We start from the raw sequence: 141,509 nt of genomic DNA on the forward strand, positions 1-141,509 counted from the left end.
TTTGCCCATTTAAAAAAGTTGGTTGTTTGTTTTCTTAATATTTAGGCTTAAGAGCTCTTTAGGTATTCTGGACACAAGCCCTTTATTAGATCTGTGATTTGCAAATATTTTCCTCCCACCTTGTAGCTTTTCTTTTCATTTTCTTAGCAATGTCTTTTGCAAAGTAAACATTCTTAATTGTAATGAAATTCAGCTTATCACTTTTTTTTTCCATGGATCCTGCTTTTGGCATTGTATCAAAAAGATGTTTGTCTGATTCAAAGGTCACAAAGATTTTCTCCTATGTTTTCTTCTACAAATTTTTGTTTTGTTTCAAATTTTACGTTTAGATTCATAATCATTTTGAGTTAATTTTTGTATATGGTATGAGATATGGATCCAAGATCTTTCTTTATTTTTTGCATGTGGCTATCCAATTATTTCTTCACCATGTGCTGAACATTATTTTTTTTAAGTTAAACCAGCCTTGCTTCTCTAGAATAAACTTAACTTGGTATGGTGTATGTATTTTAAAATAAGTCTAAATTCTGTTTGCTCTTATTTTAAGGATTTTCAAATTCATGTTCATGAATCAGATTGGCATGTAATTTTCCTTTTTCATTTTTTTTGTGAGATAATCAAGGTTATTATAGTCTCCTAAGGGAAACTGGCAAGTGGTTCCTCTTTTCCTATTCTCTGTAAAAGTATATATTGACTGGTATTATTTATTGTTTAAATATTTGGTAGTACTCACCAATGAAACCATTGGATCCACAGTGTTCCTTACGGGATGGTTTAATTTCATGTTTACATAGTTATGGGATTATTTTATGGAGACCCCAATCCTGACCCTGACTAATCGAGTGTAATCCCTTATCACAGTGCAATTCAGCTAGAAATTGACAATAAAAGTATTACTAGAAAATGTATAAGTGTGGAAATTAAAAGATATTCCTCCTCCTCCTCTTCTTTCCATTTTTCTTTTTCTTCTTAAGAGATACACTTCCAGGGACACGTAGGTGGTCCCGTCATTAGGTATCTAACTTTGGCTCTGGTCATGATTCCAGGGTCCTGGGATGGAGTCCCACATGGGGCTCCCTGCTCAGTGGAAAGTCTGCTTCTCCCTCTCCCACTCCCCCTGCTTGTGTTTCCTCTCTCGCTATCCGTCAAATAAATAAATTTTTTAAAAAAAGAGAGAGATACACTGCCAAGTAACCTATGGGTCAAACTGAATTCATAATGGAAAATTTAAATTAAAAAAAAATTTTTTTTTGGAAATCTAAGAAAAAAAATTTTTCAATTAAATGATAATGAGACTACTATGTATTAAAATTTCTCTGATTTAATTAAAGCCATACCTGAAGGGAGAATTTGTAATAAAATAGAAGGGCTGAAAAATGTATAAATAATCATATCAAAAAGTTAGAAAAAATAAAAGTTAGAAAAAGACTGGGGTACCCGGGTGGCTCAGTCATTAAGCGTCTGCCTTCGGCCCTGGTCATGATACCTCCCTAGGTCCTGGGATCAAGCCCTGCCTGCATCAGGCTCCTTGCTCAGTGGGAAGCCTGCTTCTCCCTCTCCCACTCCCCCTGCTTGTGTTCCCTCTCTCGCTGTCTCTCTCTATCACCTAAATACATAAATAAAATCATAAAAAAAAAAACTTAGAAACAGATTAAAGTCTAGAACCCAAACAACAACAAGAGGGTATTATAAAGGTAATAGTAGAAATTAATGAAATGGAAGCAAAAATATAATATAGATGATCAAGAAATACATCTTTGAAAAGACTAACCACACCAATAAACCCTTGATAACAGCATCAATAAACCCTTGTTAGACTATTTTTTAAAAAAAGACACAACTACTGTCCAAGTTATTTATCAAGTTATCAAAAGAAATATCTCTGCAGTCCTACAGATTTTTTTTAAAAGATTATTTATTTATTTATTTATTTGACAGAGAGATCACAAGTAGGCAGAGAGAGAGAGAGGGAAGCAGGCTCCCCACTAAGCAGAGAGCCTGATATGGGGCTCGATGCGGGGCTCGAAGCGGGGCTCGACAAGAAGCCTGACGCGGGGCTCGACGCGGGGCTCGGCGCGGGGCTCGGCGCGGGGCTCGACACGGGGCTTGATCCCAAGCCCCTGAGATCATGACCTGGGCCAAAGGCAGAGGCTTAACCCACTGAGCCACCCAGGCGCCCCTGGTCCTACAGATTTCAAAAGAATCCTAAAATGATAGTATAAACTTGTTTATGCCAATAAATCTGAAATTTTAATAGGTGGAATGGACAAATAAAACAATGACTCTTAATTAATTTACCTAAAAATCAGGTGACTTTTAGAGTGATTAAAGAAATGGAATCCACTATTTAAAACTTCCTAAAACAATAGGTCAAGCCAAGGTAGCTTTACCAAAGGATTCTAACAATCATCTAAAAAAGGTCCGAGGCCAATCTTCTTCACATTCTTCTGGAATAAAGAGAGATAATATCCTAATTTGTTCAGGAAATTATAAATGATGGCTAAGGGTCCCATGATGGTAATGAGGATTCTAGCTCTGTGTAATGTCTTCCTTGCTCGCTCTGTATGTGTGTGTGTCTGTGTGTATCTCTTCTTTTCCAGTTGCATCTTGTTACATAGAAGCATGAGGTTGTTATTGTTTGGAATTCTAAATACCTATGCAAAGGCCTTTGTGGGTGTTGAGTTGTCAGATGGATAGGCTGTCCTAATTATTTACCTATTACCTCTCAAGACCAAATCCCCCTTCTAAACTCTGATCCCTGGTGCCTACTCTGTTTCTTTACAAACTACATGTCCCAGACCCCCCTTGCCAATGGCATTCTTGTTAGGTTTGCTGGTAGGAACTGTTAGGAAGGAGCTAATTAGAACTAGTTAACTAATTAGTTAACTGGAACGCAGTGAGAAGGGAGAAGGGAGCTCCTTGTTACTTTTCAACTTGTACTGGCCCTAGAGCTCAGAACCAGCTTCAGCAGAGCCCCTCAGAAATGCCAGCAAGAACCAGGTGGTATCCCTCTGAGAAACAGAACACCAGCCCTCGGCCTCTTTCACCTCTCTAACCCCTTCGACTGACCCATTGGGCCTCAATGAATATGTTTTATCACATCCATGCAGAAGAGCATCATTCTTAGAGATCAGTCAAAACGGCAGATTTAAATCTAAGTTCTGCCATTTAAAAGATGGATGACTTTGACCTATATTTTGGAAACAGAGCTAGGACTATTTCTGTGTTCAGTGCTTCAAAATAGGTCTCATTTAATCCTTACAACATACCTCAGAGGAAGGTCATTCTTAAAGCTAGGACAGTGGCGGCAGCTCAGAGAGATGAAGTTTCCCCAGGCTGCATAGCTCATAAGTGGAGAGCTGTGGCTCCAAGGTGGGGCGGTGGGACTCCAGAAGCCATGCTCTGTACATTTCACCTGGCTCCCTACCACCCCCAAAACCCATCTCCTTTTCCGCATACTGATCAAATGGATTTCATTGGGATTCAATTACAGGAAACATCACAGATGGAGTTAAGTAAGTGTGAATTCACTTTTTTTCTTTTTAAAATCAGTAACATCAGCTCTGTACTTGAACCTGAGTAGTAAATCCCAAGCAATGCTCTACTTGTGGGTCCGGCCTTCCAGTACATTTCCTTGTTGGCCACCCCCATGGTCCATCGAGTTGCCCTGTGTCATCTGACCTACTGCTCTCCCTTGTACCCCACCCCAGGGTCCCTGTCACCACCCAGAGGCCCCTGACTTCTGTCTTCTAAGATCAAGTTCACATGCTAGGACATCAGCGTAAATGTTACAAAGCCCTTCCCTTTTCCCTTCCCCTCCCTTGGAACAGCAGCATCAAAAGGCCTTGGGGCAAAGAAACTTTGACCCCCCCCCCCAACCCAGCCACCTCTGTGGGGGGCAGGGTGTGCAAGAAGTCCCCTCGGGCATCTGCCCCACAAGGTCTCCATCCCTCTGCTTTAGCTCATGGGGCTGGTGCGGAGGAAACACAGGGATGCAGCCCACAGTGTCCTGTCTATCGCCAGGTTTGTTCACGGACATCATTGCTATAAAAACAAGGTGCCCATGGAAGACCAGTGATTCCACATGGCAAAGTGCACGTTAGCAGCAAGTTCGGGGAACCTGTCCACCACCCACTGAGACCAAAGAGAATAGAAAGTGTGAGGTGATGCACAGCAAGGAAGAATGGCTGGCCAAGGATCCCAATTGTTCTTGTCCCAAACCCTAGATGAATGGGTTGGGCACCCACCGCATCTGCCCAGGGACGGATGTCTTCCAGAGCAGCTCTGGAAGAGGCTCTTTCATTCATCTCTTTCTCTCTGAGCCTATTCTCCCTCTTGAAAAGCCTATGGATTTTGTCTCAATGCACCCTGCTCCCCCCACCACCCCACCCCCAGGAGCCTTGCCCTTCTTAGCAGGAGCTTGAGGGCCACCTGTTGGAAGGTTTTATATGCAAGGACAAAGGAGAATGACAGCCTGGCAAGGGGCTTTTGAAAGCAACAGGTTATGCGCGGGGGGAGCATCCAGACAGCAGGCAGGGTTGGGGTGGCAGGAAGCAGGTCTCTGTTTCACTGGGACCCAGGATGGATTTCCTCAGTTTCTGCCTGACATTCTCGGCCCCAGCAGATTTTACTCACCACCTGACATGGGCTGAGTTACTTCCTTGATTACGGGTACTGGGGGTGAATGGGGGCTGTTCCCAGAGACCCAGGGATGCCAGCAGGAAAGTCTGGGGATATATGGCTGTCACTGGGTAGCGGGGTGGGGGGGTGGGGGGAGTGGGGAAAGCCAAGAAAACCACCACCGTAAGTGGCCACCTGCAGGGCAGGGCTCAGAGCCAAGCCTTGAGGGGAAGGTATGGGGTTTCCTGTTCAGATTTCAAGTGGGAAAGCTTCAGCCCTTTTGTATGGATCCTGTGTTCTGCCCAGCCTCTGCGGCTATGGCAAGGCACCCGAGTCCTTTACCCAAAAGTAAAGGAAAGAGCCTGGATGGGACTGAGTATCGCACGGTTGCAGTGGGCAAGTCCCTTCTCCTAGATGGACTTAGGTTTTCTCATTCAAAAATGGACTCTTCCAGGAATTTTCAGTAATGGCCTGTTGCTGTTCTAACACCTGGGACAGGAAGTAAAGCTCCACAAAATCATCTTATTGAAGGGGTTACTGGGAGATGGAAGGTAAAAGCATTGCCTTCCTCAGAGTCAGCAGACAGTGGGTGGAACCAGGCCCTCCACAGAGTTGGTGGGAACCCCCAGACCTCCTCATGTCTTTCCTTGGTTACCCCCTGCTACAATTCCAGAATGTATGGGGGTTTACAATAGAAAATCAAACCTGCACAAAATATTCCTAAGGGGTTGTGGATAGAGTAAAATGTAAGAAAAATGCCCAACTTACACTATTCAAAATATATATTGGTGGACCCCAGTTATCCTCTCTTTTTCCAAAGGAGCAGCACATGCACAATCAGGCAGACAGGAAGGCTTCCACATGGGAAACTTAAACTCAGACTTCCCTTCCCTTTTAAGACATTCCACATGGAAAAAGGAGGGACTAACCTTCTTCAGGTCCCACTAGAGACAAATGTTATCCCATGACCCCTGGTCTGGGTCACTCAGAACAGGAAGGCTTCCCTTAGTTTCCTGGGGGGGTGAGCCAGAGCTCTAGTAAGCCTGGAAGCTCTGAGGTTGTAGTTAATACCTGAAATTATATCCCCTCACATAACATGTATAAAGGCAATCTTTCAGAAATCTAACATGATTGAAAAGCTTCCAGAAGAGCAGAAGGGAAACACATCTGCACAGGTACTGCAAAAAAAAAAAGAAAAAAAAAAAAGAAAAAAGAAAAAAAAAATCCTTACAGAAAAGATAGAAATGGGGGGAGAATTAAAGTCTGTAAATGAGAGAACTTAGAATGTAAGTGTTCTATCAATAAATATGAATGTAATAAACTTACTTATTACAAGAGAAGACTTCCAGACAAGATGAAGTCAATGCATTTCTTCCTATTCTGTCCACTAAGTACAGTTTAAAACCCTGGATATTATACCTCAAGTAAGCATGAGAAGACACCGAAAGGTGAAGAAAAGAAGGCAGACTGGCTAGGAACCTCAGGACCCAAGTAACAACACAGTGGCGACTTTGCGGATTTTCTTTCTGCCTCAAATCTAGTACTGAGTGCTGGAGAAGCTGGCAAACTATCAGTGTCAATGGGCACAGAGAGCCCTCCAAGAACCCTGTTCTCTTGGACAAGAGACTAGGAAAAGGAACTTAGCAAAACAGAAAACATCAACAATAATTCCTCTTCCCTACATGGCTTCACCCTTACTTCTGTCAGCAAAGATCATGGGGGAAGTCTAGACTTTCAGCAACTGTAACAAGGCATACTGGCCCCTTCCCTATGCTGAACTGGTATTACTGAACGCAGAGTGAGGAGTTGGGACATTCATTATCCAATGAGAATGAGAATGTAGCCGGCTCTGCAGAGTCAGTGGAAACCACATGGGGAAGCCATAAGGTGTCCTACTAGCCAGGGTGGCACCAGTGTATCAGCCTCTGTCTGGTGGGGAGCCTGAGAAAATAGAGTGAAATAGCTAACAAAAAAAAAAAAAAGATGAATGTAGCTTTAGAGACCTGTGGAAATATAATAAATGAGCTAACACATGTGTCATTGGACTCCCAGATAAAAAGGAACAAAGACAGGGACTGGAAAGGTATTCAAATAAATAATGACTGAAAATTTTCTTAATTCAGTTGAAGACCGCAGCCTATAGATTTAAGAACCGGAGCAAACACAACAGAGAATAAATCCAAAGAAATTCATATCAACATGTGTCATAATCAAACTTTTAAAAACTGAAGGCAAAGGGCACCTGAGTGGCTCAGTTGGTCAAGCATCTGCCTTTGGCTCAGGTGATGATCCCAGAGTCCTGGGATTGAGCCCCATGTCAAGCTCCCTGCTCAGTGGGAAGCCTGCTTCTCCCTCTTTTCCCCACTCTTGCTCTCTTTCGCTATTTCTGACTCTCTCAGATAAATAAAATCTTTGAAAAATTAATTAAACATTAAAAAAAAACCCAAAAACCTGAAGACAAAACTTAAAGCTACAAGAGACAAATGACACCTATCAATAAGGGACAGACAATTCGAACAATGACAGATTTCACATCAGAGACCATAAAAACCATAAGGAAGTGACAGGGCATTTTTCAAATGCTGAAAGAAAATAACTATAATTACATACTTATTTAGTTACTTAATCCATAATTCTATATCTGGCAAAAATATCCTTCAAGAATGAAGGGAAAATCAGAACATCCTTTGCTGAGGGAAACAAGAAAATTTCAGCTCCTACCCTAAAAAAATGTCTGAAGAGAATTTTCAACACAGAAAGATACGATGAAAGAAGGAGTCTTAGAACACCAGGAAGGAAGGGAAAATAAATGGACTGAGTAATGATATGGGTGAGTATGACAGAGCCCTCCTCTGTTCAGCTTTTCTAAATTATGCATGACAATTGGAGCCCAAATTCTCACATGACCTGATATGGTTCTTAAAGTATGAAGAGGAAATCATTAAGGTAATTAATTTTATAAGTGGGGGTGGTAAAGGGACATAAGGGAAGTAAGATTTTCACACACCACTTGATTTTGGAAAATGTCAACACTAGTGATTAATTATGCATGTACAATGTCATATATGCAGAGGAAATAAAGTACACAATAACAACTGAAAAATAAAATAAGAAAGAAAGAAAATCCTCCAAATTTCTTTTTATAAATTCAGCACAATATTTCTATTTAAAAAATTTAAGAAGACCACAAAATAGGAAACTACACAGTAGCATTTTTATGAACATCTACACTAAAATCTTCAAATACTGGCAAAAAAGAGTTAGTCAATTTAAAAATAACACACTGGGACCAAGAGGGGTTGATCCCCTTCGTGCCAGGCTAAGTTAATGGTAAGAAACTAGTATTATCACATTAACAGACAAAAACAATGATTAGGGCATGTGAGTGGCTCAGTTGGTTGGGCGACTGCCTTCAGCTCAGGTCATGATCCTAGAGTACCAGGATGGCGTCCTGCGTTGGGCTCCCAGCTCCAAGACGAGTCTGCTTCTCCTCTCTCATGCCCTCTCTCACTGTCTCTCTCTCAAATAAATAAATAAAATCTTAAAAAACAAAACAAAACAAAAAAGATTAGATCAACACTACCAAGAAATGAATTTCAACACCCATTCCTAATTTTTAAAAACTGAAGGGAAAATAAAAGCCTGAAAATCTATCAGATGGGATGTTGACTGACTCAGCTGGTAGAGCATGTCATCCTTGATCTTGGGGTTGTGAGCCTGACAGTGTGTAAGGAGACTACTTTAAAAATAAATAAATAGAATTTTGTCACATTGAAAAGAAATTAAGTTTTTTTAAAAAAAAATGAATGAATGAATGAATGAATAAATAAATAAAGGGGCATCTGGGTGGCTCAGTCAGTTAAACACTTGCCTTTGGCTCAGGTCATGATCCCAGGGTCCCGGGATCGAGCTCCTCATTGGGCTCTCTGCTCAGTGAGAAGCCTGCTTCAGTAGCTTTTCTAAATATTAACAAAAAAGAAAATATAAAAAAGTAAAAATCTTTTTTTTGCAATAATAGTCAAAAAGATACATCAATGTTTGGGGTCTGATGAACCAAGCCCCCCAATTCTACTGAGAGATACAAAAGAGGATTTAACTGAATAAAAACACAGACCTTACTCTTGAGTTTTAAGGAAAACTCAAAGTAATTTGTCAACTCCCCTCAACGAATTATAAATTCAAAGCAATCTTTAAAAATTGCATGCTATCAGGATTGGAGGTGAGGAGAGTGGAACCTACCAAAAGAATCTCTTGAATTCATCTAGCTTGTAATAAAATAAATGTTGGAAATAAAATTAAATAAAAGAAAAATGTGAGATGGACCAGTGAAATTTGGAAATACAAGAGTAAATATGGGTCACTGACCCAACCATTTAAAAACCAATTATAAAGTTTTACTAATTAAAGCAATTTGGTATAGAATGGATACTTTGGTGAAACAGAATGGGAAGTCCAGATGGGAATTTAAGGGTGGTATTTCAAACACAAATACAAAGAAATTGTATTTACCAAATGCCTTGAGGGATAATCAGCATATCATTTCAAAGAAAAAGAATTCCTCCCCACCTTACCTCTTATACCAAAATAAATGCCAAAGAACTGATAAATCCATGTTAGTTGTAACAAAAAGCATGAATGATTTTAGCAATAAGTTTATTTAGAGAAGACTTTCTAAATAAGAAACAGACTCCAGAGACCTTTAAGGAAAAGACTGATATATTTTACTACAGAAAAAATTTTAATTCATAGATACCTCCCTCCCCCAAAATACTACATATAAAGTCATAAGGCCAAAGGCAAACTGGGAAAATTTTATATTACATGTGACATTAAAGAAACCAATGTCCTTCATTTAGAGCAAGCTTATAGAAACCTGTAAGGGAAAGAAAACTAAGCCAATAGAAAAATGGGTAAGCAAATAGAAGAAACACAAATGCTCTATCTCACTCACATTAAAGACATAAGAGACAAAAAAAACCCAAAATACCCAAATTCTCAGACTGGAAAAAATGTCCAAGGTTTCTAGTTCCTGTTTCAGAGAAATGGCGACTTTCAAACACTATCAGAAATTAAATCTATACACCTTCTGGAAGGCACTTTGTATCTACTAAAAGGAAAACTGCCTGTGCCCTTTGACCCAGAAATCCACCAGTAGAAATTTACCCCAAGGTAATTATGAGCGATAAGAAGAGTTAACATTTACTGAGTGCTTAGTATATATATGAAGGTAGGATATAAAATGCATTACGTGGATCACTTTATTTCTTAAAAATGACAAAATGAAGAAAGTTTTGTGCCCATCTTACATATGGGTAAACTGAAGGCTAAGAGATCCAGAGACTCACCCAAGAGAAGAGAGTAAATAACAGAGTAGGGATTTTAACCCAGGCAGCCTTGGTTAGATACTTCCCCCAAGGCCTGCTCACAGCATTATTATAAGAGCTAAAAAGTGGACAAAGTTCAAGCATCAGCAATATAAGACAAGTTGAACACTTGATGATCAGTTCCTGAGGACTACCGGGCGGCTCTTATAGAAGTGAATCGGATCTCTGTGTACTGATATGGAAAGATCTCTACAGTGCACTGTTGAGGAAAAAGCAAGAAACAGAGCGATGCCTAGACTTAGCATGCTGATCTTTTGCATTTAGAAGTGTATTGTATAATGCTGCCAATAGCCTATATGGAGCCTTAGTCCAAACCGGTTGAAGGCACCCTCTCTGGAAGTTCACAGTCTTGGGGGGCATACTCAGAAGGGGCGTCTGTGCCTTCATCTTCCCCCTTACTTGGACACATTTGAGTTTACATGGATAAAGGTAATGGAAGTACATACATGGACAACATAGGTATATACTGAGAATCCGAACACCTGTCGCCACACCCCTGTCTCCATTAACATGACTATTTCCTTGTCTTCATTAGCATGACTTTACTATTCCAGAAGACTTCTGTCAGGCACAGAACTATATTGTCCATTTCAGGATCTTCTCAAGACCCATCAACTCTTTAGTAGAAAGCATCAACAGATAGGTAATTGCATAAGAAACTTACAACTTCTTGAAGGCTTCATCTCCAGATCTTTACATTGTTGTTTTCACCAGTCCTAAACAGTTATATCCTGGTCTTTAACTCATCCTTAGTTGGATTTGAATCAAGTCTGGGCACTGAAAGAACCACAAACCCAATTTCAAATTCCCGATGCAGTCCAACCTTGCCCTTCCTCACTGAGCCCAAGCCTCTCTGGGGTCTCTGTCTTAGTAACAGGGTATGTTGAGGAGGTTTGGGGAGACAGCATTCGGCAACAGAATCATGCTAAAATAGGCATACAGATGTTTCTGGAAAGAATCACAAGGAATGTTACAAGTGCTTCCTTTTTTGGAGAAAGACTGTACACAGTTTTTCATTTTTTATTCAATACATTTTCATATTATTTTTGCATTACTTGAATGCTGTAACTAAGCACATGTACTACTTTAATTTCTGTTATTTTCAGTGCCAGTGGAATTATCTGGTAGTGAGATTATGGATTTTTATGTAAAAGATACTTTGGGTGCCAAAAATCTTTTTTAAGGATTTTGCTTATTTGGGAGAGAGAGAATGAGCAAGGAGCAGGAGGGGTAGAGGGAGAAGGAGAAGCAGGCTCCCCACTGAGCAGGGAGCCCAATGCAGGGCTCGATCCCAGGGCCTCAGGATCATGACCTGAACCTAAGGCGGATGCCTAAGGGACACTTAACCAACTAAGACACCCAGGCGCCTGGTATCAGAAGTTTTTGTAAAAAGAACAGACTGTAGTCAATATCAGCTGTCTCAGAAAGGTAAGGGACTTAAAAGTGGCTAGCTTTTTAATTTTAACAACTTACAAAAAATTATAATATACCTACAGAAAAGCATACATATCATAAATTAATACAGTCTGGTGATTTATCATAGGCTGAACACACTTGGGTAACCATTATCCAGGTCCAAGGCAGAAAGTCATTGTACTCTTAAGCCCACTCTGGCCCAATCCAGGCATGGGGTCTCTCTTCTTCCCAAAGGTAAGCAGCATCCTGACTTCCACCACCATAGATTAGTTTTGTCTATTTTTGAACTTTATAAAAAACAGAGACATAAATTATGCATTCATTTTTCTACCAGATTCCTTTGCAAAACAATACGATAGTTAAGAGAAACACACATGTCACAAATACCGCTTCACTTCCATTGCTATATAGTATTCCACAATATAAAGATACTACAGTTGGGGGTGTCTGGGTGATTCAGTGGGTTAAAGCCTCTGCCTTCAGCTCAGGTCATGATCCCGGGGTTGGGGTCGAGCCCCACATTGGGCTCTCTGCTCAGCGGGGAGCCTGCTTCCTCCTCTCTCCCTGCCTGCCTTTCTGCCTACTTATGATCTCTGTCTGTCAAATAAGTAAAAAAAAAAAAAAAAAAAAAAATCTTTAAAAAAATACTACAATTGACTTATCCATTCTACTTTTGATTGGTCTTTGGGAAATGCCCTGTTCAGGCTATTATGAACAATGCTGGATTGTGTTATGGAACCTGGACCGGATCCCAATGGAAGAAACAAGCAGCCCTTGGAGACTTTGGAGGATCAGAGGTTTATCTGACAACAGGGGGCTCAGAGGAGGGTGGTCTCCAAAGGTCTGAACCCTGAGCACAAGCAGAGAGGGTAATTTATACCCTTCTACTTCCACATACTTGGTACTTTTGGCAAATGCGGGGAAACGGGTAGGAATGAAGAACCAGGAAGGGCTTTGAGAGAGACTGGAATTCCTTTGCTGGTTTGGTCGGCCATCTTAGAGTACAGTTTTTCCCTTATCATTCCCCCTTTGATGTCCTTTTAAACACCTAGTTTAGAGGACATAATTATCATCTACTAGGGGCCGATAGCCCTTCGAGATTAGTATCTGGGCAGGGGCTCACCTGGTAACAATGTTTTCTAAGAACTTAGCAATCCATCCTAAGGTTCCTAAGTTGGCCCAATAAGCAATAACAATAACAAATTTCTGGAATTCCAATAAGAAGGGACAGGAGCGTAAAATCTGACTCTTGAGGTGAGGGATAACGTGCTGATGATAACCAGGGACCATGGTGAACAGATGTCCATCAGTTGATGGGGTCTCACTGAAGGTGGAGCAGGCCCATAGGGTCTGGTTGGGCTTTCCACTGGTGTGATTCGTCCGACTGGTGAGCCTTCTTTACTCTAAAGTGGTGGACCCACTGGGTGACACCTGAGACCTTGAAGGCAGTAGGGGTGGATAGAACAGTGTGGGGCCCTGTCCACTGTGGTTTGAGGGAGTCCTTTCTAAAACTTCTTGGGAGATGCACCTTAGAGTTTTCCCAAGGGCTTGTAGGTGTTTGGGCACTTCTAAGTTTCCAATCTGTTCAAGGTCTCTTCTGAGCCTCCTTATTACAGGGGGTAGCCTGCCATTGAGCCCCTGAGGTGAATTATAGCTACAGAAATATTTAAAATCCAGTTGACTAGAACAAACAAGATCAATGACTTCCAACAGTTACGCTGTATAGAAGTGCCATGCTCAGGTCCAGGTATAAGGTAGCTGGGTTTAAAGTCTGATGGGTTTTAGGTGTTATTTCAGGTATATCTCTAAGCATAGCCTGGTATTTAATAAGTTGGTCTCCATCATCCATAGGTGGCCTTTGGTTTCTGAGACACTCTGGACCTGATGTGAAGTCATTACAGTCAGGACTATCCCATAGTGAGCTTCAAGGCTCCTTTTACCAGAAGGGCTGTTCTATGCTTAGCTAAAGCCTTTTGCAATTGTACCTCAATAGAGGTGGCTTCTAGGCTTTTAGTCCTAAGTAGGACTAAAGGATGAAACCACTAAGAACTCTTTGAGGTTAAGCGTTAATATTCTAATTATAAAGGATAATTGGCAAGTAGGAGAAAACTTGTCAAGCGATAAGGGGCATTCCCAGTGATTGCCTCATCAAATCCAATCATAAAGAAAATGGGGTCATCCATTTTCCCCACAAGTTTATAGTTAATCCTATGGAGTGGGGTATGCCTCTGGTTTTTAGGGAATTTTGCCATCCCAACCACACAGAACTGGTCAAGTTGATAGTTACAGTATACAACTGTTGGGGAATCCATCCCATTTTCCAGTTACTTAATCATGCGTCATAGGGTCCTGTTATTATCCCCATGGAACAAAAATCAAGAAGACAGTCTAAACCAGCTATGGTGCAACCTCTCTGAAGTTTACCTCCAGCTGTCTAGCTTAGGTAAACAGATATTTAAGGACAATCAAATCTAGAATTTAACCTCCACAAAGGAGGTTTAAACATTTTTTAACATTTTTAAGCATTTTAATTAAATAATAAAAATAATAAAATAAATAAAATAATAAATATTATTATTTAAGTAAAATAAAAAATAAAATAAAATAAAATAATAATAAAAAATAAAAATAATAAAAAATAATGTAATTGTTTAAAATTTAAACAATTTTTCTCTCTAAAATAACCCTCATTTCCAGAGATAGCCAAATCAGGACTGATTTATTTGGAAAAAAAAAAAAAAACAGGTTCAGTTTTAACAAACTTGTGCCTAATTATTTACACAAACTCAGTAGGAACAGTGAATGATCAATATAGATTTTTTAGAATCTGCTTTGCTAGAACTTTTTATAATGAATCTCTAGGTTGAACTTTCAGCAGCCTCTCCGGGCCAGAAGCCAAGCCAACTAGTTGCCATCAGTCATGCCTGCAATACCTGTGAGATCTGGATGACTTCCTCTTCACAAAGTCCCCCAAGTACCCTGAGGTTCCTGCACCTGCCAGGAAGTGACATTCTTCACTCACCTGGTGAGGCTGCTGGGAACCTGTAAGTAAGGTATCAGGCCAACATTTCCAAGGGATTTATGGCTCCAGCTTTCATAAAGCCAACCTCCATTCCTTAAATCTATCTGGTCATATCTGAATGTAGGCATGTCTTTCTCAAATATGACATTCCAGTCAAAGCCTTGGTAAAATAACCAGTGTTTTCAATGGTGTCCTGTTACAAGGAGAACAGATTCTTTTTTTTTTTTTAAAGATTTTATTTATTTATTTGACAGACAGAGATCACAAGTAGCAGAGCAGCAGGCAGAGAGAGAGGAGGAAGCAGTGCTCCCCACTGAGCAGAGAGCCGATGCGGGGCTCGATCCCAGGACCCTGAGATCATGACTTGAGCTGAAGGCAGAGGCTTTAACCCTCTGAGCTACCCAGGTTCCCCAAGGGGAACAGATTCTTAATTGACCTTATGCAAATGTCTAGGACTGCCATGGAAGTAGGTATACTTACTGAGACCTTTTGAGTTTCAGATGGTTCAGATAGAGAAGAAAGCTGAATGCTTTAATTTGCTTACAAATGATTATTTTATCATGTTTCTGTAAGTCATAGAAATCTTAAATTTCCATAATCAGGAAGAGTGAACATTAAGGAACCAGTAATGTTTTTCAAACAAGGATCACAAAACTGTAGTCGTCTTTTTAGTTCACTTAGTCCCATGTTACTGATTTTTGTTCAGTTTGAATGCTGCTTTTACTTAGTCCTGGAAGTTCTTATTCATTTCAGTTCTGATCTTAAAGATATTGGATACTTATATTGTCCTAAAAGTCCTTTATATGAACCTCCTTGAAGATGAAACTCATTTTGCAAGACAAATAGGAAAAATTATAAATGACAAAAATCTCAGGAATGAACACTGTTGATGATCTAACAGGAGAGTTCACTACTATATGATTGACAAGGGAACTCGGTTATTCTGTGACACAGAACACTTCAATAGCCAGAACCAGAATGTTATTTACCAAACGAGCAAGCCCAACTAGTCAACTAGACTTTGTCCACGATTTAAATCTTGGGGAAGTTTGTTAAAATGCTAGAAAGTTTTAAAGCACGGGCCTAAATAGGATTAGGGATGTTAAAGACCTGATAAAAGCAAGACTCTTTGTTTTTCTAGGCAGACACTGGAGAAAACAACTATTTGCATTTTCTTATCAAGAGCAGACCAACAAATGGAGAACACTTTGCCTTTTTGACCAGAGAGAAAGCAGACTTTCAGTCTTAAACCAATGTACTTTAAATCCATTCATTTCAATCTTGGTCCCTCCCAACCATGTCTAAAATTCCGTTCCAAGAAGTTTTTCTTCCATAAACTGTCTACAACTTTCCTTTGCATTTAGATTTTATCCCAAGCCTTTTTCTTTTTCCCCAAACAACCATCTCCTTTATGACAAAATTACTTCCTTTACCTTCAAGAAAATGCATTCCCATTCCTTATCTTCCTTACATATCTCCTACTTTTCCATATACAGAGTTGTTTCCCTTATTTCCATCAGTTTTAGTTACGGCTGGCAGAATTTTACACTCTTAGAAACACCTTAGTCTCCAGTGATGAGCAAGTATTAACCAATCATAAACTGTTACAACAGAATTCTTCAAATGGCAAATTTATGAATCAATTAAGCACAAAACATGTTTACCAAAAGATTTAAATATCCTTAGTTCTTTGCAATAAAAAGTCAATAACACAAACGTGTGTCCAGTAATCAGTGACTTGGCACTTTCTCCTATTTGGAAAAAAAAGACCTAGATTCCATTTGTCATCCAAGCAAAACTTTAAAATTTTAGTTCACCAAAGACTTTGAAAGCTGTCTTAACAATTATCCAAGGAAACTTCGAGACAACTAACCATCAGCGCAGTCATCTTTCTGCTAACAAATTGCAACACGGGTAACAGGAGGTTTTTGGACCTTCAGTAAACCTTGATAGAATAAGTTTCACATTTACTGCTGATAACTTAAAAGACACGTCTATCTTAATTAAATCAACAAACTTAGCTTAAATACTGAATTATGTTCCACCTGGATCCTCCCCATGGTCATTTTCACCTGAGACACGTGGAGAAATCTGGAGTGGTGTTAGGTCCAGGAGGTGCCCTCCTTGCTCCTTGAAGGTGAAGGGTGGAGCCAGGGTCCCTGAGACTCCGAGGATGGTCTAGAAGCCAGTAATGCAGGCTGCACCCAAGGTGGCGCAGAACCAGAGAAGCAAGATGGGGAGGTAAAAGAGACAAAGTGGTGTAGGCAGTCCACATCAGGCCAGAGAAGACAGGGAATTTCCCCAAAACAAGGGGAGTTTCGGCAGCTGCTTAGGAATATTCCTTGAAGTCCCTGTCCTGAAGGACACCTGGGACCATGACCTGAGCGTAAGTGCCATCCAGATGTACCCCCTTAAACATTAAGTATGAGACATGCTGTTTCTGTCTGGATAAGTTTTCCTGTGGGCTGTCAGAGCTGCTAAATCAGGTATCTCCCCACACATGCCCCTTAGAAGCTGCAGGAGCACTGTCTTCCTGCAGCTCAGCGTTAGGCCCCGGGTCAGAGGAGGACTGTGGTCCCCATACTTCCTGATCGGTTCATCCTCGTCCAGAACTCATTTCCCTTGCTGCCCCTGATGCCCTGGGCAGGGCCTCCCTGATAGACTTTGCTTCCTTATAGCTGTTGGGCTCCTTTATCTGGGCTATAAATATCCTGCTTCGATTCCTCCTATTAGCATAGAATCGGACCCATAGGGGCAGAGTTTGGGCTATCTGAAGCCAAGAATCAATATATGGGAATTGGTCAGAGTGTCTGGGAATCCTGACCATAATTTTGTAAATGACCTGGACAGTGGGTATGTCTCAGGACACCCTCAGAGGGCCAGCTGACGCCAAGGCTGGCCCATTATGATTCACACAATGTGCCTAATTTTCCAGGATATGTTTTGATCCCATAGTCTCCTTAGAATCCCTTCTTAAGGGGTGCCTGGGTGGCTCAGTGGGTTAAAGCCTCTGCCTTCAGCTCAGGTCATGAACCTGGGGTGGAGCCCTGCATTGGGCTCTGTGCTGGGCGGGAAGTCTGCTTCCTCCTCTCTCTCTCTGCCTGCCTCTCTGCCTACTTGTGATCTCTTCTCTGTCAAATAAATAAATAAAATCTTTAAAAAAAAAAAGAATCCCTTCTTAAAATTTTTGAGCACACAGTGTAACTGTAGGTTTTGAAGAGCTTCCTCCCACAACCGGCAGAAGCTCTCTCGTCTACCCTGTGTGTTCCCTCCCTGGGTTGTTGGCATAAAGGCAAACAAAGGGTGGGTGTCCCTCCAAAGGAGAGACCAGTCAGATGCCTGCCTGTCTGCCCTCCCAGAGAGACCTGGGTGCCTCTTAGCCAAAGCGAGTCCATATAAACCCGGGACTGGCACCCCAAAAGGGGGTCACCTTAGACCTTACGAGGTCACCACAGAAACAGGTTAGGGCCCACTTGGTCTCCATAGGTTTCTGGGGACCCTAAGGGTGTCCCACCGTGGAGCCACAGAATCAGTCTGCCCGACAAGCCAGGACAAACTGCACATTCCCACATTCACACCGAAGTTATTAGAGTTCCTCTCCCCCTGGGAGGCCCTGACCTGTGGAATTCCTTTAGGAAATTCCTTCCTGCGCACCCCCCCCCTTCCAGGGGGTTCCTGACCCGAGGGATGCCCCACCCCCAACCCCGGGAGTCCCAACCTGTGAGACCTCTAAGAGGTCTGTGGGACGTGATCAGTTTCCCCTTCCACCCTGACGGTGTGGGGGCGGGCTGGCTGTTCCTGCCGCCCCAGGCCTTACGGGAATCCCATGTCCGGACCAGGTCCTCGCCTGCCAAATCGCCTTTGAGTCTAGTGGAAACAGCCGGGCGGGGCTGATCAGGGACAACCTGGCAGGAAACTGCTGAAAATTAGGTAGGGTGTGCCTTCTCCATTAGGATCCCTCCTTCCGTCACCCAATGGGCCAGGGCGGGTGGGATTCCCGGTCAAGGAACCAAATGTTATGGATCCTGGACTAGATCCTGATGGAAGAACCAAGTGGCCCTCCGAGACCGTGGAGGATCATTTGATAATTGGGGGGGGGGGGGGGGGGTGGGGGGGGGGGGGCGGAGGGGCCTGGGGGGGGGGGGGGGGGGGGGGGCTCAGAGGAGGGTGGTCTCCAAAGGTGTGAGTCCCCAGCACAGGCAGGGAGGGTAATTGATGCCCTTCTACTTCCGCATACGTGGTACTTTGGGCGCTTGCGGGAAACGGGTAGGAATGCAGAACCCTGAAGGGCCTTGAGACAGGGGCTGGAATTCCCTGGCTGGTTTGGTCTGCCTTCCTAGAGTATGGTTTTTCCCTTCTCAGTCGGAACATTCACGTGCATTCTTCTGGTGTTCCTGTGTGTGCCTTTAAATACAGACCTAGGAGTAACACTGCTGGATTATAATATGTGCATGCATCCAATTTTAGGAAATGATGACAAACGTTTTCCCCAAGTGGCTCTCACAGCCCTCCTCCAGCAGGGCATGATGTTTGACGGTTCTATGTGGTCACCCTTAGTACTAGGGGTCTCCTAATGATTAATGAACTTGAACTTGAGCACCTTTTGTATGTTAATTGGACCATATGATATTGTGTAAAGCATCTGATTAAGTGCCTTGCTGATTTTTTTTTTTTAATTGGGGTGTTAGGGTTTTTTTGTTTGTTTGTTTGCTTTTTTAGGAGTTCTTTATGTTTTGGATATGAGCCCTTTTTCAGTTTAAATTGTCATAGATATTTCTGTGGCTTGCTTTTTTCCTCTCTTAATGGAGTCAGTTGAGAAATAGAACTTCTTTATTATTATTTACTCGATTTGTTAATATTTTCCTTGATGCCTGATACTTTATCTTTTAAGAATCTTCCGCCTATCTTAAGATCATGAGGTTGGAGGTCCTCTTGTGTTTCCCTCTGGAAGCTTTATTATTTCACCTTTCACATTTAGATCTACAAAAAACCCTGACATTTATTTCATGTAAGATGTTAAGTAGAGATCAGGTTTCATTATTATGCTTAAAGACAGCCAACTGCCCATATATGCATGAGTTTGTTCCTGGACTTCATGTAATTTTATTGTTCCATTTGCCTGTCTTTGTACCAATTTCACACTGCTTTACTCTCTTTTTGTAATAAGTCCTGCATTTAGTAAAATGAGTTCTCCCGCTTTGTTTTTTTCAAGATTGTCTCAGCCAGTCTTGTTCCTTGATATTTATGTATAAATTCATACACATTCACACACACACACACACACAAAATGTGTGGGGATTATTGCATTTACGTTTGTGATAAGAGCTTTTATTTCATTTTTTCAAGCCTTGTAATTTTTATTTCTTGAAATATTACATTGGGCAGGGTGAAAATTACAGCATTGAATATATTCAGGATGATGGGCTTCATTAAAAATAGTGGACATCCCCATCTCAGTGATAATTCCTGTGGGAAAACCTTTCAGCATTTGGCCATTATCACATTATAGGATACTGGCTTCATGCTTTCTGAAGATGCTATTTACCAGATTAAGGAAGTTCCTTCCTATTTTTCTGTGCTTTTGTTTTGTTTTGTGTGTGTGTTGCCGTTTTGTTTTGTTTTTTTGATGAATAGATGTTGAACTTTATCTAAACTTTTGAAGACATGGCATTTTCCTTTGTTCTTTTAAAATGGTGAATAACATTGATTTTCAAACAGTAAATCAACCACAAGTTCCTGAAATAAACCTAACTTGTTTGTCCTACACTCTCCTCTTTACTACGTATTGCTGAATTCAGTTTGCTCGTGTTGAGGAATTTCACGCCTATGTTCACAAGTGACTCAGCCAATAACTGTTGGGTTTTTGCCTCTTAATATTCTTGCCAGATTTTAGTACTGAGATTATACAGGCCTTCAAAAACAAGTGTGGGAGCGTTCCCTTTGCCTCTACAAAAGTTTGTACCATACTTGCGTTAATTCTTCCTTAAATATTGGAAGAATTCACTGAATGAGCCATCTGGGCCCAGAGATTCGTTTTTTCGTGGGATGGAGGAGTGCATTTTGAAATTTAAGATTTTATATAGTCTTTTATATAGAAATACATTTTATATCATTTATTTTTATTATTATTTATAACATGTATTATATGTAATTAAAATAATGTTATTATATATTTATATATTATTTATTTATATAAGTACATATATATTTAAACATCTACTTCTTTTTGTGCCCATTTTGATGAGTTGTGTTCTTCTAGGAACTTATATATATTCATACCTTCAAGTTTATTGATATAAAGTGGCTCATAATATTCTCTTACTTTTTGAATGTCTACTTGATCTATAGTCACAGTGAAAGTGTGGTGAAGAAAGTACCTTTAGGATCAGTCCCCTCTCTTAGCATTTCAACACTGCCTTGTGCCACAGGGCTCAGATGCCATGACCCAGGTTAGACTCTAGCCCACAGCGGTCTGTCTGTCCTCACTGTACACAGCCAAGAGGCTCACCACCAGCCAGGCCGGAACTGCAGCCCTAATGTCCTGTCTTGACCAGGGCCTTCCTAGAGGCCTGGCAAATCTTTTCTTCCACTTCCAGGTGAGACCAGTCATGAGGTCTAAGAAGCCAGGCAATGTGTCCGTTGAGTCCACTCCACCAACATCCATGTTGGATTCTGTCTTTGTTTTACTGGAAGTCATTTCATTACCATCACAGTAACATGGGTGGCACAGTGGACTGTATTTTCATAAAGTCGTCTGGTATAGTATGAGCCCCTTTTCCTGGCAGGAAGAGAGGTTTACCTTTGAAATTGATCACAGAAGCCTTTAAGGATGTTACAAAAATGTGCATCTACCTCTCCCGAGGTATTTCATGCTTCTGACTGTATCACAGACCCTTGAAGTTGGCATATTAATGTTACCCTCCACATTTAAATAAGAAAAAGAGAACTGGAGGATAGAGCATCTGATACACTTTTTTTTTTAACCTTAAGTGAGAAGATATTTGGTACAGAGACAAGACAAAAATAAATCAAGGGAAAAATAGCCTGTTAACCGGAAACATAAAAAATAATGTCTCAATGGGCTTTTCTTCCACCAAAAAAAATAATAATAATATAATATTAATAATAACAGCTATGTCCTAAAGTGAGTAGAGGCATTTTCAATTTATAATATAACATTGTACATATAATACATATGTTACTGTGCTCATCAAAGCAAATAACATGCAGAGAAAACTCGATATATGTTTTTCTGTTGTTCTAGTGATTCCTCAAAAAGAGATTTTGGATGAGGAAATAATTCTGAAGAGTTTTGGGTTTTTGTTTTGGTTTACCCATGAAGGTTTTAAAAATATCCTTTTCTTGAAACAAAAAAAAAGAAAAACCAAAACGCAGACATCTTTGCGGCGCAGCGCCCTTCCCATTCTAGAAGCTGTAGGCCACATCCAGTGGGGCCCACATGGATGTCTTTACTAGTTCCGACAGCCCTGGGTCCCCTGGGGCTTTATAATATGGGTCCCTGAGCAAGACAGGATAAAGGTGGGAAATGTGGCCCAAGAATCTGTGAGTTTGGGGAGGGGGATGTTTGCATATTCTGCTCAGGCTTTTCCCTGACAAGGCTCTGCTCTCCTCAGTCAGCAGGACCCTGAAGTCTCTGAGGTCAGATGTACCCCCTGTGAGGGCTGCCAGCTAGTGGGCTACTGACCCGCCAGCCCCCTACTGACCCACAAGGCTCATAGCTGAATCTGTCTTCCCAGAGGGGTTGGAAACCCTGGGAGCTATCATTGACCAACACCTGTCCTTGGACATTTCTCAGGGGTATTTTCTAGTCTTCTGCTTTGTTCTGTTTTACTCTCATGACGTCTGATTGGTTGGACAGCAGAGATGGAAAAAGGCTGCAACCTCTTTCTGTTTTCAAGATTTCCCTTTGGTCAGGAGCTCGCATGCACGTCTTGCTCCAAAGGTTCAGCCTTTCTACAAAATAATGACTCGGTGAGCAGCCTGCCCTAGGTCTGACTCCCCTGGACTGGCCCCAGATGGACTGCACTGCTGACTGGGCAGTTCTGTCGGCCTGAATGAGGGGCTCAGGGCAGTGGTAGCCAAGTTCGCCTCTTAGAAAGGAAGCAAGGGAGAGCCCAGCAAAAGACAGGAAGGAAAGGGGCCCAGGCTCCCTCTCCTTGGCCAGAGGCAGGGCGAGGGTGGGGAGGAGACTTGGGGCAGAGAACTGGGGGGAATTTGAGACTCACCCTTGGGGATCTAACGAACATACAGTTACCAGATAAAATGGAAACAGCCTTCTGAATATTTCCATTTCTGGATATCTCCAGACCCACTTAAAAAGAATTTTTTAAGATTGTGCTTTTTGTTCAGGCCCATTCAGTGCCAAGTTTAACAAGGTTTTTCTCTCTCAAACAGAGCTGGAATTGTAGTGAAATGAGGGTCAGGTCCCTGTCACTTCAGAGTGGACAGTACATTTTCACTTCCATTATCTCTCATTCTATCCTTACTCCAACCCTGGGAGGTAGGCAAGACAAATATCATGTATTCCTACTGGAGAGGATGAAGCATCAAGGCTTGGAGGGTTTAAAGAACTGCCCATGGCAGAAAGTGGGCCAGTAAGCCCTGGAAGCCTGGTCCACTCACTTCTGCCACTTCCGTGTTGCCTCCTCAAACTCATTGTTTTGGGGAAGAAATGAGCTGCTTTCTGTGGCTGAACACACATGAAAAAGTGGGTTACCTTAGCACTTCTCAGGCCATCCTGAGGGTGAACAAGGTGGCAAGGGGAATGGCCTGCAACCAAGTAAGCTCACATACATGAATGAACACAACTGAACTAAAATGGTTCTCTGGAGAAATCTTTGAAATCTTTGACCAGTCTGAGTCCTAACTGCAGTAAAATCCATAGGGATGCTATATTTAACGTTTCAACACAAGTGAACAACATTTTGTTTAAATACATCTTGGAAGGGGGGAACATGGTGGTTAAAAAGATGGGAGGGCAGAATTGGGGGTCCCTGTAGCTCCTGTAGGCCACAGGGATGGAGGGGGAAGCAACTCTGGCTTCCAGCAGCCCTCAGAGCACACTGTGCCCCAGGAGCCACGTGGGCTTCAAGCTAATGGCCATGTTGACCGTTGGGAATAAGGTCCCTGTTGGCCCCGAGGCCATTCTTCAAACAGTCTCTCTCTTTGCCTTTGGTGATTTCTTCCTTCTCCTCCTCCTCTTCCTCTTCTTCTTCATCCTCATCCTCATCCTCATCTTCACTCCTCACATCCTGGATGTTCTAGAGAAAGAAAAGAATGGGCTGTGAGTGCTAACCCTCCAGAAAGTGGCTTGAGTGAATAAGAAAACTCAAATTCCAAACTCAGAAAGAAAACACAATATTCAAAAACCAAAAGTTCACCAAGGTAGAATATATCCTGGGTCACAAAATCAATCTTAACAAAAAAGAATTGAAATCATGCAAAGCATGTTTTAGAGCATAATGGAATTAATGTTGAAATGAATATTAAAAAAAGGAAAATCTCAAAACAGTTGGAAATGAAACAATACACCTTTGACAATGGATCAAAGAGCAAGTCACAAGGGCTTTTAGAAAATATTTTGTACTAAATTGAAAATACAGTGTATTAAAATTTGTCAAATGTAGCTAAACTAGTGCTTTTAAGGAAATTTATAGCACTAAATGTTTATATTAGAAAAGAAGAAAATTCTCAAATAATTTGAACTTCCATCTTAAGAAACCAGAAAAAAAGTAAAATAAACCCAAAGCAAGCAAAAGGAAGGAGAAAAATAAATAAAGAAATCAGTGAAATTTAAACAGAAAAAATAATAAAGAAAAGCAATAAAACCAAAAGCTGGTTCTTTGGAAAGTTATATAAAATTGATTAATCACTAGCAAAATTGACAAAGAAAAAGAAAGAGAAGGTACAACTTGCCAGAAAATAAAAAGGAAATTTGACTATGGATACTATAGATATTATGAACAGTTTTAGGCATATATATTTGACAATTTAGATGAAATGGACCAACTCCTCAAAAACCACAGACTACCAAAATTCACACAAGATGGCACAGATAACCTAAATAGTCATATAACTGTGAAAGAAATTAATCAGCTAAAAATCTGGGAAAGAAAATCATCAGGCCCAGCAGTTTTCACTGGAAAATTCTATGAAACATATAAAGAAGAAATAACACCAAATTTCCACCAATCTCTTCCATTTGATAGAGGAGGGAATACTTCCCAGTTTATTTTATGAGGCCAGAATTACCCTGATATCAAGGTCAGAAAAAGACAATATAAGAAAGAACAACTACAGACCAATATCTCTAATAAGAGTACATATATTTAAAAAAAAAAAAAGCCTCAATGAAAATATACTGTGGAAAAAAGACAGTCTCTTCAGTAAATGGTGCTGGGAAAATTGGACAGCTATATGTAGAAGAATAAAACTCGACCATTCTCTTACACCATACACAAAGATAAACTTGAAATGGATTAAAGACATCAACGTGAGACAAGAATCCATCAGAATCCTAGAGGAGAACATAGGCAGTAACCTCTTCGATATCAGCCACAGCAACTTTTTTCAAGATATGTCTCCAAAGGCAAAGGACACAAAAGTGAAAATGAACTTTTGGGACTTAATCAAGATCAAAACTTCTGCACAGCAAAGGAAACAGTCAAGAAAACAAAGAGGCAACCCACGGAATGGGAGAAGATATTTGCAAATGACAGTACAGACAAAAGGTTGATATCCAGGATCTATAAAGAACTTCTCAAACTCAACACACACAAAACAGATAATCATGTCAAAAAATGGGCAGAAGACATGAACAGACACTTCTCCAATAAAAACATACAAATGGCTATCAGACACATGAAAAAATGTTCATCATCACTAGCCATCAGCGAGATTCAAATTAAAACCACATTGAGATACCACCTTGCACCAGTTAGAATGGCCAAAATTAGCAAGACAGGAAACAACATGTGTTGGAGAGAATGTGAAGAAAGGGGAACCCTCTTACATTGTTGGTAGAAATGCAAGTTGTTGCAGCCACATTGGAGAATGGTGTGGGGATTCCTCAAGAAATTAAAAATAGAGCTTCCCTATGACCCTGCAATTGCACTACTGGGTATTTACCCCAAAGATACAGATGTAGTGAAAAGAAGGTCCATCTGTACCCCAATGTTTATAGCAGCAATGGCCACAGTCGCCAAACTGTGGAAAGAACCAAGATACCCTTCAACGGATGAATGGATAAGGAAGATGTGGTCCATATACACTATGGAGTATTATGCCTCCATCAGAAAGAATCAATACCCAACTTTTATAGCAACATGGATAGGACTGGAAGAGATTATGCTGAGTGAAATAAGTCAAGCAGAGAGAGTAAATTATCATATGGTTTCACTTATTTGTGGAGCATAAAAAATAACATGGAGGACATAAGGAGATGGAGAGGAGAAGGGAGTTGAGGGAAATTGGAAGGGGAGATGAACCATGAGAGACTATGGAGTCTGAAAGACAATCTGAGGGTTCTGAAGGGGCGGGGGGTGGGAGGTTGGGGGTACCAGGTGGTGGGTATTATGGAGGGCCTGTATTGCATGGAGCACTGGGTGTGGTGCATAAACAATGAATTCTGTTACACTGAAAGGAAAAAAAAAAACAGCCCAAATCAAACCCAGTAATGTATAAAAATAATAATACATCACAGTGAAGTGGGATTAGTCCTAGAAATGCAAGGCTGGTTTAAGATTTAGAAATCAATGAGTGTAATCAATCCTACCAATAATGTAAAGAAGGAAAAAAATACATAATTACATCAGTTGATGCCAAAAAAATCATACGACAAAATTTTATATCCACTCATTTTTTTAAAAAATGCACCAAAGAAAGAGAAGGTAACATCATACCTACTGATGAATGACTGAATGTTTTTCCCCCTAAAATTAGGAAAAAAGCAAGAATATCCACTTTCACCATTCCTATACAACATTGTATTGGAAGTCCTAGTCAACATAATAAGGTAAGAAAAAGAAATAGAAGCCATACAGATTGGAAAGAAAGAAACGAAAGTATCCCTATTTGAAGAAGACATGATTATCTATGTAGAAAATCCCAAAGAATCTACTGAAAACTGCTAGAATGCATAAGTGAGGTTAGCACAAAGTTGCAGGATACAAGGTTAATATACAAAAGCATGTGCATGCATGCGCACGCGCACACACACACACACACACACCCACACACACCTTGATTTCTAAACACTAATACAGTAGGCTGAAAAAGTGTCCTCAAAGATAGTAGGTTCTAATCCCTAAAACTTACGAATGTTACTTGATATGGTAAAGTTTTTGCAGGTATGATTAAGTTAAGGATATTGAGAAGATTAGCCTGTATAATCCAGGTATACCCTAAGGTCACCCCAAGTGTCTTTTATAAAATATGCAATGGGAGATTCAACACAGATAAGAGGCATGTGAAGATGGAGGTAGAGACTGGAGTAATGTGATTATGAGTACGGAATGCCAGCAGGCACCAGAAGTTGGAAGAAGTAAAGAATAGAATCCGCCTACAGCCTTTGGACAGAACACAACCCTATGACATCTTGAGTTCAGCTCAAATCTGATTATAGACTTCTAGCCTCCAGAACTATGAGAGAATAAATTTGTTTTTTTAAGCCACCAAGTTTGTGGTATTTTGTTATAGCAGCCACGGGAAACTAACATGACTAGCAATGTCTGACTAAAAGCAAAATTTAAATTTAATTTAACTGTAATATTTACAATAATTTCCAAAATAAAATATTTGGGTATAAATCTAAAAAGGACATATAGGGTCTGCATGTAAAACCTACAAAACTCTGATGAAATATTTAAATAATTGGGGACATATACTATGTTCATGGATTGGAAGGTTAAACATAATAAAAATGTTAATTATCCCCAGACTGATTCCACACAATATCAGTGAAAATCTCAGTAAGACTTGTTGTACACAGAGACAATCTGATTCTAAAATTTATATGAAAAAACAAACTAGAAAAACTAAATCAATTCTGAAAAAGAAAAATAAAATTGGAGGACTCCAACGCCCCAAATTTAAAACTTTCTGTAGAGTTAACAGTAATCAAAACTGGGTGGTATTAGAAAGGGACAGGCACACAGATTAATAGAACAGAATAGGGAATGTAGAAATAGACCCACTTATAAATATGGCCAATTAAGTTTTGACAAAGGTGCAAAAGCAATTCAATGGAGGAAAAAAAATAGTGTTTCCAAGAAATGCTGTTAGAACTTTAGAAATCCTGAGGCAAAAGAGTAAACTTTGACCTAAACATCACACCTTGTACAAAACCGACTCAAATGGATCATAGATCTAAATGTAAAATATAAGACTAAAACTTTTCAAAGAAAACCCATAACTTTGGGTTGGGTGAGGAGTTCCTAGATGTGGCACAAAAAATAAACTCCATTAAGAGAAAAAAACTAATCAACTGGATTTCACCAAAATGTAACTTTTGTACTATAAAAGACACTATTCAGAGAATAAAAAGACAAGCTGCAAACTCAGGAATAATATTCACCAACCCTATAGTTGACAGGTATGCATCATAAAGAATTGTCAAAACTCAATAATAAGAAAAAAAATCAAAATATGGGCAAATATATAAAAATAAGCATTTTCTCAAAGAGGATATAGGAGGTCAAAGAAGGATATATATGAAAAGATGTTCAACATCACCAGCCATTAGGAAAACGCAAATTAAAGCCACAATGAGATATAATTGTAAGGGGTGCCTGGGTGGCTCAGGGGGTTAAAGCCTCTGCCCTCGGCTCAGGTCATGATCTCAGGGTCCTGGGATCGAGTCCAGCATCTGGCTTTGTGCTCAGCAGGGAGCCTGCTTCCCCCTCTCCCTCTGCCTGCCTGTCTGCCTACTTGTGATCTCTCTCTATCTCTGTCAAATAAATAAATAAAATCTTTAATAGAAAAAACCTCATAGAACTTTACACCAATGGGAAAAAGTCTATTTGCTGATGATTTTTAAAAACCAAACTTAAAAGTATTCCTGCAAATAGTATGGTTTTCCTGACAAACATTTGCTATGACAAGTCTTCCTCATGTAGGACTTTTGGTTGTCAAGCTACCTTTACTGTTGGTAATTGGGATGTTTTGTATTTTCTTTATGCAGGGACTCCTTCAAAGGCCTATTAAGCCCAGACTGGAAAAGAAAAAGACCATGGAAGATGGAGACCGGTTTCTGACACCCCATCTTTCAAGTTGCCAACCAGAGCCTTATGAATTACTTTTCCCTTTTGTGCCCTACATACTACACCTGACAACTTCCAGGTATATATACCCAAATACCTCCTCTGTGTACAATCTTCAGGCAAACACGGCTTTTGTAAAAACCCAGCGTACATGTGTGCTGCTGCCTTAATTACAGAAATGTAATATCCTGGGCTCTTCTCTGTATGATCTGCTCTTTTCCACAACAAAACAGCAAGGATCTCCAAATAAACAAAAATCATGGTAAACATTGAGGGACAAACTTGTTGTCTCCCCAGTTAAGATGCAATAGAGAAAGGCAGATGGGGTTTTTTGGGGAGCAGCAATGCTTGGTTGACGGTTGCTTTCATGGGTTGTGCCCCTTGGGTCTCCTTTTTCATCTTCTAAAGATGTTTGTAGGGAACAAGGGAACATTTGAGTTGGAACAAAGAAATGAATTTCTCTCCAGAAAAACAGACTAGCATCTACTGGCCTGTTTCTCCAGGACTTAAGGAGCTGCTCCCCCTGAGATATAAATTGGTCCTCGAGGATGTTCCCCATCACCCCAAGCCTCATCTCCAGCACCCTCACCTCCAGGAAGGGATCCTGCACCTTATGAGCCTTCTGGTAATTAAACGCATCTAATGGTCCCAAGGGTTGGGGAGCATTACTGACTTTTAGTAAGCAGTGGCTAGGGATACCCACTATCCTACAATGCTCATGACATCCAAGTGTCCTGCCAGACCTCAGTGTACATGGATCCCCACTTAGCACCTAAAGCCATCTTACATTCAAGCACAGGAATTTTTGCTTGGTTTTAGTAGAGTCTCAATTTTCCAGGAAAGCAGCTGTGTGCAATTTAAAGGAAGGCTATACTTTGTTTTGTTCAGAGCTTCTCAATTTCAGAAAACTTGTCACCAAGGGCAGACAACACTAGAGGGGCAGTGCTGAGTCCCCAGTGTTGAGTCATCCAGCGCGGAGTCCCCAATACCGCATGCCCGCGTGTGTACAGCTGGCCCAGTCATGCTGAGTCTCCGCAGTGAGCGAGCACAGCACCTGTTGACCTTGGGATGCTCTTGAGTATTGTCTAGCACACATATTACATGCGAAGTGCTGATTTTATCTGAAATGCCTTTCTTTCTATTTCTTTTCTACTGCAGTTGTGGCATTCTATTGCTATTTTTTAAAGATTTATTTATTTATTTATCTGAGAGAGACAGAGCATGAGCAGGGAGAAGCAGTAGAGGGAGAGGGAGAAGCAGACTCCCCGCTGAGCAGGGAGGACCCAATCCCAGGACCCTGGAATCATGACCTGAGCCAAAGACAGGCGCTTCACCGACTGAGCCACCCAGGTGCCCCTGTTCTATTGCTTTTTGAAATTATGACTACAGGTGAGTTGTATTACCCAGGAATTAATTTCAGGCTAGTGAAGGGGGTATGGGTCCAACAGAATTGAGAACCATGGCCCTGGATGATGAATCCAACTCCGAAAGGATTTTTAGACAGTAAGAATTTGTTCAATGGATATACATGTGGTTACACATTATGCAAGCTTAAATAATGTAAATTGGAAATTGCGTGGTATTCAACTACTGATAAAACTTCATATTCAATTTTGTCTTGTATAAAACGTAACAGCAATGAAAACCTTAAAGGGATTTTTTTTTTTTTTTTTTTTTTGCCACTGCTCTAAAAATCCTCTGTGCTCTACCTATTCACCCCTCCCTCTCTCTCAACCCCTGGTGACCACTGATGTTTTCACTGTCTCATTGCTCTGTCTTCTCCAGAATGTCACCTAGGTGGAATCATTCAGTAGGTAATCTTTCAAGATTGGCTTCTTTCACTTAGTTACATGCATTAAGTTTCCTCCATGTCTTTTCATGACTTATGAGCTCATTTCTTTTTATTGCTAAAGAATATTCCATTGTCTGGCGGTAACACAGTTTATGGGTACATTCACCTACTTGGGAGACATCTTTGGCTGCTTCCAGTTCTTGGCAATTGTGGATAAAGCTGCTGTAGACACTCATGCTATTGATGTCCACGTACTGGGCATTGGGTTAAGGAGTTAGTATGAACGATAACATTCCCTCCTCACAATAACCCAAGGACACTGGAGCTGCTCTCTCTATTTTAAAAGAGAGAAAGCAAGACTCAGGACTCAGCCTTGCAAGGCTGCACAGCTAAGACAGACAGGATGAGAACCCTACTCGAAGCTTAGAAACTGAACTACAGTTCTCTACAGACCCCTGGTGGAGTCATTTGCACAAACACTTGAGACAGGGGACCCAGGAGGCAGATGCTGGGTTCTGTTTGTGGTCAGTTGTTCGTATGAGAAAGCTCCCTCTCCCCTCTGACTGAGCAGAGCACCAGCTCTTGTCACATCTCTTCACGCTGTTTTGACTCTGCCCTTGGTACCTGACTCTGAAGCATAAAATTTGAAATAATGAAAAGCATCCCCAATTAATTATTTTTACTACGTGAGACAAACACACCATGTTTTAGTCTGTTCTGTGTCAGTTACCTGATGGTCAAGGCTCTGGAAACTAATTCCGGATGTATTACTGATCTGCTACCCACAGTTTGAAAATGGCTGTCTTTGGGTATGCTGGGAAAATGAAGCTTTCCCACATTGCTGAAGTCAGACAAGTTTAAGATAGGAACTGTAATCCATGTTCTGCAAAGCACCTTTTCACAACTACAAGTCTTTCTCGGTAATGACAACACTTCACAGAAATGAAAACCAAGTTGAGCTTGCTCTAACGGAACAAGGAATTAAACACTTGCTAAAGGTCAAGCCACCTTGTTTTCTGAAACACTACCTGTGTGCTTTGATGGAGTGCCAAGACTTTGCTTACACAGCAGCAGTGAGTACCCTTCTTGAAATCAGCGACTTTCTTTCCCTGCATTGCCCTTCCCTTTCACTGTTCTCTGCCCACCGGCCCCGCTCCTTCCCCCACTTTTAGTTGTCACTGGGCTAGGAGAACTTGTCTCGTGCAAATGTTGACCCAGAAGCCTCCTACAAATCATTAAAGGCCTAAGAAAATGCAGGCGTAAAGAAGGATCCAGAACCTTCTTTGAAGAGTGAGTTGGATCTGGGCTTCAGCAGCTGAAGGGCTATAGCTCCTTGGTTCAGTCCTCACACTTGTCCAAGCATAGGGCAACTCACCTGCTTACCATGATCTGCCCAACTGGGCTTCCCCTCGGTGAGGGTTTCAGCATTACAGAGAGCACATTAGTATTTGATAATTGTAGATAACCTTCCTCTAGAATTAGGAAAGATATCTAGCATGTAACTGAAGTTTTTCCAGAGATGACCTGGGCCCTCTAGAACAAATTATTAACAACATTATTCATTCCACAATTTACTGTACAATTCCACCTTTGGTTACACAAAATGATGGTGAAAATAATGAAGAAGTTATTCATGTAGGAGAGACCCTGTTACTAGTTGAAACAGGGCTTTGGAGCCCCCACACCACTAAAAGGCATGAATATTGGCAAAGATCATCTACTTGGCACTCCAAGAGGCTAGAAGAGATGTGTGGTCAGAGGATGGGTTGAAATCACAGTCACCATGAAGGGAGATTGGCAGTCAGTCTGAAGGTGTCCCATACACTAGAAGAAATGGGGACATTAGGACCAAAACAGCCTTCTTTAGTTGAAGTCATGCTGACCTCAAAATACCCCTTTGAAGGGCAGGTTCCAGGAATGGGAGCACAGAGGTGAACTGACTCACATTCAGAGACTCAAGCATCTGAGCACTGGAATACCCTGAAAGCAATGGACAGTCTTTCAGCTCTGCTATTTCTTTTTTATCCGGGAGCTCATTTAAAAAAAAAAAAAAAAAAAAAAAAAAGCTTGAACCTGTGATATCATATGGTAATTGGCTTTGGTTGGTGTCATAGCTCTCGGACACAGAATACCAGGACCAAGACTGCAGGCACAGCCCCCACCCCCTATCATCCCGAGTGCAAGTCAAAATAGTACCGAGTCTCTTACATTCTATGGAGTTTGGATCCAAGTTGCTGAAAACATGCCCTAAAGATTGGCTTATTCATGATTCCCAGTTTTTGTGACTGGTCTGCATACACAGAAAGTTTCCTCTTGAATTTCAGAGCCAGACTCAAAAGTTGCCTTTGATATTGCCCCAATTCACCAGTGTAAACTAGAACACTGATGACCTTTGAACAACATGGGGGTTGGGGACACTGACCCCCTGCATGGCCAAAAATCCACATATAACTTTTGATTGGCCAAAAACTTAACTACTAACAGTCTACTGTTGTCTGGAAACATTATCAAGAACATAAACAGTTGACTAACACATATTTTATTTGTTCTATGCATCATCTACTGTATTCTTGCCATAAAGTAAGAAAGAGAAAAGGAAATATTATTAAGAAAATCATAAGGAAGAGAAAATACATGTACAGAACTGCACTGTTCAAACCCATATTGTGCAAGGGTCAACTGTATGTTCTATTTTCCATGGATGGCTTTTTTTTTTTTTTTTTCATTTTTCTTGCTGCCATCAATATATCTAATTTCCTTAAGAAATGAATTCATTTTTGCTAGGGCTTACAGGCTTTTAAAAATGAGCTTCTAAGAGAAGAAGCCAGTGTCAGGGCTAGGTGGATGCTAGAGGATGTCTTGCCAAACATGTTCATTTTCCAGGTGCAATAGAAGCTACAGGGGCGCCTGGGTGGCTCAGTGGGTTAAAACCTCTGGCTTCAGTTCAGGTCATGATCCCAGGGTCCTGGGATGGAGCCCTGCATTAGCCTCTCTGCTCAGCAGGGAGCCTGCTTCCTCCTCTTTCTCTGCCTGCCTCTCTGCCTACTTGTGATCTCTGTCTGTCAAATAAATAAATAAGATCTTTAAAGAAAGAAAGAAAGAAAGAGAGAAAGAAAGAAAAAGAAAAGCTACAGGACTTTATCCCACCCCAGCTGAGAACACAGCTTAGTGGCCGCAGAGCTCAGATCCCCCTGCATGGCTCTTGATAAAAATGCATGGTTTTCTTTCATAGTCTCTGGATTACCTAAAAATTAATTAAAAATGTGCCAGACTCTGTGCCAATTATCAAATTGTGATGGGTGTAGAAAACGATTGAATTCATAACTGTAATTTGCTTTAGGGATTAAAACCATTAAAATTAGTGCATTCTCCAATTTGCTACATATTGCGTCCTTTGGAAATGGCTGTAGATGCTACGGTTGGAAATTTAACAACTCTGCCCAGGCAAAGATCCAAAAAAAAAAAAGAGAGAGAGAGAAGAAAGAGAAACTCCCACTAGGATTTAGGTAAGCAAGGCTTAAGAAATAACCATGGTAAGGCGGAGGATTAAGTATGTAGCCCAGGGGCACCTGGGTGGCTCAGTCAGTTAAGCATATGACTCTTGATTTCAGCTCAGGTCATGACCTCAGGGTTGTGTGATCGAGCGCCATCCGGCTCTTTGCTGCACATGGAGCCTGCTTATGATTCTCTCTCCCTCTACCCTTCCCTTGTCCACCACCCCTGTTCTTGCTCCTTAAAATTAAAAAAATATATACATAGTCCAGAAAATGTTTATTAAAACTGAGATGTTAAAGTTTGTTTCAAATATCAGCATGCAACAAAGAAATTATATGCTCCATTAAGAAAGGAAAATATCCAATGTGACAAAAAAGCAGGCAAAGGATATGAAGAGGCAATTTACAGATGGGGCTAATAAACTATTCAAAATATTCAATCTTAGTAATCAGGAAAGTGCAAACTAAATGAGATACAATCTCATAGTCATCAAACTGGTAAATAATGAAAAGTCTTATAAAACCAAAAGTTGGTGAGGATGTGGGAAAAGAGCAACTCTCATACACTTGGTTTGAAGAATCATTTGGTAGGATCCGGTAAACTTGACTTGGGAATCCTACCCAGAAACTCAGATATGTTCCCAATGAAACAGATATGAGAATGTATATACAATACAGAATTGGCTGTAAACAGGAGGATAAACAGAGTATGGAATGTCTGATTCACGGCATACCATAGAGGAGTTAAATGAATTGATCTACGGAGTTACATTTATTTATTGTGAATGTGAAGAATGAAGAAAGTAAGCTGCACAATCATATTAGATCACAGATCAAGTTCATTAGATTACTAATTAATTAATTGTATTAGTTCATTAGATTACTAATTAATTAATTGTATTAATTAATTAGATCACTAGGTCACAGCATTCATACAAAGTTGACAAATATGGAAGCAATACTCTATAATGTTTGTGACTATACCCAAGCATAGTAAGTACATAAAAGTGTGGTGGAAAGATGCAGCTTCAGTGGTTCTCTTGACAGAGTGAGAGAGGGAGAGAGGGGAATGGGTTGGGGTGGGATATGCCAGAATATACCATCTGCCTTCCTAGTTTCTCTTAGGTGATTTCATCTAGCACACGGTAGGTGCTTGTATCTATTTGATGAGAGAGTGAATGAGTGACTCTAACTTCTCAGTATTAAATCCCACCTAAATTCAAGTGACTCTCCAATTTTTTTTAAAGATTTATTTATTTGAGAGAGAGAGAGCATGAGAGAGAGAAAGAGAAAGAGAGAGGAGAGCAGAGGGAGGGGCAGAGGGAGAGAGAGAGAGAGAATCCTAAAGCAGACTCCATGCTGAGTGCAGAGCCCGACACAGGACTTTATCTTACAACCCTGAGATCACAACCTGAGCTGAAAACAAGAGTTGGACATTCAACTCACTGAGCTACCCAGGTGGCCCGTGACTCTCAAATTTATACCCCAGTGTGGATCTCTCTCCCTGGCTTCCAATGATCACAGCTAGACAATCTTCTCTCAGTTGCCTAGCTGGCCCATCAAATGCTGGTCTCCCTGTTCAACACTTTTCCCAGTCTTCAATATTTCAGCAAATGGCACTTCCATTCACTCAGTTGCTCCAGGCAAAAACTTCCAGATCATCCTCAGTCCTGCCCTGCATGGGACACCTTGCTTCCCAGCCCATCACACTCAATGAGGGTCTTTGATACAAACCTCTGCTCTTGTCTTTAGCCACCTCCAAACTGCATCATGTCTCCATGACCAGGATCTAGCTTCTGTGCTGGCTTAGCCCATGGGCTGACCACCATCTATGACATCAGAATACTGGAGCAAATCAGTCAGCCAGGCTCTACCACGCCGGCTGGCCTTCTGAGACACAGTGCACAGGTTTGGGTCTCTAGGGTCCCCTGCTGACTTAGAGCACTCTGCAGCTAGACTCTTGACAGCCACTTCACATAGTTCCTGTGGGACAGTGGTGTTTCCTCCACTCAGAGGAGCCACATGGCCACGGCTGATGAGATTACTAAATGAGGAAAATTCACAAAGTATCTCACCTTCTCTTCTGTAGTGGTAGACAAAATATGGTTTGTTCTTAGACAACTGCAAACCACCAGCCTACATCTAAAAAGGAATACAGAACATTATCATGGCCCATAGCTGGGCAGCTAGAGCATAGTGGAGGCTAATCTATGCCAGAGTTTCCCAACTGGTGTGCCAGGGAATGGTTAAAATATGCAGAGACATTGATTCTTTCAGCCCTTGGAGCAGCTACCAGAGCCATTGTCTCCTCCTTCTTTGGACAGTTGCATCGGTTTTTCCCAAGTGCACTGTCCAAGCAGCGTGTCTCCATGCTCTGAGGGGAGGAAGGTGTAGAAGCGCTGAATGGAGCTGTAAGAAACGTTTCAATATGTCACAGCCTGGGAAGATTTCCTCCTGGGTGCGGTGCCTTGAGCTAGAGATGGAAAGTTGTGTGGCTGAAACTTGGATTCTCTGATTTCCAGGGGAAGGGAAGGTGTGTGTGAGGGCAGGAGGTAAGAACCGGCTGACCCCAGGACATGAATGGTTCTGTTGCTTAGATCCAACACTCAACAAGGGTTAGGGGTGAAAAATGACCGAGAGGAAGGGTCCTTAAGGGAATGAGAATGAGCCATTCATTCTTACTGGCATGGTCAACCCTACCTCACCCTCTATGCCCTTCCCAACTCAAACTGTACATGACCATGAAGGAATGGGAAGTCAGAGTGTTCTAAACATGATCATCCTCTTCCAGTTCCAACTGAACAATAAGCTACAATTTCATTCTCTCAATTCATCAGAACTTTCCAAATGCAGTTGTCTGATTTCAAAAGGAAATGGCTGGCAACTGTCATCACTTGAGTAATTTTTAACTGCCAATATTTACATCTGAAGAAATGCTACCCAGCTAATAATGCAGAGCTTGGCTTCTCAAGAAATAGTATGTGTGGCTGTTCCAGAATAACCTACCTTCCCTCTGTATAGAATGACACAGGCAGGTGAGGAAGCAAGAAATAATTTGGGAACACCTCCAACCACAAAGCAACTCAGCCAAAAGAGAAATAAGTTCATCTAATAATTCCATGAATCTCAGCCTGGGCACTCTTGACATCATGGGGCACACAAATCTTTGTGTGGGGACTGTTCTACCCATTAGCTAGTTAACAGTATATATCCTTAATCTCTGTCCACTAGATACAGTAGTGACCATCAGAAATGTCTCCAGAGATTTCCAAATGTCCCTGGACATCACCCCAGTTAAGAACCACTGGTTCAAAAAATTATTTCTGGAGCCCCAGTGCTTGCATTGTGCAAAATATCAGGGACTTGATATCTCTGTCTTTAGATAGCTTACTGTCTACAGAAAGAACCAAACCCCAAGAGCTCAAACACATAATAGTAAACAAGTGTTATGAAGTAGAGATACCCTGATGTGTAAATTGGGGCTCTCACTTAGATGGGGCAACATCAGGAAGGAAATGGAAGGCAAAGGTTGTTACCTGAAGGTTAAGTAGGACTGGTCAGGGAAGAGTCGGGTAAAGGGCCTTGGGTGGGGGAAAGTCTGATGTGCTTAGGGTGCTTAGGGATCAGAAAGGCCAACACAGCTAAAACATAATAAGAAAGATGGAGCCTGTCCTGAGATGAAGTCAGAGAGGAAGCATGGACCATATGATCAGTTTCACAGGTCACAGAAGTTCTATTTACTTGTAAATCCAAAGAGAGGCCATTGTGCCGCACTTTTTGAGATATGGGGAGCAGACCAGTGATTCAAAAAGACAAGGTGTCTATACTCAGAAAACTTCTGCTCTAAGGGAGATGCTGGTTGATAAATAACAGCAGACCCTATTGCTGTAAGTGGCAGAGGGAATTCAGAATGGCCACAGGCAGACTTCTGGTGGCTGCGGGCGTGGTGCAGGGGAGAAGTGGCAGTGGCATAGGTTGGAGGAGCAGATGGGTTAAAGCATGAGAGAGAAGAGTGCCCAAAGCCCTCTGCATTTGGAAAGGACTTTTAAGCTCATCGAATCCTGTTTCTACTGATGCTGATATGCCTTTTTGGATAACCCAAGCAAAAAACATACATACTCCTGCCTATACATCTCCAGAATATGACCGAGTAATTGTCCGAGAGGAGTCTGGGTACTTCCTTCAAACTTCCTTCAAACTTCCTTCAAACACTGGTCAGTTTTTCAGACATTTAAAGACAGTTAAATCCTCTTCCCACTAAACATTCCCATTTCCTTCCACTGATCTCATATGATAGAACATCAGAACCCTTCTTGATGCAGTGGATCTCAGAGAACATTCTTCCATCCATACCCATCAGCCTGCATTGTACTATGTGTGTATCACAACCAACACCACTCAGTTCAGACACGACCTACTACTTTCAACTCCACCAAAAAGAGGGGGCGGGGCACATACAGTAAATGTAGTCAGACCCTCATATCTGTATGCTTGGCTTTATTTTTTTGTGTGTAATTTTTTCTTCATTTTAAGAGTCTAGAATCTATAGATCTTTATCAATCAATCATGATTTGCCTGTTAGTGAAGGTAGATACATCCGGCCCTGGTCTGGACTCCTAAGAACAGATTGCAAGGATTACCAAACAAAGTAAATGCTGACAACGAGGGGAAAATAATGGTAATGCTAACAAGAGAAAATGCTCGTTTTGAGTAAAGGAGTCAACTCTGCCACAGCACTCCTGTACATCTCTGGGAAAGACATCTGCACCTAGGGTTTCAATAAATTGCAGAGCCGTGTTTCTGAAAGGCCTTCAGGAAACTCTGGGCTTGGGAATCTGTGGTTCTCCAGTCATGTCAAAAGCCCAGGAGGTCATGAATGACTCATCACATCCCACTGCCTTTTGAATGGCTCCACGTCTAAATCCACAGCTGGCAATGAAACAAAGGACAATAGAATAAGCATTTTATGCTGTTTTGAAAGCAAAGTTGTCGCTTTCCCTGTCTGAAAAGAAAAAGAAGTATATTCACTCAAGGAGTGCAATTTTCTGAACTCCTACCAAAATGCGTTCCTTTTTGTTATACTGCTTCTTATTATCCAAGATGACAAGGTCACAGGAAAAAAAAAAAAAAAAGATTGCATTTTTCCTCCATTTTTTTTTTCTCAAAGAAGTTGCATTAAATTTAAATTGGAAACTATCAAACCTAGCTATACCCGGACATTTCCTGTTAGTTACCTGGGTCTGAATTTTCTAGACCAATGCTTCTTAAACTTTAATATGCATAAAAATCACCTAGAATTGATGAAAATATAGACTTTCATTCGCAAGGTCTCTGGTGGGCCCAGAGGTGCTGCATTTCTAACTAGCTCTAGGCAAAGTCTGGGCTGACATTGTGGTTGGCAGGCTGTTTCTTAGGCCTATAGCCCCTCCCTAGATTGCCACTCTCTGTAAACAGAAGTTAAAGCAGAGGATCCTCTATGGGTCTTTCCAGTTTAAAAATTCCATGATCCCAACTCATTTTTATTTTATTAATATCTTTATGTCATGAGTCCTTTTAGTCCAGAGAGGCAGTAGAAAATTAGCAGCATGTCTCACTTCCTGTAACAGATGGTTGTTTAAAAATAATTAGTAAATCATCTTATAAAATGAGTCATGCCTTTATTTCTCTAGAGAAATGTACTATTTAAAGAATTCTGGGTTTCTACGATGGAAACAATCCCAAGTGTTTGTTTCAATAGTCAGAATTTTCTTTTATAAGGATTTTTTAGCATTAACACCTATGTAACATGAAAATCTCCTGCTCGGATTAAAATTTGCATGATGGGAGTATTTGTGGAGGTCATGTCCAAAAACTCCACACATGTGAGAAAGAAGGCAGATCACTCTGCTTTTTAGAAAGCAGACCCAAGAAATAGAGAGCCATCCATGGACGCTTGCCCAGTAATGGAGAAGACACACATACATGCACACATACACACACACACGTGGTCTTCTCTACTTTCTAGTGGCTCTCAACCTGAAAGGCAGATCAGAATCACTTATTCAGGAGAAGTAGTCTGTTAAAAAGTCTGATGTCTGGGTCTTGTCTCCATAAATTCTGATTTAACTGATTTGAGTTTGGTCCTGGCCATGAATATCTTTCTTTAAAGGCTCCACAGGCCAGGCTAGTCAGGTGTAGTTGACATAGCTAATATGTAACCAGGTGATCTGAAATAAAAAGTGGGAATCCTGGGAGAGCTCTTGTCGATGTGAGCAGTACACCTCACCCTGTATTTGCCTTAAATGTGATCACCATCCTCACCTGATGGAAATACGTATCGGATAGAAGCATAATGACTTTTTTCATGAACAGACTTACATAGAATATTCCTAAATCTTTGATAGGGCTTTTAGAGAAAAGGACCTCAGGAAAGTTTAAGCATCTGTCATCAAATTCATGTTTTCCTATTTGTTAGCAAAAGGTTCAAAGGATAAGCTGGATAAGTGAAGTGAAGTTTAATAATAAGAAATGTAAATTCCAACACAAATCATGACCATTGCCAGACAACCCTTGAATGGAGGGAATGTGGCTTGGCCCATGTAAAGAAGACGTAGGGTTGTTTTTTTGTTTTTGTTTTTAAAGATTTTATTTATTTATTTATTTGAGAGACAGAGATCACAAGTAGGCAGAGAAGCAGGCAGAGAGAAAGGGGAGGAAGCAGGCTCCCTGCGGAGCAGAGAGCCTGATGAGGAGCTGAGGGCTCAATCCCAGGACCCTGAGATGATGACCTGAGCTGAAGGCAGAGGCTTAACCCACTGAGCCACCCAGGCACCCCAAGACCTAGGGGTTTTAATAGATTTCAAACTTGGTATGAATTAGCAACATAATGTGACTGCCCAGTGACTCAGAACAAATCTAGGCTGCATTAACGGAAGTAGAGTCTTCACAAAAAGAGATAGGAGACCTACTTGTGTATCAGTCAGACCATGTCCTGAAACTACTGTTCATTTAAAGGAGAATATGGGAAAAATGAAACAAGAGAGTTAGTTGAAAAAAACTCAACAGTGTATCTTAGGACGAGGGACAGTTGGAAGAGTTGGAGGTGTTTAACCTCCAGAAGCAGAGCCATGGTGAGGGAAGGCATAGGGCTGTTGTCTAAGGGCAGCTGGGCTACTGTGTGTAGCTTCCATACTGAGACATCAGCAAGACGTCCTGGGAAACAGAGAACACTGTTCAGATTATCTATAAGAAGAAACTATACATCCAAATTCCAATGAGCCACCACAGCCCTCTAGCCTGTGGCTGAAAACTGGAGAGGGTAAGCATGGAAAAATGAGCGGGGTGGGTGTAGTGACTTAGAAGAAGCACAGACAGAAGTCACTTCCAGAAAGAGCAAGGGAAAGCATATGTGCACAGGCTGGGGCCTCGTAGTTCCTAGCTCTTGCTAAGGAGAAAGAGCCCCAACGTGTATCAGATGGGGAGTGGAACTTGTTGGGAAGAATCAGGTAAATAAAGAGGACGTGGTACTTGGAGATAACCAATGAAGGGAAAGAAGAACACAGAAGAAAAGTCAGGATCTTGCAGAACAGCAAGAGACAAGACGATAGGCCAGCTATCATCCTCCCTTGCTCACCAACTGAAAACCTTTCTAGAGTGGAAAAGGAAGGGTAGGGGCGCCTGAGTGGCTCAGTGAGTTAAAGCCTCTGCCTTTGGCTCAACTCATGATCCCAGGGTTTTGGGGTCGAGTCCCACATTGGGCTCCCTGCTCAGCAGGGAACCTTCTTCCTCCTCTCTCTCTGCCTACTTGTGATCTCTGTCTGTCAAATAAAAAAATAAAATCTTAAAAAAAACAAAAAAGGAAAGGAAGGGCAGTGGGTTTAGCCAGCCCATTATAATTGAGTATAACATCAGAGACTCCATGAGAACAGATCCCACAGGAAAACAGATCCCACCACCTGTCCCATATGCAGGGGAAGAGAATTACCTTTGTTATCCTAGAGCCAAGACCTACAACAACCAGTGTGGTAGCCACTCACCACTCGTGGCTTCTGAGCATTTGAAATGTGGTCAGTCCACATTGAGATGTGCTGTAAGTGTAAAATAAAATCCACACTGGATATCAAAGACTTAATGGGAAAAAAAGAACAAAAGAATCTCATTAATAATTTTTGGTATTGACTGCTGAATTGTGATATTAACCTTACATAAGATTATAATCTTCCCCTGGTTAAAATATTGACCAGGCAAAATATATAGCAGGCAAGACTGAAATGATAATATTTTGCTTCTATTATGTTCAATATATTACTAAACTTAATTTCACCTGTTCCTTATGAGTTTTTAAAAAGCACTACTAGATAAATTAAAATTATATGTGTGACTCGCATTATGTTTTTATTGGGCAGCACTGGCCTAGAGGGAAAGATCAGGAAAAAAGAAAGATCTATGTAACAGTTATACTTGTTTGAAAATGAAATAGGCTGTCTCAGGAAGCTTATATACTGTTATTATTTGGGAAATGAAATGCTGTGACAACTGCTTCTGGCCAGGATAGAAAAAACAAGATTAGATTATCCTAGCATGTTAGACAACTGAAAGCTGGATAAAATATATCTTTAAAAAAAGCAATAGTTTTTAGACATTTAGACTTACAATAAGCAGCTCAGGATCATGGTTCCTGAGACAAAGAAAATGAAGGAGGAGAGCGCTGCACTGGTGCCTGCACACCATCTTACTGCTTCTGAGCTGAAGCCCAGACAGAGCCCAGAAGTGCCACTGAGTTGAGGAAAGAGAATGCGGAGTTCCCTAAAGTGAAGCGGGTGTTCGTGGGACAGAATGCTGGAGAGAAGGGAGGCACATAGAAAGAAAGCTCCTGAGATGCTCAGTAGAATTCCCTTCAGTCCTTGATCGAGCACTGACCTGTGCAGGTGAATCAGGAAACTACCAAAGGCCAGGCAGAGATTCACCAGGAAAAATTGGCAAAACAACCCTGGGAGCTCAGACTGTGGTCATAGCTTGTTGTCTTCTCACCAGCCAGAGTGAAAGAAACTCTTAGTTTATGCACATCGAGGAGAATGTTAAGATGCACTTCACTTAATAGCCATTGACTGAAGGCTATTCTGGGCTCACTCTAGCAAAGCTTAAAAACAAGCCTTTGAAAGGCTTATGCTATACAAAAACAAAATACACTAATTATACTACATACAAAAACACTTTTTAAAAAACAGTTTCTTTATTTATTTGACAGACAGAGATCACAAGTAGGCAGAGCAGCAGGCAGAGAGTGAAAGAGAAACAGGCTCCTCGCTGAGCAGAGAGCCCAATGTGGGGCTCGATCCCAGGACTCTGGGATCATGAGCCACCCAGGCGCCCCCTAAAACACTATTTAAAACAACAAACAAACCAAAGCCACTATTTAAAAGGAATACAACAAAATCCATCATCCAACAATGTAAAATTCAAAATTTCTAGCATCTAATAAAAAATTAGCAGCTTTGCAAAGAAGTTGGGAAATAGGGCATGTAACCTGGACAAAATTCAATGAATAGAAACAGACCCAAGATTATCAGAGATGATGGAATTAGCAAACAAAGATGTTATAATAGCCGTTATAAATATGCTCCATATATTCAAGGAGGTAGAGAAAAACACAAACATATTAAGAAAAAATGGAAGATATAAAAAAAGGCCAAAATATAATTTACAGAGATGGAAAATAGAATATCTGAAGTTAAAAACACACTAGATTGGATTAACTGCTGATCAGATACCACAAAAGAAAAAAAATAAATAAAAGATTGTGAAGTCGTAGTAATAGTAATTAATCAAAATGAAGCACAGTAAGGCGGTGCCTAGGGGGTTCAGTCAGTGAAGCATACACAAATGAGTTTTCAGGAATAAGGTTTCTTTTCTGTTACATAAAGCTGTCTTCTGAGACTTATGTAGAGTGGGAGGAGAGAGGATCACCAGAAGCGTGTGGCCACAGAAATTCATGAGATATTAACAGAGACAGTAGATTTCTCCCCTACATGTGCTTTGACCAATCTCTCTGGCCCAAGCACCCACTAATTCACCCCTCTGGTGTGAATGTGTAGATTTAGTAACAAGCCATGAACTGTGCTTGTCCCCTCGTCTAGGCTGATACAGAAACAGAAACTCAAATCCCATATAAGACATCTACGTGTGTACATGTGTTAATTTGCCTGTGTGTGTGTCTATTTCACTACTAATAAAATGGAGAGTGTCTGTTGCTTTTAGGATTATATAAAATTCAATTCCATTTTTATGGAATGATTTTTATTTATTATTATTTATTTATTTAGAGAGAGCATGAGGGCATGAGTGGAGAGGGAGGGGAAGCAGGAGCAGTAGAGAGAGAGAATCTTCATCAGGCTTCATGCCCAGCATGGATCCCAATGTGGGGCTCAATCATGACCCTCATCATGACCTGAGTCGAAACTGAGAGCCCGACACGTCACCGATGGAGTCACCGAGGTGCCCCAAGGATTTTGTGAAATGATTTTTAAAGCCAATACAAGAGATGATCTTCTCCTATCCCTCATGTCTTTTTCAACTTCTGCAAGATATGACCCGTGTGGCTCAAGGAAACATCAGAGTCAACATTTGGGACAGAGGAATGAAAGGGCAGGACCTGAGTGCCTGCTGCTACCCTCAGAGATGCTTTCCTGGAAGAAGTTTCCTTTGAAAAAGTCCCTTCCTTTTACAAAGGCTTCAGCTGACCTCCTGCCCATCCAGTGACCAGACCAGTCCCCATACCTCCAAAGGACTGGTATCTTTCGAAACCACTGTTAGGAAACACCTAAGACAAAAAAATGTAGGAGTACGCACAAAGGGAGCTAATGAGGGATAAAGTAAGTACAGAAAATCATGTGCATAATTAAAAATTCACAGGCGATTTCAGAGAAGTGAGATTTGCTGCTTTTGAAAAAACACCGAGCAGCTGAAAGCTACAGATAATAGTCCTCACTCGGCTGCTGGCGTCTAGCCGCTGCTCGTGCCTGTTTCCAAAGGAATGGAGGATGGATTGAAGAAAACTGAAACAAAATCTTGTTTGACTGATTTAAGAACACTAATACAGTCTTTTTCCATCAGAGGCCCATATGCTTGGAAGGAAGAGCTGAGAAGTCAGCCTGTTTTCGTAAGCAGCAGGAAGAGGGGTCATAGCACCTGGACACAGGTACCCACTGTGACTAACAGAAAGAAGGAACAATTTGGAAGAAGATACTAGAAGAATTTCCAAAGAGCTTGGGAACAGCTATCAAACAGCCCAGGATCTAAAGAAATCCCTGGATAATGCTATTCTGCTGTAGAAAAACTTTCACTGAAAAGGACCCACTGTGTGGGTTCCTGTCATGGTTCCTGAGGAAGCCCCTCTGTCCCGCTGAGCCTCTACTTCCTCACCGGGCAGATGAACCCCTCTTTCCAGTTCTGAGTTGCTTCCATCTCGAGATGTGAGTGTGAGGTTGGGTCTCCTCCTGCGCATTTATCTAGGTGCCCTGGTTGTGCCTACGGGTCTGTTATGAGGCCCCTGCATCCAGGGCAAAGAAACAGGGATTCTGCTGGAGGCAGGGATCTGGGAAGAGGCCAGTTTGCTCCCGGGTCTCTCACTCATGATACGTTTTCCTTCTTCTTTATCTTGGAGTCACGCAGATGGCTGCTGCTGCTACTCTGATTTCTTTAAATAACTCCACACCTTCAAGTTCATAAAAACTCGGATTTATGATTGTCTTAAGCCACAAAATCCCCTAATGGGGATAGGCCTAGGGAGATTTTCTAGAGAATGCCCTCTCCGAAGAGCTGAGCCGGACTTCAGGGATTACTGACAAGGGGATTACAAAGGGAATGGGCGGAGTCATGATAAAATTATGAAGTTTGTAGTGAAAGAACATAGAGAAGCCCATGCTGCATGATTCCAATTATATAAGGTTTAAGAAAGTCGAGGGGTGGGGCACCTGGGTGGCTCAGTGGGTTAAGCTGCTGCCTTCGGCTCAGGTCATGATCTCAGGGTCCTGGGATCGAGTCCCACATCGGGCTCTCTGCTCAGCGGGGAGACTGCTTCCCCCCCGCCCCGCCTGCCTCTCCATCTACTTGTGATCTCTCTCTGTCAAATAAATAAATAAAATCTTTAAAAAAAAAAAAGAAAGAAAGAAAGTCGAGGGGTGCCTGGGTGGTGCAGTCCATGAAGAGTTTGGCTCAGGTCCTGCTCTCAAGGTCACGAGATTGAGCCCCGAGTTGTCTCCATGATCAGTGTAGAGTCTGCGTGAGACTCTCTCTCCCTCTCCCCCTCCAAATGCCCCCTCCCCCTGCTCTCTCTCTCAGTAAAATCAATCAATCAATCAATCAATCTTTTTTTTTTTTTAAAGAAAGTTGAAACTGGGGATGGAAATAAGAATAGTGGTTGCCAATGCGGAAAGGGGTGAGGACCCGCAGTAGGCACTAAGAATTTATAGGGCCAGGGGAATGTTCTATATTTTAACAGAGGAATGGTTGCAGGCTCTGTACATTTATTAAAACTCCCTGAACAGGAAAAAAGATGATGAAGTGTGTGAGAGCTGAGCCTACGACACACTAAACGCACACACGGACAGACACAGATAAACACAGACACACTGAATACCTATCACTCATGTTTGGAGGACACAGAGCTGCTGGGGAGGCAGAAGACCACCACGGCATTAGCAACATAGGCTGTGAAGTCTTGGGCTTTGCGAGCTTGAAGCCCACCCCTGTGTGACCTTAAGTGAGTCTGTAACTTCCTCACTGACTGCCCCCTGCCTTGGAAATAGCGTAGTTTTATAACACAAATGAGCCTTGAGGAGAGGGGGACCATGCTGTCCTGGTGGATATTTAGTGGGCTCCCCCAGTTCTGAAAGTCTCTTCTGTGGCTCGGCTAAATGCACAGGGTAGAAGAATATTCAAATTTGGAATTCTTCAAACCAAGCAACTTTATACAGTTACTTTTTACAAGTTATAAACTCCACTGTTGTTTCTTTAATAGGTTGTTAAAGCAGTTAATCTATATAAATATTCAGAAATATGGACGTGTAAACTGATAGTATTTTTAAAAATTATTTATTTATTTATCTGAAAGATCGTGTGTGCGCACGCAAGAGCAAGTTGAGGGAGGGAGAGGGGAAGGAAGGACAAGCAGATTCCTCACTGAGCGCAAGCCCTCCGCAGAGCTCCGTTTCACGACCCTGAGATCATGACATGAGCTGAAACCAAGATTCATACACGTAACTGACTAGCCACCGGGTGCCCCCCAAACCGATAGTATTTTTTTTAAAAGATTTTATTTATTTGACAGACAGAGGTCACAAGTAGGCAGAGAGGCAGGCAGAGAAGGGTAGGGCGATCAGGGGCTCCCCGCTGAGCAGAGAGCCCGATGCGGGGCTCAATCCCGGGACCCTGGGATCATGACCTGAGCTGAAGGCAGAGGCTTTAACCCACTGAGCCACCCAGGCGCCCCCCAATAGCATTTTTATAGTATTCTAACTGCCAGCCTTTATGATATTTTTATCTCTTGTTCAGTAAAGGGCAGTTTCTAGATCCACTATTAACTACTAGCAAAAGAGACCTGGAGGTTCACTGGATGTTTCTGATTTTATATTTCCTCACCAACACGCTGCTCTCTGAGAGCAAGTGTCAAAAAGGATTATCAGAATGCGAGTCACGCAAGTCAACTGGCCGAAGAAGTTTAGCAAATGGTCAGGGGCACCCTGGACAGACACCTGACTCAGCTGCAGCATTATCCATGGGGGACGGAGGGCAGGCTTGACTGACAGCAAACTGCCAGGCAACCTGGAAGTCACATCCTCGCTGCGACTTGCCACAGAGAACATGAGTTAATAGGAATAACGGTAATGGTAATGGCAGCCAACGTCCTCACGCTCTTGCTCTGTGCCAGGCACTGTTTTGAGGGTTTTATCCTACAGCCCTATTTTACAGGTGGAGAAACTGAGGCAGTAAATGGAAGTAATAAGCCTCAGATCACAGAGCAAACAAACAGGAAAGCCTGTACTCTTAGCTATTCTGGACTTGCTTTATTAGGAAGTGACCTGAAACTAAAAAAAATTCCAGGGACCCCTGGGTGGCTCAGTTAGTTAAGCATCTGCCGTTGGCTCAGGTCACAATCCCAGGGTCCTGAGATTGAGTCCCACATTGGGCTCCTTGCCGAGCAGGGAGCCTGGTTCTGCCTCTGCCTGCTGTTCTCCCTGCTCATGCTCTCTCTCTCTCTCTGACAAATAAATAAATACAATCTTGAAAAAAAAAAAAAAGGAAAAAAACACAGATTTCCGAAATGTTTTCTTCTGTTTTCAGAAAGTTCCAAAACAAGCTAAAGAATCTGTTCTTGTTTCATTCTACTATCTCAATTACCCAAGTTGTTTATGGACTCTTTCTTACTCCATGCCAGTTGTTTCAGTTAATTTTCTGATTATTGCAGATCAACAGGAATTAGAAAAGGCGGAGTACTGCAAGCAAAGAGACTCGAGTTCGAGCCCTGGCTTGGCCACAAACTTACTGTGCGAATCTGGTCGAGGCCACAGATTTCTCCTATTTACAAGAAGGGGCCATTCTTGAGTGAAACGGGTCCAGCGTGTGTCAAGTGTCATCTGTGAACTTAAGAGACTCTGCCTGTCGGGAGCAGATGGCTGGGACCGGTTGCCAGGGGCTCTTTGCTCGGTCCTGGCTCTAGGCTGTCATGGCGGCCCGCTCAGCCCCGCCCTCCGTGTCTTGGCAGCTCACCAGCCCAAGATGTCAAAGAGACATGCTTGAGTTGGCCGGCACCCAGTGTGATATTTAAGAAGAAGAAAATAAAAGCGTAGGGATGATCACATTCTCTTAAGTAATCTTAAACGAGAGCATGCCACCCTCCTCACTTCCTCTGAAAGCACGTCTCATGTTTGCAGAGAGAATGACAACACAAATATCTTGGCCCATCATACTTCCCGAAGTGATGCGTGGGCTGGGAGTTCCTCACAAGATCCCCCATTTGAAAGGAACCAGCTTGGCTTCAGTGCCTGCTAGCCATGGTCTGTGTACGTCAGAGCCCTGAAATTATAGTGAGATTGTTATTTTAAGGTCTTAGACAGCAGAAGCAAACGGTAGAAGGTCCTCGTTCGCCATATGCAGGCGGTGACCCCACTGTTGAGGGGAAATAAGATGTGGATATTTCAACAAACGCTATTTTTAAGATGTGTAGTCACTTTTGTCCTTCCAGTCTACCAGGCAAATCCATGGAGACCAGAAAAAAAGTTTAATAAACAATTTTGTAACTTTCCACCACCATCCCCCACCCCGCCCCCAATTTGTTTCCCTGAATTACATATTCATTTGCATATTTAACACTACTTATCAAGGGCCTATCAGGCATCAGGAACTGAAAAAGACAAATTCCCATTCTCCGTTAGAAGATTTGAGAGACATTTTAGGAGGCCTAAGAACTTCGGTAGTTCTGTTTTGTAAATATCCAAGAATTTGTCACTTTCGAAACGATCGAGGATTTACATGAAACGCTAACAAGTTATTAAGTAGAGCTGAAAACCGACTTGTTCCTTGCTCCTCTAAGAATGTCCACTCTGGCCTTTATCTGTCTCCCCCCTTCGCATGCTACGGGGCCTTCAAATAGCATTCTTTAAAAGGCAGCTTTACGGCTTTGGAGGAAGAAGCCAAGTTCACAGCCAGTTTTGCCACTGCTGTGGAAAACAGCGTGCACATGCAAGCCAGCTGAAGTCATACGAACTGCAGGGATCAGGGCTTTGGGGGCCTCCACCACCACTGTCAAATCACAATTGGAAACAGCTTTTCCAAAGTACAGCATGAGAAATCGGGAATTCCTGTTCACGGCTCCCCAACCCACTGGGTTTTTAATCAGGCCTGGTACAACCCATTAGAGATTAGAAATATGAACACAGTGCTGAAACCAAACAAGAGTATCTTCTGGGCTCCGAGTTTTGTTCAGCCTGGCTCCCTTCCAGCCTGTAATTATTGTCACTCACCAGTGATTAAGGGCATAGTTTCCGGCTAGGGAGACCCGCACTCCAGGAAGCTCGACCCAGGGCTGGCAAGCTCCCCATGTGCAAAGGGTCTAACTGCTCCATTTTTTAACCTTATCGTACTCCCTTCAACTTTGTCAGTCACTCGGAGGTAAAATAACTTTTGCAGAGGTCATGAGAAAACTATTCAGAATATTAATAAACTAGAACCATTCAATGAAAGCATTTCTTCTTGGCACTCTTTTTTGAATTTGGTTTGAGATTAATCCAGATGTAGCCCAACTCCCTGTACCTCTGTCTAGATCTAGAAACTAGGAGATGGTAGAAAACCCAGAGGTCAGTTATCACGATGTCCATTTCATCAGAACATGAACTTCCCAGGTAAATTACCACCGTACCTGTTACCTACAAGTCATTCCCTCTGATGATACCGTGTTGTGTTATACGTGGATGGTAACCTTGGAAAACAGGCCCACTGTAACTTCCACCTTGAAAGATCCTTAATTAAAACTTCCTCAGGGGGTGCCTGGGTGGCTCAGTGGGTTGAAGCCTCTGCTTTCGGCTCAGGTCATGAGCCCAAGGTCCTGGGATCAAGCCCTGCATCAGGCTCTCCGCTCAGCAGAGAGCCTGCTTTCCTTCCTCTCTCTCTGCCTGCCTCTCTGCCTATTTGTGATCTCTGTCGGTCAAATAAATTGAAAAAAACTTCCTCGGAAGTATGATTTTCTGACAAGGAACTATGATTTTCTTTTCCTTGCCTTCAAGGCTCAAGTCAAATTCCTTCCATTTGATAACGTTCCCTGGCCGGCCCTTGAGTCAACGGGTTTCTGTCTCCCACAGCAAGTTTATGGGATATCGCTTTAGCACACTATAGGAAGTCGCTAGTAGGTGAATAATCCCCCCAGATGCTGGGTCGTTTCCCCAAAGGCAGTGAATTATGTCTTACTCATTTCTGAAGCCCTCCCCACCCTTGTTCTGGAATTAAAACCCAGGACAGAATTAAAAACAAACAAACAGAAAGCTCCTATTGTCTGAAATGTATTATTAGTTTGTTATTATTTAGAGAAGAAGATGCTTTCAGGAAAAAAGGCATAATCAAATGACAGACAATATTTCAGATGGTAGGAGAAGGGTCGGGGTGAGTATCACGTGCAAACTGGGTGCTCAGTAAAGGTAAATGTAAGGCTCTGAAGTATTACTCAGTAATCACTTATAATCACCATAAAGCTTGTCCCAAACCAGAGCAAATCTAGGCTCATTAGGACATCCTTTAAAAAGCAACAATCAGGATGCCTGGGTGGCTCAGTCAGTTAAGCCTCTGCCTTCTGTTCAGGTCATGATACCAGGGTCCTGGGATCTAGCCCTGCATCTGGCTCCCTGCTCGGTGGGAAGCCTGCTTCTCCCTCTCCCTCTGCCCCAGCTCTCTCTCATGCACTCTCTCGCTCTAATAAATAAATAAAATCTATTTTTTTAAAAAGCTTTGGACCAAAGCTTTATAAAAATGACTGGTCCTCTAACAAAAGCAATTTCTTAAAAGCACCGTAAAGACCCACCTAAAAAAAAAAAAAAAGCTACCTTTTAGATATGTTTTTATCAATCATGATCAAATCAAGAGGAAGAAAAGGAATTCTGGTTAACTCCAAAATAACTAACGCATTCCGTCGTCAGGGCATCACCTTCAATCTGGCAACAAAGTCCACTTGCTGAGAGCAGTGAGGCTCAGACAGACCTTACCTTCATGAATAAACATCTTCTGAGCATCTTTAGGATGAAGTAGCACCAGTACAGGTGAAGGGCTTGTAGGACCAGGAGCTGGAGGTTGAGGAAGATGTATGAGAAGAAAGGCTCCAGGTAGTGCAGAGGCAGAATCAATGTGCAGTATAAAATCCTAAAAAACAAACAAACAAACAAAAAAACTAGACCAAAGGATTTCATTACACAGTACTAGCAAATTTTCAGTGAGAAAAAAAATACTTTTCCTCCCAAGGCATTTAACATTTATTTCATTTCTAACCATGCCCAGGAAATTCTCAAGGGAAAACAATATGATAATATTACCTTTTATATCATTATTGGCAAGCTACAAAAAATAAAAAAAAATACAGTCTGCCTCTGGGGAGAAAAGTTAAAGCAAATGGAATTTTTATGGTCAGGCTGCCTGCACTCTAGTCTCTGTACCTGGGTTTCCTCTCTGCAAGCAGAAGAGCCTACACGACCCTACTTGGCTTCCCGGGGGGTTTATAGAATAAATAGGATAATGCATGTTTACGTAGGGTTATAATTGCCCTTATGACACAAACTCGTGTATTGGGCAGCAAAGTGAATGGTGAATTTTGCCAAAGTAAATTTTCCAATAAAAGAGGCTTTTAAAGTAGCAAAAATTCTATTATTACTTCCAGTTTCTAAAGCGAACTGCATGCTTTATGTATTTCGTGAACAGACTCACGGACATCATTCTGAGCTGCCCTTGATCACCCAGAACGCACAGTGGCTTCAGCTACGACTGCTGTAGGAAGGGTTTACCTGTTCCGTTCCCAGACCTCATACACTACCATGGTCTTAGACTTGCTGGATTGGTTTGCTTATAGGTATATTATTCTAACTATAAAAATAATCTATTCATACAAAAATAGGAAAAAGAAGAAAAACAAATAGAGTTGCCCATAATACCATCAGTCTAAACAAATTATATTGGAACTTTTGTGTATTATCTTCCAGTTTTTCCCATACATATTTTACTTTTTACATGAACATATGGTAAAACTGACTCTTTTTGGTGTCGTATGAATTATAATACATAAAGAGATCTGTATCTCTCCTAAAAATACGTTCTTTAAGTTTTTAAGTTCCTTTTCCTTTTCGCCTTTTTTCCATTACCACACGATTTTATACCACAGAAACACGCTAGGCATGTAATTTTGTACCCCGCTTTTATGACTCAAAAATATGATACATAGAGCTTTCCAGGTTAATGGATATACCAACATATCAGGGATCAGTAAACAGTTTTGTAAAGGGGCAGATAGTAAATATTTTAGGCCTCTGGGTCATTTGGTTTCTGTTGTAAATACTCTGTCACCACAATGTGAGAGCAGTTACAGAATTATACCAATTAATGGGTGTGGCCATTTTGATAGAACTATTTGATTATTTTCTTAAAATAGCTAAAATCTTTAATTAAAAAGTATACTCATTTTACATTTTAGAATACATTGCTAGACTGCTTTCCAGCAAGACCACAACAATTTACTGTCTTACACTAGTGTATGAGATTACCTGCTTCCTTCGATCTTGACTAACATTGTACTTTGTCAGCCTCTATCTAAAAGAGCATCATGCTGTTTATATTTACATTTTTATTTATTGTGAAGTGAATATATGTGTTTATATACTTGTGTTTTCTTTGGTAATTTTGATTTATACTTTTGTGAACTGCTTCTTCATGGTATTTGCCCATTTTTCTATCAGGGTGCTTACTTTTTCCATTGATTCATGAGTGCTTTCTACATATCAAGGGCAACAACATTATTTTTAAATCCTATTAAATATCACCACATGGTCTATTTCTTTCAACCTTGTTAATGATTTTTGTGGGAAACTAACTTCTAAAATATTCTTGTAACCAAATTTATCTTTTTTTTTTTGCCTTTCTTGTTTGCCTCGATGGTATGCTTTAAAGGGCCCTTCTTATCTCTATCACCACAAAATATATTTCTCCACATTTTCTTAATATACTGGCTCTTTCACTTAAAATCCTGGTTCTGTGTAGCCTTGATCCAATTCTCCATGCATTTTCTCAACTGTAAAATGGAAGCAACGAGTATCCATTCAATCCATTCAACAAGTGTTCCCTGAGCACCTACCAAAGTGCTACCTGGCACTTTATAGGAGACAGGACTAGGGCAATGAATAAAACTGACCCAAATCCCTGAAGCGGTAAGGCTCACATTCCAGTGCCTGCATTCACAGGGATTTCAGGAAATAATGTGCATCGTAAAGCCTCTTTGCCATTCTCGTTGCTGGATCTGTAAGCAATTGCTGTGCCTTACTCTGTACGCTCTCAGCCTACAATGGCCTTCCCCGTTTCAGCTGAAATTGTCTTCACCCACCAAAGCATGGGCGCCTCTACAACAAAGCTCTCCGTGCTCTTCTGATCACCTCTCGATGTATACCAATTCCTCTAGGCTCCCCCACTACCAAGTCCTTGAGAGAATGTGGCCTGATTCAACCTGCCCTGCGGTCACAGTTGCTCGTACAAGATCACTCTTCCCTTGCTGGCACGCTTTCCGAAGGCAGTGGCCATGACATCCTCTTCTCTGTCTCCTCCCTTCCCCTCTTCCTGGGCCTTCCTCCTTACTGGATCCCCATTAGGAATTTGTCGATGTCAAAAATAACAAAGGAGGGACACCCAGGTGACTGAGTGGATTAAGCCCCTGCCTTCAGCTCAGGTCATGATCTCAGGGTCGTGGGCTGGAGTCCCCCATTGGGCTCTCTGCTTGGCAGGGAGCCTGCTTGCCCCTCTCTCTCTCTCTCTGCCTGCCTCTCTGCCTACTTGTGATCTCTGTCTGTCAAATAAATAAATACAATCTTTTTAAAAAAATAACAAAGGAAATGATTCCTTTATATATTCTACCAGAGAATGTGAATAATGTCTTAACTATGTAATTACTCATTGTGATCCAAACAAAGAAAAAACAAAACAAAACAAAACAAAACAAAACAGAGGGTGGGGTATAGTTGACCTGAGAGTTCTCTTTTCTTCAAGTTCAAGGGAAGACACAGAAAAGAGGGTCCTGGTTGGAAGGGACCATATGTATGAGGCCCTCAGGTGGGAGGCATTGTAGAAAAGTCAAGGGCTAAGATGAGACCAGTGCAGCTGAAGGGAGAGGAGTGGCAGGGAGGGGTGGTGTAAGATGCAGGTGCGGAGGTGAATGGACGCGTACCCTGTTGGCTTTGCAAGATATGGCATTGGGAAGATTTGCTAGTTTTAGAAAGGGGAGTGATATACCCGGCCCAGACTCATCAGAGCAGCCTTCTGGGGCTGAGGCCACTTTTCTTGCCTCATAACCTACACCCAAGTCACTAAGCCTCCTGGACCGTGGACAAGGTGGAAGTCGCCCTGCCCCGTGACTGGGAGGTTCCAGGGAAACACACAGCCAGCTTTGCACAGTGTAGCATCCTAGAAATGGAAGAGACCACCATTAAAATACAGATGCCTCCAGAGAGAGCCAGCTACTGCCCCCAGGGGAGAGGAAAGGCATGGGCTCTGGGGCTGGCTAGCTGAGGATCCCGGCTCCCTTGCGGTCGGCAGCAAGTGACATAAGCTCTCTGGGCATCCGTTTCTTCTGTGAAATGAAAACACCACCACTCCCCTCATCAAACTGTTGTGTGGGCTTAATGATTTGTTAACTGGGAAGAGCTTCACATCCAGGAAGCACTGGGAAAATGGTAGTTCTAGCCATGGCCGTGACTCCTGCTCTGACAACACCTTTTCCACCCACCCCTTCCTACTGTGGAGAGTTGGCATTCCCACTACAGGGAGAGCAACACCCAGGGGACTGGGCAGCTGAACGGGCTGGAGTTTCTGCTTCGGGAAAGGAAGGGGAGGCCACTCCGGAGAGGGAGTGGGGACGCTGTGCTGGCTGGAACATTCTGTGCAGGAGGACAGAGGGGACCAAATGGAGAGGAGCTCTGAAGGGGGTGGCTGCTGTGGCCCCAGGGTCAGTGGGTCTGGGGGCTGTCGTTACTCGGTCAGGACCTTTTTCTATCAGTCTATGTCCTCAGTAAAGGATGGTCCAGTCTCAATCTCAACTCTTCTCTTCTTTTGCTAAAAGAAGAGTGGGAAGGAGAGAAAAAACAACCCCTCTGTCTTACTCAATTTTGTCCCAGACATGTGTGTCACATGTGTAAGCACACGCATGAACACACAAACACATGTTTCCCTTCCTGGTCATGTGGAATTTCTCTTTCCACAGAGGATGCTCAGAAACTCCGTGCTCCTGGATTCCTGAAACCACTCTGCTCTGTCCACTGGCCTTTAATCTGTCCGAAAGGTTGCACTACGCCCGTGACCCTGGATTGTGAACGTCAGACTTTTCCCTCTTTGGTTTGCTTTCCCACCTTCCCTCTAGCAATTACTGGAGTTTCCGTGGTTTGGAAAAAAAAAATCACATGGTTGGTTTAAACAGTAGTTGGATTTGCTGGGCTAGATAAGGCAGCCACCAAAAGTTGTGTTTTCCTAATGAAAACTGGAAGGTGAAGGTCCTTTTCTCTCGCTAATTATAGGGGTGCACATTCAGCCATCTCAGGATAACAAAGACTGGTTCTACTGGTGAGTAATTGCCTACCGTATATGTCAGGGATGCCTTACATTTCAAAGTGACTGTGTAGTGAAGGAAATTTAATAAATACTTAGGGAAGACAAATTATGTCTGCTTTAAGTCGTCCGATTTACTAATTGAATTTGAATGTATCTGTTCTGTGTTTCAAATACCCTGTTTCTAGTCTTTCCTAAGTTGCTGTGTGATCCTGGAAATATCTTAACTCCCCACCTGGAATATAAGTAGGGGTGTCTACATGCTTCCACAACAGTGATGACCTAAAGGAGAAAGCAACTGTTCCAGGTGAATGAGAACTGAAGGCAAAATATGATCCTGGGCCAGATCCAGTAGGAGGGAGTAAAAACATATTGGATCAAGGGACAATACTGTGATTCGTAAAAGGATCTCCTTGTTCTTAGGAAAGACGCAGCGAAGAATTTAAGACTGAGAGGACATGATGCTTGCAACTTGCAAATGATTCAGAAAACACATGTAGATACATATATGCTCGTGCGCGTGTGCGCGTGCGCGTGTGTGTGTTGAGACAGAATGAGAAGGATGAGAGAAGGAGAACAGAAAAGAGAAAGCAAACAGGGCACAATGCCAACTAGTAAATCTGGGTAAACACAATACATTAAAATTCTTGGTAATATACTTGAAAGTATCCTATATATTTGAAATTATTTCTAAATAAATAAGTGAAAAAAGGAGTTTGGCTAAATTCTGGGTAACGTCCGTTATCCTAAAGTATGACAATACGAAGAAGGGTGATGGTTGGAGCTGTCCTTTACACATCTATGAGCTGCAGAAGTAACGAGCACGTGGGTGTGGGGAAGGAGTTCCCGTGAGGGCACACTGTCAAGGAGACATTGAACAAACCCAGGTGGTGAAGTTCATTGTCTCTTACACAAGGTGTGCAACTGGAAAGTCTAGTTCAGAGATACACATCTGCGGTAGTGGCTCCAGGGAGGGGCCCCAGCTTCAACAGGGCCACTCTCACATTGCACGAGCCCTTCCTTTCCTCTGGTGGCTGTGAGTCGGGCACAGCACCATCCCAGGAGGGCCTAGAAACCCACCAGGGCACCATGACACCCAGGCTCTGCCCTTGACTTATTCAGAACCCAGGCTCCAGGCTTTATGAGGATGGGAAAGGTCCCCTGGGTCCTTACTCTTGTCTTCCCTCGGCTGAGCGTCCACTAAGAGCACTGCTGTACTCTTCTAGCTTTGGCTTATCTTTTCTTGAAACTGCCCTCTCTCTGATAGCCATTCCAAGTACTTCTAGGGCCACACGACCCACAGAATTCCTTTTCACCTGAGGCTTTCCGTGGGACTGTTTTCCTCTGCCATTGAGAGCCAGATCCTTGAAAGCTGAAGCCTGAAGTCCAGCGAACCAATGGTGGGGACTCCATAAAGTTACCACAAGCATATGTACCCTTGCAGATTAGCAAGTTCCTTACCTGAAGATTATTCACCTTTGGAAAATTTTTTTGAACATCCGAAACACAGGTCAATGTTAATAATCTTCAAATATATAGGTAGGGTGGTTGATAAAAGGATCTCTTCTGCTGCCCTTATGAACTCCTCCCGCAAGGTAGGAACTGTGTCTCATTGATCCAGTGTATTCCCCACAACCTCTACGTGTGATGAGTTCAAGAAACGAACCAGCGAGCCAGTACCTCCCCCCGTAAACTTCCGTTGAGACGGAGTGCTCCTTTCCTTCAGTGGATTAGCCTGGACTAAATTGTTATCTGCCCTTGTGGTTTATGGAGGAAAGTGTCAAGAATCAGAGAAATTGTTTACCTGAACTTAGGAAGGTCTTTCTAGCCTAGTGATTCCCCAGCAGTATTTGTATGATATTCAAATAGACAGATACATCCAATAATTCAAAAGCAGAGAAGCCATCATTTTTAAACAACAATTGCGGGCACCTGGGTGGCTCAGTTGGTCAAGTGTCTGCCTTTGGCTCAGGTCGTGATCCTGGGGTCTTGGGATCAAGTCCCACATCAAGCTCCCTTCTCAGGGGGGATCTGCTTCTCAATCTGCCCCTCCCCCTGCTCATGCACTCTCCTCTCTCTCCCCCCCTCTTGCAAAAATAAATTAATAAATCTTAGAAAAAAACAAAACAACACTTGGGAATACCCTTAAAAATTATAAGCCTGAGATTTAAATGCTTTTGAATAAAAATACAAACAAATGAGGTAACTAAGCAATCAGATTAAAGTAATTTGGCCCAGGCCGATTGGAATTCCTGCCTGATGTTGAGAGGAACCATGTTATAAAAAACCATGTAATTACCACATGCTGACACTGATTGAGTGAGAACTGGCTAAATAAGATTCCTGGGGGGTAAAAAAAAAAAAAAAAAAAAATCAGGAGAGAAGAGGAGACAGAGCTGTACCCACACAAAAGAAGCTCATCGGAGGAAAGCAAACAGTTTGAGACTGGGGAAAACCAAGGGAAAGGGAAGTGTAATGTACGGGCTCTGTTTCTTTCTCCCACAGTTTCCAGATAAATTTCAGATGGGTCAGTGTTCTCCCCACTGGACCCTTTGTCTACCACAAAATGTGCAATGAAAGCCGTTGTGAGGAACAGAGCAAGTGGTGGGCTGCCGGCCTCCCGTGGCGCCTCGGAAATGTCTGGATCCATGAAATAGGTCTATCATCTGCACATCGTTTGGGCCATAGTAAATCCCCCCCCCCAAACTGAACTAATAAAATATCCTTGAAAAATGAATCTACGCTTACACATTTTAGACAGATGGTTGGAGCCAGGCTAACAACAAGGAACTGACTTTTCCTCTTTGGCACCGCAAGATGATTGTGTAACACGTTAAAGCGGATGGGAATGCTATGTAAGCCAGGGTAACACACCACAATGGATTCTTTCAAAAACCATCGAGAATCAATCTCTCAAACTTCCAATAGCTTGGTGAGGCTTTCCTCAGCCTTCCAAACAAGGAGGACCCGTCAATGTCAGTGTGGAAAAATTTTTACCAGCAAAAATTTTTTTTACAGTTGGGTCTGTTAATAGTGGTTTATTTGCCATCCAACTCCCTGAAGACAGCAAACAGTGGTATTGGCTGCCCTCTGCAGTGGGCTGGTGAATTCAGTGAACTATCAAGATCAAGAAAATGCCAAATGCATGCAACTAATTCTTCTTGAAATCCAGAAGTGCTGGCAAGAGAACGGCTCCTTAAATCTAGGATTTTTAAAGTCGAGGGTGTGTGGGAAAGTAACACACCACCTCCACAATCACTCAACCCCCGTATGATGTTTGGTTGTTTTCTGGGCAAGAGGAAGCTTGCTTGTTGATTTAAGACATCATGGGAATGTCTGAGGTTAACGTCCTTCATTGCTGAATCAGAAGCCAACCACAGCGGCAAGACTGCAAAGCTTCTCAGACCGTTCCCTGGGACTGGAAGCTTCCATGGTGTATGTTTTTAAAATATGCCCACGAATTCTTTGAAATTATTCCCGTGGAGAAATGGAGTCTAATTTTCCTTCCCTCAAATATGAGCTGACCTTAGTCATCTGGATCCAGTGAAGAAAATGATGTTGGAAGTAGCATGATGTGACTTCTGCAGGTGGCTTATGAAAGGACACACAGTGTCTGCCTAGCTCTCTTCTGGACTGCTCACCCTTGAAATCCAGCTGCCATGCTACGAGCTAATCAGGCCATGTGATGGGATTCTAGCTGACAGACCCAGCTGAGGTCTCAACCAGCCATCAGCATCAACCAGTTGACTTTTTACGTGTTACTTTAACCACGTGGTGTGAGGAAGTCTTCCAGAAAATTCCCAACTCTGGCCACATCTGACTGTAACCACAACAGAGACCCTAAGTGAAAACCACCACCTCGCTGGAGCCAGTCAACTCCGCAAACCATGAACCATAGTAATAATCAATAAATGTTGTTATTTTAAGAGAGAGGTCTGCAAACTAAGGCCTGGTGATAAAATCAGGCCTGCGACCAGTTTTTCTGTGGCCTGTGAGCTCAGCTGGGTTTGGTACATTTTTAAAGGGTCGTAAATGAAATGAAACAAAGCAAGGAATAGTATGTGACAGCGACCATATGCAGCCCTTAAAGCTGAAAATAGCTCTTCTATGGCCTTTTACAAAAAAATCCCCTTGTTCAACACTGTCTTAAGCCATCAAAGTTTTAGATAGTTTACTATGTAGTAACAGATAAACCAGAAAATATGGTACTTCTGGAACATAAGAAGAGACCACTGGTGGGCAAATGCTGGATTTATGGCATCATAAAAGTCACGCTGAAAAGCCATAATTCAACGATTACCTGAAAGTCAACACTATCAGTATCCGCTATCACACAATATTACAAGTTCACAAACACATGCGTTCAACCAAAGCAAAAGTGAGGGCAATGTGATTCATCAACCAAGGAGAATATTATAAATGTTGTGTCTCATATTTGATCCTAGATTAAATTTCAAATTCTTAGAGACTTATTAATAACTTTAATAAACGTAGCTAGCATTTGCTAATCCTTACTATGTTCTGGACACAATTCTGAACTGTTTCATATGTATTACTTCATTTAAGCCTGTGACAACAATTACTTCCATTTTACAGATGAGGAAACTGAGACCCAGGGAAATGACCTAACATGTCCAAGATTATACAGGTCATAAGTGTGGAGCCAGGATTTGAATCTAGGCTGACTAGCATCCATGAACTTAACTACCACACTATGCTGCTCCTCTCTAGAAAATGTCTAAGTAAGACACTGGTCTTGGTTTAAGCACGTAGCTGGCTTCCATAGGGAAGTCTGGCCAGACTTCCCTGCAGGCTAGTCAAGGGTGCCGTTCACTCACTAGGAATCAGGTCTGGAATCTACATTCCCCTGGGTCCCAGAGGACCCAGGATCGTCAGCAACACCAACCCCACTTTTCTGTTGAGAGGATATGAAACTATTAGACCAGCCCCAAATAATGGGTCATTATAAATTCTTTCTTCCAAACTATCAAAGACTTCCTCACACTTCTTCATTTCCTGTCAATCAACATATGGAAAATTATGCTTGCTAAAGGGATGACTGTCAGAGGAGACACAATATCGGTTCTTCACTGCCAGCCCTTGGCTAAACAAAATCAAAAGGCTGATCAAGAGCCAATTAATATGGAAAGGATATCCAGACCATTGTTAAGACCAGTCAGTGATCATGGAAAATGAAATCAGTATCGGTTTTCTCATCTGTGAAGTAGGAGTGATAAGACCTTATCTCTATGATTTGTTGTATAGACCGGAGCCAAAATATACAAAGGGCCTCATCCAGTGTCTGGCATTCAATTAATGGTGGCTATATTTATTATATTTTGTTTAACATCGAACATGTCTCTCTTTCAAAGAGCTGGTGATTGACCAATGACAGTTCAGTGAATAAAGGGAAAAGCTGTTAAACACGAAGAAAGATCCACATTCATGAAACGAGACAGAGAGTAAGAATTGCTGTTTACCCATTGGGCTGCACATTTTTGACCTCCCTTTATCATAAGCCTTTTCCACATTGGAAGGTGTTGTTTTAATTATTCATAGAAATGCCCCCCTCCCTTTATTTTCTCCAACTGAACTTGGCACAAACAACCCGGCATCAATGTAGGAAAGAGACTTCAACAATGTGCCAAGGCCACCTCAGCATGGTGACCAAAGGTACGGCCCAGCCCCTTGTCTACTCACCAGAAGGGAAAGATAATGAGGCGGCTGATGAAAAATATGGTAGAGAAGATGAGAAACAGGGTGTTACAGGTTTGCTTCCATCCGGCATAAGAAAACATCTTAGCAGACTGAAAACAAAAAAAGCAATTGCATTCAGATAAAGTGATGTTAGAATAAAATTCTTAAATTAAATATTTATAAAAGATACGATGTCCAGGATTTGGTTCAAAGTGGTCTCTGTGTGGGGGGTAGGGGAGAGGGATGGATGGGGAAATGGACAAAACAAGGCTGGCCACACTGACCACTGGTAACACTGGAGGAAAGGCCCACTGGGTCCATTATGCTCTTCTCTTTGCTGTTTGTTTGAAATTTTCCATAATAGAATGTTAAAAAAAAAAAAAAAAAGATATGTTTAAATGACTGTAATATTACTCCTGTCCTTCACAAGCCCTACAAGTTAGCCCAGTGAATGTTAGCATGCATTTCATTGGGGCGCTGATTTATTTTCTCCACTTAACTGATTGTAGAGCTGGATTAGAGAAAGGTTGAAATATGAGTGAAGATCTGGGCTGGGCTGGGCTGCACACATTGCAATCAAGGCAGCTGACAAAAGGGGCAGAGTGAGGGGGCCACCCTGGGGGCTGTGTCCTAGTTGAAACGAAGTTGCAAGCACTGGATTTTTCCCCACTTATTTTATGCTAGTCTACACTATTCATATGGTCTGCATTGAGTAAAAGGAATTACAGAAAGTGTTTAATGTGGTAGTAGCAGGTTAATGGATGAGAATTCTCTCTGGCATTATCTAGTGGAGCCCAAGGCTGCATGGGAAGGTATCTGGACTCGGGGGTGGTGGGAGGTGGATAGGAGTTGCTGAGTGTAGGTCATCCCTCCAGAAGCGTGGCTCAGGTCTGCATGGTTTCAGGACTGAAACTGGTCTGGTAGCTCAAAGCCACTCTAAACCAAGAGAGGCAGCATACTTATACTTCAGGAAGGGTTTTCATGACGTTTTCCATACTCTGCCATATTTACCATGGGGTAAGGATATGATCAGATTGTGGAGAGGCAGGGGGCCCAGAAGGCAACAGATTCAAATGCTGCGACGGAAGGCTAGTCTGCCAAGTGGGTGGGAGATGGGTATGGGGATCTGGGCCAGAAGTTCAGGGTGCTTGGAATGGAGTGTGGGAGTTGTTTGAAGAGTCAGAGGCTGGGCTAGGGTGGCTAGCTAGATGTGCACAGGCAGGAAGGGAGAGCACTTGTGAAGGCAAAGTAGCATTCCTTGGGGTAAATACACACACAGAATATTCCCAGCTGTGCAATGATGGAGATCGACAGTCACTCTGGTCCTTTGCTAAGCGTGAGTCAGGATACTGTTCAAGCATTGGGCCCTGCATACAAACTTGAACATGGGGGAAACAAGAGGATCAGGAGGAGGCATGAAGAACACAGAGGTTCCTTCTAAGTCAGAGTTCTAGATGTTAAGGCTGTTTTTCCTTTCCAAGAAAAGGCTAAAAGATGACTCACACCAACTGTCTTGAGGAATATGAAAGATTAATAGTCACCATCTTTAGGAGGGTCTCAACAGGGCCAAAAGTTGTTCAATGTCTGGGTTCAATGAGCACTTGCCCGAGAAGACAACCAGAAAAGCCAACTACTCGAGGAAGTTGTGGACCAGGCATCCTTGGAGGATATCAGAAATCGGCCCCCGTGCCACCACTTCGTGGTGCCTCTTCCCAGATGGTGGAAGGTGCTGGCCTTGCTCATTGAATCTCAGGTTAGATCGTGGTTTGTGAATCAGGAATGATTCATGATCATTAACAACATGAGGCTGTTCTCATAGTTTATCTCCGAAGGGCCCTCTGAGTTTGAAATTTCATTTTCCTTCTGTTTGCTTTTTTTTTTTTTTTCACCTAAGAAGCTCAGAACATTTTCCAACAGTAATGAGCTAAATCTCACGATATACCCTACGGAGCAGATATGACTTCTCATATTACCGCCGAGGACAGAAAACAAAGCATTAAGTGATTTGCCCCAGTCACCTAGGGAGTCATAGCATGTCAGGGATGGGTCGGGGAGAGTGGGCAGGGACAACCCAGAGCTTATTCCCAGTCTCCACATCTAACTCCTTTTTAACAACACAATGAAGCTTTTTTTTTTTTTTTTTTTTTTTTTACAGTGGATACACACCAAAGGCTAGAGTGCTTAAAATCAACAGAGTAGCATCAAGTTCTTAAGTCATGGCCAATGTGGTCTTAATTACAGGCAGGGTTACCGAGATACAATCAGAGGCAGAGGTAATTATAACAGATATGGCTACATTGCGATCACAACACATGGGAAAACTGGCACAATCCTTCTTCTGCTAAGCCATTTGCTGCCCTGAATAATCTTTGCCTTTGGAATGGGATTTACGTGTCTAATGCCAATTACACAGAAGAAACAAAATTCTGTATACATTTAATATTTTAACAGTAGCCAGTGGCTTTGAAATGGCTTCAAATGACTTCTGGTTACATCTATAACAGGGTTTAGCAAACTTCCATCCAGCCAATGGGCTAAAGGTAGTCACTCCGTAAGGATGGGTTTCACATTTTTAAAGGGGTATGAGAAAAGAAAAAGCAAACAGTCAGAAAAGAAGATGATATGGCAAGAGATTCTACAGTGCCCACAGAATTGATTTACTATCTGGCCCTTCACCAGAAAGTTTGGTGAACCCTGATCTAGAAGAACAAGATGCTATCAAATTGAATTTCTCCCATACCAACTTACATTCAGCTATTAACCCTTCAAGAGGCAATCCTGCACACGAGATGGGCAAGCATTATTTTCCTCGGCTTCATTATAAGTGAAGGTATTTAGAGGACAAACTTATGGCTCTGGGAAATGTGGCCCTAAGTACAGCAGGAGAGCTGGTGAGCAAGAGGGCTGCTGGATCACTGCCTCGGGGCAAACAGGAACCAATACATAACCCAGACAAGTAGAGAAAACAATCCTAATTTGCTTTGTTACTCCTGTTGTGTGTTGCTTGGGATGAGGGAGACTCTTGTTTTAATGTCCCCTGCTCCAAAACATTCCTCCCTTAGGAAATAAATGCCACTTGAAGAAACATCAGCCCTCGTTCTTTAAAACTGGAGGAGGATCCCTGTCTGGCCAGTGTGACCCTTCAATGGGTATTTGGCTTTGGCTTAAGTCAATATATGGTACTATCCAACATTAAGAATCCATAAAGCCACAAATCCACATTTTCCTTTTAAACGATTAGAGCTCATTCCTTCCTCAAGTTATCTCACCTTACTTCCTGAGCTAGTATCTGCAGGCAACGTGTACAGGTGGAACCCCATGGGTTAACCTCTCTCAAGTACCGTGGAGAAGACTGGGGACTAAACACTAAAAGCTTTCATTTCTCTAAGCTTGAAGCACCCGAGGACCCAGAGACAACCTCAGACTTTGGGTGTTTTCAGGACAGGGAGGCTTGCTAAATCACTCCCAGACCATTCTCCCAGGGAGGAGTTCCAGAAACCCAAGACATGGTACTGTTATTAATTTTTTAATGGCAAACGTTTACCTCCAGCCAAATGTCCGCCACATCATGCACAATCATCACGAGGGTCCCACTGCGAATATAATTAGCGCACCAAGAGAAGCTCATCAAACTAAGAGCAGCCAGGTGGTGGATGACATGAGCTAGAAAATCCTACAAAAGGAGAGGAAAATAGAAGCTATTAGGCAAATGCAGTTATTTCCTAATCACTGGAAGTGTTAACAACAATAACAATAATAATAATAATATTTTTCAAAAAACAACTTTTAAAATTAACCTATAATGTATTATTTGCTTCAGGGGTACAGGTCTGTGAATCATCAGTCTTACACAGTTCACAGCACTCACCATAGCACATACCATCCCCAAAGTCCATCACCCAGCCACCCTCTCCCTACTGCCCCACCCCCAAGCAGCCGTCAGTTTGTTTCCTGAGATTAAGGGTCTCTTATGGTTTGTCTCCCTCCCCAGTCCCATCTTGTTTCATTTTTTCCCTCTCTTCCCCCCACAACCCCCTCCCCTGCCTCTCAAATTCCTCATATCAAAGAGATCATATGATAATTGTCTTTCTCTGATTGACTTACTTCACTGAGCATAATACCCTCTAGTTCCAACCATGTCGTGGCAAATGGCAAGATTTGTAACCAACTTACATCTGAATGTTTTGAAATTTGTAAAATGCTTTCACTTTGATTCTTTTTTTTTTTTTAACATTTTATTTTTTTTTATTCTTTTATTTATTTATTTATTTATTTATTTATTTATTTATTTTTTTAATTTTGTATTTTTTATAAACATATATTTTTATCCCCAGGGGTACAGGTCTGTGAATCACCAGGTTTACACACTTCACAGCACTCACCAAATCACATACCCTCCCCAATGTCCATAATCCCACCCCCTTCTCCCAAACCCCCTCCCCCCGGCAACCCTCAGTTTGTTTTGTGAGATTAAGAGTCACTTATGGTTTGTCTCCCTCCCAATCCCATCTTGTTTCATTTATTCTTCTACCCACTTAAGCCTCCATGTTGCATCACCACTTCCTCATATCAGGGAGATCATATGATAGTTGTCTTTCTCTGCTTGACTTATTTCGCTAAGCATGATACGCTCTAGTTCCATCCATGTTGTTGCAAATGGCAAGATTTCATTTCTTTTGATGGCTGCATAGTATTCCATTGTGTATATATACCACATCTTCTTGATCCATTCATCTGTTGATGGACATCTAGGTTCTTTCCATAGTCTGGCTATTGTGGACATTGCTGCTATAAACATTCGGGTGCATGTGTCCCTTTGGATCACTACATTTGTATCTTTAGGGTAAATACCCAATAGTGCAATTGCTGGGTCATAGGGCAGTTCTATTTTCAACATTTTGAGGAACCTCCATGCTGTTTTCCAGAGTGGCTGCACCAGCTTGCATTCCCACCAACAGTGTAGGAGGGTTCCCCTTTCTCCGCATCCTCGCCAGCATCTGTCATTTCCTGACTTGTTGATTTTAGCCATTCTGACTGGTGTTTCACTTTGATTCTTAAACACAATCCTTGTGAGGGGACTAACACATGTTATCCTCACTGATGAAGTCACTTACATTTGGGACAGTGTTGAATAGTTGTCATCGAAGTCCTAACATCTGCTGTTCTTTCCACTGACCCACAATGGATATACATAGACACACACACACATGCATGCATACACACACCATATACATACACACACATTCCTGTGTATATTTACATTTATCCTTTATTCTCTAATTCCAAAAAGGGAAAAAGACAGATATACAATATATTAAAATTTTACAACCATTAAAGTCAGAGTTACCACATAGGAAACACGTAACAAATGAAAGGACAATACTACCAACCCTGGGCTAAAAGAAGCTACCACAGTCAAGGATAAAAACTTAAACATTTTCTGCAAACAACATATACAAACGGCGGGCAAGTACACAAAGGCACTCAACCCTCATTAGTCATCAGGAAAATGTAAATCAAAACCACCATGAGATACGGCTTCATCCCCACCACGATAGCTATAATAAAAATGATGAACTCTAACAAGTGTTGGCAAGGACGTGGAAAGACTAGAATGCTTGTATGGTGCTGGGAGGAATGTAAAATGGTGCAGCACTTTTGGCAGTTTCACAAAAGGTTAAATAGAGAATTATCATATAAGCCAGCAATTCTACTGGAAGAAATAAAAATAATGTCCATGCAAAATATGTCCATGCAAAAACTTGAATATGAATGTTCATATTCCATTATTCCCAAGAGACAACAAAGAAAACATCCCAAATAGCCGTCAAGTAGTAAAAAGGTAAAATAAAATGCAATCTATCTATACCATGGGCAGTTATTTAGCAAATAAAGGGAATGAGGACTGATACATGCTTCCACATGAATGAACCTTGAAGACATTATGTTAACTGAAAGTACCAGACACAAAAAACCCATATATTATGATTCAGCTTATTTATATGAAATATACAGTATTGGCAAATCCATAGAGATGGAAAGTAGGTCAGTGGGTTGCCTAGAGCAAGAGAAGTTAGGAGAAATGGGGAATGACTGCAAAAAGGGACAGGATATCTTTGGGGGGGTGACAAAAATATTCTAAAAATGACTGTGGCTGTAACTGGACATACTCAAAACCAATGAATTACGCACTATCAATGACTGCCTTGTACAGTGTGCAGAGACCTCTAGAAGGATGTTTAAGAAAAAAACTTAAAGATTTCAGTTTCCTTGTAGCTGAAGTAAAAGAGTAAACATGATACTACTAATAATGGTCTAACTTCCTGAGCACTTACTGTACACCAGGAAGTGCTTTGTATGGGTTAATTTTCACAATAACTAGAGAAGATGGAAACTATTTTTAGCTCCATTTTACACCATCATTTTACAAATCAAGTTTAGGGAGTCTGGTCAGCTAGCCTGAGATGTTAGTGAATGGTGAACCCAGAGTTTCAAACCTGGGCATTCTGACTCCAGAGTCCATGCTTTACCCACCTTCCAAAAATTTTTGTCTCTGAAGATATGTATTTACAAAATATATGACGTCTATTTATATTTAATTTTTAAAAAGGTACCCAATGCCCTTGTTAGTAAAGAGAAACCAACAACTGTAAACTCAGATGGGGGAGAAAGACAGGATCAATATAACATTGATCCACCTTAGTATATCTTTGAAGACCTTTTAAAAGGGGATTATTTTTAATTCTCTCCCTTGAAAAAAATGACTCAAACAATTAAATTTTGATGTATTCTTTGCCCAGGCTAAAATTAATGGCGGTTCATCTACAGCTATGATTAAGTTTTATGGAAAAGGAGATTATTTTTATCAGACTTTTACATATTATATTCTTATACTTACATTCTTTCTTTTTTTAAGATTTTATTTATTTATTTGACAGACAGAGATCACAAGTAGGCAGAGATGGGGAAGCAGGCTCCCTGCTGAACAGAGAGCCCAATGTGGGGCTTGCTGGGATCATGACCCGAGCCGAAGACAGAGGCTTAACCCACTGAGCCACCCAGGTGCCCCTCTTATACGTACATTCTTTATTTTAAGATCTCTTCACTACAGTGAATTGAGCCCTTTAGGTGATAGATGGGGCATACCATCACACACCCAAACATTTAACCAAGCTGACTTGGTCTGAGATTATCTCCTTAATACTGAGTTCAACTTAACTTTATCACACAAATTTTTCCACAAACTGACTTTGTAAATAGAGTGTAGCATTTGGAGGTATATGCCAAGAGTATTTATTATTTGATCTGAGTTTCTAACATACATGATAAAATCTTGTGATTGCATTGAGAATCTAATAAAGGATTTTCTGTAGCAGCAAACGGTTCCTAAAATGCCTCATTTTGTTAACTCAGAGGATACATTTTTTTTAGCATGCCTGTGACTCAATTTTTCTACATTTAAAGTAAAGCCAAGCATGCCCAAAGTTTCCTCCCAAAAATCTTGGATGAATTAAGGACAACATGTATTTGAAGTCTTTGAACACATCAAAAAATTACATAAGGTGGTTTGTAATCAAGTAAAGGATGTGGCTGCAGAATTAAAACTACTAACACCTGTACTGCAGAACAGCAATTGTCTAAACCCAAAGGACAAAACAGACCACATAAAGGAGAATTCTCTTTTTGCTGAACAAGAGTGGAGCTTCCAAGTGGAAGGGTCTAGAATGCTTTACTGCAAACACTTACTGAGGGTCCAAAGCATGAGCAGATTTGCACCATTCTATAAAATACAAAAAGGCTAGGAATTGAAATTAAATACACCTAACAATACAGTGTAAAGATTAGGATTGGGGACGGGAGGGTTGACAATTTCTGAAAAAGTAGATAAATCAGCTTTGTAAATAATATATTTACCTAGAGGCACCTGGGTGGCTCAGTTGGTTAAGCATCTGACTCTTGGTTTAAGCTCAGGTCATGATCTCAGGGTCCTGGGATCGAGCCCCATATCTGGCTCTGCGCTCAGCACAGTCTGCTTAGGATTCTCTTTCCCTCTCCCCCTGCAGCACCCCCCACCCTGCTTGCTCTCTCCTGAGCACCCCCTGCAATAAACAAAATCTTAAAAACAAACAATAAAAGATACTTACCTTCCTCTTAACATCAGAGCCAAGGCTAAATATCAGAGACCAATAAAAGCTCATCTCCAAAATGTAGTACCAGTACTGGGACGGCAGCAAGGGCTAAGGACAATGACAGCATTCACTACTTTAGTATTACTGTATCAATGACTCATTTTAAGGCATTAAACTTTTGTTTATACCTATTTATGTTCCACAGAATTCCCCAAAATGGTGATGCTTTAAGATTTCGATTTCTGAGGGACATCTGGGGGGCACAGCCGGTTAAGAGTCCAATTCTTAGTTTTAGCTCAGGTGATGATGTCAAGATCATGAAATGGAGCCCCTCCTCAGGGTCCAGGCTCAGCACAGCGTCTGTTTAGGTTTCTCTCTCCTTCTGCCCCTCCCTCTCTCTGTCTCTCTCTTTCTCCCTCACTTAAATAAACAAAGTTTAAAAAAGATTTCAACTTCTGAGAAGGAATCAAAGATAATATTTCAAGGCATTTTATTTCTGAAAGGGTAGACAAGAATTCCAAAATCAAGTTAAGGGTTTTGTTTGAAAGTTCATAAAGCTACAACACGTATCAGAAGGGACTTACCTGCCTGGGATAGCCATTCCACACCTCCCACAGGTCATATACCCAAGGTTTCTGAAAAAACAAGGGACCAAGCGAGAAAAAAATTAGTTTGTCAGCATCAAAGGCTGATTTCAGCAGAAAATATAAGCTCTTTCTGATGTCACTATTGTTCCTGCTGCACCTCTCCCTGTCGGTATTTATACATGTCCCCATATAACATGCCTCGGATACTCACGACTTCTAGTGAATCTGGGACCACACAGTGCTGTCTTGCACAGGAAATTATTCAGTCAGGGCTCCTGGGTGGCTCAGTCAGTTGAGCATCTGCCTTCAGCTCAGGTCATGGCCCTGGGGTCCTGGGATCGAGCCCCACATTGGACTCCCTGATCAATGAGGAGCTGACTTCTCCCTCTCCCTCTGCTCCTCCCCTGGTTCCTTCTCTCTCTCTCTCTCTCTCTCTCACTTTCTTTCTCTCAAATAAACAAAATATTTTTTAAAATATTTTTTTTTAAAAAGGAAATATTCAACTTACTATGCAGTTTATACATCACTTAATGAGGTAATCGTTTAGTAACTCTTTAAACAGACAATGCAAAGGTCATATGGTAAGGGAAGATTTCTGATAAGTGAGTACCGAGTCTTGACGGAACAGGTGGTATTTTGTAAGGGCCTGGATGGGATTCGGCAGGTGGAGGTAGAGGTGGGAGGGACAAGACATTTCTGGCAGAAGGGTAAAATGGGCTAAAATCCAAAAGTGAAATACACCAGGTATGTTCAGTGGATTGTCAGGAGCCAGGGTCATTGGCACAGGGGTCATGTGAGTGGAAATAGGGAGAGATTAGGTTTCAGACTTATGTTTGCAAATTCAATGCTTAACAAGGCTTTGAAAGGCAGACTGAGGGGTTATGACTTCTCTAGACATTGACATGATTTTAAAAGCATGAAAGCTGGTTAACTTATTGAGAACCTTATTTCATGAGGAATTCACAGGCAATGATTTTTATAATTAAAGACAAATTCCCATCAAAGAATATCAGAGAGACAACTTACATCGTAAAGAAAGACAATTCCAGCAACAGTAATCATTAAGTAAAATGCAAATCTCCAGCTGCCAAAAGAAAGAAAGATCTGGTAAAGGTGATTGACATTTGAGGAGAAATATGTTTGGAACGACGGTGTCTGGAAAGAATGCACGGGCGAATCTAATCTGATATCCTGACTCTGCCTCTTGTCTGACGGCTGTAACTATAGGGAAATCACTTAACCTTGGGAAGTCTTCACGTCTTCACATATAAAATGGGAATGACAAAACTTACCTCAAAATGTAAAAAGAATCGAGGCTAATTAGTGGAAAGTATTGATCACAGTGCCTGGTATGAAGCAAGCATTAACTAGTGGGGACAACTATTACTCCTGTTTATATTATGCCTGACACACAATAGACCCAGTTCCTGGTACACAATGGACAACGTTTTGACATTAGTATTAATCTAATCCTTTATTTTATCCCCACTTAAGTCCCAGTGAAAAGGTTTCCATGTGGCCAGACTTTAGTCTTGTCTCTGAAAAGCAGACTTCAAAGAAAAAAAAAAAAAAAGGCAATTTTCTCACGTATGGAGAAAGACCTATAAAAGATCCTGGTTCAAACAAACGAACTGTAAAGAAAACTGTGAGTTAATCAAGAATATTTAATATTATTAAAGGTTTTTTTTAGAAGATTTTTTTATTTGAGAGAAAGAGAGAGAGAGAGAGAGAGGGACAAGCACGGAGCCCAACATCAGGCTCCATCTCACAGCCCTGAGAGCACAACCAGAGCTGAAACCAAGAGTCTGCCCACTTAACCAACTGAGCCACCCAGGCACCAGTTATTAAAGATTTTTTTTAGAGTATCATATTGGTATTTCAATTTTGTTTAAAATAGAGTCCTTACTTCTTAGAGATACATACCAAAATATTTACAGTGAAATCATACAATGGCTGATATCTGTGTCAAAAGTAATTTTTGGTAATACTGCGATGAAGGTGGTCAAAAGGAACACACTCTGGGTTACAGGGTAAATAAGTCCCGGGATGTAATGTACAGAGTGATGACTAGAGTTGAACTGCTGTATGGCATGTTTAAAAGATGCTAAGTGAATAGATCCTCAAGTTCTCATCCCAAGGAGAAGACAACACTTTTTTCCCTTTTGTACGCTAACTAAATTCACTGTGGCGATCATTTCACAATATACAGAAGTCGAACCATCATGCTGTACACCTTAAACTTACACAGCGACGTATGTCAACTTTATCACAATATAAGTGGCAGAAAAAAATTTATCCACAGAAACAGGGGGGGACACAGATGACACAGGATTGCCATCAACTGGTGATAATTAAACACGATGACGGGTACATAGCACACAGAGCTCCTTATACCAGTCTTTCTGCTTTTGTGGATGTTTATAAGTTTGCACAATAAAGTTGCAAAAAAAAAAGGTATGGCTATTTTATTTCATGATTGCTGAACCAATAATAATATTAAAAATAATATTTGTTGGGGTGCGTGGGTGTCTCAGTGGGTTAAGTGTCTGCCTTTGGCTCAGGTTACGATCCCAGGGTCCTGGGATAAAGCCTGGAGTCCAGCTCCCTGCTCAGTCTGCTTCTCCCTCTCCCTTTGCCCCTCTCCCCGCTCGTGCCCTCTCTCAAATAAAATCTTAAAATAATAATAATAATAATAATAATAATAATAATGTTTGTTCCTTATTCTTGCATAATGCTTTAGAGCATTTTCTTCAATATGCCTGAAAGCTAAGTAAGAAAGAGGAAGGCAGACATAGATCCCTTTTTAAAAAAAAAAAAAAAGAGTTAACATATAAATTGAAAATTTGTGTATCTTAATTGTGAAGTCAAAATTCAAGTAGTTTTGTCGAATTTTCTATTAGGTTGCTTTTCTTCTTGTAGTTGAGTTATAATCATTCTTTTTTCTGGATACAAGTCCTTTGTCAAATATACCTATTGGGACATTTTTTCCCATTCTATGTTTTCTCTTTTTGTTTTCTTCTTTTTTTCCTTTAAAAAAATTTTTTTTTTCTGTGTTTGAAAATTCATTGTTTAGGCACCACACCCAGTGCTCCATGCAATACGTGCCCTCCTTAATACCCACCACCAGGCTCACCCAACCCCATTTTGTAGATGGACTGTCAGGCTCATCAAAGGCAAAACCAGTTCCCCAGCTCCCACACCTAAGCAGGTAACACAGCTGAGGCTGAGGGCAGGTCTCTGGACTCCGAAGCCAGTGGTTCTTCCTGAACATTGTCCTGCCTATAGGCCGGATGATCATCTTTCTTCCTGGCTTGTTTTGATAGAAAAAAAGTAGGATCCCAGTCTTCAGAAATCTGAACCATAAAAATACCCAAAGAACATTTGATAAGTAGAGCCGGCTGAGACCTGCCCATCCTTGTTATGTTCATAGCCCATCCGGCAAAGGCCCACACTTAGACTCAAAGAGCATATCCTTGGCTCCCTAGACTCAAAGAGCATATCGTGGCCAAACAGGAACAGAAAAAGTAGGATCGGACCTGCCGGCCCCAGAGGAAGCCGTGAGTCTAGGTGGTACATCTTGAATTGTTCTTTTCTCCGATATTTGCTGATCTCTTTACTCTGTGCCAGGCGCTGTGCTCATCCCGTGGGTGTTGTCACATGTTTATCTTCACAACAGGTTTCTGGACTAGGAACAGTAGATAAGGTGGTGACCACAGAGGGAAACAGAGGTTGGGAGAGATTATGTAATGATCCCCGAGGCTGTGCAGGGGACATTGGATGTGAATGCCAAACCCAAGCGTCGCACTTTCCTTAACTGGTCCTCGTAGGCTCCATTATGCTCTCCCGGGGGTTCTCAAAGTGTGTGTCAGGGATTCCTGGCGTCAAAATATTTCCATAACATGACTACCATGTTATTGACATTTTCACTCATCCCCTCACAGGAACAGCGATTTCCAGAGGCTCAGTACAGGAGATACCAGCATCACTCTAAGAGTTGATATGATGTGCGTTTGTGTATTCTTTTTTTTTTTTTAAGATTTTATTTATTTATTTGACAGACAGAGATCACAAGCAGTCAGAGAGGTAGGCAGAGAGAGAGAGGAAGCAGGCTCCTCACTGAGCAGAGAAGCCCAATGCAGGGCTCGATCCCAGTACCCTGGGACCATGACCGGAGCCAAAGACAGAGGTTTTAACCCTCTGAGCCACCCAGGTGCCCCATCGTTTGTGTATCCTTATGTTTTATAAATGTCTCTACCTTCATTTCTAGTATTGGTAGCCATAACATACACAAACAAGTGCTCTTTGGGGTCCTTCAGGGTTTTTCAGAGGACAAATAGGGTTCTAAAACCAAAAAGTTTGAGAACCGCTGCACTTCCCTAATTGTGAGATGAATGATAAAGTACTTGTTGATGTTGTTTTACCTGTTTCAGATGAAAAAGGTAGTAAAACTGTCCTCCCCTCCTTTTTTTTCCAGGAAAGGCTAAGAAAAACGAAATTAGAAGTAAAAAAATTTCTTGGAAAAAAAGAAAAATCCAGAAAATGATTGGTCAGGCCCAGATGGCAAATGCAATCTTGAGCAATGGAGAGAGAAGCTGGCAAGGCCAGCAATGGGGCTAAGGAGGGGGCAAGGCCCAGTGGAGCAGGCAGGGACCTGTCCCTGGGTCAGCAAAGGCAAGATGGCAGCCCAGCCAGCCAGAGGGGAGCCCTCCCTCCAGAGTTAGGAGAGCTCCCTGTCTATCTACATCAGCTCCTTGGAAATTACCTGGGATCTTTGTAATAAACTTTTTGCTGCTAGATGGAAATGTTTATTTAAAAAGAAAAGTGGACAGCTAATATGGAGTTTACTTTAAAAATAAAGGATGCACTGTGGTTTAAAATCCTGAATTCTGCAGAACAGGGTTTAGGGGTCATCATTTTTAAATGTAACCAATTACTATAGCCAAGATATGGAAGCGACTTAGTGCCCATCGACAGATGAATGAATAAAGAAGATGTGAGATACACACACACACACACACACACACACACGAATACTAGTTGGCTATAAAAAAATGAAACCTTACCATTTGTGCAACATGGATGGAGCTAGAGCGTATTAAGCTAAGTGAAATAAATCAGACAGTCTAGAAAGACAAATACCATATGATTTCACTTACACATAGTGTCTAAAAAAGAAAGCAAGTGAACAAATAAAACAAAATAGAAACAGACTCACAGCTACAGAGAACAATCTGGTGGTCGCCAGAGGGAGAGGGTAGGGGTGAAACAAGGGAAGGAGAGTCAAAGGTGCAAACTACCAGTTATTTAGTATATAAAACTTGGGGATGCAGAGTACGGCACAGGGGATACAGTTAATAATACTGTAACAACTTTATATGGTGGCAGACAGCTGCTGGATTTATTGTTGTGATCACTTCTGAATGTATGTAGATGTCCAATCACCATGTGAAACTAATCCAATTCTGTAGGTCAATTATATATCAATTTTAAAAAAAGGAAGTCATCAAGGAAATAAAACAGTAAACTTAAAATCTCCTGATATTATAGAGGAGTTTCTGCTTTTGGGCGAGTCATTGTTAAAGCTCGGTGTTGGGAAATAAGTTTTCTGAGATTTCCCACATGCGTGGGGCTAGGTGTCTCTTACTATGATTCCCACAGCACATCACGTTGCTGGAGGAATAAAGCACAATCCTCATACGATTCAGTGGCTTGGCATTTTGCTTGATTTATTAAGTCTACAATGGTGTTCTGACTTTGAGGAAATTTGTGGTATCTGTAAAGAAGAAGGTAAAGCTTGCATTTGGTCTGTTGGCCCGCTTCTATATCCTGAATACATTGTTCACATTCTTTCTCTGCCTCGTTGCCTTCCTTGAAACAAACTCCCTTCAAATCCTGAATTCTTTTCTCATGGAAATCCCAGCTCAATCCTCAAGGTCCATGTTGCCACTCCCTCCTCTAGGTCTGACCTCTAAAAAGCCTTCCTCTACTGTAACCAGCTCTACCGACACCATCTGTTCTGAATGCCCACCACGCATTGAAACATGACCATGGACTACAGGGGTAGAGGCTCATGCACCATTGGTAGAATAACTGGATGGATCCTGTGGTTTCACAAGGGACAGTCTGGTCTCCCTGATTAGCTGTTTAAGGCTAGTGACCAGGACTTCTACTTTCACTTCCCTCTTAAAATCTAGAACTTTGAATATTATTCAGCCTCAGAAACGATGAATACCCAACATTTGGATCAACATGGATGAAACTAGAGGGGATTATGTTAAGTGAAGTAAGTCAAGCAGAGAAAGACAATTATTGTACTGTTTCACTCACGTGGAACATAAGGAATAGCACGGAGGACCATAGGGGAAGGGAGCAAAATCTGAAGGGGGAGAAATCAAACCAGGGAGATGAACCATGACAGACTGTGGATCCTGGGGAAAAATCTGGGGGCTTCAGAGGGGAGGAGAGTGGAGAGGTGGAGGGAAGGAGTAACAGGGTGATGGGTATTGAGGAGGGCACGTGCTGTGATGAGCACTGGGTGTTACACTTAACCAATGAAGCGTTGAACACTGAGAAAGAGAAAGAAAGAAAAAGGAAGGAAAGAAGGAAGGAAGGAAGGAAGGAAGGAAAACAAAGGAAGAAAGAAAGGTGTTGTAAGAAGAAAGAATCAGACAGAAGCTGTTGACCAAATTTCACATCTGGTGCTAGTTTATTTAGTTACACCATGAACCCCTTTCCTTAATAGGGATTCCTGAATTTTCTCCCAATTCCAAATATACCACATGAACAACTTGAAAATGGGGGAAAGAACAAAACAAAACAACCTAGAACTCCGCCCAGTGTAGGGCTGAGCCGCGTACAGAGAAGAGAGTTGACATAACCGTCTTCGTTGCCTGGCTGACTGACAGCTGACAGCCTGAAATTCCCTTCCCTGGCCTGAATTCCAAAGCTGACTTTCAGTAGACTCATCAGCAACCAGATTCCCAACATTAGGCCTCGTTGACCCAAATGGTTAATTGACCTAGGCGGTTTCTGGTTGCTGAGAGCTAAGCATTATGGGTCAAGAGGCAATACCACGGAGCAGAAAGAGTACCACAAAAAGAGTCAGAAGACGTGAGTGCCATAGCCCTGCCAACAGCTAGGGAACCTTGAACAAGGTCCTTTAAGAAGCCAGACCCGTAGTTTCTTATTTCTGTTTTCCCTCCCATTTCATTGAAATTTGATTGACATACGGCCCTGGAAAGGTCGAATCATTTTTCATTTCTTTCACGGGGCTAGCTCCACTCTCCTTGATTACCTCATAGCATTGGAGGGAGGATCAAACATTATTTATAAACTGTAAGGCACTATCATGTACAAGAAATTACCAGGGACTTTCCAGTCTGATTCAGCTCCAGAGGAGAGAATTTGTCCCTGCCTGGGGACTTTATTTAAGATAAGAATCATTTGCTAGGAAAAATACATGAACAATAGTAGGAGAACAGGAAAACGTAATATGAGACCAGTGCCACCTTGTAGTGCTTTGTGGCGATGGTTTAAAGAGACTGGCGAAGCTGACATCAGTGGTAACAACATTATCCAAACTTTCAAGAGCTAAAAATCAGAGAAGCTATTTGGAAAACAAACCAGGCCATTCACATTGAGCTTCCAGTGGAAGCCTGTGATGGGAAATGATCGCTTGTTTCGAGACACCTTGAAGACTTGAGTTTATGCCCCTAACCCTCACCAGCATCAGAGCAGGATCACAGTCCCCAGGCACGTACAGGTAAACAAAGGAAGCCGTTAAAGCTTAGCCCCAGCCTCCATTTATGTGAGCGTCTGACATCAGCTCTCTAATCACTTTGTCATTGAAACAAAAAATGTCTGGTCAAAGTCACCAGGCAGTGTGAGGCCCATAAGAAATGGGCAGAAAGAAGGGACACTGTTGGTGTGTAGAATGTGGCATCAAACATAATCCATGGGCGCCTGGGTGGCTCAGTCATTAAGCATCTGCCTTCGACCAGGGTCATGGTCCCAGGGTCCTAGGATTGAGCCCCACATCCGGCTCCCTGCTCCGTGGGAAGTCTGCTTCTCCCTCTCCCACTCCTCCTGCTTGTGTCCCTCTCTCGCTGTGTTTCTCTCTGTCAAATAAATAAATAAAATCTTAAAAAAAAAAAAACACCACAACACAACCCAGTGAATGGGCATTTGTCTGGACGTAAAGAAGAAGAAAAAAGTGAGAGCAATGACCTAGTCCACCTTTTTCACAGAAGTATTAGTTTTTGCTACCAAGGGAGTGGCAGGCGAGAATTCTACCACTGAACCACCCATGCGCCACCAAGGGAGTGACTCAAAGTACAACTAAATTCTAAAGAAGGGGGAAAAACCCATAGAACTCAAATGAAAGAAAAAATAAGTGCCATGTAGCCTCACAGCCCCCAAGGCATATTCAAAGTAGCCAGTTCTGGCAAAAATCCTACTTGGTACCCCAACTGAGGCTGACATCTCCCCTCCACCCCTCCCCTCTGCACCCCTTCCCGCTAAAACCAAGTGAGAAATCCAGAGGAATGGGCCTTCCGGTCCATGGGCATGGAGTGGGGGATTAGAGGGGGGAATGAATCAAGTGGGACAGAAAAAAAGACACCTGCCCATTCTCTGCTCTTGTAATGTGATATAATAATCGAAATATGATTGGAAACAGGTGATAAAGTCTTATGACACAGGGCTGACCTCTACCCTAAGAAAAAATAAACACCAATTTAGACATTTGTATTTTTTTTCTGGACTTCAAGATAAGTACATTCCATCTCCTACTCGTCTTAGAGAGTTCACAGCTTTGCCCCATTTTATTGAGAAGGAAACTGAAGCAGAGAAGCGACTAGCTTAAAACACCCAACGGGTGAGTGACAGGGCTGGGTCCAAACCTTCTTTGGCTCCAACGTTAGTGTTCTTTCTGAGATGACCATTCTGCTCCATTATTATAAAACTGCAGCTTTGCAAAAATCTTGACTGGCCATCTTACCAAGCTTCCTGGAATTTCTTCATCCTGCACGGCCTCTCTTGATTCCGCCGACTCCTAAACCATCTTTCCACCTGGCGCTCTGTCAAGTTACACTTCTTTGCTAGTCCGTAAATATCAGTCTGAAAAGGGATAACATGAATGAACAGGCGATAAAGAGCAGTCAGATGGGAATGCGGTCAAGCGCTATTGGGTTACCAGAGCTCGGGCGCTGGAGAGGAGACACATTCTTCGTTAGATCTGAAGCCAGTGATTTGAATTTACCTCTTTGGTTTATGGGATCACACACGCTGACACACCAAAAAAAAAAAAAAGAAGAAGAAGAAGAAGAAGAAGAAATCCCAACACTCTGAGTTACCAAGAAACAGCAATACTCCGTAATTTAGCAGCAACCCCTACATTCGAGCTGCAGAGGTATGCTCACTCATTCAGCAAAGTTTTATCTAGGCTTCCTAGGTATCAAATCGAGTAGTAGAGTTTCAGATCAGATCCAATCTCCTCATCTTTCCTACAAGGTAACTCAAATACCAAGAGTTTTAGTAAGTTGTCCAAGACCTAAAATTAATAATAAAGTGAGGGTAAGAACTGAGGCTAATGCACTTCCTGGTCTTTCACACAATCTTAGTGATGGCTCCACCAGATAAGACAGAAAAACTCAAACAGGTGTTGACTATCACTGTCACCTTTAATCAGATGTAGAGCCCGTGTCAAACTAATCCAAAATAATTTCAATCATAAAAAAAAGTAAAGATTGTAGAATATACTATAGATGATTGCTTCTCTTCTGGGAAGCAGAACTCATTTTTAAATTTAGACATAATATGGATGATGGAGTAGCTCAAAGGTCATACACTTGAAGTTCTTCTCCTAGGGCCAGACCAAAAAGGCACATGGCTGGATGGATCAGGTCTGTTTCATGGCAGGAGCTTAAGTTATAGTCTTCAATACAGTCAGGTTTTAGAGGCTAAACCTACAGTGTTTTCAGTTGACACAAAGAAATAAGTTCTGTAAGTTTTTGAAATACCTTTACCCTTGATCCTTGATTTTCCAACACAAGTACAAGAACTATTTCCATCTCCTCTTTAGTAGGAAAATAAAATGGCATCAAACTGACCCTCAGCTTCAGTGTGGACAAGATAGGCAGGAGCTGTGGATGCAGCAAACAGAAAAGCCCCTTCTTGTTCCAGAAAGGCATCTGTGAGCCAGTTCTGGCCGGTGGCTCCCAGAGGGAAAGTGCACACCCAGAATCTTAATGGGACATTGCTAACGGGTTCTAAATCTTGACTGGTGCCTCTAAGTAGATTAAGCCAATCGTGGACCAACATTGCAAGGGCCGAATAAGGCCTGCCTGGTGGTTGTACACCCCAAGGTCTGGGACCAGTCACACAGTTTCCCCTGTGTTATTGTGCAGAGTTGCCCTAATTGTTCAGGCCCACAGTGTTAACAGTCGATAAAATTCATAAAGCAGATCTGACACTGAAGACTGGCAAAGGCCTAATTGCAGGTTCTCTGTACCTCCTAAATTGCTACCTATTATTTAACCAGCAAGAAGGAAAGCAGAACAAAACAAAAACAGGATATCGCCCATATGATAGTCTGTTTCCTCCCGAATACCTACTCTTACAGGCCGAGGGTTCACAGGCTGATGTCTGGTCGTTGTTTTGTTTTTGTTTTTGTTTTCTGTGCTTTTGAGAAGACTGAATTGTCAACCACTTATTGCTGCCTCCTTCTTGCAAGCATTGTGCTAGTCCCTGGGGAACTAAATGAATCATAACACGGACATGGGCCAGGAAGGGAGAAAATAAAACAAAGAATTCTAATGAAACCTCACGAGTGCTAAGATAGGGGAAGAGCAGGACACCATGGGACCTACGCCTGTGGAGACCTTCTAAAAGTTCCACAAAGGCTGGACCCTGAAAAATGCCTCAGAGAAGGAGAGGATAGAGAAGGGACACGTCCTAGATGAGGGGCCAGCGCGTGAGGTCGTCTGCAGGTGAGCGCAGGGGTGTGCAGGGAACACCTGGGGAACAGAACGAAGTCTGGCAGGGTAGAGCCCTATGAAGAGGAGGGGAGGAAAGTCATGGCTAGGCTCACATCAAGGGGTGCTTTGTCTGGGATTTATCTTGGGGGTGACAGGGCGTTGGCCCTGATAAAGTCCCCCTCCAGCAGTGTGAACCTATGGAAGGAGCAGGAGTATGTCTGGAGTTGGACACTGCATTCACTTTGCCCTTGTGTCCAAGGCCTTTGTTCTCACAACCCTGGAGGTCTGGATTCACTAACCCACACAGCTCATCACACTCCCTCATGGGAAGCAGTTCCATTTTATGATCCCATCATTTCTATAGATATCTGCTTAATAAATGCATCTAGAAATAGCACTCAAACATGATTTGAAGTAATTTATTTTCTCTTTCGGAGCGCAGATGTGTCTGGTTGAATGTCAGTCTTGACAATACTGGCTTCATTCGCTATACTCTTATTGGGATAGAAAACCTCTTGGAAACAAAAGTCTCTGGAAGTAATTTCTAATCAACACATAAAACAAACATTTATCGAACACCTACAATGCACAGAAAATCGTGCAAGATGTTATGTTGGTATTTCTTTAACTGTCAAATGGCTCTTTTCTCTTCACAGCAGGGAAACTTGATAGAGACCAAATTTCCTAATTTTAGGTTTCCTAGAAAGCTGACCTGAAGCTTTTGCTATAGAAACATGTCAAGTAACTGAGAGCATAGCACTGTTCTTCATGGTTTATATGCGGTATTACCCGGGTACAGTATTTTCAAACAGAAAGAGAGAAAAATAAGGCCCCGAATTTTTCATAAACTGGCTAACTAATTTCGCTTTTGAAAAATGTGAAATGATCTTGGGTATTTATTATCACCAGTGGTAAGAGCAGCGTTGAAATGAACATGAGCTGTCCTTTAGGGCACATGGAAATAAAGACCATGTGGAAATGGCTTGTCAGAATCTCCTCATTTTAGGAAAAGAACAAACAAGGAAGTCCAGTGCAAAAGCTGAGGGCAGAAGTCACAGACAGTGCTGGCAAGCTGTGAGCAATTCTGGACCCGATGCTTCACGTGACATGATCTGACCTCCACGTGAGCCCACCAGATCCATGATAGAAATGGTCATTGTAGACACAACAGAATTCAGCAAGTAAAGTTTGGCACCCTTAAAAATCTCTCTATCCTAAACCATGCTAGAGCATACTCTTGACTTTTATAATGACCAGTGGTCACTATCGGTATTCATCATAGAGGGTGTCTGCCATATTGGGAAGAGTTTTTATTTCATCTCTCATTTAAACGATGATGAAAATGAAACTAGGCCTGCCAGGGCATTATTTTTTTTTATAACTATTTGATTAAAACCTTTTTTTGTGGGATACCTGGGTGGCTTAGATGGTTAAGCATCTGCCTTCGGCCCAGGTCATGATCCCAGGGTCCTGGGATTGAGTCCCACATTGGGCTCCCTGCTCAGCAGGGAGCCTGCTTCTCCCTCTGCCTCTGCCTGCCACTTCCCCTGCTTGTGCTCTCTCTCTTTCTCACTGGCAAATAAAATTAAAAACAAAACAAAACAAAAGCTTTTGTGTGTGTTATGTAAAGATTCCCCATGCTACACCATTTCAAGAAGTGCCTCTGGTATTGCCGAGAGAACTCTGACTTTCCTGGGGAGTAGGCAGGAGCACGGCACATTCTAACCGTGTGGATAAAATAATGTGCGCGACTCATGACAGCCACCCAGTGAACACTTTCCTAATGTGCGTGATGTATATCGATGGAACCATAATCATAAGAAGTGTCAGGTACTGGCTACTCTGCCTTAACAGTCAGTGGTCTCCTGTGGAAGGATCCTTTGTATGTATCCCACCCCCCAAAATTTAATTTTCTTTTTTTTTTTTTTAAGATTTTATTTATTTATTTGACAGAGATCACAAGTAGGCAGAGAGGCAGGCAGAGAGAGAGAGGAGGAAGCAGGCTCCCTGCTGAGCAGAGAGCCCGATGCAGGACTCGATCCCAGGACCCTGAGATCATGACCTGAGCCGACGGCAGCGGCTTAACCCACTGAGCCACCCAGGTGCCCCCAAAATTTAATTTTCATCTTTATACCAAAATTATGGCATTGATTACTAGTGTTGAACACTGTAGCGGAATATAATTATTCAACTATGGGGCTGCCTGGGTGGCTCAGTGGGTTAGGCCTCTGCCTTCAGCTCATGTCGTGATCTCAGGGTCCTGGGATTGAGTCCTGCATCGGGCTCTCTGCTGGGCAGGGGGCCTGCTTCCTCCTCTCTCTCTCTGTGATCTCTCTCTGTCAAATAAATAAAATCTTTAAAAAATAATAATAATAATTCAACTATGAATATTGGTTATTTTGTAATATTTCTGTGTCATTTTATACTATGCTTGGAACAGTGTATAACTTGTCAATAGAGGGGAAATAAATCCAAATGAGTCAAATCATTTGATGGTCAACAGGAACAGGTATCTTACACAGATGATGTAAGCCACAGGTAACTGAGACATTAAGAAAGGAGTTTTTTGTTGTTGTTTTTTTTAATCTAAAAACAAAGAACTTGTACTTACTTGAGATGGTTGCCTTGTGGAATGTTTGAAAAAGTTCTCTAAGACAGTATTTGGTGTAATCTTCTTTCGAACTTCCTCTTTAATGCCAAATGATTTTGCTAGAGGCGTAGCAATAAACCTACAAAATATGAAAGAAAGTCCAAAATCTGAGAATGAACCCACAAGAACACCAGAAAACTCAAGCCATAACTTTTGATTCCAGATGAAGGATCAGCCATTGGGTCATGTTGTCCTTGGGCGACCTACAGCCAACCTCTGCCTTGCAAAGAAGTTCAAGAAGAGAAAATGTTGAGACCATTTACACAAGCAATAACTTAAAAAAAAATACTTGCCTGTTAAAAATCCACTTATGTAAATGCAAATATATTTATATATGAGATCCTGAAATTGGGGTAAGCCATTTCACCTAAGAGTTTCATTTTAAGGCTCCAAGAGATTAAAATGAGTAATAATCTGGGTATTGAAAGTTTTACTTGGTGATACTGTCTTAGAGAATTACTATGTTCCTATTTGAAGTTCTAACTTATGAAAAAGTGGTCTGACTCCTGGGTAAAGATCAAGGAGTGGGATTGGTGGGATATGACAAGTATACATTTAACTTGATAAGAAACTGGCAAACTGTTTTCGGGGGCAGGTGGCACCACTTTGCATTCCTGCCAGTAATGGGCCAGAGTTCCAGTTACTCCGTATCCCTGCCAACACTTGGTATTACAAGTTCTTTTAATCTCAGCAATTTTACCGGGTGTGTTCTGGTTTTCACTGATTTTCTACTCTAATCTTTATAATCTCCTAACTTTTGCTTGCTAGATGTTTAGTTTGCTCTTTTTTCCCCCTAGTTTCTGAAGGTAGAAGTTTATTGATTTGAGATCTTTCTTCTTTTTTAATATAGGTATTTTCAGGTATAAATTTCCTTCTAAGCACCATGTTACATCTCCTAAGTTTTGACATTGTGTTTTCTTTGTCATTCATCTCAAAGTATTTTCTAGTTTACTGTGATTCCTCCTTTGACCCATTGGCTATTTAGAAGTATGCTGTTCAATTGCCACATATTTGCTCATTTCCCAATTTCTGTGTGTTACTGAGTTTTAATTTCATATCATTGTGACTGGAAAACACACCTGGTAAGATTTGCATTTCTTTAAGCTTATTGAGACTTGTCTCATGGTCTAAAGAATGTTCCTTGTGCCTATGAGAAGAATGTGTCTTCTCTTGTCATTGGGTGCCATGGTCTACAGATGATGTTAGGTCTACTTGGTTTATAGAGCTGATTGAGTCTTCTATGTCTGTATTAATCTATCCCCCCCAATTATCCATTATTAAAAGTGAGATATTCACATCCACAACTATTTTTTGAGTTGTGTATTTCTCCCTTCAATTCTGTCAGGTTTTGCTTCATGAATTTTGGAGCTTTGATGTTAGGAACATATATGTTTATAATTATTATGTCATCTTGATAGATTTATCCTTTTATGTTATAAAATGTTCTCTTTTCCAGTAACAGTTTAAAAGTCTATGAAAACCTAAATTGCCTGATAGTAGTATACAGACAGTCCATCTCTCTTTTGGTTACTGTTTGCTTGGTATTATCTTTTCCCATAATTTTACTGTCAACCTATTTATGTCCTTGAACCTCAAGTGTGTTTCTTACAGAAAGCATACAGTTGGATCGTGTATTTTTTAAAAGATTTTATTTATTTATTTGAGAGAGAGAGAGCAGGGGGAAGAGCAGAGGGAGAAGGACAAGCAGTTTCTGTCCTAAGCATGGAGCCTGATGTAGGGCTCGATCTCACAACCTGAGATCTTGACCTGAACCAAAATCAAAAGTCAGACACTTAACCAACTGAGCCACCCAAGAACCCCAGATCATGTATTTGTATCCATCTCTCCTATTTATGCCTTTCAGTTGCAATATTTAATCTATTTACATTAATGCCAATTACATTTAATTACTGATAAAACAGGATTTTTATGTCTGCTATTTTGTTATTTGTTTTTTATGTATCTTATGTCTTTGTTATTTCTCTATTTGGTAAGTTTTCTTTTGTGTTAAATATTGTCTAGTGTAGCTTTTTAATTCTCTCTCTTCCTTAAAATATTTTTCTTCAACTTTTTAAAAACGATTTATTCATTTTAGAGAGACAGAGTGAGCACAAGCAGGGGGAAGGGCAGTGGGAGAGGGAGAAAGTGAGAGAATCTCAAGCAACTCCATGTTAAACATGGAGCCTGATGAAGGATTTGATCTCATGAGATCTTGACCTGAGTCAAAATCAAGAGTTGGATGTTCAGCTGACTGAGGTACCCAGGTGCCCCAAAATATTCTTTTAAAATAATTTTCATAGTGGTTAACCTAGGGATTATAATTAACATCTTCATGCATAACATCCTAGTTCAGATTAATACCAAAATAATTTCAGCAATATAAAAAAACTCCATTACCTCCTTGTTCTGTGCTATTAATGATAAAAATCATATATTTATAAATTGTGTTTTCATTAACACAGATTCATAATTACTTTTTGATGTAGTTGTGGTTTAAATCAGACAGAAGAGAAATGTGTTACAAACAAAAACCGTGTGTATACCTTCTTTTTATTTCTTATATAGGTGACTTTACTGGTGGTGCTTTTTATTTCTTCATATGGATTCAAGTTACTGTCTCATGTCCTCTAATTTCAGCCTGATTTAAAGTCTTTATCTAAGGATACCTGGGTGACACAGTCAGTTAAGTGTACGATTCTTTTTTTTTTTTTTTTTAAGATTTTATTATTTATTTTACAGAGAGAGATCACAAGCAGGCAGAGAGAGAGGAGGAAGCAGACTCCCCGCCGAGCAGAGAGCCCGATGCGGGGCTCGATCCCAGGACCATGGGACCATGACCTGAGCCGAAGGCAGAGGCTTTAACCCACTGAGCCACCCAGGCGCCCCAAGTGTACAATTCTTGATTTCAGCTTGGGTCATGATCTCAGGGTTGACACTGAGCTCTGTATTGGGCTCAATGCTGTGCATGGAATCTGCTTGGGATTCTCTTTCTCCCTCTCCTTTTTCCCCTCCCCTGTTCACACATACTCTCTCTCTCAAAAAAAAAAAAAATAGTTAAAAAATAATGAAGTCCTTATCTAATAAGGCCAACATCTTGGTTTTGTAAGGGACATTTTCCTTACAAAAAGGGGACTACTTTTTCCTTGAATGGACCACACTTCTCGTTTCTTTACGTGCCTTATAATTTTTGTTGAAAATTGGACATGTTAAATAATATAATGTGGCAAATCTGAAAATCAGATTATCCCTCTCAGAGTTTCTTGGTTTTGTGGTTTGTTATCATTGTCCATTTGTTTGTTTCATTCCTTGTTTGAAATGATCTATTCAGTCTGTATTCTTTGTCATGTTTGGGCACTGAAGTCTCTATTGGGTAGCTTAAGTGTCACCTAATGACTAGACAGAGATTTCCTTAAATGCCAGGAACCAATAAGTCTCCCAGTCTTTGCCAAAGAGCTCTGCCTACATTTTGGGGCAAACCTTCAACACTCAGCTAGGCAGTTGCCAACTTTGCCTTAGCCTTCACTTCCTCTTTGCACAGAGCCCCAAGATCATCCAGAATTGAGAGCTAAGGGCCTTCTCATATCTTTTCTGGGCATGTGGAGAGCCCTGGGAATACCCAAAGTTTTACAAATTCAAGTGTCCTTCTGATTTCCAAGAATATGTCAGAGCTTATCAAAGTCTGCTATGGACATCTTATTTTCCAGTTTTTCTTTTTAAGTGTTCTGGTTAGTCTATTATTTGACCCAATTGTTACTGACAACCTCAGGTAGTTCCAAAGTTAATCAATTGCCTCTATGTGTTTTAGACAGGCATCTTCAGGGAAAAGGCTTTTCTGACTCAGGTCAAATAAAGACTCAGGTCAAATAAAGTACTGGCTTCTCTGGAACCACAAGAGAGGTCAGATAATGACATTTCTCTGGTAATGATGCTCTGTTTTGCTCCCTTCAATGGCTGCCAGGATACCAGTTTCCACTGAAATTGAGGACTGTTGGGGTTAAAAAAAATATTTTATTTATTTATTTATTTGACAGACAGAGATCACAAGTAGACAGAGAGGCAGGCAGAGAGAGAGGAGGAAGCAGGCTCCCTGCTGAGCTGAGAGCCCTATGCTGGGCTTGATCCCAGGACCCTAGGATCATGACCTGAGCCGAAGGCAGAGGCTTTAACCCACTGAGCCACCCAGGCGCCCTGACTATTGGGTTTTTAAAGCTATCATAGAGGTGGACAGGGCAGGATAGGAATAGGGCAAGTTAAAATGTCACAGAGTTTATTGTTCTTTCCAAGACTCAGCTGTTTTTCTTAAATAACAATCCTTGGATTGCTGCTAACCTTTGGTTAATTGTGAATTTTGAAAAGTTGATTTTGACCATTTTTGCTAGTTTTCTGATTGCTTTTAAGGAAGAGAGAATATTTGGAGATCCTTACTCTGACATTTTTGTTAATTTCTGGGGTATAGTGGTTTTAATTTGCATTTTGCTAATGACTAATGATGTTGGACACCTTTTCATGTGTTTACTTGCCATTTATATATCTTTGGTGAATTATTTACTCAAGTATTTTGTCCATTAAAAAAATTAAGTTATTTCTTTGTTTATCATTAAGTTAAAGTTTTCTTTATATATACTGAATTTAAGTCCCTCATCAGATACATGTTTTGCAAATATTTTTCTCCCAGTCTGTGGCTTGTCTTTTCATTTTATTTATACTTTTTAAAACAACCTAAGGCATTTTTGCATATTGCATAATTCACCTTTTCCAAGTATACTATTCAGTGATTTTTTTTTAAGTAAAATTACCAAGTCATAGAATCATCACCACAAATCAGCTTTAGAAGATTTTCATCATCTCAATATAATCCCTCATGCATATTTATTGTCAATTCTCTTCCCTCTCACCCCTTTCCTCAGGCAATTGCTAATCTGTTTCATCTTTATAGCTTTGTCTTTTTAGGATATTTAATATAATGGAATCATACAATAATATGTGGTTTCTTGCGGCTGGCTCTTTCATTAGCTTAATGTTTTTGAGGTCCATTCATGTTTTGAGATATATTTGGAGTGAGCTCCTTTTTATTACTGAATGGTAATTCATTGTATGGGTATGCATACATTAACAATGTCTTTTGAAGAGCAAACACTTTTAGCAATTTACCAAGGGAAATAAAAGCATGTGCCTGTACAAGCTCTTATACTCAAATATTCATAGCAACTTTATTCATAATAGCTAAAAACTATAAACAATTCAAACTCCCAACAACTAAAGGATAAATAAATGGTGGTATGTCAATATGTTGACAGACTACCCAGCAATGACAAGGTATCACTGATACACACAACAACATGAAAACAATCTCCAATGTGTTACGTTAAGTGAGAGAAGCTGGGCACAAAAGACTGTGATCTACATGATTCCATTTGTAAGAATCGAAAAGGCAAATTAGGCTGACAGAAAGCATATCAGTGATTGTGAAGAGCTAGTAGGTAGGGAGAAGATGAACCAGACAGGGTATAAGAGAGTTTCTCAGCTGGTGGAAATCTTCTACATCATAATTGTGGTGATGGTTACTCCACTGCATACTTGTGCCTAAATGCACCAAATTTTGGATGAACTTTATCGTATGTAAAGCATACCTCAGTAAAGCTGATGTTTAAAAAGATTTAGTTATTTATTTTAGAGGGGGGGGGGAGCTAATGGAGGCAGGGGATGGGCCAAGGAAGAGGGAGAGAGAAATCTAAGTGTAGTCCATGCTGAGTGCAGAGCCCGACGCAGGGCTTGACCTCATGACTTTGAGATCATAAGATCTTAAGATCCTGAGATTCCAAGAGTTGGAAGCTTAACCTATTGCACCACCCAGGTACCCCTAAAGCTGATTTTAAAAAATAATGATATGACTCTATTCTTTCTCCAGTTGTAACAAAGGCTCTATCTCTTGCCAGGTCAGTCTATTTTAGTACTTACTCAGAGGTTTCTGTGTTTAATTAAATGCCACAAATTCCAGTTATGAATGATCATTTATCCCTTCAATTCATTTTTTTATAACCATGGGAGTTGAATAAAATTTTTTCTAAAATAATTTGATAAAATAAAGCCAATCCAACTTCCAGATGGACTAAGTTTTCCTGGAAATGGCCCATACATTTCAGAGACATATAAAAACAAACTATGCACCAGATGTACATAGAGCAATGTGGATAGATCATAAAACATAGGGCTGCATTTAATAAAAGAAGAAACAGAGTAAGGTCTTATCACCACACCATTATGTCAACTAACAATATGTATGCTTTATGTTTATACACATGTTTTACTGGGTCATACAAATAAAAAGCCATCAACGACATTAGAACCCAGCAGGCAGGAATGTAACTAGGAAAAGGGGATAAAAGGTAATTAATGAAAAAGTTAATTCGAATCACTCAAAAAGAGGTCTTATGCAGACCAGAGAGCATGCTATGATTTGAGGATTATGATTAATTAATTCCCCTTTGCATAAAATGTCCAAATCAAACAAAAATGAAGATGTCCTTAAAACTAACAAAATCTCAAAAAAAACATTTGACAAAGTTTTGGATAAATAATGGAATTGGTTCATTTATTCAACCTACTAGTTATGAAAATTTTTAGTGGGGAAACACTCATTGTTCTTACCAATTGAATAACACAAATACAGCATGCTTTAATATTGTAGTGTTCTCAGTCATAGTCACTCATTTGTCTCTCAAATGTCAGAAATGAAATACTTAGGAAGAATTTAAAAAGCAAAGAGGAATTGAGCCAAAAAAAGATTTATGCAGTAAGGGAATACAACCAACCTCAAAGCCAAAGAAAGTATAACATTCCCTTTTAGAGGATCATGTGGGAGATTCGTATATGGTTCAGTATACTGAATGGATAAATACATGTTGTCCATAGTATACTTGCTGAAATCAGGAACACATCTATATTCAAATCATTAATTTAAACAAAAAAGAGAACTGTGGTCTTATTTGTTAAGATGCTTAGGCCTCAAAGACAGAAATAACATTTTTTATGAAAAACAGGAAATATATAAATATAGTTTTCTATTTCAGGATTATCCTTCCTTTTCAAATAAATCTGGAAAAATCAACCATTTTATCTAATATAACTGTAAATAATTATGAACTGGTACATAATTTAAAAATCTCTTTTGAAAAAGGAAAAAAGAAAGGAGTATAATAAATACTTGATAAACTGAACTGAAAGAGAAGGGAAATGACAGGTCTTAACTCTAGAAGGACCTTGGAGATTAACTTGCCTGAACTTTCATTTTATGGATATGGAATATAAAAAAAAATGTCCAAGAGGAAGAAAAAAGAACGTGAACTTCTGCTCCCATGTAAATGGTTCACAGTTAGGTTAATTACCAAGGAATGAGTCTCTTAGGTTTGCTACTATTGCAGAATTGAGCCTTCAGATGGCCCCATTCCGACACCCAGACAGCCCCCTCTTCATCTAACACTTCATCAGTTCCTTGTGAGCCAAAAGCCTATTGCAATCCCAGACCTCCACCTCCCTATTTTTTTCCAATATTCTTTTATAGAATAAAAAGAAAGCAGCCCTAGGCAAATATTAAGCATGTGAAGTTTAAACACTTCTCCTAAACAGAAATAATAGCCCACTGCCATAAGATCGATTCCTAGGTCCTACAGATTCAAAGGCTCTTTGAACAGAGTTTAAAAGATTTTATTTATTTATTTGACAGAGATCACAAGTAGGCAGAGAGACAGGTTGAGAGGGGGAGGGAAGCAGGCTCCCCGATGAGCAGAGAGCACTATGTGGGACTTGATCCCAGGACCCTGAAATCATGACCTGAGCCAAAAGCAGAGGCTTAACCCACTGAGCCACCAGGTGCCCCTGAACAGAGTTTAATCAGGGGATTTTATGTGAAAGAACAAAATATTTGAAGCAATGTAAGTCTCAGGTAACATTAAAGTCTAATGTGCATATTTTGAAATTATGTCAATTTAGGACACTTAGTAACTCTCGTAAATTGTGACAGATCGGTCATCCCACCCTCCGTTCTTTGCAGAATGAGGACATGTTATTCCATCATGAGCTTATGCTGCTCAGTGAAAATGGTAGAAAAACTTAAGTGTACTCAGTGCACAACTAAATAAAAGGAAAAAGATCACCTTTTGATTGTACCACCTTCACCCCTGCCTTGAACCATTCTGGAACCATAATTTACTCTGAGATGTAAATGTGTTTATTACACAAACATCTAAATCTGAGTGGCTTAGATCTCATACAATCATACTTCAGACACATAGAAGAATGCATAGAAGAGTCCAGATAAGTAGTTAGAAAGTGTTATTCTAGGCTCCCCCCTACCCACCCTGGCCAACAACAACAACATACATACACATATACCTAAATATTTATATACGCCATAAAACTTATAAGGAAAAGTAATCCTAAATACAAAGCAAATGTCAGTCACTTTCAAATGATCTCCTTTCTTCTTCATCAATTCTCTCTCTGCTCTTGCTTTTCTAGGAAAGGACATCACTCCCTGATCTTAAATGGCTGCTGGCTAGTACTAAAGGATAAAATGAGTCACCCAAATTACAACTACTGGTCACTTCATAGAATGAGAAGGTATAATATAAACAGAGTCTAGGACAAAAGAAGAAAGCTCTCTTGTATAAATATAACACAGGATATGCTGAAACCCAGGGTCAATTTTACATGAATTTTTAAGGTAGTTCAGAAAATTACACATTTACTAGACTTCTTTAAGCTATGTTTTCTATATTCCCAAGAGACATTAGTTAACTCTCGTCTGCCATCAGGAGTATTTCACTGTGAAAGTCCAAGAAGTACGGTTTTAACAAGAGAATAAAAAACCACCACCCCTGAGCCTGATATCATGGCATGTTGGTTCAAGAACCATATATATCCCTTGAATAGATCACTTACCTCTTATTTTCTTGACTGAAATCATATCACTTGTGATTTTATATACATATATACTCAAATGCAAGGTGTGAATAATATTTTATTTATGACGTTTGTGGTTTAATCTAATGCACTTTAAAAAGATATAAATGTATGCTTCAAAAGGCATAATCTTCCTCCCCAGTTAAATTTTCCTTATTTCTATTGCATTCAAAGAGATATGAGGCTAGTGGACTGACACGTGGTTTTCTGTAGTGTCACAGAATGGAAAAAGCTAAGGCTGAGTTATTGGGAGTTAAAGCTACATAAGAAGACTAGAAAAATGACATAGAGTATCCTCAATCACTTGGGAAGAAGCAAGAATGGTCCTAGGAGTTACAAGAGAATTGGATTCCTTCCTGATGGTTGTTGGAGCAGCCTCGGCCAAGGCAGAACAAGTTGGTCCTCCACAGCTGTGCTGCTTTAGGAACCAAAAGAGTTTTCTAGTTCACTGTCCTGATCACAATGTAAAAAAATGGAGCTGTCCACTGAGAAGCAGGCAATCTGCAGTGCAAATAGGTAGAGGACCCGGAAGCCAAATTCAAGGATCACCACACACCATGCAAGAGAAGCAAGTATTTCAAGATAGTAGAAAGTGACTTGCTAATTTAGAAGGGCAGTGGCAAAATTCTACTTTATTTATGCATTCTTTGACAAATCTAAACATGGAACTAGAAAATAGAATTCGTGGTAAAAAAAAGTAGAGCATTTTCAAATGTTCCCAACTCGAGGTTTTTTTTTTTTTTTAAGATTTTATTTATTTATTTGATAGACAGAGATCACAAGTAGGCAAAGAGGCAGGCAGAAAGAGAGGGGAAGGGGGAAGCAGGCTCCCTGCCGAGCAGAGAGCCCGATGCGGGGCTCGATCCCAGGACCCTGGGATCATGACCTGAGCTGAAGGCAGAGGCTTTAACCCACTGAGCCACCCAGGTGCCCCTCCCAACTCGAGTTTAAGTGGTATCCAGGGGCTTCTTCTTTCTCTCAATAACAATAGCACATTGTTGGCTCAAGAGAAGTTGCTATTTGCACAAAAACCTTTTGGAGAGTCCATGAAACAGAGTTGGTCAAACGAACTCTTGAGATAAGGACCCTGCAAATGGTTATAAACATATGATCTGCATTACAGTTAGTCTTGGACAAAATGATCTTTATCAAATTTTGTCTTAAGTTTTTCCAACTCTGACATTCAAATATTCTTTTTGCTCCAAAAAGTTAATGTGCTAATAACAGTTTTTTGAAATAAGGACAACTATAGAGATTATAGATGAACATTTATCTTCTGTTATCATAACACGAGTATAGTTTTAATAAAAAAGGCTGAAGTAATATCTCTTTCAATTAAGTTAAGAAAAAGAAAAGAAGTTTACTTTTTCTGAGAAAGCAAATTGGTATTTTTCTCTTTGATTTCCTTATACTTTGGAATGAAAGGCTGCTATTAAAACTTTCAATAAACCTTTAAAATAAACTATGCTATAAAGCAAATATTGTTAGGTCTTTAATGAAACATTTTTTGCTATTTTATAGGCATTCTAAAATGATAATGTATCCCTTAGACACAGAATCTTCTAGCATTGCCTTTCTGGGAGTGTACTGTATATATTTTGTCAGATAGCATGGTATGTGGAAGATGAAGTGGGTTCCCACACCATCAATGACACTAACAAGCTCTGTGTTATTTAACCTCCCTTGATCTCAGTTTTCCCCACTGTGAAACTAACACACTTAAGAAGACTGTGTTCCTAATTTTTATGTGTTCAACTTCTAAATCATGTTAGGTGTACATACAATTTGTAGAACTTCCCCAGATGTAGCCCATTAGTGCCCTCCTTTGAACAACAGATTACTGAAAGTTCTTACCAAGAGTCCAGGATTCCAGAGTTGGGGCAAAGAAGAGGCATGGGAGGGAAGGACACGCAGGTCCTACTTACTTTTCAAAGAAATGTCTAATGATCAGCAAGCCAAAAGCATATGGGATTGTCATGTACAAATGAGAGGGTTTTACAAAGACGAGTCCATCGTGATCTTCAAGATCTGACCACTTGATTGTTGGAGGAAGCCAGAATCTTTCCAACCAAAACCATTCTTTAAACGTCTGAAACATTCTAGAGAGATGGAAAAAGAATCTGTTAGACGTGTGAAACAAATACTTAAAGTTCAAATAACATTGAGTATTATTTCTTGAAATACCCAAGCCTGCGAGATTTGAAAACAAGGCAAAAAGGAATCCTATTTGTCAGTGGGTTTTCAGACACTTTATTGCATTAAAGAAGAATTACTCTGCTCATATTCTCAGAACAATATTGGCTATGGCATGGCCAACTAAAGTTTAACATACCAAAGTTTAACATACCACTTTCGGCACAATGTATGTTAATATTATGAGTATGTATCTTCCTCTTCTATCATTCTTTGGTATGAAAAATCATTTAACAATAATCTCTATCACTTCACCATGCCCAAAGTCAACCTCATGAAAGCTTCAAGTATGTATAAGTCTACAGTAGTATCCTAAGAACTTCTCTAGGAAATAAAGAACAAGTATATTTAATTTCATATTATAGTAAGTCCAGATTCGTCCATGTCAACAAATACCTACTGGGATTCTATTATTTATCAATCACTGTGCTAGCACTTGAAAACACAAAGAAAATGGCATTCTTGCCCTAAGGACCTTACAGACTGTGGTCAAGGCCAGCCTGAATACCTAGATGATTTTGACATACCTTAGGTACAATAAATAGATATGGGGTACAGTGGGAGCAAAATGATGGACACTGAACCCAGCCGGGAAATGCCAGAGAAAGATCACTGGAGCAGTAGATCATTGATGTCCTGAAGAGTTAGTGAGATAAACCAGGCAAAGGCAGGAACACAGGGAGGAGAGAATAGAAGTGCTAAGGAGGGAAAGTGCTATAATCAAGTAACCAGAAACACAGAAGAAAACAGGATTAGATGTTCTAGTCTCATTGTTGAAGCCTGAATGATTTTTAGTCTTGACATTTTGAACTTGAGGATGTTTTGATGTCATCTTTTAATAGTCAATCAGAGAAAGGAATCACAATGTCCTCAGATTCACAATAGGGAGGTTGAAGTATGGGTGTGGTGGGAGTGGGGTAAGGACCAAGAGAGCAGGAAGGCTCTATCAGGGATGAGGGTCAGAGGGTAGGGTCCTGACATTGCAGATTTCCACCTCCAGATGACAACGAATACCAGAGCTTGGACCCTGGTCCCCTTCAGAAAAATCTATACCACAAGCAACAGCTGATAAGATAACTCCTTGCTTTGCTTTGCCCCCATCCGCTATTAAAAATGGACTCAGCCCAAAGTAGCACTACCTCAGTCACACCCACACCTGCAAGGCTTGTGTGCAGAAAGAGAAGGGCTGCCTTCTTTTTCATGTGTTGTTCATTTCATTATAATTTCTACTCTGGGGGAGTCCCATTAAGACAGTTGCAAATTTGTGCAAATATGGTGGAATGAAGATAATCAAGAAAGACTTGTTGAATACTTCCTATCAGGCTTTGGGGCCACAGAAAGGAAAGGGGGTGATCCTGGACTCAGGGAACTTACGAGTGAGCCAGGACTTATGTGGATCTGAACTCAAGAGGAGGCAAGGAGAGCAAGTGAAAGAGTTGTCAGGAAGGGAGAATCACACACGTTGGTAAGGGAACTAGGGACTCAAGTTCAGTTGCCTGGGCCACCTGATGTAACGGACTGAAAGAAGAGATGAAGAGAGGAAATCTGTTTTGAGTGCACAGCCAGATAGAGGCCAAAGCCTATTCAACTTCCTACAGATTTCAGAAACCAACTCTGGCCATGGGAGGCTCCCTGTCATCGGCAAGTCTTGGCCTTGACCCTCACTACATCAGAACGAGCTACACCTGCAAGGGCAAAGATATTTTCTCCTTAAAGTTCCACCTCAGCATGTTCATTACTTGATTCGCTCCAAATTTGATAGTATAGGGCTCAGGGAACAAACAGCAAGGGTGATGAGTTAGTTTTTCTCTTGCTATTGGTATAATATTTGTTACAAAAAAAAAAAATAGTTTGCTCACTCCTAAAATGCCACTCCAGGCAGCACAGATCCTTTTGTCCAGAATGAAATATAACTAAATAAATAGCTAAATAATGTCCTTGTGTATCATACACAAGCAATGAGTCAAGATCTTGAAAGCCATAGTAATGCTAATATTCCACAGCCTAAAACATTTAAAGTGAAATAGAAAGAATACAGAAGTTGAGGGTGGGCCCCTGGAAAATGTAGTTTCAGACGGAGAAAAAAAATAAATCTCAGGGGCGCCTGGGTGGCTCAGTGGGTTAAGCTGCTGCCTTCGGTTCAGGTCATGATCTCAGGGTCCTGGGATCGAGTCCCGCATCGGGCTCTCTGCTCAGCAGGGGGCCTGCTTCCCTTCCTCTCTCTCTGTGATCTCTTCCCTTCCTCTCTCCTACTGTGATCTCTTTCTGTCAAATAAATAAATAAAATCTTTAAAAAAAATCTCATTATTTATTCTTTCTTTAGGTGCTGCCGCCAACCATCAATTATTGCTGTTAAGCAAAAACAGGTAAGACTCCCTTCTTCATAATACAAAAGTTAACTCTAAACAAAGCACAAACCTAAATAAAAGAGCTAAAACTATAACATTCTTAAAAGACTAGATAAGAGTAAATACTCAAGACCTTGGGTTTAGGTAAAGCCTCTTTACATATGACACCAGAAGTACAAATGACAAAATTAAGAAGAATCGATAAATAGGACTTCCTCAAAATGAAAACTTTTTGTGTGCCAAGAGACACCATCAAGACAGTAAAAAGACAACCCACAAGATGGGAGAAATACCTGAACGTCACACATTTGATAAGGGATTTGGGCTTAGAATAAAATAAGAACTCATGCAACTCAGTAAGTAAAGGACAAATAATCCAATTCAAAAATGGGCAAAGAATCTGAATTTGAATATTTCACCAAAGAAAATAGACAAATGGCCACTAAGCTCATGAAAAAAAAAAAAATGCCCAACCTCATTTGCATCAGGGAAGTGCAAATCACTTCCACGCTCAGACCCACTAGGATGGCTATCATCATGAAGACAGCAAGTGTTGGCAAGGATGTTGAGAACATGGCAGGTGGGAAAAGTGAAATGGTACAGCTGCTGTGAAAGACAGTCTGGGAGCTCCTTGAAAGGTTAAACGTGGAGTTACCATATAACCCAGCAATTCTATGTGTAGGCATTCAAGAGAGTATTCCAGGGCATTAAAATGATTCATGCTACAACACAGATTGTTCTTAAAAACATGCTATGTAAAAGAAGCCAGACACAAAAGGCCACACAGTGTGATTCCATTGATGTGAAGTGTCCAGAAGAGGTAAATCCACAGAAACAAAAAGAAGGTTACTAGTTCCTCGGGGTGTATGAAGGGAGTGTGGGGAGAAACACAAAGTGGCCAATGAGGGGTACAGGGTTTCTTCTAGGGGTGCTGAAAATGTTCAAAGATTAAAATGCGGTGTGGGTTGTATGACCATGAACATGCTGAAAAATATTGACTTGTACACTCTTTTGGATGGGTGAGTTGGATAGTCTGAATTATATCACGAAAAGGAAAAAAGAAAAACTGTTAAGAAGCCTCCTCAGTTTCAATCTTTTTACCCCAGAGCTCATCCTGAACTTCATGCTATAGCTCCCCATTATTTCATTTATGGAGCTTAAGTGTTACCTCCAAAATTCACCTGTGTCCATGAGCCCAGAAGAGTCATTAAGTGAAGGAAAGACTATAAACCTCGATTCAGATTTCAGCATGATTTAAAGTTCATGACTTCTTGGAGGAAGAAAACAGCAGGCTTTAAAGCAAGAACAGACCAACTGCCCTGAAGGCAAAGTAACTGCCCTAGCTGATAGCCTTTTTGGGGGTAAGGGTACTTGGTAGACATCCACAAGCCAACATTTTAACTCTAGCCATTGACTTTAAAACCCAGGCTACGCCTCTCACCAGCCTCTCTACCATCCAGTTATTTCTCTCAGGATGAGATCAGAGGCTAAACACAGAAAAATGAGCTGAAGAGAACTGGGGCCAGCAGTCTCCAATCCTCTGGGCTGCTTCGGTTTACTAGCAGGAAACAAATCACAGTCTGTCAGGCTCCCACTAGCTGCTCCTAAGGCCACAAGCCTGTGCCAATACCTCTAGCCTCCTTCATAGCCACTTTTTCCTGACTCTAGTGTACCAGATGTGCCATTTTGGATATAGCCCAGTGTCCAGCTCTCAGAGCAGCAGGGAACATCAGCACTGTGGGGGGAGTTGGTGCACTGCTTTTCCCACTGTGAGAGCCAAGGGAGACCATCCTACAACTGCTGAGAGTTGGCTGGGATGGCCTTGGCATGGCCAGTTGGATGCTTTCCTCAGGACTTCGAGTCTGGAGCAGAGAGCGATAACCAGGAGTAGCAGATGGCATCCTGCCTAGGTTGCTGCTGCTGAAAAGACAGTTGTCATCCCTTGGCTTTTTGGATTTCCTGATTGCCCTGGTTTCTTGGTTTCCACCGTCATCCAAGTCTGGTCCACCAGTCTTCCTTCAGGGCTGTGAGTCCCTTCCAAGGAAGTCCTTTGTTTAAGATAGTAAGAGGTGGATTCTGTTGTCTATGAGATTTTAAGTGGAGGAGGAACTGGGGGCATTTGTCAGTTCCTCCCTCTGATCTCATCTTGCTGACAATGGGCACTCATGTATCCCCTTCTCTCCCCGCCATCTTTGCTTCTATTCTGCCCAAGTTTCAAATCTGACAGTGACATTATTACTAGTCACCACGTGAGGTATTTTTCAATGTAAAAGAGGGTGCTGGCTTCTTTGACACAGACTTAAATAGGTGCTTGGTAGATGACAAGACATTTACCTACCCAGCAAGTAGAGCAACACCTTTACGCCACGTTAACTAAATATCACAGTATTTCAATAATAACCAGCGGGGAAGGGCATTAGGCCATCCTGACGTGGGGAAGTATCAGCATTTTTTCAGAGCCCATAGGTGATGACTCTTAAGAGTAGTCCTGAGCATTTGCAACAATGAAATCTGTCATTCAAGGCCCTTTTCCCCATGGCTCCTTCACTTCTTGGACAGTTGGAGAAGCCCACTGATTCCCACAGTCAATTTATAGCCCACCTCTCATCTTGATTCATTTTGCTCAACTCTAGGACTTTATGGCAACTGAAATATTGTCAGCTCTGTTGACTCTTTCATCTCTGCTTGGTGTGCTTTTTAAGCAAAGGTATTTATTTACTCCTTGATTACTCCCAGTGCTTTTTTTTTTTTCTCATCAGTTACACAAAAGTCCCCCTTTCCCATCCCATGTCCATTCTCTCAGTCCTGAAACTCATATTTATATAAAAGTATCTGAATGAACTGTACTATTTACATTAAAAATATCTGAAGCTCTTTCTAAAAGTAAGAAAAATGTGCAAGAAAAACACCTGTGGTTGTTTCTTTATACTTCGCAGAAGAATCGGTATTGGAGGTGGCATCATAGCCCAGCTGTGTTTTCCCACCTGGAAGTTTTAAACCCTATTTCTACTCCAGCTGCCAGTAGTTTGCAGGAAGACAATCTCCCTAATGTAGGTTTTTATGACTCATTATTTTCTGACCTCATGGATACAGAACCCAACAGGGTGAAGGAAGCCTGTTGAGCCACTTTCTCAGATGAACACCATTAAATTTGACCTTAGGACTGAAGAAATAAAACCATCTGGGCCACTAGTTTATCACTATTTGAAGCAACGTTTTTGCAAAGTACTAAAAAAATGTGGCCCTCTGACCCTTGCTGAGGTAAGAACTCTGAGTCAGGCTGAAGTTTTGGGCAAGTTATGAAATTCTGGTAATCATCTGTGCAATATCTACTGTAAAATAACCACAGTGCCTTAGAAGATAACTTTACAGAACATATCTCTTGGATAGAGGAGGGTGAAAAGAGAGTGTCTCTATGGAACAGAACACATCTCTCCCAGAAAGGCTGGTGACCGGAAGTGGGAAATTAGGCAGACAACGCTAATTGAATTAAAGGTGTATTCCTGAGTGATAAAGTGAAACAAGGACACGTTGGAATCAGCGCTCACTATCTCGGAGCATCATTATTGTTGGAGGAGGTGAGAGTTGGTGAGAACTTTGGAGACTGGGTGACCAGCTAGATTATGGTGGGATGAGGATTCTCTGGGGACACAAAGTCAGCTCCAGCAGAACAAGGACCTTGCCTGGCTTGTTTACTGTTGTATATCCAAGGCTGGCCACAGAGTAAACACTAAATAAGTATTTGTTGCATTCAACAGAAAGGTAACCGAGGCTAGAATGGACTTTTGAACACTCCAGGAGCGATGCTATAGCCAAAAATGATATTTGGTTTCACTATCTACAAACAATCTCATTTTTATCAGTTGCAAAACAGTTTTTAAAATTTGGTGCAAGGGTATCAGGTAAACATGTTTATCTACATTTAATCTGTTTGTGTTCTCTTTGGAATGAACTCTACCAACTCAGCCAAAAAAACTGGTTATGCCTCAAGATAAAACACAAAGGAAAACATCAGCAGCTACTTGCTTCCTGTCACTAGTGTAAGGACGGAGCAAATGGCAAATTCCAATTCTAAAAGAAAAAGAATTTTAAATTGTGCCATTGCAAATGGATAAGACAAGGCAAATGACAGAGCAACTTACCTCTGAGGGCTATTTATTACGATGAGTTAGTGCATTAAAAGCCTGCAAATGCCTGGGCTTATCGTAAGAGGAACAAACAAACCAACAAACCCTACACTTTGTGTAGAGAAGTAGTTAACTTGCAACAAGATAATAAGTGATTCTTTCACTTTAAATTTTACCTTGATATCAGTTTAAAGACTTGAAGAAATTCAAAACACACCCACAGATTTAAAAAAGAACAATTCAGAGTATTTGCAAACAAAACCAGGTATCACCACGAAGATGTCATTGTGGGGCATCAGGAGGTCCTGAGTTTCCAATCATTCTGCCTTTTAGAGTCCCCCTACACCCCGGCCCCCAGGTTTTATGTGGGCATGTGACTGCCCTACCACGTGAGGCATTTCCCAACGTCCCCTGTAACTAGATGTGGTCATGTGTGACTACGTCTGGGTCAAAGACACAGTGGTGGCATTGATTTGAGTAACTTCCTTAAATACCAAGCTCTGTGTCCTGGCTTCTCTCCCTGAAAATAGGGATGGCAGTATATAAGAGCAAGCTTTGAGGCCAAAGAGCCCATTTTCCTGGCTACATACAAGAGAAATGAACTTTTACCTTCTCTGTAAGTCATTGAATTTTGAGTCCTTTTTGTTTTAACTGCTTAGACCATAATTCAAACACATAAAGGAAAATTGAAAGGAGAAGTAAATAAGTACTATATTGCTGTATTGTGTTATATTGCTTCCAGGCAGATTATAAAACCTGGAGACATCTGCTCATCAAATTACTGTTTAGAGAATAAAAAGGAGACCTACAGACTGGGAGAAAATATTTGCAACATTTGAAATGGAAAATATTTGTATCTACAATATAGAAAGAGCTCCTGAAATTCAATAATAAAAAAAATCAGGAGACTTCTTCCTTAAGTCATTTGGGGGCATGTTTTTCCATTAATATTCTGCCTACTGGGGAGCACCCTAAGTATTTACTCTGCCTTTGGGGCTTCTTGCATGGAGCTGGTGCCAATTATCAATTTATTGCCTCTCAACTCCCAAATTCACTCTTTTTTACCCACTGTGTGAAATGATCTGGTGCCTTTCCTCTTTTCCCTTTGCCAGCTAGCCCTGGAGTTGTCAGTAGAGGACGGTGGAGAGACATTGCAGGATGAAAGGGTTTTACTTCCTGACTCTGGTACATCCCAGTAAAAGGCTCCAGGTGCCCCTGGCAGCCAGCAGATTCTCCTGGCAGCCCCCTTGGGAGTTTTGTAGCAGAGGGCTTCCAAGGAGACACTTTACAGTGAATAGCCCTCCCCACATCCTAGAGGGTAGATATCTGGCAAGTTCTAGAGAGCTGCTTTCCAGTCTATTCTGCTAGTACCAGGAGTAACTCCTCTGTTCCCTCCCCAACTGGTCTGCCCCTCAAGGGAGTCTGGGAAGGGTGGTGTTTCCTTGCAAGCTCTGGTTCAGCTCCAAGGGTTATAAGTTTCCTGGAGCAGTGATCCCTATATTCTTTAGTGTTCTTCCTACTGGCCAATGCCTCATGTCTCCAATCTTGATTGGGCCCAGACAGCCTTGCTGGAAAAATCTAACCTTATGTGCTTAATCTAATACTAATTTGCAAAAGCTCAAGTTATCCTGAAAAGTTAAAAAAAAGAAAAGAAAAGAAAAGAAAAGGCTCTGGAGTTCAAATTAGAAGGGGGAGCCTTCTCATTTTTCCCTTCTAATACTGTGTAGAGTTTGCATATAGATTAAATGATGCATTGAGATTTCAGGAAGATGGGCTTATGCTCCTTTCCTCCTAGCTCCATTTAAAGCTTAGTTAGGTTAATGTCCCACGAGCTGGCTATCACTTTCTACAAGGGCAACAATTCCTCCCTGTTAGTAAACATAATTGGGATATTTTCCCAGCAAAACTAATAAACCCCTAAAATGCCAACTAGGCACTTGGCATCTGTATGGGGTCAAGTTCTCTTTGAAGTCAGGGCTATCCCCCCAGTGTTATTCTCTTTAGGCCATGTTTCTCTTGGCTCTGTAAAAAAATTTCACAATATGCCTTGATCTAGGGTCCTAATGGAAATCGTCCCTTCCTAACTAACTTAAATATTGAGCCAATGAAGTTCAATTCCTAGAAAATCACAAGTCGCTGTTTGCTGTTGTGTGCAGAAGAAAGCCCATTTGGGGATGGCTCTGCCAGAGGCTTACTATCTGGAGCGGCCCCAGCCTCCTTTGAAGGCAGCTCCTCGGGGCCCTACCCCATCTCGGGAGACTCCTATAAATGAGAAGCTGTAACAAGCCCCCAGGCCACTGGGCCCCTGTCTGCTTTTCCAGGCTATGCCTCCCTTCCCCTTCACTCTGAGACCCCACAAGCCAGGTCTGGTTTTTGACCCTTGAGAACAAAAAAGTTCTCTCCTGCCTTCAGGCATGTGCATTAACTATTCTTTCTGCCAGACACCCTTTCCCCATCTTTACCCAGCTCTCTTCTCCTTGAAGACTTCTTATGACCCCTACCCCCCACTGTTTTAAATCCAAATCAAGGACTGTCATCGCTCTGTGTTCTTTTCCTTCATAACCTGTATCAAATTGGTAAATATATGTTTGCATATTGATTTGATTAAAATCTGGCCTGCTCCTCAGACTTCAAGATGAAGGACATCCCAAGAGCATCCCTAAGTTGGCATACTGTAAGGGCACAAAGAGTTAAGTGCTCAATAGATATTAAGGGAAGTTAGTATATAATACAGTGGTCAAGTCCAAGGATTTGGGAATCCAGACTGCCTGGGTTCAAGGCCTCATTTTGACACTCCAAGAACTGTGTGCCCTCGGACAGCTAACTTAATGTCAGTTTCTTCATCTACAAAACAGGTGATAACTGCACCTCTCTGATAAGGTGGTTAAAAGGGTTAAGTGAGTAACTATCTGTAAATCACTTTATCACATGCCTGTTAAACAATTGATTGGAGTCAAACTCTTAAATACCATTGGTTGGGGTACCAGGTGGTGGGTATTATAGAGGGCATAGATTGCATGGAGCACTGGGTGTGGTGAAAAAATAATGAATACTGTTATGCTGAAAATAAATTTTTAAAAATCCCATTATATTTGAAAAAAAAAAAAAGAGAGAAGAACAAAACGAACTTTTAGGTCCCCAAATTCTGTAACTGACACCTGTTATAAGAAGTCATTTAAAAATAATATACAGTAATGTGACTTAGTTAAAACACTTACATTTTAAAAAAGCCTAACTGATACTGCCGCTTAGGGTAACAAATTTTAGGAGTCACTAAAATATTCAAACCTACCTTGGAATATATATGAAACTTGACAAAAAAATGTTTAGGCTATAGCTAATAAATAATACTTCAGTGTTCATAATAATGGGTGTTTTAAAAATCTGGAATATTTAAGTCCATTTTGAAATGTTAACTCTACGCAATAACATTCAACTAATATTAAAAATTATATTTACCAACATGCAAAATGTTTAGACATGTAAAAAATTTCAAAATTATATCTACACTTTAATTATATGATGGTATATGATTTCATTTATTTTTAAAGATTTATTTATTTGACAGAGAGAGACACAGCGAGAGAGGGGAACACAGTGGCAGAGGAAGAAGCAGGCTTTCCACGGAGCAGGGAGCCCGATGTGGGGCTGGATCCCAGGACCCTGGGATCATGACCTGAGCTGAAGGCAGACACCTAATTACTGAGCCACCCAGGCACCCCTGATTTCATTATTATGCTACTTTATCCATATACATCTGAATGTGTGTGTGTGTGCACACGTGCGTGCATGTACGTAAAAGCAAACCAAAGGAAACCTGAAAAAAGGGTAAAATCCTTAGTGTTGAAAATTTTTAAATTATTTTTACCGCTGATAATTTGTTACTGTTGATCCAAAATTAAGAAAATTAATAACTGAGGGATGCCTGGGTGGCTCAGTTGGTTATGCAGCTTCCTTCGGCTCAGGTCATGATCCCAGCGTCCTGGGATCGAGTCCCGCATCGGGCTCCTTGCTCTTCCGGGGAGCCTGCTTCTCCCTCTGACTCTGCCTTCCACTCTGTCTGCCTGTGCTTGCTCTCGCTCGCTCTCTCTGACAAAAAAAAAAAAAAAAAAAAAATCTTAAAAAAAAAAAAAGAAAATTAATAACTGATTTCTTATTAATGACTCAAGTCAACAAAGGTACATTTTGTTCTAAAAATCATACTCTCATCCAGTCCAGCCCTATCAATATGAAGAAAGAGTCCCAGGGAAATACAGGTGCCTTGTCTTACTAAGACGTATTACTAAGGTAATTTATTCTGCATCAACATTTTGAGAGAGTAATTTTTCATGTAAAGGTTTCATATACAAAAGCTAATAGCTGATTTGAAGGCAGGCAAGTTTGTTACCTACACAAAACTTCTCCCAGCCTTCTTCTTATACATACAAAAGCTAACTCCAGAATCTTTTATATTCTAATAATTTCAAGGAAAATAAAATGTGCTTCCATAGTCACTAGAAAGATAGGATCTTGAGGTCCATCTATAAACTGACTTCAGGGGTACCTGGGTGGCTCAGTTGAGTGACTCTTGGTTTCAGCTCAGGTCATGATCTAAAGGTCATGAAATCAAGCAGGGTTGTCAGGATCTACACTTAGTGAAATGGGGGAGCCTGCTTGAGATTCTCTCCCACTCTCTGCCCCTCCCCCCTCTAAAAAAAAAAACAGATTTAAACTGACTTCAGATTTCGAAGGTAATAAACATAAGACAGAAAATGCAGTTTAAGGAGGCGGTATTCACCAGAATTTCATTCTTCCAGATGCCCCTTTAACTTTATCACATCTCTGTTGTATCTCTGCCCCAGTTGCTAATTGACAGAGATTGCCAAAGCCCAGGATAAGGCCAAGAAAGAGGTAAGTGACCAAGAAAGTTTACTTATACTGGCAACATGGGTAGAAACTTGCAGAAAAACAAGTATAACTGAAGTCAGCAGGATATGAAGCACAGTTACAGAACAGAGAAGTCTTAGAAGGATGTAAACCCTAGGGTTTAAAGAGAAGGGACCCAAGCTGATTGGGAGGGACTCTACAAGAAATTTACACAGGACCCACTGTTCATAATTCTGCCTTTAAAGGCAGAATTCCCTCCCCCCTCTTGTTTTTTTAGTTAAATTTAGAAGTCAACAATGTAAATTAAGAGTTGGGTAACTAGGCAATGCTGTTGCAATGTAAAGAAATGTTAACCCAATTAGCATCACGTCAGCATCTCCTTTCCAGTTGCTATTAAATATTTTGCTCCTCTCCACCAAGTCCTTCCTCACAAGCTCTCCTCCCTGGACTGGTGAGTCACACATCTTGCTCCACAAATTACCCTGTTATTAGTCTCAGGGACAAGTGAGTGATGTAGGCAAGAGCTAGGGGGCTGGGAACCTTGCTGACATGACTCACTCCCAGAGGAGCCTGAGGAGAGGCCCTGATTCTGTCTCAGTTCTCCCATCTGAGAGGCAAGAGGACTGGCCTAGAGTCTGTAGAGCCCTGTAGAGCCCTCCTGGGGACCGCTGAAGGGTGCTGCAGAAGGCTTCCCACCAGTTAGTCCCAGACAAGAAGAGTCAGCAAGACTGCCATATATATATATATATATATATATATATACTCTTTTTTATACATATATACATATATATATATATATATATGATGAATATATATATATACACACACACATAGCAAGCCTGTAATTGATGAATAAAATCCAAAATGGAAAAAAAATGCAGTCCTTCACATACCACCAAATTTGAGGAAGAACTATGGCTTCAGAGTCAGAAAGCCCCAGTCTGAGTCCTAGCCTTGCCTCTTAAAACTAGATGAACTTGGGGGGTGGGGTGGCACCTGGGTGGCTCAGTCGGTTGGGTGTCAGACTCTTGATTTTGGCTCAGGTCATGATCTCAGGGTCATGATATCAAGCCTCATGTCCAGCTCCATGCTCAGCATGGAGTCCACTCCGGATGCTCTCTCTTCCTCTCCCTCTGCCCCTCCCCCTGCTCTCTCCCTCCCGCCTCCCTCTCTCTAAAATAAATACATCTTAAATCTTAAAAATAAAACCCACATAACTAAGTGAACTTGAGCAACTCAGTCTCTCTGAATTCTTTGCTAGCTCCCTTGCTCAACGGTGCTAATTCCACCTTCCACAAAGACCTGTTGCAGAAGGAGAGTGATTCATTATGTGGAAATACCTGAACGCAGTAAGGGGCCGGATCTATGTTACAGAGTCATGTTATCTTGTTATCACCTTATTGGGTCTGGGCAAGACTCCCGATGTCAGGCTGGTTTAAATAGTAAGATTAAATGCTCAGTTTAAAAAGATTCCCCAAGGGAGAGTAACGGGACACCCCTGCCCCTTCACAGAGGCACTCTCCCCACGATCTCCCCATCTCTCACTGTGGGGAAAAGATAACTGGCTTCATTTCCTTCTTTCAGTAAGGGAAGCCTACCTAAAGGACACAGACAAGGCGAACCTAAACAGAAAACCTAGGAACAGTCTTGGACAGACAGTACTACACAATGTCATCTAGTTCAGACCTTTCAGACAATCAGACTCACCTGGGGTGATACCCCAGCCACTCCCCACAACACCCTGGAGTAGAATTTCGAGGATACGACATGTGGGAACCCAAGGCCCAGTGGCTTCTCAAGGAAAAGGGGTTTGGGGCTCTGACTGCCCAACCTCAGCCCTTTCCAGCTACCTGAGCTAGAAGAGCATGTGACTTTCTTCCCAGCCTTGAATTTCTCATCTATAAGCTAGGAATAATATTTTCTATTTCTGTACAGCCCCAATTGGGACTAAGTAAGGTCATGTGTCCAAATCACTCTGTAACTTGGGGCATATGGTGAGTGTGTTAGGATTGTCACTATTTACCTTTCCTCATCAATGGCGCCACGGACTTTGAGGTGGCCCAGCGCTCAGCCCTCATTCACTGATTTCCTACAGTCCCCTAGTCAGTGGTAAGGTCGGCTGGACTGAGTGTCGGAAAGGCCGCAGCTTTTCTGAGGGACAAGTGCAATCACCTGACAGGGCAACTCATTTCTTCAGTGACAGCAGGATTTCTTTCGTCACTGGAACCCAACATGGGCAGTATCACCAAAGGAATCATTTTACGAAAGAGAGGAAAACCTACAGAAGGGTGTGGGGCCACATCTTGATCGAGAAGGAATTTCGAACATCCCTCTCACAGATGAGGAGGAGGCCAAGTTCCTTTTAGGGAAGGACTTGGGGTTACTAAGGCACACCGATGAAGCAAGCCCCAAATTTTAATGTTTTAAAAATATATGCTTATGTAATAGTTAAAGGCAGGGTTTCCAGTTGCACAGCCTGCTGCCCCCGCAGAATGAAGCAGTCTTTGGAAAAGAACAAGATGACAAAGATTCTAGTAATCTTCAGGTGAGGGTGAGGTGCAGTGGGCGGGGGAGCCTCCAGTAGAGGGCAAGAAAAAAATTCGCAATTGCTGCTTCTCAACAGTTTTCTTCACGGACTCTGAAATCATAAAAGAAGTTAGAAGGATAAAAGGCAAGATTTCCTGGGGCGCCTGGGTGGCTCAGTGGGTTAAAGCCTCTGCCTTTGGCTCAGGTCATGATCCCAGGGTCCTGGGATGGAGCCCCGTGTTGGGCTCTCTGCTCGCAGGGAGCCTGCTTCCCCCTCCCTCTCTCTCTGCCTGCCTCTCTGCCTGCTTGTGATCTCTGTCTGTCAAATAAATAAAATCTTTAAAAGAAAGGCAAGATTTCCTTATGGCAAGAACTGTTGGTGTGGGGCTGGGAGAGTAGCACCTGGTAATCACTGTTTGCTCCTTTGAGTAAATAGGGATGGGTCAACTCCCTTCCTTGGCTGGGACAGCTGCTTCCTCTGTCCGTGGCCATTAGTCCCTGCTATTTATTCACCATAGGAAAATAGTCCCTAAAATCTCAAAACTAAACAGAACGAGTCATTCCTATCCAGTCTTGATCTACTGCAAGAAGCCCCTTAAAGGGGGGTGGGGACAACCCCATATGTATAATGCCCAGATTTTACGTAGATGGGGGAGAGACAGAGACAGACACGAAGAGACAGAGATCAAAAGACACAGAGATAGAGACTTAGGCAGGATATATGTGAAGTCTATCTAGAACATAGGGAACATATTTCACGTATTCATTTTACTGGTTTTTTTAAAAGATTTTATTTATTTATTTGATAGAGATCACAAGTAGGCAGAGAGGCAGGCAGAGAGAGAGGAGGAAGCAGGCTCCCTCCTGAGCCCGATGCCGGGCTCGATCCCAGGACCCTGGGACTCAGGGATCATGACCTGAGCCGAAGGCAGAGGCTTTAACCCACTGAGCCACCCAGGCGCCCTTCATTTTACTGTTTTTGATTAATGATTAAACCCACGGCTTCAAATGTAGAGCTATTTTGCCTGCGGAAATGGAAGGAAAACATCCTGGGTATATTGTATGAAAATGTAACATATTTAAAAGTAAAAATTTGGGGGTGCCTGGATGGCTCAGGTCCTTAAGTGTCTAGCTTTGGCTCATGATCTCGGAGTCCAGGGATTGAGCCTCGGTCAGGTTCTGTGCTCGGCTGGGTGTCTGCTTGTCCTTCTCCCACTTCTTTGGCCCCCTTCTTGTCCCTCTGTGCTGCGCCCCCCTGATAAATAACATCTTAAAAAAAATAAATAAAAATTCCCCTAGATTTCCAAACATTTCAAACATTCTTTCTGGAAGCGTATTCTTAACTCTCTCTCCAATACATTTTTATATAATTCTCATTTCAGTCTCTCTGATTTCCGTCTACCAGAGCTAATCAATGTTGTGAATGGGAGAAAACACTGTGCTGACATATACAGTTACCTACAGCAAGGTCACATCTTGCGCATGGGCCAGCTCCTTTTTCCCTGGGGGACATAGGTCGGGCATGTGCCAATGTGATTTTTCTGGCTACTCCTCTATTGATCCTGATTTGGGGGTCTCCAGGTTCCTAAGTCTTGTGCTTCTAAGTCTTTTCTACTTAGGCTAAGATTTATCGGCTCTTTTTTCAAAGTTTTTTCTGCCAAGAAACACAGTTACCACAAGTTCTCCTGGGAATAACTGGTCTGCATCGGTGAAGCGGGACCACGTGTGATCCACAGAGATAACCCACAGGACAGGTGCTGGCTCCACGTGCTGTTGGAGGGGATTCAGAGTTCCTCCTCCCTGTGGTTCCTGTTAGCGAAATTTCAGTATGGATGTCTCTTAAGGTCCTTGTCAAAGAAAGGCAAGCTCTGAAAGCAAGCCAGTGTGAATGGAAGGGTCACAGGATATTCAACACCAAGCATCCCAGGAGCAAGTAATGTCCAAAACATACAGAGAATGGACGACTCTAACCTTGCATGCAGTCTCTTGAAATATACCAAGAGATGCCTAGCGGAGCCTCATTGAAGTCCTTCTGTTCAAGCAGGGGAGGGAGAGCCCTGTGTGCTTCTCTTCCCTGCCCAGTAAAGCTGTTTCTCAGTAAATCCGTCTTCCTGGTAGTTTACGAGGTCGGGAATGTTACTCAGCTGCCGCCTTATGAAATCTGAGCCATTTCAACTTTGCCACGCTGTTAGGTGGAGGTTTCCAGGGCGTGGTGGGAGGACAGGAGTCACATTTACGTATTCCACAGCAATTCTGGAATGCTCAGCCTCTGTCGCTCTGTCATGCATCAGTCAGTGATAACATGAAGCACCAACTGTGTACCGAGGGCACGCAGTTTCAGGCCCAGGAGCAGCCCTACCCTTTCACCCTGGCCTTGTTTGAAAAACACCCCAGTCTGGCCTTGCTCTGGTCATACCTCTCTCCCACTGGCTGAGGAGTCCATAGACCCAAAGCCGCAAGCCCACCCACACACCATATCCCCTTTCTAGACTTGTTAGGGGTACCCGGGACCCTAGAATTCCCTGCCCGACACCTCCAAATTCTCTTTTAAGGCCTGCATGGACCCTTCCCCAGGTCTGTCCTCTGAAAAATGACAGCACAGTATACCCCTAGGCCTACGAATGGCCAACAGGAGACTGTTGGGGAGAAGATGAAAAGACTCACACTTGGACACATACACAGAGGTGTCCGCACACACGGGCACTGGGGCCTCAAGCCAAGCAGGACAATTCTGGGGCTGAGAAGCGGAATAGGGTCAGGCTGAGAGCCAGACAACTCCCCATGTCCTCTTGCCTTGGGCCTGAGGGACAAGCCTGTCCACAGGGACTCAGCATAGGTCTGGCCACTCTAGAGGCCCCAGGAATTCTGGAAGCCAAAGATGGATTCAGGCTGAGCAGCCACCAGAAGGGCTGATAGCATGACAGACAGAAATCCTCAGGTAACTTCCGATGGTCCAGCTGAACCGCTCCTCCCCAGAGAAGGCAACTTCTTTGTTAGCAAAAAGTGGTTTATTCACCTGGCTCCCCTAAGCTTCCCCGCCCCCAGCCCCACCCCCACCCCCAGCAGGTTACCACTTCACTCTAGAAAGCAGGAGGGGCAATACATTTGTGATCAATGCGGTTTGTGTTTGGTAAGAAGGTGTAGAAGAGTAGAGGCTAAAAGGTGGGGGTGGGGTTGGGCCTTGGCCAGGAACCCCTTCTGCATTCTCCACTGATCCACTGCGGATTGGTTAGGTAGGCGGTGGGGTGAAGGCACGTGCCAGCGAGCCCTGTTGTCGCAGGGAAAGGGTCAGAACCGTGATTCAGAGGCCCAGCGGCTGTGCTACCTGCTTTCACAGTTATAAACTGGGAATAGCAGCACCATCTCTTCACAGACTGTTACAGAAGCTGGAGGCAACGATTACATGGTAACTAGTAACCAGCATGCGTATACAATGAACACAGTTTCTTTCACCAGCATCCACTCATTGTATCCTCACCACAATAATAATTATTCATGCCCCCAATTCACACATGCAAAGAGAAGTTGAGAGGGATCAAGGGACCTGCCCCAGGTGACACAGCCAGACCAAAGTTAGGTGCTGGGCTAAAAATCCTCCTTCTCTTTACAGGACTTGATTTTTGTCTTTCATCCATATTTGTGAACATGTGCTGTCATGCAACTCATCCTTTCTGATTGTCACTTCTGATGACTTTGAAGACATGTGCTTTTCAAAGCCTGTTTCTCACAAGGAAGAGTCTGGAAGCCGGAAACCTGCAGGACAGACGGAGCCAACTCTTCCTTCTAATTAGAAGCGAGGCTCAGGGAAAAGGGGATGGTCAAGGTTGGGGGGCCAGCTGGGAGCACAAACAAGGCAAATACCGGCTAAGCTTGGGAGATCTTCATCACCCGGCGCTGTCAGAGGAAACTGTCACTCAACATCCCTCCTCTCAAAAAGAAAAGATCTATAGTATATATATCATAGGGAATAACACGGAACTTGCCTTGCCCAGAACACCGCTCCTTCCCACAACACAGAAAACAATATCATTATAATAATAAAGCTCTGGGGCACAGATATAGTTTAAGACAACACAGTAGAGGTGAAATGAGATAAAATAAAATAAAATAAAATAAAACGTAAATAACAGTAATTACCTTGAGTATATAGGATAGCTTTCTGCGAAGAAATTCAAGTACTCTGTGTATAGGTATGTGGAGATATATGTAAAAGTTTTGCCTTTCCTTTCACAACATCCCTGCGGAAGCAGAAGAGGAAACATAATTAATAGACTATACAATGATACCCATAACTTTCCTTCCGGCTCTAAAATTCAAAGTCACAGTTACAAACCAGTGGCAGAATTTGGTGCAGGAGGAACTGGCCCTATGAATCAGTTTCGTTTGATCTGGGGAGTGTTTTAACATAATTTGCACTGATATCTAAAATTCAGGAATTTTCACCAAAAAATCCAGATTCACAGCTTCACTTGAAAACAACAACAACAACAAAACAAAACAAAACAAAAAATCCCGCAATATCTGGCAGTAATCACAGGACGTGCGGGCCTTAATTGAGGCGTAGGCTTCATCAACCAGCCCACTGCTCATTTCAGTTACCTGCCCAGGCTTCTAAGGCATTAACGTTATAATTCCTTACGCCTCTAAGAATCATCAGTGGGAATTATGTCCTTAAAGTCAGTGCAACTTAAGTAAAGACAGTAAGAACACAGCCTCAAGTAGTGATTACAGTTCTATCAGCACACGGGGCTTGGAAGAGCCACTTGTGACTCGTTAGTACCCTGGTTCTGCCTGCTGGCTCTCTAGGGGGACTAGCTGGAAAACATTTTTAAGCCATGCTCTCGCCTGATTCAGAACACCTAAGTCAGGACCTCTGAAGGCGCCATCCTGATATCAGCATTGTTATCATTGCTTAACAGACGTATTCATTAAAGCCCAGCACGCCGACGGTAGAGCAGCAAATCCCAGAAGTAAACACACCTGAGTTAGAACCAGCAGCTAGACCAAGAAGCGGGACACTAGCAGCACCCCAGGGCCTCCACTGCGTCTCTTCCCAGTCGCTACCCCACTTCCTCCAACTATCTTCGCCTGACCTCTAACACCGTGGACTCAGGTTGCCTGTTCTTGAACTTTGCACAATCAGAATCACACTGACGGCATTCTTTTGCCTCCACGTCTTTCTGTCAGCAGTTGCGACTGAGACAATACCCAGCCTCACGTGTGTGACGGAGCTGACTTATTTTCACTGGGGGTTGGTGTTCCATGGTGCGACTATACCACAACCTCTTTTTCCATTCTCCAGTTGAGGGAAATTGGGGTTTTCTGAAATAAGGCTACTCCCTGTGAACATTCTTCACTGTGTCTTTGGTAAACACATGTCCACATTTCTACAGGGCAATGGAATTGCTAGGTCACGGGTATGTATACACAATTAACAGACCCTCTTGACCAGTCTTCTAGAGCTGTTGTGTGGATTTACACGCCCACATCTGTGTGAGAGTTTCAGCTATTTCGCATTCTCACCAACACAACTACTCTCTACTTTTCACATTTTAGCCTCTCTGGTGGGTGTGTAGTGATATTTTCCTGTGGTTTTGATGTGCATTCCCCTAACAACTGATAAAGTTGAGCACGTTTCATGCTTCTTGGCCATTTGGATACATTCTTTTGTGAAGCTCCTATGTAAATGTCTTGCCCAGTTTTCTATTGTGTTGGTCCATCTTTTCTAACGCGCTTGTTTTTTTTATTCTGGATATAACTCCTTCTTGTTTATATGTATGGCAATGTCTCCTTCCCTTCTGCAGCTGGTCTTTTACTCTCTTAATGGTAAGATCTGATGGAAAGAAGTTATTAGTTTTAATAGAGTCCAATTTGTTTTCTTGTAGTTGCATTTCAAAAAGAAAAAAAGTGAAATTCATCTTAGGAATGTATTTTATTTAACCCAACACATCTAGAATATTATCATTTCAACATAAAATCAATATAAATATTATTACTGAGAACCTAGTTAATTCTTACATTCAGCCAGTATTGAGAACCGAGAGGCTGACCAACAGGTCACAAAATTTGTCCGTAGCTATAACCAGAAATTTTATAGACAGGAATGGATGAAATAGAAGAGAAAAATTCGATATGTGCAGTATTGTTTCATGAAACTTTTATTTCCATTAGAGTGTGTGTGTGTGTGTGTGTGTTTCTAAATTGAGGTCTAAGGAATATTTTTTACCATCAATGATTGTCAAAAAAAAAGTTTAAAATCCACGACAGTAGTGTCATCTGTGGAGTGATTACTTGGGAAAATCAGCTTGCATATTATTTTATAGTCATCATCTAGAAATGCTCTCAAGTTTTACTCTTACACAACTGGTGATAGACCAGACCTTCACACAAAGCAGATCTCCATTTGAAACAAGTCAGGGAAAGCCAGTTACGGCTGGTGGAACAGGAGGAGCTCATTAGAAAGCCTGTGACTTTGACCCAAAGAGGAATATGATAATGAGTTCGTGATGAGAACATTGCAAATGAAAATTGCTAATCTGCACAATTTGAAATTTGTTCAGCATCAGCAGATTTTAGGTTTTTCAAGTTTTAATTGGATGTCAAACAAGAAAACAAAATTTGAGGGGAAGAAATTAAAGCCATTTTAGTTACTAAATGATGTTAAGTAACCTTTGTTATTGAAGAAAATGCTCTCAGAGTATTTGCTTGAATCTTGAAATGCTTATTTAATTGTTCAGCCTACGTCAAAGTCAATCTAATCAACAAAAATTTATTGACTCTCCACTAAAATATGTCTGGCAAAGGAATCAAAATGACAGAAATAGACTTTGCTCTTGCATACAAGAACTCTATGGAGAAAAATGGATTGTGGCATATGATTTTCCCTTCTCTTAGTACATGGATATAGTAAATAAAAATGATTCAAAGCCCCTTAATGTAATATTTTATCTCTCCAATCTACCTAAATTCATGCCTTAGCTGTGATTTTTATAGTTTTCCCATTGAGAGGGAAAGGAGAGATGTATTTGGTGGTCATTTTGCAATATATACAAATATTGAATTATTATGTTGTGTGCTTGAAACTCCTATCATGTCCTCCATCAATTATACCTCAATTAAAAAATTTAAAAAGCCGGGGACCTGTTTTCATTTCTCCCTTCTCCAGTCCTAATGACCAAAAGTCACATGTTTCAGAAGGCACAGCTACAAGATGGAAGGAGACAGAGCCATCATAAACCAAACACCAACTATGTTAGGCCTCTGGTCTGTTCAGTTACTCTCCTTAAGAATGAAGCATGATCCCTCCCCACAGACTTTCCAGTGACCAGGTAGGAAAAAAAAAAAATTTTTTAATAAAATAAAATAAAAAATAAAGAAATGATTATTAAAGTGAACCAAACCCCTTTAACTTTACATTTGAGGGGAATTTGGGCACACAGCTTACGAAATTTTAAATTCTCATATTTAGGAAGGGTGACATTTGTTTCAAGGTCACCCAAGCCAAATTAGTGTGCTCAGACTTTAAGGTACAATAATAATGAAATTTGGGAATAACTCTTTTAAAAAACATAATGATTGCTACAGTTTATTTACAATCAAACATCTGTCTACCATCACTGAAAGCCCTGTGGAGAATTTTGGCTGTTAAAGTGTTGTACAAGGTCAAAGATTCTTAATATCCCCCATTCACTTGCTATTTGAGGATTTTATACCTAAGCCCTAGTTTATTTTAATTAGGTTTTTAGCTTGGTTTATGTTCTTGTCATTTTAAAAAACCCCTCCACAAGACGAAATTTTAAGGTAATATGAGGGATAAGTCTCTTTGCTTTACACAGACTTCTTTCATAGTGCTAATGCCTGGTCCATGTAGGGTGTCCCAAAGATGTCTTCAATCATTCTGGGCCCACCAAATAAATAAAACAACAAACCTGGGCCACGTAGGACCAATAAGGCTGGTGTTCTGGGTGTGCAGGTGTTTCTAAGAGAAGGGAGACCTGCATTTGATTCCCAAGGGAGCTCCCTTGTGTTCCTTTCATCTCTCTGCCATGATCTACAGCTCATCAGGATTCAAAGTTAGGGACAGATTGCCAGAACACCATTCTTAATGCCAACTAGCCCATTTGATGAACTTGACAATAGGCCTTTGGCCAGTAAATAAGCCAATTGCTCTTGTCCAAATCCATTTTTATAAAGGTATATTATCTCCAGTTCAATCTTTGGACTACATCCCTAAGTTCACATTGGAGAGGCCTTGGAAAGCCCAAGGCTGTTGTACAGATGGCCTGGAGCCCAGGGTAAATGAATGGTTGCCACACTACACTCTGTGTTTTATGAGACCTTGGAGCCAGACCCTCTCCCCATGCACAGCCTGCCGGTAGTGCCTTAGGGGCCGAAGAAAACTCCAGTGAACTGTGTGTGTGTGTGTGTGTGTGTGTGTGTGTGTGTGTGTGTGTGTGTGAAAGAACGCATAAAAACAAATCTTTCCTATAACTGTGCAATGATTCGTACAGTAAACGACCCTTGCGAAAGAGGTATCCATCGTCCTTGCCTTTTTCCTGATTTTACTAGGCTCTGGGGATTCCTAACACAGGACGCTCACTGCTCTGCTTCAGGGGGTGTGTCAAAGCCAGATCGGCTCCACCATAGAGGACCTAAATAATCACAACCTGATTCCCAAAGGAAGTCAGTGACACTATGCGAGACTAAACCAGCACCCGTCAGCCCCCATGAGGGCAGAGTCTTGTCTCCCTCGATCACTGCTGTTATGCCTGGAGTCCAGAAGAGGATCTAGTTCACCGGAGGCATCAGCAAATAACTGGGGAAATGAACACTATATGTATCAAAAGCCTACCATTTGTCAATCATGCAAAAGTCTCTTCCTGCTGCTTCTAACAAATGGCCCTGCGGGATGGGTATTCGAATAATTAGCTTGTAAGTAAGGAAATGAGGTTTGAAGAATTTCACTGACTTGCTGAGGTCACACAAACAGTAAGCAGAAAGCAGGGATTCAAATTTAGATCTGTCTTCCTTTCTACCACACCATGCCTTCAGCCCAGGAGAAGCAAATTATAGACTGACCCACAGTGTTTTGCTCTAAGATACTGAGTTAGTGTATTTACATATTATGGGTTCGGGAATCCCTCCACATGACAAGGACTCTGAAGGGCTGAGAGAACAGAAGAGGAATAGGGAGGGCTCCAATCATGTATTTCTGTGTGTAAAAGGCAACAGAATTTGGGTTTCCTCACTTCCCTGCTCTGCCACTGTACCTCTCCCCAAACCCAAAAGTCCTCATCCGAGAACTGCATAACATGAGTTCTCTCTCACGGAACTAACTGGGAAATGCATTTATGCATAGCAAGGACTCCATAAATGGAGATTATCACTAACCCAGAATTATGTAGATTATTACCAACCCAGAATTATCTTCAAACTCATGCCAATTAATTTGATTGTTTTTAGAAACGGCAGAAATATTTTTAGAGGGAAGACCATACAAGTATTACCTATTTTCCCCTTAAAGACTTTACCCCTTGTCCAGCAAATTCTACTGATGAAATTTGAAGTGGCAACCCCTTAAAAAAAAAAAAAAAAAAAAAAGCTTGTGGGGGAAGAGGTATGAAGGTGCTCTTTAAAGTCAGAACCCTCACTCGTGGTATAGAAGGCACTAGAATAGTACGGATTAATGAATCAATAAATATGCATCCTCTGGTGAGTCCCCCAAGTTTCTTTCCCTTGCCCCGTGTGTAAGGCTCTCTAGCAAATAAACTTGTCTGAAAGAACATCCTGGCTAAACATGTACGCTGGTTAGAAAAAAAGAAAAACGATTATGTTTCTCTCTAAGCTGTAGAACTACTCAGCTAAAGCCTCCTGGACACAGCATGGAGACTGTCTCACTCAAGATTGAGCCAGTTTAGGAGAGTCTGCCACTGTGAGGCGAGCAAGTCCTGCCTTGTTCCACATTTAAGACATTCTGACGTGGTCTGAAATGCCTTGGCCATGCCACCCGGAGATCTGCGGTCACTCTCTTCATTTCTCCTTCCTCATAAACCGGGCTGTGCCGACGGAGGGCTCAGCCTCCTGTGATTCCACAGGCTGAACAATCCTGCCTAGTCCTATGCTGGAGCTGTTTCAACTCGCCACAGAGCAAGTGCTACAGGTCAGAGGAGAAGTTTGGCCCCAGCATTTGCTCCACGACTGAATGCTTCTGAAGTCAAACTCATCAGGCGATGGGCTTCAAATCTCTCGTGTATCTCTCCCTGAAGAGCAGACCAAAAATGAACATTTTGAACATCTCTCTCTCTCTCTCTCTCTCTCTCTCACACACACACACACACACACAGTCAAGGCCAACGTGGTCTGAGCATTCTCAAATGATAACAACATCAGTGAAATAGTGCCTACCTTCCAGAAACTTCAGTCCACAAAAGATGCCCCTTCTGTGAAGAGCAGTCAGAGCCAGATTTCCAGCGTTCCAGTCAGCCTCGTTCTCGTCAGAGAGCAACACACCTCATCTCTGTGTAAGCTCTGAAATTCTTTCAGAGAGACCCACCCTCTAAAGTTGCACGTCTAGATTTCTGACTGAGGGCGATGGGTGACGTGAGGCAAAGCTACTGGATGGCACCTTCTGGTTCTTCCTGATGGGATGTTGCTTCCTGTTTCACCACTTGGGAGAGGAGAAAACTGGAGTTCAGTCAGACGCAGGATTACAGATGCATGAGTTGCCTCACCTTGTTGGTTCTGGTGCACACGGCCATTAGCCAACTACCGAACAAGATGGTCTCTGCTCTTTGTCCTCCAAGGAAGGGGTTTAGGCGGTGGAGAGAAACCTGAAACAGTGTTGACAAGCCCACACTATCACCCGAGCGGGTCTGACAGCCATGGCACTCTGTAGAAGCTTGTGAGTACTGGCGGGGCTCTGTGCTAACGAAATCACCACCACAACCACCACCAGCACGCCCTGAAAACGCATCGACTGAGGAGCATCAGGCCCCAGAAAGGCGACCTCTCTGCCTGGCTCCTGGCAACTCGGGGAATAAATTCTCTTCTTTCGAACTACACCATGCCCTCAAACTGAAAGTCTGGCCCCCTTTTCCTTTCAGAACAGTCAGAGGTAATTCTCTTTGTTTTTGTTTCTGTCAGCCTCCGAGAACAGTCAGTCGTTACAGACAATGAAAGACAAACCTGTTAGTAGCAGGATACCAACAGTTGTCCGCCTCGCTGCCTCAAGCACTTCAGTTTCAAAGGCAAAGTTGCCTACAGTGTTTATTTGAGACGGGAGACCTTTGGGGGCTGTTTCCACTTTCTCTTGCCTGCAGATGAAACCACTCCGGGTGTGGGTTATTTAAAGGTGCCTTGACAAGCAAGGAAGCTTCTGCAAGTTGGTTCTTGTACCCCTGGGAGCCAAAGCTCACCTCCCGGGCGGTTCAGCAGCGCCGCCCACTCCGAAGGCCCTGATTCAAGGCCCTTCCCATCAGCCGACCTCAGCTGCTGAGAGATGTCTCCCTTCTCCTGTCAGCTAATCGATGACAGCAAATTAAAAATTGACTAGAGGCAGAGAGGGGGAAAGGCCAGTGTCAGACTCCACAGGTTCTCAAGTTTCAGTAAGTGAATTCAGTTCGAAGAAGCAGGATTGGTCAAGGCCCATTCGCTGGATGCTTGGGTACTTTCCTCTTGGCCTGTTTTTCTCTTCCCAGACTTTCTTTTCGCCATGAAGGGGTTCTGAAATTTTAAAGCCCCTCTGGCAGGAGGGCTGAACTTCCAGCAGAGTGGTCCCTAAGTGGGGCAGGCTGTGTTTCCGATCCTGTTGCCAGGCGACTATGTACAGTTTCCTGGTCTTCCTCACCCCACACTGTGCCTTTCTTGGTCCATCCGCCCCCAGCTGCCACCCGATTTACCTTCCTAATTAAAACTGTTTTTCTTTATCGTGTCTGTCTTCCCCGCTGATAAAGCTCTACCTTATAAGACTCCTTAGCAAGGGAGACTGGTTCCTGGTTACAATCTACCTAGCTCAAAAGAATCCCATTATCATCGGCCGCACTGAGTCACTGTCAAGGTGTAGTCCCTTCTTCCTTCAGGGACAGAGGCAAAGATTAACCTGTTGCCCAATCTATGCAACGGAGTGCAGTAGCTGGAGAGCTTGAAGTGAGGAATTCTGATGCTCTGTGAGTTGTGACCTGGGGGAGCTGTGTTGCTTACACATCAGTCCAGGGTACCTTCCTGTGACCCCTTTACGGAGGACAAATAAATACAAGTATGGTTCTTTCGAAGACTCCTATGGTCATGCCTTTTCCCTTTCCTCTCTCTCACTTGTGCCTCATGATAAATTGATCAGGTCACTGCTAACAGAGGGGAGAGCACCCTGGGAAGCATGACAGAGCAAGAGGCCTGTGTGGGCGTCACTTCTTCTAGGTAATACTTAACTGTCTCATTTTATGAGAAAGATTTAGAAGCGAGTTAAGGTATTAAATCTGTTGTATGTTTTCGATTCTCATTAATAGAGGTTAAGTTGTTTATTAAATATTAATGGTTCAATGCGGCTTTAAAAGTGAACATCACACCTCAGGCAGTTAAGCCTGATATTAGGGGACAAGTTTTATGGGGAGCAGAAGGGGCAGCATGACAAAAACCATGGGATTTTATACACAAGAGCAAGCTTGTTACTAAATGTTACTTAAGTGGGTGAGTTTGGAAAACATCTACTGAGTCTTTTTCCAAAAGTAAAACAGGAGAGGGAGAGAAGAGCAGTGAGGACACTTGCAAACCCAGTCGAGATTCAGGAGGACCACTTAAGAACTTACAAGAGAAAAACAGGGTAAACAGGACACGGGGAAATGGCCCTGGGGCCGCAGCAGGAAGCTCGGAACTAGAAACTATGTCCAGAGCTCTGTTAGCCAGGAACAGAGGATGCCCGGGGTGTAGACACAAAGGAAAGGGAAGTGGGACGACTTCTGATATTCTAAATGGCATGTTACGTTGCAAACCTCAGGCGAATATTCTAGAGAAGCAAATATAAGTTTGATGGAACTGACTTGCTTTTACCTCCAAGGAGCGAATCCCTTCCGAGAAACTTAGTGAATACACTTTGGGCCATATTGATCGTAACCTAATGAGTCCGATTTGGGAGGCTTTTATGAACAAAAGCTCTGTTTTCTGATAGTGCTTGATCTTATCATTTTCACAGACTTTTCCAATAGACAGAAATGTCAAGTCAAAATACTGCCAAACTGCTTATTCCTTAAATAGGTGTGTGGAGAAACTCCTGTGGGATCTAACGAAACAAACCAATGACTTCACACATGCCAGGAATCTGAAGACTGCATCTTCTTGACATAAAAGTCTCCCCCGATGATTTGCCTGAATCCCCACAATGGATGATAGATTGCAGACATAGCTCAGAAATACTGCGGGCTTGGTTCCGGACTACTGTAAATGAACATCTCAATCAAGCTAGGCAAGGAAATTTTTGGCTTCTCAGTGCATATACAAGTTATCTTTACACTATACTGTAGTACATTAAATGTACAATTGCATTATATCTAATAAAATGTGTATTTTAATTTTAAAATACCTTATTGCGAACAATAGGTTAACCATCATTGGAGCTTTCAGCAAGTCCTAATCCTTTTGCTGGTGGAGGGTCTTGCTTCCATGCTGATGGCTGCCCGCTTATGAGGGTGGTGATCTCCGAAATAAGACGGCCGTGAAGTCTGCCGCATGGACGGCCTCTTCCTTTCACAAACGATTTCTCTGTAGCACGTGATGCTGTTCAGTAGCGGTAGAACTTCTTTCGAAATTGGAGTCAATCCTCTCTCACCCTGCGGCTGCCTTATCAGCGAAGTTTATGTCACATTATGAATCCCTGGTTGTCATCTCAGCAGCGTTCACAGCATCTTCCCCAGGAGTAGATCCCATCTCCAGAAACCACTTTCTTTGCTCATCCCTAAGAAGCAACTCTTCATTCATTCATGTTGGTCATGAGATGGCAGCCGCTCCGTCCCATCTTCGGGCTCCACTTCTAATTCTCGTTCTCCTGCTGTTTCCACCACATCTGTAGTTACTGACTCTGCTAAGGTCTTGAACTCCTGGCAGTTATCCATGAGGGTGGGAATCAACTTGTTCCAAACTCCTGTTCACGTTGATACTTGGACCCCTTCCTGTGAGTCACAAGTGTTCTTTGTGTCCTGTAGAATGATGAATCCTTTCTGCAAGGTTTTCAGTTTACTTTGCCTAGATCCAGCAGAGGGATCCCTACCTGGGGCAGCGAGAACCTTATGAAACGTGTTTCTTAAGTAATAAGACTTGAAAGTTGAAATTACTTAAGTGTTTCTTAAGTAATAAGACTTGAAAGTTGAAATCACTCCTTGATCCATCGGCTGGAGAATGGATGTTGTGATAGCAGGCATGAAAACAGCATTAACTTCACTGTCTACCTCCATCAGAGCTCTTGGGTGACCAGTTACATTGTCAACAAGCAGTAACATTTTGAAAGGAATCTCTCTTCCTGAGCAGTCACTGTCAACAGCGGGCTTAAAATACTCCGTAAACCCTGTGGTAAACAGCTGTGCTGTCATCCAGGCTTTGTTGTTCTCTTTATTGAACACAGGCAGAGTGGATTTAGCATGATTTTTAAGGGCCCTAGGACTTTTGAAATGGTGAGTGAGTATTGGCTTCAACTTTAAGTCACCAGCGGCACTAGCCCCTAGCAAGAGTTGGCCTGTCTTTTTCAAGCTTTGAAGCCAGGCGTTGACTTCTCCTCTCTAGCTATGGTAAGTCCTAGATGGCACCTTCTTTCAATAGAAGGCAGTTTTGTTTACGTTGACAATCCGTCATTTAGTGTGTTCCCCTTCATGAATTCTCTGAGCTGGGTCTTCCGGATGACTGGCCACAGCTTCTCCATCAGCACCTGCTACTTCACCTTGTACTTGGATGTTAAGACATGGCCTGTTTCCTTAAACCTCACGAGCCCACGTCTGCTAGCTTTGGACTTTCCTTCTGCAGCTTCCCCACGTCCCTCAGCCTTCACAGAACTGAAGAGAGTGAGTTAGGGCCTGGCTCTGGACTGGGCGTTGGCTTAAGGGAATGTTGTGGCTGCTGTGGTCTCTGTCCAGACCTCTGAAACGCTCTCCATATCCGCAGTAAGGCTGTTTTGCCTTCTTATCATTCGTGGGTTCACTGGAGTGGCACTTTCCATTTCCTTCAAGAACTTTTTCTTTGTATTCACAGCTTGGCTAACTGGCACTGGTGGCCTAGTTTTTAGCCCGTCTTGGCTTTTGACTCCCCTTCCTCACTAAGCTTAATCATTTCTGGCTTTTGATTTAAAGTCAGACACACATGACCCTTCCTTTCACTTGAACACTTAGGGGCCATTGTAAATTATTGATTGGCCTAATTTCAATACCGTTGTGTCCCAGGGAACAGGAAGACCCAGTGGGAAGGAGAGAGATGGGGGGGGGGAGCCTGTTTGGGGAGCACTCAGAACATGCACATGTAGTGGTCAAGTCCACGGTCTTGTGATTACAATAGTAACATCAAAGATCACCGATCACAGGTTACCATAACAGATACAATTAGAATGAAGAAGTCTGAGAGTGACACCTGGGTGGTTCAGTCAGCTAAGCATCTGCCTTCGACTCAGGTCATGAACCAAGGGTCCTGGGAGCAAGTCCAGCATCGTCCTCCTTGCTTAGTGGGGAGTCTACTTCTCCCTCTGTCTGATGCTTCTCCTGCTTCTACTCTCTCTCTCTCTCTGTCTGACAAATAAGTAAAATCTTAAAAAAAAAAAAAAAAAGTTCAGAAATATTGTGAGAATTACCAAATGTGACAGAGACACAAAGTGAGCAAAATGCTGTTAGGAAATTGTATGTCTCCCATAGACTTGCTAGATGGCCCAACGCAAGGTTGCCACAAATTTTCAATTTGTAAAAAAAAAAAAAAAAAAAAGGCATTGTCGCAAAACACAATAAAGTCAAGAGTAAAGTCAAGAGTAAATCAAGAGTAAAATACAGGTATGCCCACATGGGACCTGAATGGAGTCTCCCTTACCCCCACCCACCAGGTTCCACACTCTCCCTGGCCCAGTGTTACAATTTCCTGGAAGATAATTTTAAAGAAAGCAAGAAAAGGGAAGAGCAGGTCATCAGAACTAATGGTTCTCATACATTGGTACTTGAGATCCACTCATTACCATCTGACACATTCGACCTCTTACTTATTTGACTTGTTTATGACCTATCTCCCCAGTTAGAACGCTAGCACCGTGAGGGCTGGGATTTTTGTCTGCCTTGTTCACTGCTGAAGCCTCAGGAGTCAGCAGTTCTTGGCACAGAGTCCACGCTCGGGGCTGAGAGGGTTCATTTATGATGGTGTCTCTTCCAATCTACCACAACAGAGTTACTTTTTTCAAAGGTAATTCGTTGGGCTTTCTCAAAACTTCCAAGTGGGGGGCACCTGGGTGAGTCAGTGGGTTAAAGCCTCTGCCTTCAGCTCAGATCATGATCCCATGACCCCGCATCGGGCTCTCTGTTCAGTGGGGAGCCTGCTTCCCCTCCTCTCTCTCTGCCTGCCTCTCTACTTGCTTGTGATCTCTGTCAAATTTTAAATAAATAAATAATCTTAAAAAAAAAAAGATTAAAAAAAAACCCAAAACAAAGCAAAACAAAACTTCTAAGTGGGTACTGGGTATCATGAAGATGGCTGGTTCTACTCTGAGTTTGTTGGGAGAGGGGGACAATTTTCCCTCCAAGACTTAGGCCTTTTACATACTGAGTACTTGAAGCAAAGCATTTTTAGAATCCATTTGGCACATTCTCGGGGAGGCCATGGAGCTGTATGCCAGCCAGATCACACCCTGTCCTATGAGTTGGCTCTCAACACCCTCTTGGTCCACAGCTCTCACAGAGGGATGGCCAGAAGGTCTGTGAGCCTGGCTCCTGGCCTTGTGTGTGGCTGAGGGTGTGATGGGGCGGCCACATCTAGAAAGTTTTTGTTGCTAAAGCATGCTCAACATGCTCATTGGCTGTGGGACTCCAGGCAAGTCACCTAACCTCTGGGTCCTTCAGGCTTCTCATGTGAGAAATGAGGAAAATAACAGCACTACCTCAGAGTGGTAGAAACATTAAGTGAGTTAATATACATAAAAGCACTTAGGAGATTACCTGGCATAGAGGGAGCCCTTTGTGAACACTAGCTATGATGATAATTACAATTACTCTAACTAATTCACTCCATCTATGAGCTTTATTCCTATGTTGCTTTGTAAGAGACCTTATTTCGTGCATATAGACTTACTTTCTCCAATCAAATCTTGAGGAAAAGTCTCTAAATAGCACACATCACCACTCTCTGAACGCACTATTCATTTATTCATTCATCAAGAATTTATGGGGTCTGGGGCACCTGGGTGGCTCAGTGGGTTAAAGCCTCTGCCTTCGGCTCAGGTCATGATCCCAGGGTCCTGGGATCGAGCCCCGCATCAGGCTCTCTGCTCAGCGGGAAGCCTGCTTCCCTTCCTCTCTCTCTGCCTGCCTCTCTGCATACTTGTGATCTCTGTCTATCAAATAAATAAATTAATTAATTTTAAAAAAAGAATTTATGGGGTTCATGCTATGTATCCTTTCATGCTATGCATCGTATCTTTCGAAGGAGCTGAGGATCTCCAGAATAAAAATATAGCACGATTGCCCCAACTGATACAGACACACGCTCACTCAGAACTACTGTACAGGGAGGGGATAGAGGAAAATCTACTATGTGTGTGTGGTGTGGGTATATAGATATGCTCTGCATAGGTACAAATTGGGACCAAGAGGAGATGGACTCTCAGACATTTGCTATTTCATATCCTACATGCATGCAAGCAAAAGATTTTAAAAGAGGAGCTAAGCCTGCACAATATGGCACCAGGAAGCAGACAGCAGTGGGCAGGTAAAGTTTTCATCCCCAGGACAACTCATCCATCAGTGTCCTCAGTCAGTGAAGGTAGAAAGTGGTAGCTTGGACATCGGGGCTCCATTTATCCGGCATTGTGTTGGGCATCAGAATAAAGTATCCTGTGTGCTTTGAAGAGACTTGAATGAGCTGCATCAACAGTTGTACAGGTAGGAAGCAATGGGAGTTAAGAGGGAGATGAATGTCTCAGGAAATGCCCAGGCTGTCAGTCCCATGTTATGTGTGACGAGATAATGGGAAAATGCCCCTGACCCATCTGGCCATCATTCATTCAATACATGTACTATTCAAGAGACAATGGGCTTGACCGCAAGGAGATCGTCATTTATCTTGGCCTCTTACTCTGTTCTCCCTCCTATCCCATACCCTACCTGTCACCTGTCAACAAGGAATCAGGAGAAGATCTGCTTGGCTAACCCGAGACACCCAGGAATGGGCACCTCTCTTCAGCTTGTGAATTCCTGGGTATGATTTTTTTTTTTTTTGAAAAACCAAACTAAGTTTCATGAAGTCAGCCAGCTAAGACTCCTTCCCAAGAACAAGGCACTCTCCCATCTGCCTTCTTCAGAAAAGACTGGTTATTATACGGGGCACTAGAAATACAGCCCAGGCTTGAGGGTAAGAGGGTCTAGTGCCTGCAGGATCGTGCCTACTAGAGTGGCTCGGTCCCTCTCTGATCACTTCCAGACTCCCTCTGGTGGAGTTCTAAACCAAATACATATCCCCTCATCAGTTGATTTTGTGCCCCTGAAGCACCTACAGTAGCCAGAGAACATCCCAGGATAGCTAGAGATGGTTTTGAGATCCCAATCCTGGGGGGCTGATTCCCTTTGCCTTTCTGGTCCCCGAGGCAGAGCTGTCCTCCTGCATGTTGCTTCCAAGTAATCTTAAAACACGGCCTTTGTCAAATAACATACTGGCTCCAGAACTGATGGCTTCTTTGCGCTAACCTAACCTTCTCAGATGGCCTATTTCCTAACCTCCCCTCCAAAATGTACTGTATTGGAGTACTCCTCACTGTACTCCAATACGGTGAGCCCCTGGGCTGAGCCCCCACTATGTTCACTTTGACCTTTGCTCATGCCCCACCCGTGATCCCTCCTCACCCAAGACCCAACCGTTTCCTCTGGGAAATTCTGCCTCTCAAATCAACTTGAATTGCTCTTTGTCTTCCTCAAGCCTTTATACTTATCCAAAACACACCATTAGCCCCATTTTAAAGGCAGCCCCAATCCTTACCCATAGAGCACAAAATATTTCCATAAGACAACTCGATCAGTGTGTGTGTACGTGTTTACACAAGGCAGGTATGTGCCTTGTCTCCACCAGGCTGTAAACACCCTATGAGCCCAGAGAGGCCAGAAATACTACCAGGTTCCAAGGAGACCCTCAAAAAGTCTTAGTTAAGGCTCTGATAACACTCCTTCCCCCTGTGTTTTAAGCTGTATGTACCTTCTTCTGCTGCTCTTCCTCCCTCCATGGTATTTTCATTCCTTCAACAATTACTTATTGAGCACCTCCTATGTGCCTGAAAATAGGGAAATCACAGTGAACAAGGCAGCAATGGTCCCTGCTTTCGAGCTACTTAAAGTCTCAAGCCATGGCTAACGCTGGAAAGGCAAGCATGTTCCCTGAATGTCAACAGCCTCTTGTTCTCCCTCTGTGGGAACTCGTCCACAGGTCGGCTGGGCTACATAGCGCGTGCTGGGGTCTAACACTTCGGAAAACCCCAGAGGGAGTATGAGCAAAGTACCACACACCACGTTGATTATTAAGGGTCCTTCATGCCTTCTCCTGAGACCTCACATCAAGAAAAATCCCCCCCCCCCCCCTTTGAACCACTTTTACATTGGGCTGGTTTTGAATTCAAAACTCAGATGTCCCATAAGTTGTTTCACTATTGGGTGCTGTCTGAAAGGGTTCAATAAGATAGGATGATTTCCGTTCCTTTACACAACAGATGTCTCATGATAGAGCTATACCGGTCAAATATTAGTTTCTCTTCAAAGAAACTGGGTATGAACGTCAAGTTTCACTAAAAATGAATGATACATGTCACCGATTGTTTACATGAATAATGTATGATTTTCATTCATTCACACGTTTATGGAGCTCCTACCATAGTGGTTTTGACACCAGTAAGTATGGTTACAATAAAAATAGTTTGCTTGATCATATTAAACTGTCTGCAAGGCCCATTTGCAAAATAGAATACCAGCCATTTATAATTAAGTTTCTGGGCTAAACTTTAAAGGATATTATTGTATGCAGGGAAATTAGTCACAACAACTCTGGTCCAAACTTTTTGTTATTTACACTCTTAAAAATAAAAAACAACCAATCACCCATTCAACAAACAAATGCAAATACAAAATATGAAAATAAATTATTCTACTAAGCACTAAGGGCTTAAGGTGTTAGTTAAATTTAAAAAAATAATATTTTTTTCAAAGCTGAAAAGAAGACTATCTGATTGTCAGTAATAATCAATACCACTTTGGCCTCAGATATGCTCTGTATCAAGGTCCTAAGTTTTGGGAGACAGTAACATAGCAACTAGAACCAAACAGAAAACTCTTGGGCAATGAAACTTCATTATTGGGTTTCAGCAGGAACAACATAAAGCAAAGATTCTCATATGTGTAACAGAAGTACATATAAATCATCATAATTTCATAGTAACAGTGATGGCTTGTGGCTCCCATAATTGGTGACCCCCAGAGGGACTGATCCCATATATTGAAGCAATCCTGCCATTCCATTCCTTACATATCCACAATGATGTATACTGATGATCAGATACCCGGATACATGTCATGCTAATATCACGCAAATATAAAACACGGACCCCATTAGGACAGAAATACCATTTGACTCTTGTAGAGTTCCAACCACTGTTAATAAGATAGATTTTTACTCTTGTAAGGGTATTTTCTGTATCCGTAACATATGTATCCTTGTCTAAACCAGTAGCTCAATTTTTAAAATGTAATCCACAATACATACCTTTTATAACATGACCTACTACTAATATACCTACAAATATATATGACTGACACCAAAGTTTCACAAAACAATACTTATCCATATTACTTGTGATGTATTCTATTGTCTACTCTGGTCTAATCTTGACTCTAAAAAATGCTGGTCTGGGGGCACCTGGGTGTCTCAGTGGGTTAAAGCCTCTGCCTTCAGCTCAGGTCACAATCCCAGGGTCCTGGGATGGAGCCCCGCATCGGACTCTCTGCTCAGCAGGGAGCCTGCTTCCTCCTCTCTCTCTCTCTCTGCCTGCCTCTCTGCCTACTTGTGATCTCTGTCTGTCAAATAAATAAATAAAATCTTAAAAATAAAAATAAAAAATGCCAGTCTGGACTGTTGGAGCATAATTCATAGGACTCAAAACTACCTCATTGGATTGCTTTACCCTTTCTATAATTCAACATAGTACTTAGACTTTTTTTCTAATTCCAGATAATTTAAAGACATTTTCTGATGAAATAAAAGAAAAATTGGGGAGAGCATCAAATTTCAGAGGGTGATTTCAGACTCCAAACTATGACTACGTAGATGGAGGTCCAACTAATTACTGAATCTAAGCATATGCTGGGGGCTTTGATAAATTTTCTTGAATTTTAGAGTAAGTAAAGGTATATTTTCAGTATTTTTTTTAAAGTAGGGATAATAACTTTTACCTGACAAAAACAAAGCCTATTCAAAAGGCATCCTGGCCAGAGGTACAAAGGCCATATCTGCTTGTGGGATCAAGTCTAGGCCCTCAAGTCCATTTCTGGTCAGTCTCTAGGGCTCTCTGCTGAGCCCCCCTACCCCGGAGGACAGCAGTCATCTGGGTTAGATCTCTGTTCATCTGGGTGAGGTTGATACCCAGGAAAGATGAAGCTAACTTAGCGATTCACAAAACCCCACAAAGGCAAAGGCAAAGGTGGGTAACAGCTTGGTACTCCAGCCCTGGGATACGCCTGACTTGGCAAGGCCCAGTACCTGGGAGTTGCAGCAAAGGGGGAGGCAGCCCAGCCCAGGACACGGCCTCAGCCTGCGTGGGGACAGGGACACAGCTTCAGTCTGGCTGGGGATATGGACCTGGGACAAGGCGTGGGCAGAGACAGGGCCCGAGGAAACGGCCTCGGCTTTTGTGGGGTCAAGGTCAGGGCCTCGGCCTACACGGGGACAGGGATGCGGTACACGGCCTCGGCCTGCATGGGGACACGGCCTTGGCCTGTGCAGGGACAGGACACGGGCTCAGTCTGCGTGGGGACATGGACTTGGGACAAGGCCTAGGCGGAGCCAGGGAGCCAGGGTCCGGCCTCAGCCTGTTGTAGGGACAGGCTCCCGGCTCAGCCTCTGCAGCCCCGGCTCAGGCACCCGCGAAGTCTGCCCAACCCGCATACACCCGGACCAGTGGGCCCTGGGAGCCTCATCCTTCCCCCGCACCTTTCTCCTCTGTTCGGAGGCGGAGACTCCCGGTGCGCCCAGCCTGGGCCAGGGGTCAGCACAGCGGTGCATCCTGGGAGGAGGATTCCTCCAGGCCTGGGGGCGTGGTGAGGGTGGGGGCAGGGGTGGGGGGGCAGGGGTGGGAGCTAGAGCGTGAGTGCGGAAGGGGAGCCCCAGCAGGCAACCAGAATACCGCAGGGGAATGACAGCTGCATCGTGTGTGGGTGCCCGGTCCATGGCAGGGACTGTACCTGGGCTGCACTTCTCTTAATGGGCACCTGACCTTGTAACACAGACCTGTAACACGGGCTGGATAACTTGCCGGAGCTGCCCAGCTAGTACATAGCGCTGCTCGGATTCCAACCTGGGTTTTTTTGTTAATTCCAAATATGCTGCCCTTGTTACTGCCCTACACAACCTCTCCAGAGGGTAAATAACATTGTAACTGGTCTGTAGACTGTTCACAACTTCCGGGTGCTGGGATAGGCAGCTGGAAGCAGTTCTAGAATAATTCCCTAAGCCCAGGTAGGCAGTGATCTCCTATTACAAGGTTGAATGAAAGCAGTAGATCAATCAATAGAATACAGGTAAAAAGGAGCCATGAAAAATCTCCAGGAAAAGAGGAAGAGCACTATTTCTTTGAATATTTGATTAAAATATAAATCTATGGAAATCATTTATAGAGGAGATAGTATAGTGTAAGGAAGACAGGCTTTGAAACCAGACAGCCCTAGGTTCAAATTCTGCTTCTTCAATTTACTAACTTTGGGATATGTGACCTTGGGCTTTATAATGTGATTTATAGCTTTTTAAAATGTTAATTTCCTCATGAGTAAAATGAGGATAATAATTCCTCCTTGCAGGGTATCCTAAGGATTATATGATATAAAGTCTACAAAATATTAGTATAAGATTTGGTAAAAATAAGTACTGAGGGGCACCTTGGTTGCTCAGTGTGTTAAAGCCTCTGCCTTTGGCTCAGGTCATGGTCCCAGGGTCCTGGGATCGAGCCCCACATCCGGCTCTCTGCTCAGCGGAAAGCCTACTTCCTCCTCTCTCTCTCTCTCTCTCTGCCTGCCTCTCCATGTACTTGAGATCTGTCTGTCAAATAAATAAATAAAATCTTTAAAAAAAATAAGTACTGAGAAAATGATAGTTATTCTTGCTATTTAAGTGCACAAAATGTTTTAGATGATATATTTTCTTAATAATGAGAACTTTAATTATTTAGCTTTATCAAGTCTTAATTAAGTCTTAGTACATTTTCCATGAAACGAAAACAAAAAGGCATGAGGGAGAGCTCAGGATGAGATAAAATGGCAATCAAGGATTTGAGATATGGGCAGAGATGGATGAAAGATTTCAAGGAAGTGGGAAAATAATCACAGATTTAATACACGGTTTGGAGGTGATGAAGAGTTGAACTGACATTGGAGAAAATCAAATCAGGTATAAAGTAGTAAGGAGTTCAGACATTCTCCCAGAGTACACAGAAGAATGAAGATCAAGGTGCTAAGAGAAGAAGGTAAGCGTGGGGATAAAAGCAGAAACTCCATCTACAAGTGATGACTTAAAGAACATCTGGATGGTAAGTCAGACTCGTGTTCTAGGTAAGAGTACTCAAAAGAGAACCAGATCCAGAGAGAATATCAGGAGATTTTGGCATTTCAAGGACAAGAAATTATTTGGGATGCACCATTTGAAAAATCACAGTTAACCTAAAAATAATCCATTGAGAAGGGTCTCACCTTTTTCCTTTAGAACAACCAAGAATAGAAAACAACGGACCACTAATTTCTACCCCTGACACTAAGAATACAGTAAATGTTAATTAAGTACATTGAATTGAAATAAAAAATTGAAAAAAATAAATTCTTTGAAACTCAAAAATTTTTTTAAAAGTAAAAACAACAACACAAAAAGAGCAAAATGGTAACAGTTTAAGAAAAGTTGCAACACAAAAACTATTCCCAGACAAGTTGTCATTTAGATCAACAAAAGGAATGGCAACCAAAAGACACATTCTGACATACAAGGTCTCAGAAAATACACCCATCTTCCCAGGAAGTTTGCTGAGAGGCATACCCAAGTCATCCTTCCTAGAAACTTTACTGGAGAGGAATCAAAATCAAGATTAGCTCATTGGACACACTATGAATCAAGAGGAAAGAAGAGTTAAGACTAAGTTAGCAATATAATAATAGTGATAAATGTAATAATGACAATAAAATAGAATGGTAAAAGCAAAGGTAAAATCCGGAGAAGATACATAATGTTAATTTATTGGGAATAGCAATGTGGGTTATGGATTCAGATGACATTAGCAATGGCCAGAGAGCCAGAGGGGGTGGGGAGATAAAAGTGAATGAAATGTTGCACAGGATCGAGTCAATACTTATGGTCTTGGCTTTGATGAATAGAAAAAGGAATTTGCTAGAAAGATATGGAAAGAATAGAAATTGTCTAGAAAGATAATGATTTGCATAAAAAAGTAGGTGTGATTTCCAAATAACTACAAGATGTAAATACAGATTACTAACAACCCATTTGCAACCCAAGAGAAAACAAAGGAAACATCAAAAAAGCATAAACTAAAATGGCAAATATATAATTTATGACAAGAAAAATCATCAGAAAGGTTTAAGCTATGTGTTTTATACTTCCACCAAAGGAACTAATTTTGATTATCAAAAAGGAAAAACTTTTCAATTACATTTATATTATAAAATCTATTTATTTATTTTCTGGCACTGACATCTGTGCCCTAGGAAAATCCATGTATAACTTTTAGCTACCCCCAAAACTTAACTACTAGTAGCCCACTGTTGGCCAGAAGCCCTACTGATACAATAAACAGCCAACACATATCTTGTATGTTCTATGTATCCTCTGTATTCTTATAATAATAAATTCTTATAATAAATAAATATTCTTATAATAATAATAAATTCTTATAATTCTTATAATAATGAGAAAGGAAAAGGTTATTAAGAAAATTGTATAGCCGAGAAAATACAGTCACAGTACTATATTGTATTTATAAAAAAAGTCCAAATATAAGTAGACTTTACCTGTACAGTTGAAAATCTGTATTGTTCAAGAGTCAACTGTACATGATCAGACCAAAGAAATCATTCCAAAAGGTTTACTTTAGAAGTCACTTAAGAGTGGTGGGAACCTCAGACCCTGGTCTTGAATGGTCCCAACGCACTTTTCTTTAGACACTACAGGGATTTTTCTAACTGGCTTGGTTCACAGCCCAAGTCGCAGAGTCAGGGTAGACAAGATAGACTGCACAAGAGTTCGAGCATCATCTGTCCCACATACCACTATGCCATATGGCATGCCACTGTGTTTGTGAGTCCGGCCTCCACAGTGGATTTGTCACCACTGACCTATAACAATTGCAATGACACGTCTTCCCTGGAGATGGGCCTTTGCCATCCCCCCACAAGACTATTCAAGAACAAAATAAACAGTGCTATTAACTTACTTTGTGCAATGCTATTAAAAGAAATGCTGTTGATGGAATCACAATGGCTTCTTCTCTCTCCATGGCAATCTAGGAAGTGCAGAGTACTGTTCAAGATCCAATTCCAAATCTCCGTCTGAAGGTGTGCTGTCTTTTTTTTTTTTTTTTTTTTTTTGGCCCATACGGACCTCTGAGAGAGTTGGGCTACTTGTGATGACTCTCAAGTGTGACTTTGATTCTGCTATTAGTTGGTAATAAAACTCGCGCATATGATAGAAAAGCTGTTGCCAATAATTTTATTTTCCAGTTACCACTTTCTTTTCCTTCCATGTAATCATCAGATCATCTCCCTATTAGTATCAAAAGTGACACACAATTAAAAGCGCAAATGCCATATTCAAGCAAAAGATTCCACATGACATCAAAAATGATTTACTTGCCAACCATCTAGTGAGTAAGGGAAATATCTTTATTGTACAAAAAAGGAGCAAAATCAGAAGGAATTCTGGAAGACAATTTATAAGAAAAGTGACAGTCAAAATTCCAATTCTATTTTGCATGAGAAAGCTGTAATAATCTTTTGTTTCATTTGCAGAAAGAAACAAACAAAAACACCCAGCAATTTAGCGATAGAAAATATAGTTTTCTCTTGTTAGCAAATAAAAATAGTTTAGCTTCCGGGAAACCTGCCAGTCCTTATTACAATTTATTGAAGACCTTAAAAAAAAAACAAAGGCATAGGCAATCTTAAATGTGCTGCCGGTGTGTTCATTTTATGGGACTCAAGGGAGAAATGTGCCCGACAGTAGGCCAGAAGCACTTAAAAAACTCAAGTGTTGTCAGGATGCCACAGACAACCCGAAGCACCCGTACTAGAAGCTATCTTTATTGTAAACTTGTGTCTGAACCTCTGTGGCTTTCAGTGATTAGGTAGACTCTTGTCTTAAACCAGACTAAAAATACCTGAACCTTTCTCCCTGGGAAGGAAATCATACCCTGCTCACATGCCACTTCTTAGCTCTTCTTAATAGCAAAGAAAACAAAACAAAAGTTCCAAAAAGGAAAGATGCAAGCAATAACTGTCCATACACAAATAATGTATTTTACTCAGTGCCAGGTAACTGTGCTAGAGTTGGGTCTGACTACTTGGTATATAGCTCAAGGTCAATGGGAAATTTCGAAAGGGATCGCTCTTTTCCCCAGAGCTTAAAAAATAACCTGGTGGGTTTTGTCATTAGGAGCAGATCCACGTCTAAAGGCTCTGATTGGCATTTTCCAGCTCCCTCATCCTTAGAATAATCAGACCGACTTAGAATTGGCTTGCTGATCTGGGCTATGATAATAGAGTCAGGAAAGGCATTTTTATCAACCACCGTTTTCAAATAGGCATTTTAATAGAGCAAGTCAACTTTATACACTGTCCTAAATGACAAGACCAATTTAAGTTCAGTATTTAGGTCAAGTTTCTCAACACCTGGGCTGTCCAAGTCTGCTGAATACAGCCCGAGAAGAGGTGGTAGGAGTAGCAAGCAGCAGGTCAGACCAGAGGCTGAGGAGGTGCGTGGTGACTAGAAGAATAGTACCTTTGAGGATGGTGTTCACATGGCTGTTGACTCGGGATGGTGTGCTTTCTAGCCTTTCTATCACTTCAAGGATGCCACCCCAAAATCCCACTATTCAGATGGTATAGAGAACACAAAGATGTTGACAACCACTGTCCCTGTGGTTTCCCCTCTCCTCTCCCATGCAGAGCTGGTCTCTCAGACTGCACCAACGACTAGCTTCCTAGTGGTCAAAGCACTCGGTGGGTGGCTTCTTCTCAGAGATACTCAACTCCACAGGAATTTTCTTTCTCAAAGCCCTACTTAATCCCTCCGTTTCCTCAGAGTATTTCTTGCTCTTCTGTCCTTGTCCTTTCACTTTCCTCCTTCTTCTATCAGACCTTTTCTCCCTCCTCTGTCTAGTCTCAGGGTGATCATGCCTTTCCCGTGATTCTCTTCAGACCTCTCTGCAACCGCCTCCTGTGTTTGCTCGAGGACCGCCCTTCTTTCAACACAGGACTTCTGTCTGTCTGCTGGACATCAGCAATGTGCTGGTGACGGAGCCTGAAATGACTCAGGAGGACCGAATTCATGTCCTTCTTCACAAGATTCTCTACTTCCTTATTTCTGTGAACAGCAGCAGCTTCAGCCGCACAAGTGAAAAAATGATGCCTAGCTCATTAGGGTTGATCCTCTCTACCGTTTTGAAAATTTAGATTTTTTTTTCTTTTCAGTTATACATGCATACCTTGTTTCAAGATGCAAAGTCTTTTAGTTCTGCAAAATTTTCTTGAATTTCTTTAGTACTGTTTTCTTTCCATGGCCTTCCCCCCCCCCCCTTTCTGGAACTTCCATTGTTCAGTTACTGAAACTCGGGGACCGGTCCTCAAATTTTCTTATAATTTCACTTTCCTGTTTGCCAGTTTCTTTGTTGTGTTGCTGTACTTTCTAGATTTCCTCAACTTAGACTACATTTCTGTTGTTTTTCATTTCTGCTGTATTATTCATTTATACAAGTTTATTATATTGTCTTTTATAAGCACTTATCTCTGAGGATATTCATAGATTAACTTCCTCCCCACTTAATCTGTCTAGTTTGTTTTGGCTTCTCTTCCATGTTTAGAGACTTTCCCCAAATGCTTGATGATCCTTGACTGTTCACTCATACTTAAAAAAGTTGGACGTTTAAATGCCCATCAGAAGGTCTATGCACATAGGTGCGGTTTGTGACTGTGGGCTTCAGAGTAGGGTGACTTGGTGGAGAAATTTCTTTGGGGAACCCTCCAATGTATCTTTAGATCTTTTCTTTGGGTTGGTCAGATTCCTCAGAAAAGTGACATGTAGTCACTCAGGGAAGAAGGCTGGGGACACCAGTGGTTCTCAACATTCACTGTCTAAAAATTAATTCCATTTTCAATGTGATAGGCCTGTCCTCAGATGTGCCTGGTGTTCCCCATTCCCGAGACCCTGTTTTACGTTCTTTGGGAAATAAGCCTCTCATGTACCCGAGTCAGACAGTGCACAATGGTTTAACTACCTGGAAATCAGGCAGAGGATCTAGAAGTAATTCTCGAATAGGTTTTCAAGCCGCCATTCCTTGGTTCACAGTGTAGTACTCGATACCCCTAAGTCTTCAGGGGGATTCACCTGGTAAGCAGGACGCCTCTCAGCTTTCTCCATTGCAACTAATGCTTTGATTTTTTAGGTCTGCTGCGCCAGTCCTTGTGTCTCATCGCTCCTGATTTTGTCTCCTTTACTCTTGTCCTAGTGTGTCTCTGCAGGGAGGGAGGGGGATGCAGGTACTCAGCCAGGCCTTGCTGCCTCTGTTCCATTTCCACTGCCCTTGACTCCAGTGGGGCTTCTGTAGGATTTTTTCCCGATCTTGCTACTTGTCCATCTAACCACTATATTGCTACCAAAGTCACTTTTTTCCAAAGAGTAAACCCGTCATTTACTCAAAAACCTCACTGGCTCTCGATTAACCTAGAAAATAGTGCAAACTCCTTATCAAAGCCCCAAAGGTCCTGGATGAGCTGACCCCATTATCCCTTTCTGGCATGACTTACATGGAGAAGAGGTTGAGAGGACGTTGGAACCAGACTGCCTGGATCCATTCTCTGGGCTCTGCCGTTTTATCAGCTGGGTGATCTTGGCCTCGTTACTTAATCTCCTCTGCAAAACAGGGATTATACCCGCCTTCCAACATTATGGTGAGGATTATTAGAGCAGCTGGCACACAGGAAGTACCACGGGAGCCTTAAAGGTAAGCCTCCGCACACCTGTCTCCTCCAGGAGATTATCAAGTCCTTGGAGAGGGCTCTATCCCATTGAGTCAACATCTGTGGGATGCTTATAATGGGACAGACATGATGCTATCCACTAGGGACTAAGTAAAAAGAGCTCGGCCCAGGAAGACTGACTAATGATTAAAATAGAAGGTGACAAATGCTATAATACAGAAAGAGCACAGTGAGGAGAACAGAAAGCAGGTAAGATCCAATGGTTCAAAAACAGTGGGGGAAGGCTTCACAGAGCCAACATTTAAGATGGGGCTTGAGGAACAAATCTGTAAGACAAAAGGTTGTGCTGCTAAGACAGTGGGTGGGGGGCGGGGGGAGAATGACAGGCAAGGCTGGAGAAGCAGGTTGGGGCCAATTGCACAAGACCCTGCATAACCTGTTTGAGTCTGTATTTTGTTTCAACCAGTTTGTCAATTTCACCATCCTCACAGGCTGGGAGTCCCAAAGACAGTTCGGGGCTGTTACATGTATTTTGTCACTAACAGTAGCTACAAGGCAGCTATCTGGCAATTATTTAAAAAAATAAAGTCAAAACCATTCTCCAAAACGTTCAAGAAGTCAGATTTTTAAAAGAACACATACTCTATGATTCCATTTATATAAAGACAAAACTGGGCAAAATTAGTCTATTATTGTCCCAATTCGGGATAGTTGCTTTTCCAAGCGGATAGTGACCAGAAGTGGATCCAGGCAGGACCCAGGCTGGGGTGCCAGTAGTTTCTTGGTGTGCATGCTGGTTCCACAGGTATGTTTTATTTATTTATTTATTCATTCATTTATTTATTATTTCTTCATTTATTTATTTTCAGCATACAGTATCATTATTTTTTCACCACACCCAGTGCTCCATACAATCCGTGCCCTCTATAATACTCACCACCTGGTACCCCGACCTCCCACCCCCCCGCCACTTCAAACCCCTCAGATTGTTTTTCAGAGTCCATAGTCTCTCATAATTCACAGGTATGTTGTTGATGAAAATCCATCAAGTCGTATACTTACATGTGTTCTTTGCCAAATCGACTTTTAGTTAAAATGATAAATTAGATTCATGTTCCTTTGCACTCACTTGGATACACAGGTGTGTTCACTCGAAGAAGAGGTGGAGGTACAGGCTGGGCAAGTATCATTGGTTTGGTGCTCCTTCCCGGACTAACTCAGAAGAGCTCTCGGATATTCTGAACGGGCCCAGGTTAGCCAATGTCAGTCACCTTCACCACTCCTGGGGCTTCCCGAGTGTGTGACAAATTGACTCATATGTGAAGGTCAGAGACTAAAATACTGGCCCTCAGCGTTGCAGAAGATGGCCCCTCCCCTCATTTTAGGTACAACCAGGGGCTGATGGCTTTTTATTAACCTTCTAGAGAAACACAGCTCAAAACCACATCTGTACAAGCATAACTTTTAAGGCATTCAACGTGTATATTCCCTTAGGAGCAAAAAGAATCATGTTTGTTCTTTTGTTTGTTTGTTTGTTTGTTTTGTTTTGCATTTCTTGAAAGAACTTATTTTCACATGAAAAAATTTTTTTTTGAAAAAAAATCTATGTGCCCAGTTAAAAACAAATAAATAAAAAAGTAAAAGAAGGTATGTAATGAAAAGTCAAATCTTCTACTTGAGATTTGTTTCCCAAGGTAAACACTGTTAGGATTCTCATATACTCTTACATAAATATTTAACAAACACAGGAAAGCATATATAAATGTGTATTACACCTGCCCCCTTCTTTTCTTAAAAGAAAAATGGGAGCCTCGTATATTAACTTTTGTTCTTGACTCCTGATGTAAACATGGATACAGCTCATTCTTTCCACAAGTATATAGTATTCTATTGAGTATATATAGTATCTCATTTAACCAGGTATTTGTCTTCTGCTCTTACAGCGTACATCAAATACCCCTGAATGTATATACCCTCTTTATTTTTTTTTAAAGATTTTATTTATTTATTTGAGAGAGAGACAGTGAGAGAGAGCATGAGCGAGAAGGTCAGAGGGAGAAGCAGACTCCCCATGGAGCTGGGAGCCCGATGCGGGACTCGATCCCGGGACTCCAGGATCATGACCTGAGCTGAAGGCAGTCGTCCAACCAACTGAGCCACCCAGGCGCCCCGTATACACCCTCTTTAATGTGTTTCTGAAATTATGTAGAAGCTGCCCCAATGTATACCAATTGTTACCAGACTTTTTGACCTCTGCATTTCTATTTGGTTAATGTTAGCATCTCATCACTATCTTAATTAGAAATTCTCTATTTAGTTCCACTGATCTTTCTATTTCTACTTGAATGAGTACTGACTGGTTTTGATTCCACAGCCTTACTGCTTCCCCTCAAAAACACAGAATACAGAATATAATTATCCATTTCAAAACGATTTATTTTTACTATTTTTTTTTTTTAAGTAGGCTCCACAGTGGAGCCCAG

General features: G+C 41.8%; 1 protein-coding gene across 1 annotated transcript; it reads right to left on the bottom strand.

The window, feature by feature from the left end:
* Positions 1-23,342: 23,342 nt before the first annotated feature.
* On the bottom strand, positions 23,343-119,955 carry CERS3 (ceramide synthase 3). Its single transcript, XM_059418484.1, has 12 exons — positions 119,780-119,955; positions 113,513-113,613; positions 95,241-95,414; positions 84,316-84,433; positions 79,727-79,845; positions 71,755-71,812; positions 70,726-70,776; positions 70,157-70,249; positions 65,557-65,685; positions 62,016-62,122; positions 51,734-51,887; positions 23,343-23,723 (listed from the first exon to the last, which is right to left on the bottom strand). The coding sequence occupies exons 3-12, from the start codon at positions 95,411-95,413 to the stop codon at positions 23,556-23,558; spliced, it is 1,170 nt and encodes a 389-aa protein (XP_059274467.1). The 5' UTR covers position 95,414; positions 113,513-113,613; positions 119,780-119,955; the 3' UTR covers positions 23,343-23,555.
* Positions 119,956-141,509: the final 21,554 nt, after the last annotated feature.

This window comes from Mustela nigripes, chromosome 13 (assembly GCF_022355385.1).
Source record: "Mustela nigripes isolate SB6536 chromosome 13, MUSNIG.SB6536, whole genome shotgun sequence".
NCBI classification, from domain to species: domain Eukaryota; kingdom Metazoa; phylum Chordata; class Mammalia; order Carnivora; family Mustelidae; genus Mustela; species Mustela nigripes.

Coding starts and splice junctions, on each gene's coding strand:
- CERS3 (XM_059418484.1), bottom strand. CDS start 95,413: ATGTTTCAGACGTTTAAAGAATGGTTTTGGTTGGAAAGATTCTGGCTT. Junction 71,813..79,726: donor AAGAAATTCCAGGAAGCTTG/GTAAGATGGCCA, acceptor TTCTTTTGGCAG/CTGGAGATTTGCATTTTACT. Junction 62,123..65,556: donor TGGCGGACATTTGGCTGGAG/GTAAACGTTTGC, acceptor TTTTGTTTTCAG/TCTGCTAAGATGTTTTCTTA.